This window comes from Lithobates pipiens, unplaced genomic scaffold, assembly GCF_037356315.1.
Source record: "Lithobates pipiens isolate NorthernLeopardFrog02 unplaced genomic scaffold, aLitPip1_a1.2 Scaffold_1, whole genome shotgun sequence".
In the NCBI taxonomy this organism is placed as follows: Eukaryota; Metazoa; Chordata; class Amphibia; order Anura; family Ranidae; genus Lithobates; species Lithobates pipiens.
In genome coordinates this window covers 69,064,901-69,196,236 of record NW_027507685.1, presented here as the reverse complement: position 1 = coordinate 69,196,236, position 131,336 = coordinate 69,064,901, and the positions used below count along the sequence as shown (strand labels likewise).

The 131,336-nt window shown below is 44.2% G+C and overlaps 2 protein-coding genes across 2 annotated transcripts; both read right to left on the bottom strand.

The window, feature by feature from the left end:
* Positions 1-9,961: 9,961 nt before the first annotated feature.
* PPP1R37 (protein phosphatase 1 regulatory subunit 37) lies at positions 9,962-96,395 on the bottom strand. The gene is made up of 13 exons (XM_077455163.1): positions 94,113-96,395; positions 48,413-48,510; positions 47,898-47,943; positions 47,679-47,779; positions 41,510-41,629; positions 37,666-37,816; positions 33,445-33,600; positions 31,647-31,759; positions 26,953-27,094; positions 25,778-25,944; positions 23,628-24,201; positions 20,100-20,195; positions 9,962-16,038 (listed from the first exon to the last, which is right to left on the bottom strand). The coding sequence occupies exons 1-12, from the start codon at positions 94,741-94,743 to the stop codon at positions 20,101-20,103; spliced, it is 2,394 nt and encodes a 797-aa protein (XP_077311289.1). The 5' UTR covers positions 94,744-96,395; the 3' UTR covers positions 9,962-16,038; position 20,100.
* A 27,338-nt stretch (positions 96,396-123,733) lies between these two features.
* Positions 123,734-127,317, bottom strand: NKPD1 (NTPase KAP family P-loop domain containing 1). Its single transcript, XM_077455047.1, has 2 exons — positions 127,197-127,317; positions 123,734-126,091 (listed from the first exon to the last, which is right to left on the bottom strand). The coding sequence occupies exons 1-2, from the start codon at positions 127,216-127,218 to the stop codon at positions 123,903-123,905; spliced, it is 2,211 nt and encodes a 736-aa protein (XP_077311173.1). The 5' UTR covers positions 127,219-127,317; the 3' UTR covers positions 123,734-123,902.
* Positions 127,318-131,336: the final 4,019 nt, after the last annotated feature.

Genomic DNA, 131,336 nt, shown 5'->3' with positions numbered 1-131,336 from the left:
TCGTTGGCCCTTTTGCCTTCACTCTGCTGTCCAGCACACCCCAAACCATCTCGATTGGGTTCAGGTCCGGTGACTGTGGAGGCCAGGTCCTCTGGCGCAGCACCCCATCACTCTCCTTCTTGGTCAAATAGCCCTTACACAGCCTGGAGGTGTGTTTGGGCTCATTGTCCTATTTGAAAAATAAATGATGGTCCAACTAAACGCAAACCGGATGGAATAGCATGCCGCTGCAAGATGCTGTGGTAGCCATGCTGGTTCAGTATGCCTTCAATTTTGAATAAATCCCCAACAGTGTCACCAGCAAAGCACCCTAACACCATCACACCTCCTCCATGCTTCACGGTGGGAACCAGGCATGTAGAGTCCATCCGTTCACCTCTTCTGCGTCGCACAAAGACATGGTGGTTGGAACCAAAGATCTCAAACTTGGACTCATCAGACCAAAGCACAGATTTCCACTGGTCTAATGTCCATTCTTTGTGTTCTTTAGCCCAAACAAGTCTCTTCTGCTTGTTGCCTGTCCTCAGCAGTGGTTTCCTAGCAGCTATTTTACTATGAAGGCCTGATTCACACAGTCTCCTCTTAACAGTTGTTCTAGAGATGTGTCTGCTGCTAGAACTCTGTGTGGCATTGACCTGTTCTCTAATCTGAGCTGCTGTTAACCTGCGATTTCTGAGGCTGGTGACTCGGATGAACTTATCGTCCGCAGCAGAGGTGACTCTTGGTCTTCCTTCCCTGGGGCGGTCCTCATGTGAGCCAGTTTCTTTGTAGTGCTTGATGGTTTTTGCGACTGCACTTGGGGACACTCAAAGTTTTCCCAATTGTTGGGGACTGACTGACCTTCATTTCTTAAAGTAATGATGGCCACTCGTTTTTCTTTACTTCGCTGCTTTTTTCTTGCCATAATACAAAGTCTAACAGTCTATTCAGTAGGACTATCAGCTGTGTACTGTATCCACCTCCTGCACAACACAACTGATGGTCCCAACCCCATTTATAAGGCCTGAAATCCCACTTATTAAACCTGACAGGGCACACCTGTGAAGTGAAAACCATTTCGGGTGACTACATCTTGAAGCTCATCAACAGAATGCCAAGAGTGTGTAAGACAAATTTTCAGTTGTTTCACACTTTTTTGTTCAGTATATAATTGGACATGTGTTAATTCATAGTTTTGATGCCTTCAGTGTGAATCTACAATTTTCATAGTCATGAAAATAAAGAAAACTCTTTGAATGAGAAGGTGTGTCCAAACTTTTGGTCTGTACTGTAATATATATATATATATATATATATATATATACACACCTTTGATATAGCTACCATTATGTCCCCATGTGACTATACATTTTACCTTGCAGTTGCTACGGGTGGCCTCACTACAAGTTTGGCTACCATACCTGGATTTCCCCATCTGGTCCCAGCTTATTCACTTGGCCGGCCATTGGCTCTGGAGTGCGGGGAGGTGATTGCCCCTGTAAGGACAGCAACATGGAGTCTCTTAGACTCTCTTAATATTTCTCATGCAGAGACAGTAGCCCCACCAATATACCCTTCATGTGCTGTTTTTTGTCTACAAAATTATTTTAATGTTAACCAATGAAAGATTGAAAACCAGTCTGCTTATGTAAGTGAATTATGTTTGGAAATTGTAACATTTATGTAGATTACATGGTTGAATGTTTTATCTATTCAAAGTGACTAGTTATATATTGTATATCTATGCTTTAGAGGAGTCTCTCCTTCCTTTGCACCCCTGAAGGACTGCACTTTATGCCAAAACGCGTTGGATATAAGGAGGTTTTACTATGAAAATTGTCTGTTGTCGTGGTACCAACTGACTGTGTTCAGTTAATAAATGTTTCAATTCTTTCCATGTTTTAATCATGTTTGATATTTAATAAAAATTTATTGTTATCACATTATCGTGCCATATTTTCATATAATATCTCTAGTTGCCTATGACGTCCACCTAGGAACCCTTCATGTTTCTTTTTTTTTTTTTTTGATCGTGTGTACAGAAAACCATCGGATGCATGCTCAGAACGTAAAAGATCAGACAAAAATACAGCAGTTGACCAAAGGTGGTGGTAAAAAGCAGAAAAAACACGTGATTTGATGAAAGTTGGCTGAAAAAGTCAGATCGTGTGTATGCTTAACAAGTTTGCGGCCTTTGTACAAAAATCCAGGGGAAAGTTTGTTTAAAGTCCGATCATGTGTATGAGGCTTTAGAATACAATAGCACAATAGGGATTCTCCTATCGAACACCGACTGTGTTGATGGCGGAATTCAGTGATTGTTCTTTCCTTCTTGTGGCTGCCAGCCTTAGGCCCCATACACACTATTAGATTTTCTGCAGATTTTTGTCTTCAGATTTACCAAAACCATGTAGTGCAAGGGCCTGCCTGATTGCATACAAATTGAAACTCTTAAGGTTTGACCTCATATTATATGGTTTTGGTAAATCTGAAGACAAAAATCTGCAGAAAATCTAATAGTGTGTATGGGGCTTTAGGCCTGGTACACACTATCATTTTTTTTCCGTTTAACACAGTGGGCAGAACAAAAAGAAACCAAATTGATCAGGAGGAGATCCTGTTCTAACAACCTGATGTTAGTACAGCAATCTTCCCTCTGAGCTAAGCGTTCTCCCAACCAGAACACACCCGCCAACGCTCTTGGCCATTGACTGAGAGCGCTGATCGGATGCCGATCGGCAGACCCTTTTCGGCCTTGACCCTTCAAACAGAAGCCGGACGCTTAGCTGGCTTTCTACTGAACCGGCCGATACCCCCAGATATTTGGCCCGTATGTACAGGGCCTTACACTGCTGATATTCTCCCCCTAAACCCCTGGTTTGCTAAAATAAAAAGGTACTTATACGGACGGTAATTAAAATATATTTAATGATGACATAACTGGATCTGCTCATTTAAAACCATTTTCTTCTGAACAGGCTTAAGCCCACAATCAAAGTTTGCACTTACCCCAGCACAACAGGCATGTAAACATTTCAATAGAATGATTTTCCTATACTGCTGGCATCTACAATTTAGGGAATATTAAGCTTTAATCAGCTGAAAAAATAACCATAGTTTAGACTCCAGGAAACAAATGCTGCTTTCACACAGCATGATCAAAATGAAATAGCTTCAGCACATCAGACATACTCTTCTCTTTAAGGCCAGGTTCACACTATAACCCGCTACGGATCGCTGTGCATCCCTGTTCCCCATTTCAGGGCCGATCCTATGCCTGAATTCGGCCCTGAAAGGGAGCCAAAGACGCACAACTTTTTTGTGCAGTGCGCTCCGCAGCCGCAACGGAGATATGTGAACCGACTCCATAGGGAGCCAGTCACATTCTCCTGCTATGCGAATTGGATGCAGGGAAACCTGCCTCTAATTCGCATAGGGGCCTTACAACAAATTCTTAGCACTGTTAAAGATGTCACACAGCTGTTTGATATGTGCCATTTTTCACATTTCTTTTAATGGAAATTCAAGAAGATAAACTACTAGACATCTGTAAGGTTCACCAGTAACAGGATTTTATTTGATTGAGAATAGCGCCTCTCCCCATACAAACTTAGGTAATGCTAAATCAACTTGAAACAGCTCAAAACACAAATCAGAAGCATCAACTCGAAGGCAAAATTCACCTGCAATGAATTCTTAATGAGCTTCAAGTATCACAAACCAATGTCAAAAGCAAGCTGCATTTGCCCATCGAATCTGCTCGACATCGGCACCAACTCAATGCACAGATGGCCAGCCTGTGTAATGGTGATGCTACTGATGTGAGAAGTCAGGAAACTTTGACCAGTAAGGGCCGGTTCACACTGCAGGCGATGCGAGGCGACACCGACTTGCCTCGCGGCGACCTGCCGCGACCTCAGCGGCAACTTGCAGATGACTTCTGTATAGAAGTCAATGCAAGTCGCCCCGAGGTCGCCCGAAAGTAGTACAGGAACCTTTTTTCTGAGTCGGAGCGACTCGAGTCGCTCCTCTCAGAACGGTTCCATTGTACAGAACGGGGGCGACTTGTAAGATAGCGGCGAGGCGAGTCGTGTCGCCTCGCATCGCCCGCAGTGTGAACCGGCCCTAAAGGTAAGCAATTCCATAAACATCTTACATAACGTATTACAAACAAAGAAATCCAGATATCTGAAATAGTTTATTGAATGGAAAACAGTTCATACAGAATTCGGCGTCACAGATAAAATAACTGACGTGTTTCACACCTCTTTACCGCTGCTTAGTCATAGCTAAAATAACAATCACAGCATATGGCTATATATACACAAAAATGAATAGTGTATGTCATTACTAATACTATCATGTGTAGCCAAACACTCACAATAATAATGGGAACAGCTGCAACCGTTAAAGGAACCAAAAAGATCCAACAAAAGTACCTGTAATCCTTAATGGAAAAGCACACTAGACCAATGAAAAAAAAAGAAGAAAACACATACCATAAAACTGAAATAAACAGTAATAACAAATTACATAACATATATAAAATTCTGTATGTGGAATCCATTAAAAAAATGTTTAATTATATGTGTGAGCCACCCCCATCAAATCATTCTCTGAAGCTATTACCTTTTGTACCACCACCTCCTCCCTTTAGAATGTAAGCTCTATGAGCCGGGCCCTCCTGTACCTTTTGTATTGTACTGTAATTGTGTTGTCCCCTTTTATACATTGTAAAGCGCTGCGTAAACTGTTGGTGCTATATAAATCTGGTATAATAATAATAATGTGTGTAATAATGTTCATATTGTCACAGGAATACCCGACAGAATATAATTTTATATTCTTTTGGGTATTCCTGTGACATTATGAACACTATTGCACACTTATGTGTGTGTGTATATATATATATATATGTAAATATATATAAATTAATGTTTTTTTGTTTTTTTTGTTATCGATTCCACATACAGAATTGTATATATATATATATATATTATTACTGTTTATTTCCATTTTATGGTATATATATGGGTTTTCTTTTTTTCATTGTTATAGTGTGCTTTTCCATTAAGGGTTGCAGGTGCTTTTGTTGGATCCTTTGATTCCTTCGAGGGTTTCAGCTGTTCCCATTATTATTGTGAGTATATATTGGCTACATGATAGTATTAGCAATCACATACACGATTCAGGTTTGTGAATATATATATATATATACATATATATATATATATATATATATATATATATATATATAATCAGTATGCTGTGATTGTTATTTTAGCTATGACTAAGCACTGGTAACTAGGTGTAAAACGCATCAGTTATTTTTATCTGTGAGCCTGTATGCTGAATGAACAGTTTTCCATTCAATAAAGAAACTATTTTGGAGTGCAGCTATCCGGATTTCTTTGTTTGCTTGTGTAGCGGCCATAACCCTCAATGGGCGGTCTTGATTTTTGGGCTTACCGGTTACCTCCGCTTGGCTTGTTCTTCCATGTCTAGGGGTTCCCAGGGTTAGTACCCTAGACTTTGGACGCTGACACCATAAAAGTCCTTTAGAAAGGTTTGTATTTGCAGGGGTAACCTCCAACAAACACAGTCTCGTATGGGAACGGAGGGCAAGGGTGAAGAAACTCCTTGAACTGCTAATCATTAGAAAGTCTCAAATGCAACCCAGAGAGTAGCCACTCGCAGCTGGGCGCTTCAAAGCTGAACAAATCTCTAGCCAGAGATTATGGCAGTCAGCACCTTAATCCGGAACTTGCAAAGTCTCTGACCTTGAATAAATTTGCAACCGAAAGTGAACAGGAACCTTTCCTCAGTACCTGGAACATTCGATGTCTCCTTGGCAGTACTAGAAAAGCATGGATTCATTAGTGTCCTTTACAACTCAGCAACCAGGCACTTCTTGGGATGCCAGCTTGTTGGCCCTCCTCCGAAGAGCCCTCCCCCGATCGCTTACATGAGCTGCGGTGCCCCTCCAAGTCGAGAGCACACCCGGACACCTTGAATCATCCCTCAGTTACTGCGCCTCGGACCAGCCGATTCCAAGACTCGGGAACAGATGGATCCTTACCCCAGACCATGCGGGTCTAGTGGGGCTAGTCAAACTGACCATGTTGCTCCCATGACCGGGACCCCTCGCGGAGCTATCCCGGTCCAGATTCAGGAACAAGCAGCTCTGGCCTAACGAACCAACAACCCCGAACACGTGACTTCAGCCTCTTAAGTACCTTTCCCCAGACTCCTCAGCGGGGCCAGACGCACCCACTGATTGGCTCTGGGGAACGCCGATACTCAAAGCGTCCAACCAGGCCTGGTTCTGGTCCTGTCATGTGCATCTAACTGTACACATGCCCAGCCAAACTGAGGCCAAAGTTAAACCTGCACAATCAACCCTCAGAACTCCTCTACTGTTCTGAGGAAAAACAAAATTTGTACATGGCGGACACCTTATCAAAAGTGTCGCTGCTACACTTGTATCATGCATACAGAGCAAGCACCCGCCTAGTGCAGGCTAGTTGATATTTATGGACTGCTACCTGGAGAGGTATATTACTTATAATATTCCTTTACATTTTTAGTCTGTTGAGATCTGGTTTCTGGTACCCACATTTGGGCCCTTTACTCAGCTTGGGATTGTATTGGGGTTTCGTTTTTATTGCCAGTGCCTATGAATTTATAAGAATAAGACCTTTTTTCCCCCCAGGCGTTGTTTGAGGATATATACGTATATGTTCTTGCTGCTTATTTATTTATCCTATTCTTGTTGTTTTATTATAATAATAATAATATGCATGTGTTAGTATATATGGGGTTACTTGTTATATACACAAATGGTTGTTTATGATTTCATTAAAAAAAAAAAATATAGATGTATATTCTATGAGGATGCTCACCAGCACCCTCGTAATTCACCGAGAACTACAAGCCATCAGCCACAATGGCTGTAACTTATTCATTTACAGGAAATTGTGAATGAATGACGCGCTGTGTGGACGGAGCCTTGCATGGGGGCGCCATTTTCAAGTTGTGACAGCCAGTGCAGGAGAGGATCCCACACTTACTGTCACAGGGGTTGGGGGGGGGGGGGCACAGTTGGGAGAGGCTGCAGCTGCTGGAACATGTCAAAAAATGGGTGGAACATGTAATAAGCTCACAAGTTTGGGACTGCATTTCTGCAAATGGAGTTGGAGATTTGGTCAGGATTAATGGTGTCCTCAATGCTCAGAAATACAGGCAGCTACTTATCCATCATACCATCAGGGAGATGTGTGATTGGCCCCAAATTTATTCTGCAGCAGGACAACCCCCCCCAACATACAGCCAATGACATTAAGAACCATCTTCAGTGTAAAGAAGAACATGGAGTCCTGGAAGTGGTGGTTAGGCCCCCACAGAGCCCTGATCTCAACACCATCGAGTCTGCCTGCCTGGGATTACATGAAGAAACAGAAAGATTTGAGGCAGCCTACATCCACAGAAGATCCTGGAACAACCTACCTGGTTCCTTCAAAAATGGTGTGATTTAGGTTTTTCTTCTGTTCACTCACTTTGCATATTGATAAAAATAATAATACATTATAAATACATATACACATTATATATATATATATATATATATATATATATATATATATATATATATATACACACACACACACACATACATACATACATACACACATATATATATATATATATACACACACACACACACAGTGTGAGAGTGTGTGTTTTTAGTTGGAAGATTTGTTCATTATTGGTGCTGGCTTCTCAGTTATTTTCGAATTTCCTATTTTGGGAACACCGGATCCTCCATACTCACAGATACATGGCATTTCTCTTCATGCCAGCAGGTAAATGAAGTGGTGGAAAAATGAGAGAAAGGTAATCAGATCACAAGCAGTGTTAACACAGCGTTACACTAGCAACCAGAAAGTAGACTTCAATAAAATGGCAGCCAGCTGCACACCAACTCCCTGGTGCAGGAGTGTGAATAGAATGGGTAAAAGATGGCTTCAGCTCCTGTTATTCAGCTGTAGAGAACTCCTCAGATACATTAAGCCCATTTTTAGGGCTGTATCAAAGCCATCTTTTACCCATTTTATTCCATTCAGACTCATGCATGCGATTTTAACCACTTGCCGACAGGCTCCTGTAGATATACGTCGGCAGAATGGCACGGTTAGGCAAAGTAACGTAACCATCCGTTACTTTAAATTCCCTGCCGTGCGCGGGCTGCCGCGAGCTCTATGACCATGGCCACAGGACCCGCGGACTTTATGTCCGCGATCGTGTCACGGCGCTGAAGAACGAGGAGATGCTGATGTAAACGCAGCATCTCCCCGTTCTGCCTAGTGACAGGACACTGGTCTTCTGCTCCCTGTCATCGGGAGCAGCGATCAGTGTCGTCTCAATGCTAGCCCATCCCCCCCACAGTTAGAATTAACCCCCTCACTGCCAGTGACATTTTTACAGTAATCAATGTAATTTTATAGCATTGCTCGCTGTATTAATGCCAATGGTCCCAAAAATGTGTCAAAATTGTCCGATACGCCTGCCATAATGTCGCAGTCACGATAAAATAAAATAAATATAAAATCATCTGATCGCCACCATTATTAGTAAAACTTTTTTTCTTTACTAAAATGCCATAAATCTATCCCCTATTTTGTAGACGCTATAACTTTTGCGTAAACCAAATGCTTATTGCGATTTTTTTTTTTACCAAAAATTTGTCAAAGAAAACATATCGGCCTAAACTAGGGAAGTCATTTTTTTTATATATTTTTTGGGGATATGTATTATAGCAAAAAGTAAAAAATATAGCTTTTTTTATTTTTCAAAATTGTCGCTCTTTTTTGTTTATAGCGCAAAAAATAAAAAAAATGCAGGGGTGATCAAATACCACCAAAAGACAGCGCTATTTGTGGGGGGAAAATGACATCAACTTTGTTTGGGAGCCACAACCGCACAATTGTCAGTTAAACCGACGCAGTACCGAATCGCAAAAAGTGCTCTTGGCCAGCAAAATGGTCCGGGGCTTAAGTAGTTAACAAACTTTGCAGCAAATTCATACCAGTTTGTGTGAACATGTCTCGTCAAGACTAATCATGAAAGAGTCTGGTTCATAACACCTGGTGCTTTCTTAGTGTTCTGATGAGAAAAGTTGCAGCATCTGCATCACTTTAGAATTAACCCTTACCAAAAATTACATTTTGGTTGCAGAGGGTACCTAAAGCAGGCCATACATGGGTCGAATTTTGAAAGAATTTTCTTGCACAAATCTTATATATTCATTTTTATTCTAATTTTGCACCATTAGTGGGCTTCAGCAAGAGCAGATTTTTGTGCGGCAATCAAATTTGAGTAATTGGGCATGTTGGATATTGTTTGAAAAACGATTTTCTAATCAATGATGGGAGAATCGTGTGAGAAATGTAATCGTAAAAGAAATGCATGTGCAAGAAAAGAAAACTCCCGAAAAGAAGATTCCCAGCCACAAAAAATATTTTCTGTAGCAACATGAGATGAACTTTAAGGCTTGGTTGGTCGAATTTCAAAATCAATGGTGGTATCATCGGATCACAAAATGCAAAAAAAAAAAAAAAATTCTGATTTTCAAAAGAAAATTCTTCTCCCCCCCTCAACTCTGCTGTCTGTACAGGTTGTGATGATGCCACTACTACTTTTAAAAAGCAATAAGTGTTTGTAAAGGCATTTAGTGCACACAAAATGGGTTTATAAACATCATGGCTATTGAGGAATATTATTTTCGTAAAAGGCATTGTGTCCAGAGTTCAGCTTTAAATTACAATATGGCTTGTGTTACAATTGCAAATGTTATATTCTTTTCTATGAAAGTAGAGTTACCCTTTAAGCCATATTGGCAGCTATGTACCTATTTGACTTGTTGCCCATATAAAATGCCCAGCCATATGCCCGATAGGCAATCATAACATACGAACAGACACAATGAGACATAAGAAATTGTTTTATTTGACAATAGGAAGAAAACCCTTTTAAAACACAGCACAGATTGGTAGGGTGTATATAAGGGGTAGCCATATAGGTGAAGGGAGGTGTGTGCAAAACATTGTGTAGTGTGGGAAACAGTCAGAGGGAAATGTATTGCACATGAAACTTGCATTTGCCACACCTTTGAGGCTTACCGTAAAGGGCCGTCACACAAGCACTTACTTACCCCTTTGTAAAGTTTATTTCATTATAAAAAACACCATGGAAATGGTTATTTCTGCTGTCACTAGCCAGAAGCACATGACGGTTTTAAAAAAAAAAAAACAGATATTGAGACAGATTTTTATGAAGGATGCTAGATCCCAATTTGATGCTGCAACATGTTGTGCATTAAAATAAACTGAATAGAGTGCACAAAAAAAACTCAACAGCCCCTATACACAAAAGGACATCTGAGGAATCTTGGGTAAAAAACAAGAAAAAAAACGTGGAAACGAAAGGGCGCCAGAAACAAAAAAAAAAAGTACCTAAAGCATATTAATTGGAAAAAACAAGTCATTGTGTTTCAGGAATCCCGGGGCGCTACTGTAGCCCTGATAGGGGAGGGCCCCTAGAACCCCCAAATCGCACTGACTGGTCTTTTACAATATACATGGGAGGAAATAAAATGCACTTCAGACTTTTTACTTTTAGCATGGCGCCCTCTCCATTCCAAATATTTGATTTTTATAATGAACAACTCTCTGGACAATTACATGTTCAGGGGTAACCTATACAGATCGATACCCGAAAGCTGCTTTAATGACAAACGCCCTTTAACTAGAGGGTGGCCATCTTAATATTCAGGACCAAGACAGTTAAAAACAGATGGACGTGTGTGCTTTCATTTCCACATATTCATACAAAGACATACATAAATACTGATCTGTAAACTACATCACAAATAAAATGACTTCTGTAAACATGACAGCTTCTTTTCTGCACCTTACACCCAGTCAACCTGTCAGTTTATTAGGAAGTGATGTCTCTTGCTTCAAGTGAACACTCATCCTCATGAATGTTGCCCCAGAGCGAAAAATGCCCGCCATTACTCCTCATGGATAATGAAGGTAGAAGGAAATGAGAGCTAACCGAAAATATAAAATCCGATTCTTGCTGGTGTAATGTCAGTACAAGGTGGAAGGGAAGAAACGGCTGTAACACTTCTGTTTCCTTCTTCTCCTTTCATGAGCAAGGTCTACTTCATATTGGCATTAACATATAACAGCAGTGTCTATAGGAAAACAGCCCTTGCAGCTCACAGTAACCACATTATCTCTTCTATTCTCCTATGTGGTAGTGGGAGAATGAAAGACAAACATCTGATTGCTTTACAGTGCATTGTGAGACAGTGAAATTATAGAGTATTGGGGCACCAAGAGCCATTCTTCCTTCAAATACTTTCATAAACTGACCCGTTCTAGGTCAAGATCAAGAGGGAGATAACAAACGCAAAATGTCTCATCTGGGGTACGCAACGGAAAGTTTTAACGCAAAGAGGTTTTCTTGGACAGAGGCACAATTAGCCCCTAGATAAAATGCAACCCCCCAGAAGTTCCCTTACCACTCTTACTGGGGGTTGGTCATCAAGGGTCTCACTGCCTGAGAACCAGCCCTGGGCTTGTCCTCTGTGACTAACATTATGGAAAATGGGCCAAACTGCCCATGTACCTGCTAATAAGTTAATTGGCTAAGATGTGGCATGTTTCTATACACCCAGTACCAGCACTGAGGGCAGCCATATCACTGATGACTAACCAATCAAATAGTGCAGCAGTTGGCTCCATTCTGATGAGGGCAAAGATGGACACAATCAACAAGAACCTCGATTGCCAGCCTGACCTGTTTTAGGAGAGGAGGGCAATTTATATAAAACGGGAATGGGTTCTTATTAACAAATTAAAATTTAAATAACGTTTCACAGAAAGTTTGGAGTTTAAATGATAGGCTTTTGTTCTTCAATTTAAAAGATAACTATATCTATTCTTAATACTGTTCCCTATGTAAAAAATAAATAAAATAAAAAAAAAGTGCGCGCTTACCTCTTTTTAATCTGCTCTGGCCCATTTACGTGATCCTACGGCAACCGCTCCCTAACGTCAGCGAGCGGCTGCCACAGAGGAAGGAGCACAGACAATGTCTGAGCCATGGGAGCCTATGGGCGAAGTTACAGCTGTCGAGTGCCCTCATGGGATCCGGAACTACAAGATCACATGACTGGACCGGATTAAAAAAAGGTAAGTACACAGATTTTTTTTTTTTTTTTTACACAAGGTAAGCAGAATGGGTAGGAGGAGAAGGAAGGGAATGCCTCTAAACGTCTACTTGAGCATGGACACATACGCCAACATGGAGAGGCGTTTAGATGCAGGGGGAAAAAATGAAAAATGACAAACACCCTTAATAGTGGTGTTTTTTACATCAAGGCCTAAAAAAAAAAAATATAAAACAAAAAAAAAAACAAAAAAAAAAAAAGTGGAAAGTTGAAAGAAAAAAAATAAAATAAAAAATCTCCCTGCAAGGTAAAGTCATAATGTGCTAGTATGCAACACATACTAGCACGTTATGAAAAACTTGACTTGAAACTAAGCCCTCCAGCAACGCACTGCCACTGTTGACTGGGCTTCTTCCTTCACCCTAGCAAATGAATATGACTACCAGGGGGAGAACCCTGGCAGTAAGGTACAGCTGGCCACAAGGCTGTATTGCCAACAACAGTGTGTAGACAGTTGATGGTCAGCATGTATAAGCAATATATGCAAATAGTGCGGTCTCTGGTTATATGCACATTATCCAATCGGTGTAATCTCAAAAATAAAATCTCTAAAATTAAAGTTGATGTTTCTGAAATGGAAGCAGACAGGGTAGAGGAGCTAGAAGAGGTCTCTGCAAACAGTAATGGAGAGAGAAAACACAGCACCTCTATGTGAAGTATGTTTGGTAACAGTTTAATGAGATGTCAGCTACAGACAAGAAAATTTAAAATCAGCATATCATATATGGCAGTCCAGCTCTGTGAGACCCAAGGACAGTCCCGTTGTGTCTGCGTCTCAGTATTTCCAGCCGGCGGCATTGGCAGCTCAGTCCAGGCAAAGGAGAATGCTGAAGGCTCAGTGCCTACCGGTGCTGGATACCACCCATACAAGCTGCAGGCTGGAAATACAGAGATGCAGACACAATGGGACAGTCCTGTGTTTCTCAGAGCTGGACTGCCATATCATATGAAGCGCAGATTTTAATGTTTTCTTGTGGGTAGCTGACTTCTCATTTTTAAACAGTTACCATACATACTGCACTTAGGGGCACTGTGTCTTCTCTCTCCCTTCCATCTTCACCCAGTCTTCCTTACGGGTTTGCGGGCTGTGGTCCTTTGAGAGGCCAAGCTGCGATGTGAATCCTTACTGCACAGGGCTCTGAAAGAACGGCATGGGTTTGCCTTTTCTTCAGAGCACATGCACCAGTCACGTCAGCGGCTGCAGGGACACTGAATGTCTCCTACACGGTGCATGTTTAGGAGATATTCCTTGCACCTACAGGTAAGCCAGGGGACTTTACTACCACTTTACGTTAGCCAATAAAAAAGTATCACTTACACTCCAACCTTTCTGTATTATTCAATGGCTAACACGGGACAGTATTCTACTACTAAATAAAGTTTCCAAAGACTTGTTTGCAAGATGCAAAAAAAAATAAAAAAAAATCAAATGCCAGGAAGAAACATTAGATTCTAGTCTTCTGTGGTTTAAGAAAAAGAATAAACAGTTCCCATGGAGAAAGACTGTGGCTAAGCCACTATATCATGCCAAAATGACATGCATATTAAACATACGCAGTAGTGTTTGTGAAATTACACACTAAACATGTAAGACAAACACACAAATTAGTGGGCTGGAACAAGCATGCATGTCCAACACCATGGCCAGACACAGCTAGTCTTCTGCTCTGTGCTGCAGTATGAGCTAATGTGGCTGACGTACTAAAACTGGTCAGCACAAAGAAAAGTGCTGTAATGCATACAAGTAAGCCAAGTGCTTTCATATTCTGAACATGTCAGAACAAATATGGCCTGTAGCTACATAATGTTAAAAATACCTCCCATTATGGCCACAGGTAGTGTGGCCTAATTGTGCTGACTGGCAATCAAAACTAAAAGTATTTTCATGCCGAAAACACATTTGGTGGCAGTTTTTTTTAGTTTAAATGCTGTCCTTTAGGTTTTGGAAAACATTAGGATTTAAAGTGTATGCAAAGATGAATCTTTTTCTCGTTTTTGGACAGACTGGTAATGGCTTAGACCCTGTTGGGTTTTTCCTGCTGTCTGTGTCCCTGCTGGGTAGTATCACCACCATTTACCCTGGTGACCCTTTAGAGAAGCTGTCACCAGAGGAAGAGGTGAAGGGAAATCTTCAAATGGTTAAAAAGGTTCCAGTAGCAGCTATCCCAGATAGAATTCACCACTGTTTTGTTAGAAGCCCTGTCATTTCTTGTTGCGTTTCCAGGACAAGACATGAATCAACGTTCCCTTGGTACACAGACAGCAAAAAAAATAAATAAAGGTTTTAGCCTTCACCTATTCCATCCAAACAAAGGTTTTGGCTATACATTCACTTTAATAACATTGTACAAATTAAAATTATGTTCTGTAACACATAGCAGCCACACAACAACATTCTTTGGTTCTATGTGGCTACTAATAATATGCTATTAAATAAAACCAACATAATACACATACTCTCTTGTGGATGCCATTTAGGTCCACAAATACATAAAATATGTTTATGTAGACACAACTGCACTGTTGTACAAATACATAGACCCATACAAGATGGCCACCCTCCTGCTTTTATCTTTTCATCAAAGCAGGACTTTGATTTAGTTTACTTTAAGTGTAACAGCTGCTGGTCAGCACCAAGTGAACTAAGCCCGTTACAAACTCAGAAGATATCAAGCCTGCCATTGAACGTACACTTGACTTTGCTTAGCTGCCTGTGGTCCTGAATCTGCTAGATACAAAAAGGTGGCCAAGATCACAGGATCAGAACTAAATCTCAAGTACAATTAGACTTCCTTGCCGCACACATAGCCCTATGTGATCTAACTATATCTAAATCTTTCAGGTGAACAGCATTGTGATTTACTACACATTCTGAATAATAAAAAGGGTAGGAAGTAAACAAAAATGAACACAAACGTCGTTCCAACTGGGGTTGAGGTCTTCAGGTCTTGGAAAGTATGGTCCACAGAAGAACATGCTCTGGTAGTCCGTATGCTAAACCTAGTAGCGCAAAACAGTTAGGCCTTTTAGAACCTCACTCCAAAAGGAAAAAATGGACATCTCAGCCTGAGTACAAGTCAGAGCTTACAGCAGACAGGCTGGATTTTTTTTTTATAGGTGCTGTGAATAGGACATTTCCCACCCCTATATGCCAAAACCCATATATCACCCTAGAATGTCCTGGCCATAAAGATGTAATTATCTGGAGGACAATACCAACGTGTTGGACCCCAGGGTCAGAAGCTATTGTCAGGAGACTAGTGTAGTGTAACACAGTAAGTGCGATGTATAGAAGGCAAGACTGAAAACCCTAGAATATCATACTGCAGATAACTGGAGATACCACCATGTGAGGACAATCAGAAGGTTCAGTTAATGTCAACGACAGTCGTCCTCCATGACAATTCCCAAAGCCAGTAGAAGTCCAGTGTATGGGGGGTTAGATATCAGCTTGTGTCCCTTTATCCAGAAACCCGTAAAATTGCCTCTTTTCTCCAAAAAGTCCCAGTTGGGGAAAGTCCCAGCATGAAGTTAATGAGCTGTATGTTTAAACTGTGCAAATTCCATTACCTGCAGGAATAGTGTCCGCCCTTATTGCCATCATATGGGGAAGCAATGTTTAGAATCAACTGAATGTCCTCAAATGGGAACCCGTGTCATATTATCCTTTGGGGCCCCAATTCTTAAGGCGAGATCACTGGGGTTCAAAAAGTATTTAGGGAAAACAGAAGAGGAAACCCCAAGAGTCGGAAGAATCAATCCTATAAGAAAAAAAAAAAAGAAAAGAAAAGAAAGACAAGATTAAACTTTGAAAATGAATATCTACATGCTGGAGAACTCAGGGTAAATGGATCCTTAAAAGAGATTGTCACCTTGCCCATGTTGGACAAAGCAACAGTGTTTCTGCAAAAGGACACCCTCATCACCCTATCACCTTGCCTGTGCTCCCTCGACACTCCTTTTTCTATCACAGCAGGTGCTGAAACCATCAGTGTTGGTGACTTGAGGAAGCAATGTCACTACCTTGGTTATGTGAGATTCAGCTGAGATTCGAACAGTGTATGGGCAGGCTGAATGTACCAAGTTGATTGATCAACTTTGTTACAATCAGCCTGCTGGATGTACTTGTGCCTATCGCTAGCAGCAGTTATAGTCACTAGCAATCATCAGTGTCTTCTCCTGGCAGGGGCAGCTTTCCTGCCAGGAGATCACAATGTCTTGGTAGGAGGGTTTCCCTTAATAGCACTGTCTGTGATCATGGGGAATCATGTGAATTTCTTTCCTGCAACCTATGGTTGCAGGAAAGATATTCACACTATGGCCTGCCTAAGGATGAAATGCAGTGTGCAAAAATCAGACATGCAATCAGATGAGATACTGTACTTTATACATTTCCTGTGACCTCAGTAAATAAACCCACGAATATGGAAAAACTTACAAAAGTGGAACTTCAACCTTGAAAAAAAAAAAAAGGCAAACAGGATTTTTTAATATCTGTCTCTCTTGCATTAAAGTTCTATGCCCGACTGTGCACCCTGTACTGAGCCACGGACGTGCAACTCTGTGTTCAAATTCCACCAATGCCATGCTAGGCCAATAAAAATGGCAGAAGATCGGTACCCAGAAGCCAATCTGGACGAGGAGGACAGCAGGGAGCTCCAGAACTCTGCTGCTATAAACAAAGTAAATTCCTCCCTCTTAGATTGTAAGCCCTAACTAGCAGGGCCCTCTGGTTCCTCCTGTATTGAATTGTATTGTAAGTGTACCGTCTGCCCTAACGTTGTAAAGCTATGCGCAAACTGTATATATGCTATATAAATTCTGTATAATAATTATATAGTTTCTCTTAAAAATAATTAAAGGTTCTAAATATATAGAGTAACTAATTGATGATTAAGATCAGCCTTACACAAATCAAATCTGTGCTGAACCAGCCAAGATTCAAATAGTTAATGGGCAAGCTGAATGTAACAAGTTAATCAACTTGGATACAACCAGCCTGCCAGATTCTCTTGCAATTATCGCTGCAACAGTCACTAGCAATGATCAATGTCTTCTCCCAGCAGGGCTGGTTTCCCCTGCCTGCCCTCGCCAGGAGAAGACAATTGCTGATTCCCCTGTCAGTACTGTCTGTATTGATAGGGGAATCGTGCAAATTTCTTTCCTGCAACCTGTGGTTGTAAGAAAGAAATTCACACCTCATATGGCTGGCATTAAACTCCTCAGCTTATAAAGCTCCACCAGATAGTTGAAGGCTGTATGACAAATTAACATTTTTGCACAAATTTTAAAATCTGCAATTTTTGCTAGAAAATTACTTAAAGTCCATAAACAATTATATATTTTCTGAAACCAGAGACCCTGTAGCATAAAATGGTGGCAGTTGGAATTTAAGCTGCATAATATTTGCATATCAAATACATATTAAGAAAAAATACATTTTAAAGTGGTTGTAAACGGTTACACCAATTTTACCTACAGGTAAGCCTATAACGAGGCTTACCTGTAGATACCCAGAATATCTCCTAAGCTTGCACAGTTTATGAGATATTCAGTATATGCGCTGCTGCCGACGTCATTGGCACATGCGCACTGAAGAAAAAGGCCGCTGGTGCAGGCTCTTCAGTAGCCGTGCTGTGCTCCTGCGTGCGAGTGACGTCATCGTTGCTCCGGAATTAACTTTGGTGGATTATGTTGGCCGTGCTGGAACTGATTCGGCAAATTGTTCTGAGGTAAGTATTTCATAATGAGCTAGTATACGATGCATACTAGCTCATTATGCCTTTGTCTTGCAGGGGTTTTTTTTTTTTTTCTCTGAGGTTTACAACCTCTTTAATTCAAGTGCTCACAAACACAATAGAAGACCCCAAAAATAAAAGATGGGGTTGTGTCAAGTAAACAGATATCAAACAAGTCCAGCCTTAAAATTGCATGTGCCCTTCGCAATCGCAAAAAAAAAAAACCCACACTCGCCACTTGCATATGTGTGCATTCAAGTATGTACAGGGGTGCTTTTAAATAAAATGTATTTTTTATAATGAATTTTTTTACATCCAACTTTTCTACGATCACATGGGTGCTAAACAAGCCCCCCCGTCATAGCATGGACACGCGAGAGGTTTGCTTTACGGAGTCATCAGGCATCTGGAGGGCATTTTGTGCTCGATTAGCTGCTTCTTCAGCTACAGTAGTCAGGGAGTGATGGCTCTGAACCTGGGAGTGATTTAATATACCGGTACATCACTTCTGGGTTTATTAGTCACAAGTCTCCTGCTCTTATTACTTTTTCATTCGTGTTCCCAAGTGGTGGACACACCTACAAAGACCTGACAAAGTGACCAGGTGGTTCTTGAGCCGCCCATATTACTTTTACTTGAAAGCCAATAGGCAGCTTAAAAAATAAAAATAAAAAATAAGCTAAAGTAGATATTACTATTCATTGGAGACCCTTTAATAATTTTTTTCACATTACAAGGCAATGTCATCAGGAACATCGATCTCTGTCATGTCAGTGGTAGCCCACCCCTACCACAGTTAGAACACGCTGAGGGAACACACTTAACCCCTTGATTGCCCCCTAGTGTTTACCTCTTCCCTGCCAGTGACATTTAAACAGTAGATCAGTGGCTATGTCAAGCTTTGATCGCTGTATAAATGTCAATGTTCCCAAAATAGTGTCAAAAGTGTCTGATTTGTCCATCGCAATGTTGCAGTCCCGATAAAAAAAATAAATAAAAAAATCGCAGATCACCGCCATTACTAATAAAAAATAAATAACTAATAAAAATGCCATAAATCTAGCCCCTATTTTGTAGACGCTATAACTTTTGCGCAAACCAATCAATATGCACTAATTTTTTACCAAAAATATGTAGAAGAATATATATCGGCCTAAACTGAGGAAGAAATTTGTTTTTTTATGTATTTTTGGGGGATATTCTAGCAGAAAGTAAAAAAACAAAAAAAAAAAAATATATATAATATATATATATATATATATATATATATATATTTTCAAAGCTGTCAGGTTATTTTTGTTTATAACATAAAAAATAAAAACGCCAGGAGGTGATCAAATACCACCAAAAGAAAGCTCTATTTGTGGGGAAAAGAAAAAGAGGACGCAAATTTATTTTGGATACAGTGTCCCGCGACCGCGCAATTGTCAGTTAAAGCGTCAAAGTGCCAAAATGTAAAAAGTGCTCTAGTCAGGAAGGGGGTAAAATCACCCAGGGCTGAAGTGGTTAAGAAGTGGAATATAATACAATTATATAAAAAATAATATATATATATTTAAAAAAAAAATAACATTTTTGCTCAAGTGAATCCTGCATTTATGGTTTCGGCACCAAAATTTACATTCGGTGCACCTCTACTGGTAACACGTTTTGCTTCTGTGTGCAGGCAAAAACATCAAGCAGCCAGCAAACGCATTGCGCATTATTGTCAGTGGCAAACCTTTTTGTTTTCTACAAAAGTTGAGCTGGACCAAGCGCCCAAGAGATCATAGAACGCGAATCCATCTTACAGAGAATTCACAAAAATGTCTGCTATCACACCACAACCCAACCACACCTCAAAATAGATAATTTCCTCTACATTTAGGCACTTCCCACTAGAAAAGCAATGCTTTCATGAGCATTCATCAAGCATTCTTGAAGCATTATCAGTGCTTCATAAACACAATGAAAACACATCATAAATGCTAAAGGTGTGTTAATGAGCAATGCTTTGCTCCTCAGAATCAACACGTGTGAATGAGCCCTCCGTTTTATGTGTATCGCTGGTTCCATAGAAAGTATAGAAGAAGCTCAATAAATACCTTATAGTGTTATAACGTTCAGACTTGGGTCTGGTTCTGAAGAGGCATCCCGTAATAAGTCCTCTAGCTCTCTGTCGCTGTAGGTTCCAAGAGAATCTGTGTAAAAATTAAATGAGGGGTGGGGGTTAAAAAAATAAATAAATGTGGTATTTTTTTTTTTTTTTTAGCATTTCAGCTCTTCAGATTTAGGCTTTAGCAGCAGACTTAATCCTCCAAAAGGAAAACAGAAAATGTCCTGGCCCCCAGGTTAAACTTGCGGCAATGGAACCCCCTACTGTTTTGATGCCAGACCAAGGAGGGCCTAGCTAAGTGAATGATTTAGGCAGCAGCTGAATCGGTTGTCTCTTTGTTATATTTGATTGAAGTTTCATGAAATGCAAAATTTGGTATGCTCAGTTGTCCCTGCCTACCAACATTGTCTAACAAACAGAAATTCATTTAGATTCAGTCTCTTGGTTCTGGGGAAGGTCAATGTGAAGCTGTAAACCATAAAAGGAAATCTATACGTCGCAGGATACACTTTTGTTTTATAACAGCAGCATTGCAAAAGCAACAAGCTATAGTAATTTTTGACAATCCAAAATAAGCTTACTTGAAAAACTCCCTTTCATGTTGTGAGTTCTGCCTGTCTGCTGGCTATCGCTTTCCACAACTTCCTGTATTCCCAGCATGCTATGCATTATGATGTAGTGCGTTTCCTGTGCTCGCTCTGCCTCATGAACCGCCTCCTCTCAGCACCTCTGCAGTTCAGAAAGCAGGCTCTGTGACAGGTGTGACACAGAAGTGCCCACTCACCAGGCATAGCGAATACGTGTCACAGAACTCAAAGTAGTAAGTGGGATTCATTAAAAGATCGTTTATAAGCTTCAAAATCATATTATTAAGCGTGGGTTTGTAATATTTCAAATTCAACACAGAAGTGAATATGGGCATTGACCACAGATAAACATCAACTCTGACATCACATGCTGTACAAACTCTCTTCTGGTTCCCGAGTATCCAACACATATTGGGTGCCAGAACATGCTACAGAATTCTATGGGGCCAACTGCCAGGAGTCAAACTGCATACAAGGTTATTACAATAATAGAACACACGTGCAATCCACAGCTTACCTCCCCCAGATCTAGAATATAATCTATTAGGGAGAGTGTTTAACATGTAGCACAGATCAGCTCTGACCAACAACAAAGAAACTTTGTTCACCTTCATTGGTGCATAATACATAAAACGGCAGTAAAGAATAGAGCAGGGGTAGTAGGCAACCTAATGAGGTGGAGTTTTACCTGAACATGGGAGCAGTAAAACATCACCGGGCACAGTGTCACCACCTCACATGAGATTTAAACCTCTATTTGCCATACTACCATGTCGCAATCGCATGCATTGCATGGCAATCATGGGTTTAAAGCAGGTGTTGAGGAGGCAACATATCACCTCCTCCCCACCTGTCATATACACTTTGTGAGGAGCAGCAGTGCCTGCTGCACTTGTGAACGAGCAGTTTTCAGAAATTGCACCAAACCCGCAGGATGTAATAGAAGTCTATGGCTAAGTGCAGAAAACCCACAAGAAAGCTGCAGATACACTGCACGCGCTGTGTGTGTAAACCGCAGCACATCAGTATGAAAGCAGCCCTATACTATTAGGCCCAGGGTATGGTTTCACACTGACAAGAAGATCTCCTCTTTCCTGCTGCTGACACCACTTTGGAAACTGCTAGCTGGAATAAGAGGTTGAGTGCAGTTGGTATCACTCCGCATGGGTCAGGAGACAGCACTACAGAGGTGGCATCAGCTTATGCGGCTCTTGCTTTAAAAGTAGCTTCTATGTATTACACTATGTCAAATGTCCTGGGATGGCGGGTCAGTAAGTCAAGACCGAGATCTATCAGGCACCTGTCCGTGATCTTCTGGCAGATTGCCGTCTACAGGTTGCGGACCCCCAGAATAGAGAAAATAGAGTCTGTCCTATAGGATCTACTGTGCATGTGAATGCCAAGTTTTTTTTTACGAAATCTAAGCTATGAGAGAATTATGTGGGCTGATCTTGCTGAACTTTCTTTTTAAATTGCTAGTTCTCTGGCTCTCTTTGTTGCTTTTACTTTAATGCGGTCTGAGTCATCAATCAAGAACAAGTACAGAGATACGTTTGGTCAGTCCTTTACAGCAGTAGGCAACCTGGGGCTCTCCAGCTGTTGTGAAACTACATTTCCCATGAGGCATTGCAAGGCTGGCAGTTACAATTACTTCCAGAGGCATGGTGAGACTTGTAGTTTTGCAACAGCTGGAGGGTCCCAGGTTGCCTACCCCTGCTTTACAGCATTCTTTTTCTGTCTCTGTGACATAAAAGGTAATAATGTTAGACACAGATAGCCTCTGAACATTTTTAGAAGGTGGCTAGTAATGGCAGACACCACTTTTCCCTCACAGTCACTTCAAGCAGAAATTCTCTGATGTACTTGCATCACTTCTATGAAACGCTACCTATAAACGGAAAACAGGCAGATGAATGAGAAGTCCACCTCCTCTATTCATAGAGCAGTTTTCATTTAAAGAAGCTAAAGTACAGCTTTTATGAATGAAGCAGAGGGAGCAGAAAGGATGGGCATAGTCAACACTCTTGATGAGTGCCTGTCATAGGGCCAGTGCATGTAGCACCAGAAGATTACAGCTGCAGGGGTATGGGGGAAGGGGGTGTCGAGGACTTCGGATTTTAACACACCAGCCAGCAGCACAAGGCACACTTTGGACTGAATGCAAGTACTGTTCATTGTGTGAAAAAAAAAAGATTAAACTTAATATTTATTAAGGTCAGACAGTTTAAAAATTGGATCTTTAATATTGTTTGTAATATATCTGGCCTCATTTAGCACCAATACTCATACTAAACTTTTATTTTGCAAGTATTATTTTCCATAATATGTTTAAACCTAGGGTATAGTACATCAGCATCTCCAAAGCTGGGTATACACTAGTAACCCCAGTGGGCTGAAAAAAACAAAAACAAAAAAAAAAAAACGTAAGTGATGTTTGTGTGGCGATCTCCCCTGCTGTGCTATTTTATGCTGACAGGGGAACTGACCCCCCCGCCCACCAGAACACACTTCATTTCCGATTGCCCGGGCTGTTTTGATTCCTTGAACCAAACTATACTAAGCCCAAATTGTGCTAGGTTTGAAGCTACTCCCTGCCCTTTCCCCAAACTAAACCCAGTCCTTGCAATTTAAACTGTCCGACTGGTCAATGAAGCTTAGAAACTGGACTGTGGAGTGGGGCTCTGTGTAACATTGTGCCCAATGTATAGTGTGCATAATGGATCCAAGAGCTAGTTGGGAGGCCCTAACATTGTTTACTTACAGGCACCACATATCTGTGCTTTGGTAGTATTGTCAGGTTAGACATGCTGATGGGCTTGACAGGCACCACAAATGGCCTTCATTTGGCAGTATTGTCAGTGTAGACATGCTGATGTACTTGACATGTAAACATTAAGACAAATAATAAATGAGAAACATTTTACACGCACCCTTATTGTCACAGCTGCTTGCTATCCTGCCCAACTCAGCCTCAAGTCCATTGGCAAGGGAAGGACCCGCTGGGGAAGTCACTCCTGTCAGCGAGGAGCCTTTAACACCCTGGGCCGTCAATCCTCCTGTTGTGTTTGTATTCTCTACACGGGTAACCAAGAAGATCTTGTGACCTCGACCTGGACTAGACACTGCCACCTGCCCTGGAGGATTCTGAACAGAGTTCACTACAGGCTTTGTCTCTGCTACTGGCTTTTCCTCCTCCAATTCATCTTCTGTATCAGAGTCTGAATCTGGTCCCTGAGGGTCTGGGTCAGGCGTGATCTCTTCCTCATCCTGTTTGGATGAATTAGTTGTGGTATCTTCAGGGGCAGTGTTGCAATCTTCTGAAGGAAGGCTGTTCTCCTCAGGGGCAGTATTTGAATCTTCTTCTTCAGCAGCGCTAGCAATCTCTGCCATGGATGCTGACTGCTGGAGGCGCTCCTCTTTCTCTTTGGCCAAGATAAAATTCCGCCGGCAGCCATTTTGAATCTCAGCCAATAGGGCTTTCTGTGTTTCAATAAAGCTCTTTACCTGGAAACAGAAGTGAAATCGGTAATATGTAAACTTAAAGTAAACAAGGACACCAAATGGTGAATAAAAATAAAAGTTGTAAATAAATATCTGCAAGCTAAAGTCAACTTGATCAATATTTTTTTTTAAACACATTTAGAATAACCAGTAGGAAATTTTAAAGTTTAAAGGCGGCCATAGACGGTTCGAATCATGGCTTGTTCAGCAGGTACCGACCAAGATTCGAACCATGTATAGGCAGGCTGATTGTACCCAAGTTGATCAACTTGGGCACAACCAGCCTGACAGATTTTTCATGCAATTATAGCCATTAGCAATAATCACTGTGTTCTCTCGGTCAGGATGGCTCCCCCCCACCGGGAGAACACAATAGCTCTGTGAAAGATTCCCCCCATGAGTACTGCCTGTGTTGATGGAGGAATCAAGCGATCTTTCCTGCAACCAAATAAAAAATAAATCACACCATCTATGGCTGACAAAGTCACCTCTATTAAATCATACATCTGTCCTTGTCCCAGCAGCCTCTGTAAGATTAATTACCTTTACCGAACACAAGTCCTGTTTCCAAAAACAGTGCCTGCATCCTCCTGGTTCTGAAAAAACTGCTCCAGGGAGACAGGTTGTTCATTCAGCTCAATGCAGAGCAAGCCACCTCCTGTCTCCCAACAGTTCCTGTGGTTTCCAGGAACAGCTAATTTACAGTCCAGATGAATTAATGCACACACAAAGCCAGGCCATACTGCTGGAAACAGGATTTATCTTGAGAGAAGGTAACCTATTATAACAGAGTTTCTTCATAGGCTGCAGTGAAATGCATAGTGTTTGGTTATACTTTAAAGCAGGGATATGCAACAATTAGCGGACCTCCAGCTGTTGCAAAACGACAAGTCCCATCATGCCTCTGCCTCTGGGTGTCATGCTTGTGGCTGTCAGAGTCTTGCTATGCCTCATGGGACTTGTAGTTCTGCAACAACTGGAGGTCTGCTAATTGCATATCCCTGCTTTATTGCCGGTTCACACCAGCGCAATGCCAGACATCGCATGTAATTCGCAGCATACTGCTGTTCACATTACATGCGATGTCTGTGCGGGTGCGATGTCAGCCATACAGATAGTATGATATGACCCTTTTTTCTGTTCGGACCAGAATCGGATCGCATGTGCGTTCACACATATGCGATCCGATCCATGTCCGAACTGTCAGTTCGCAGTGCGATACGCGTGCTGAAATGGGGGTGTCGTTAACATATGATGACATTCCCCAGCAGTTCGCATATGTCAGTGTGAACTGCCGTGGTTGTCGGGAGCGATGCGGGAACCCGCACATGATTCGCAGGGTTCTCGCATCGCGCTAGTGTGAACCTGCACTTAAAGTGTATGTAATCCCAATGATTGTGTTACCACTGTTTAAGTGCAATAAAAATAAAAAATAAATAAAAAAGAAAATACATGTCGTTTCTGACAGAAACCTCATCAGCTGGACTTTACCTGACTTGGGAACAAGTGCACATTAAATCAAACAAACATTCTGAGCAGAATAAAAAAAGGAGGGACAGTATATGCCATCAACACTCACGGTCTCTTTCTTCGGTTCTCTGTCCAGGTCCAGCCTAAGTAGTGACTGGTTAACACGAAGAGCCAATGAGAGAGCCATTAAGCCTCCAGTCTTGATCTCATTCTCCCTAAGATCCAGGCGCAGGAGCCGTGGGGATTCAGCCACAAATTCTGCTACGGCCACAGCACCTGAAGACCCAAATAACACAACTATAAAAACACAAACAAAATGCAACAAGAAATAAAGTTTAACAGCCACCGTACCCAACAATGCTCACACTGAGGTGACGGACTTAAGTCTCACCCAGGACACCATCTGTATGGAGCATGTGTACCTATTTCTATAGGGCATTTGACCAAGTGCTTGGTACTCCCCCAAAACAAACCGGTAGGTTTTAATTTTTTTTTTGCTTATTTATACAAGGGTCGATTTCCTAAAACTGGAGAGCGCAAAATCTGATTCAGCTCTGTATAGAAACCAATCAGTTTCCAGGTTTTTTTTTTTTCAAAAGCTTAACTTAACAGAAGTTGAGTTAGAAGTTGATTGGGTGCAGCTGTCCATGGTAGCCAATTTTACACGCTCCAGTTCTAGTAAATCAACTCCATAGTGTCAACACTATTTTCAGAGCACTTGACAGAAAACAGTGAATGGTACTCCCAGACCAAATATTCTGTGGTGCTGACCACAACCATACAAATCAGTCTTCTGCAGGCAGTAGAAAACACTTTCTTAGACTCCTGTGATCAGACTTCAACAGTGTAATTTTGCAGTGGTTAAGGTGGAAGGCTGCAGCAGGGGCTGTTCTGTGCAAGATATCTGAACACAGCCAAAACCTGCACAGATTCCACAATTGAAACGATTGTGTAATCTCTGAGTCAGCATCTCCCTCCAGGTAATAGATGCGGACTCTGGAGGAGGTTTCTGTCTTTCTGGAGAGAAAAGCAGATAAAGGCATGGTCTAGGGGAGTACTCTGATCTCTGTGTGATAATACCTGGAAGTGCTGCATTTACAAAATATTTAGCACAGATGTGTTTAACAATAAATAATATATCTGAAACTAGGGCCAATTTAACCCAGGTTCAAAACACTGCAAGCCAAGAGTGCCATTCACACTGGCACATTGCCAAGTCAGGTCAACTGGTCATTTTGCAAACACTGTACATTTGCCCAAAAATGACTGGAAAGTGGACATTACCTTCGCAAGTCAGTTTAGCAGATGCCAAGCCAAGCCTGAGGACACTGCGGTTTCCAATTAGACCGTTCTTAAGATGGCGGACACCTTCATTGCCGATAGCATTGTGACCAAGATTCAAAGTTTCCAAAGTCTGAGTATGAGGCTAGGATGGACAAGAACACAACTACTGCATTAGTGGGATATTTTTACAGGTAAAGGGTGGAGAACGTTCAATACAAAAGAAAGGCCTTACAGTCAAAACTTCTGACTCCCAATACGTTCTAAACCACACAGGTCTCTACTCCTCATTACATCATCCTCAACCCAGGTACCCCATTCTCTGTACACCTGCACACAACAAATCTCATTTATACACCTTTCTTAAATCACATACACACACCCCACCCCCATCTTTTCTCTGCTCCCCATACATTGCTCAGTTCCCCTTTCTCTGCTTCCCATACATTGCCCAGCTCCCCTTTCTCTACAGTGCCTTGCGAAAGTATTCGGCCCCCTTGAACTTTTCAACCTTTTGCCACATTTCAGGCTTCAAACATAAAGATATAAAATTTGTATTTTTTGTGAAGAATCACCAACAAGTGGAACACAATTGTGAAGTGGAACGAAATCTATTGGATATTTTAAACTTTTTTAGCAAATAAACAAAAAAAAGTGGTGCGTGCAAAATTATTCGGCCCCTTTACTTTCAGTGCAGCAAACTCACTCCAGAAGTTCAGCGAGGATCTCTGAATGATCCAATGTTGTCCTAAATGACTGATGGTGATAAATAGAATCCACCTGTGTGTAATAAAGTCTCTGTATAAATGCACCTGCTCTGTGATAGACTCAGGGTTCTGTTGAAAGCGCAGAGAGCATCATGAAGACCAAGGAACACACCAGGCAGGTCCGTAATATGGTTGTGGAGAAGTTTAAAGCCGGATTTGGATACAAAAAGATTTCCCAAGCTTTAAACATCCCAAGGAGCACTGTGCAAGCGATCATTTTAAAATGGAAGGAGTATCAGACCACTGCAAATCTACCAAGACCTGGCCGTCCCTCTAAACTTTCAGCTCAGACAAGGAGAAGACTGATCAGAGATGCAGCCAAGAGGCCCATGATCACTCTGGATGAACTGCAGAGAACTACAGCTGAGGTGGGAGAGTCTGTCCATAGGACAACAATCAGTCATACAATGCACAAATCTGGCCTTTATGGAAGAGTGGCAAGAAGAAAGCCATTTCTCAAAGATATCCATAAAAAGTCTCGTCTAAAGTTTGCCACAAGCCACCTGGGAGACAACAAACATGTGGAAGAAGGTGCTCTGGTCAGATGAAACCAAAATCCAACTTTTTGCCCACAATGCAAAAACGATATGTTTGGCGTAAAAGCAACACAGCTCATCACCCTCAACACACCATCCCCACTGTCAAACATGGTGGAGGCAGCATCATGGTTTGGGCCTGCTTTTCTTCAGCAGGGACAGGGAAGATGGTTAAAATTGAGGGGAAGATGGATGCAGCCAAATACAGGACCATTCTGGATGAAAACCTGTTGGAGTCTGCAAAAGACCTGAAACTGGGACGGAGATTTATCTTCCAACAAGACAATGATCCCAAACATACAGCAAAATCTACAAAGGAATGGTTCACAAATAAACGTATCCAGGTGTTAGAATGGCCAAGTCAAAGTCTAGACCTGAATCCAATCGAGAATCTGTGGAAAGAGCTGAAAACTGCTGTTCACAAACGCTCTCCATCCAACCTCACTGAGCTCGAGCTGTTTTGCAAGGAAGAATGGGCAAGAATTTCAGTCTCTCGATGTGCAAAGCTGATAGAGACATACCCCAAGCGACTTGCAGCTGTAATCTCAGCAAAAGGTGGCTCTACAAAGTATTAACGCAAGGGGGCCAAATAATTTTGCACGCCCCACTTTCTATTTTTTTATTAGTCAAAAAAGTTTCAAAAATCCAATAGATTTCGTTCCACTTCACAATTGTGTCCCACTTGTTGGTGATTCTTCACAAAAAATAAAAATTTTATATCTTTATGTTTAAAGCCTGAAATGTGGCAAAAGGTTGAAAAGTTCAAGGGGGCAGAATACTTTCGCAAGGCACTGTATATACCATAAATCTCTCTGGTCTCCTTTTGTACACCATAAATATCTCATCCTTCTTTCCTCTGCACCGCACAGCTTCAAGATCCCCTTTCTGTACACTACAAACCTTCCAGGTGTCCTATATACCATCCATTTTCAACTGCCTTGGCAAAAAGCCTAAAAATTGACCAAAAATGTATACAAGCCAGCAGGAGGATCAAGCCTGCCCTTTAGTTACAGATAGGCACAGGTTTTTATTGTGCACCATTTCAACCTTCCAGCCACTGACATCCTAAATAGTGATGTCATCAGTGTTGATCATCCTTGTTTGACCTCCCCTGCCCCTCCGTCATCACTGGGGTCACATTAGCTGAGTGATGGAGAAAAACTGAGGGAGAAGAGAAACACTCGGTACTAGTGTGCAAGTGTATTTGCTTTGTAAGAATACATCACCTCTAATGTTGGGTGTCCTATGCAGGGCTGCTGTTAGAAATCATGGGGCCCAAAACAGCCTACCTGAGAGGGCCCCCCAAACTGACAGGGCCTGGGGCGTGGGCCTGACCACCGCTCCCCCTAGCCCACAGGCAGCAAGCAGAGAAAAAAAAGGAGACAGCGTGCACTGTGTGCCTTGGAGAAATAAAGATTTGGCAAAACTGCACTAACAGTAGGAGGTCAGGTATCAGGTGTACGTATAAAATTCACAAACTGCAGGTGTCAAGAATATGTAGTGTACAGAGTGCAGGGGTCAGGACTATGTAAACTTATACAGTGTAGTTTCAGGAGTATGTACTGTATAGTTTGCAGGAGTGGGTAAATACATGGAATGCAGGAGTCTGGTTTATGTAATGTACAGAATTCAGTGGTTAGGGTGGGGGTAATGGCAAAAGCAGCAAATGAGTGTATACAAAAATATCCCCCCCCCCAATCCCATTACATTCAGTGGCCAAATGCATCCCACTCCACTGAATGGAGAAGCCTCACAACCATGTTCAACACAAATGCAGTGAGGTGGTGCCGGTTTTTAGGGATTAAATCAGGTGGCGAGAAACCAATTTAATGTTTCTTTGCCACCTGTCAAACACCTCCTGAAAAAAGGATCCACTGTGGTTCACTCTTCAGAGGACAAAATTAGTGTACCCTAATCAACAGCAATGCCCTTAGATGCGTCACTCCAAATGTGCTTGGTATTACCCAAGAGTTCAGCATTCCCCCCAACCCCCCCCCCCCCCCCAGTACCTGGTCTGGGCAGCTTCTGCCTGGGATCCAGGTGCAGTACTTCTCCTGCAGGTGGTTCCTCCTGAAGCCAGGGGCCCGGGACCAGCTGAGCACTGCTGGTACATGTGGTCCTCACTTTCTCCTCGGCACCACTGAGCTGGGCAACTAGGTCTGGAGGGAACTGGGGGAGTGTGTGGCCATGGAAGTAGAGCAGGCGGGGACTCCCAAATCCTGTCCACCAATAAGCTAAGCCCCCGCTGTGCAACTATTTAGTCTGGGTTCACACCATTGCCACATCCGTCGCACAGCAGGGGTCTGTGCATGCTGGTTCACTGTTTCAGGTCCGATTTCAGCTCAAATTTTGGGCTGAATTTGGACCCGAAACGCACAAAAAAAAAAAAAAGGCACTTTTTTTTGCAAATCACATCGGACCTGCGGAGATATGTGAACCAGCTCCATAAAGAGCCAGTCACATTCTCATGCTATGCGAAATGGATGCAGGAAAACCCTCATCCAATTCACATAGGTGTGAATCCAGCCTTAGAAAACAAACATCTCCAGGCCCTCTGTGTTCAGTGGCGGCTGAGGGACTATTTCTTAATTTTCTGGTTGAGGTGGATTAATCCGCCGCAGCGTTCCAGGCTCCAGTATATGCATATTGAAGAGGCGGAGCTTCAACTGTGTAGCGCGATGCGGTGGATTAATCCGCCTCAACCCGAAAATTAACTGTCCCCTGGCTCCCACTCAACACAGAGGGCCCGGAGAGGTTTTTTTTTTTAAATAGCTGCATGGGGGAGGGGGGGGGGGTGTAATGGGAGGGCTGGTGGTTCAACCTCATCAGCAGCCCTGGTCCTAGGTGTGTTGATGCTGCCATATTATGTAAACCTATTAGAATAGTTTACATTTTATAAAGGGGTGCCTTGAGATTGTCCATAATTTTAAAAGGGTGCCCTGACTGAACAAAGTTTGAGAAACACTGCTATACACACCATAAATCTTCCATGTGCCCTACTTCTGTCCACCACATATCTTCCATCTCCACTGCCTTTGTACGTGCTTTTTAACTCACACACCTCCCCTTTCCTAAGTACATACTCCTATATATCGTATATGTATATCGCACATCTCCCAGCTTTCTTCCCCTGTACAGCCCAAATCCCATAGCTCCCCCAGTATCTCCCTCAATCACATACATATCCTTGAACTCAGTATATGTCCAACTTACTCATGTGTTGGCCCTACTCTTTTGTTCACCACAAGCGTCTCCATCTCTGAACACCTTTCTTCCTTGTACACCCCCTTTGTCCCAAATAGACTGCCTTCCTTGTACATAACTCATTCACCCCAAGAGTCTCCTCTGTACATGCCTTTCTACCTTCCACACAGCATATCGCAACAAATCTCACCAAGCACATGCTCATGTAGACCATGCCAGCATGTGTTAGCTGATTGTTCCAGAGGACCAATGTGACCAATCCCTGGCGTTGCTCCTTTAGCCCCTCACAGATATAAGCCAACCCTAGATGTGGAGTAAAAATATGTAAAATACTTTAGCTAAGACATGCAACTAACCTAATGAACAAATCAAATATTGTAGTCTACATGGAATAAAAATATAGCTCACTGACCATTAATAATTGTCTATGCAACTTGTACATTCGAAGGTCAGCCATGCAGAAGCAAAGATTGTTGGGTAGCAACAGAATTGTTCCCACTTTACATCCCTACATTACTACAGGTTTTCCCCCTCCTAGGCTGCATGTATTGTAAAAGCAACCACAGACTGTTTACACCATGGACAGAATGTGATAATGAACACTTGATTACAAGTGATTATAGTTCAGGAAATAGCCCCTGCACAAGTATTGCAAAACGATGTTCAAATTGCCTGCACTACTAACACAGACTATGAATTTCCATCTTGAACAACAGAGAATACACAGTTGTAATCTGCCCAAAAAGTGTTTTCTTACTCTGAGAAGAATATACAGTACAGCGATTTAACGGTCTTTCAATGGGGACCGGTTCTGATGTCAACTAAGAGGGGAACTGCCTTTTAGAGACTTTCTATCACTTGTTGCATTACTGTAACAGGACCTGAAGGGAAACCTCTTTAATGGGACAAAGACAGCAAGAAATAAAACTAAAGAGGTTTAACCCTTCCCTACTTTATCCAGCAAAGTTTTTGGTATAAACACACACACTTAAAAGGAGAAGTATAGCCAAAGCTTTTTAGGCTGTACTTTTCTTACGGATCACAGGAGTGCAATTTGTGTTGAACTTCTGTTTCCCATCTTCAGCCGACAGCTAAAGCCTGCTGTTGGCTGAAGTCACAGAGCCAGTCAAGGCTTTGAAAAGATCCCAACCATATGGTTTGGATCCACCTAGATGCCTGGCAACTAGCTCAGCCTCTCAGCGATGCGCTGGAGGTGCAGAGCAAAGAGCCAGTGATTGACTGTCACCTGCTCTTTGCCGGCTGAGAGCTAGAGTAATCAGCAGTGTGATTGTTCGGTTCTCGGTCTGGAGCTGGTGGGGGGCAGATGCAGCATTGGATTGAAACTGCATTCACCTTTGTATGATTTTTTTTTTTCCCCATAAATACCAAACTTCTCTTTTAAAGTGGCTGACAGAAGAACAGAAAGCAAAACAGATGGAAACCTCTGAAGATGAGGCTCACAAGGGATGGGACGTGGTGAAATCCGTCTGCACCAATTTTTGGCTCTGCGCAGCGCACCTGTTTTCAATCATCCACCGTACTCCCCTTATTTGGTGCCTGCGGATTTCTGTTTCCCCACCTCGTTTTGCGGACGTGGTGGCAAGCCAAGAATGTGTGGCAGCAGTTCTGCGATCGATTCCTAAAGAGGCCTTTTGCTGACAGTTTCCAGCAGCTTTATGAACATTGATAAAAGTGTGTTGTGAAGGATGCCAATTATTTTGAAGGCCATTAAAAGGTCATTTGTTTGCATCTTCTGTTTTGTTTTCTGATACCATTCACCAAACTTTTTAGATGCACCTCGCAAATATAATGAAGATAAAAGCAGAGTTCTTTTAATCAGCAGCAATGGCTGCTGGGATTTTCTTAGCTCTAACTGTACCAGTAATTGTGCACTTCCTCATTACAAGCCCATGAAACACACAGATTCTTTAAAAGTATTGGAGTGAGAGTCCCACAGTTGTGGGGACACACATGCAGGCAACACTCACCTGAGTCCATGATGTGATTGTTTCGCAGGTCCAGAATCTGTATACATCCATTGAACTTTAATACATTTCCCAGCTGAGCAGAGTCCTGCAAGCTGTTCAGGCGGTTGTCAGCGAGGTACAACTCCCGTAACACTATGTTCATCTTCAGTGCAGTGGCTTAAACAGGAGAGTAATGGGAGAACCGAGTTGCTGATACATTGAATAAAAAGCACAGCACTGCTGAGAAAGTTACAATTCAAAGAGGCAGCCCCAAAAAACTCAAATGCATAGCTGATAGTGCCATGTCTTAGGGTTTGTTTACACCATGTCCATTGAGCTGGGCCTTTCTGCAGACCAACATATAGGTATAGAATTTCTATGTGCAGTGGTTTGAGGGGGAAAAAAAAAAAACACAACGCAACTCGACGTTCATGGCGTAAACCATCTCTTAGTAATTTAAACTAAATTCTCTCACTACACCGTATTATCATTGAAATTTTCTGAAGCCATCAAGTTTCCTAATTCTAAGTTCTAGCTACCCAAGAATGAGATTCTTAAATGTAATTATTTTGTGCTTTTCGTTTCTCCAAATATATATTTTAGCTCCTACTCGATTTCCAGCCTGCCACCGATATCAGTGTGTGGCCATTCACAAAACACATGGCCGCAGTAATATCCCAGGCTGAATTTTATGAACGGCCAAATGTAGAGGCGGATGGAGACAACACTGGCACTAGCCCCTATCTGACCTGCATCGCTGATATAGGTGGTGGTGGACCATAAAGAGGGGGAGTGAATTATCCTGGGAAATGAAAAACTCTTTAGCAGTTTGAAGAAAGCCAACATATAGTTCGTTACAAAACAGCAGCATGTACATACAGTTGTGCTCCAAATTTGCATACCCTGGCAGAAATTGTGACATTTTGGCATTGATATTGAAAATATGACTGATCTTTTTTAGGGATAGTAATTATATGAAGCCATTTATTATCACATAGTTGTTTGGCTTCTTTTTAAATAACAGAAATCATCCAAATGGCCCCGATCAAAAGTTTACATACCCTGGAATGTTGCCTTTGTACAGACACAGAAGGTGACACACACGGGTTAAAATGGCAATTAAAAGGTTAAATTCCCACATCTGTGGCTTTTTAAATTGCAATTACTGTCTGTGTATAGTCAATGAGTTTGAAAGCTCTCACATGGGTTCATTGAGCAGGCTAGATACCGAGAGCCATGGTAGAAGAAAAGTAATGTCAAAAGACTTGTGTAACAAGGTAATGGATAAAAGATATAAAAAGATATCCAAAGCCTTGAATATGCCAGTCAATACTGTTCAATCACAAATTAAGCAGTGGAAAAAAATCAGAAATTTCAAGCCAAAGTCAGGTAGACCAAGAAAGATTGCAGTCACAACTGACAGAAAAATTGTTCAAGATACAAAGAAAAACCCACAGGTAACCTCAGGAGAAATACAGGCTGCTCTGGAAAAAAAGACCATGTAGTTTCAAGGAGCACAATGCAATACTTGAACAAAAATAAGTTACATGGGGAGATGTCAGAAAGAAGCCTTTACTGTGTCAAAGCCACAAAAAAAGCCCAGTTATAATGCGTCCAACAATACCTTGAAACGCCTCACTGCTTCTGACACACTGTAATCTGGAGTGACGAGACCTAAATAGAGCTTTATGGTCACAACCATAAGTACTGTTTGGAGGGGGATCAACGAGGCCTATAGCGACAAGAATATTATCCCCAAAGCGAAGCATGTTGGTGGCCCAGGGTGTGAGACCTCTAAAGGCAGATGGAATCTTGTGAAAATTGATGGCAAGATGAATGCAGCATGTTATCAGAAAATACTGGCAGACAATTTGCATTCTTCTGCACGTCAGCTGCACATGGGACACTCTTGGACTTTCCAACATGACATTAATTCTGTGCACAAGGCCAAGTTGACCCTCTAATGGGTACAGCAGAAAAAATGGCGACTGTTCTGGAGTGGCCATCAGTCTTCTGACCTTAATATCATGGAGCCACTCCGGGGAGTTTTCGAACGTGTGGTTCATGCAAGACAACCAAAGACTTGGAGGCATTTTGCCAAGACGAATGGGCAGCTATACCAACCTGCAAGAATTTGGGGCTATGCTAAAGGGAGCAATACAGAGTATTAGGAACTAAGGGTATGCAGACTTGTGAACAGGGGTCATTTAATTTGTTTTACGATTGTGTCATTCTGTTATTACCTACAGTTAAATATGAATCAGGTTTGCCTGTCAGTTTTTCTGAAGGCCATGAAGCCCTTAGGACAGGAGGTTGTAAATTAACTTGTGTCCATTTATATCAGCCTACCTCCAGATCCATTCAGGTCTGATAAAAAATAAATAAAAAAAATAAAAAGGATTTTTGCAGACTGGTCCGGATGTAGCCTGATCTAAACGGATAGTCCATTTAATGAAACTAAAAAACGGACATGGATGTAACATTAGTCCCGTTTGGCTTTGACCATCAGAGAATCTGCTCACAGATCCCCTGCTAATCAGAGCAGACTCTGCAAGGACAAATATATAAGCTACAGCACTAGCAAATACAACAAAAGTGAAATTGAAAACAATTCATTAATAATAAAAGTGAAAGTCCATATAAAGTGACCGATGTGCTCCAATCCAAAAGTTCTCCAAAGTTTTCAAGGTGTACCACAACACCCCCTCCCGTGTTCCCACTCATCGGATCGAATGCACCCTCAGCTTTTCAGTCTAGGGGTCACTTCGGGCTTAATAGCAATGGAGAGGAATGGCCGCTTTGGCATCAGATAACTGATTATCCTTAACAAGGAAGTTTTAAGAATAACAGGTACCCAGAATGAAAGGAAGGAACTGATAGTGAAGTAACAAAAAGTATTTATTGAGCATATAAATTAATACTTACAAGAAGAAAGATAAAATCAGGCATAAAACATGGTGCTGCGAGTACAAAAAACGCTGTTCATGGCGTGTGTTCCACAATACCGGAAGTGAAGTCAATAGGAACCGGAAATTACGTCTACGCGTTTCACCCTCCCACAGGGCGTCATCAAGGACCTTCATTCTGGGTACCTGTTATTCTGGCCAAGTATCCTTAACAGTGGGGATACAGGAGGGGGTGTTGTGGTACACCTTGAAAACTTTGGAGCACTTTGCACTTTTGGATTGGAGCACATCAGTCACTTTATATGGACTTTTATTATTAATGAATTGTTTTCAATCTCACTTGTGTTTGCTAGCACTGTATCTTATATATTTGTATTTGTTCAAGTGAATAGCACCTTGTGTACAGAAGCTGCAGGTGTCATTCCATTGTTCACTTTATGTTATTTTGTACAACATCAGCGTGAGTATATATATTTAGAATATATTTTTTAAAGACTCTGCAAGGAGCCTTGCTGTAAGCACTCTTAGAGGTGTTCCAAATAAGAAAACTGTGAAAGCACAAGGCTCGATTCACAAAGCTGAAACACCAGGCTAAGGATCCTTATTTTCGAATAAGTTACCACTATTTTCAGATTTCAACGAAATTAAAATTTTCTAGTCACATGACTGAACATAAAGATCCTTTTTCTTGTGTATAACTTTCTGAATTTATCCTCTGGTGGTTTAAAGAGTAACTCCACTTTTGTTGAGAAAAAAAAAACAAAGCAAAAAACATTCCCCTCTGGGTGCTCTATCCACATTGCAGATTCCTACCTTTTGTCAATCTGAAGAACTAGCTGATTGTCTGTGTCCATGTGCTCAATGACATTATAAGTATTAATTAGCTGCTGCACCTGCATGGCTCTAATGATGAATGTGGCAGGGTCTGCATCCCTATGGGAGTATCTGTTTGTTGCAGGGGAAGCTCAAAATCTTACTTGTACTGTAGTGCAGATTTCTGGGAAAAATCAGTGGACTAATCACACAAGCAGAGAATTATATTTCTGGGGGGAATTGTGCACACCATCTCTGTACAGAACACCTCCAGGTAGCCATATTGCATTGCATTATATGTTACAGATAATACAGTGCTGCAAATTGGAAAGGGAAAGTCGTTTTAATAACATTCGAATTACAATATGCCTTTTGTAGCAACTGTATACACTTTTTTTTATTTGCCATTTTTTTCCCACAAAAGTGTTGTTACGCTATCAATTATTCTGGATATAAAACAAGTCAATACAGTTGAATGCAATCTGGGGATATGTTAGGCAGGCAGCCACAAGAGGGCACTCACCCAGTAACATGAGCGGTCTCCCAGACAGGCTGGTGTTTTCAAGGTGAAGGACGGTTAAGCTGCTACTAATGCGGAGTGCTCGAGCCACAAATGGAGCCGAGTGGTCCAGCAAAGGGGTATTGCGAGCATCCAGGTATTGCAGACAGTTTGTCTGTCACATAGCAAAATGTACATGTTACATAACATTTTAATTAAAAAAATAAAAATATATATACTTATTTTATGATCGCCTTAAAAAAAAAGCAACAAAGGTTAACATGTCATAAGTATGTGCATACCCCTGTGGCAACATATGTCAGTGTCTGACTTTGGTCCACAGTGTATATAGACTAATATAGAGGGTGCAAGGTTAAGCATTATCTTGCAAACCCCCTTTAACCACACACATAAAATGCACCATTTGAATTATAAAATGGGTTTGATTTACTAAAACTGGAGTGTGCAAAATCTGGTGCAGTTGTGTATGGTAGTCAAATTCTAACTTCTACTTGTTCATATAAGCTTTGAAAAAAAAAAAATAGATTTTTTTTTATATGCAGAGTTGCATCAGACTTTGCACTCTCCAGTTATAGAAAATCAATGGGTTTAGAATGCAATATAATGTGTACTTATAGCCACTTATATGGTACTGTTTTTCGATCTTCCCGATTGTGCTCACTTACACATTTTTCAGTATAACTCTTCTGTGTCCAAGGGCCCCTAAACCTGGTCATGCATTATTCCACCGACCTTACATAGATCAAAGTACACAACGAAAATTAAAAGGATTGTGCTCAATCTTGTAAGTATGGTGCATGAAGATATTACACTGGTGTGACCACATACAAGCTGTATTTATAGTTCAATTTTATACTACACTGACTTCTAGTATTTTATTATAGCCTAACTACAGGCAATTTTTATTTTTTTTACTTTTCTTCAACAAGTGAAGAAACGTTAAACCCATTTACGATCTGTGTCCCCCCTGGCCCTGGCCTGGTCTGTGTCCCAGTTGGTGATAGGTTTTCCCTCACCTGTTCATATGACAAGTTTTTAGTACAGGAAGGGAGAGCAAATCTTTCTAATAGGGACGTGCATATCAATAAAAACCTTAGATTAGATTCTAACCCCTTCCTATTCTATGTAAATACATTTTTGGAATACAATACTAGTTATCTGTAGCCATCCTGTGGTGCCTGCTGTCTGGAAAATTTATACCATTAGTATCACAAACAGTGCCTTGAAAAAGTATTCATAATCCTTGAAATGTTCCAAATTTTGTCATGTTACAACCAAAAACATAAATGTATTTTATGTGATAGACCAACACAAAGTGGCACATAATTGTGGAGCGGAAGGGAAATGATAAATGGCTTTCAAAATGTTTTCCAAATAAATATCTGAAAAGTGTGGTGTGCATTTGTATTCAGCCCCCCTTTACTCTGATACCCCTAACTAAAATCTATTGGAATCAATTGCCATAGTAAATAGAGTCCACATGTGTGTAATTTAATCTCAGTATAAATACTGCTGCTCTGCAAAGCCTTCAGAGGTTTGTTAGAGAACCTTAGTGAACATCTAGCATCATGAAGGCCAAGGAACACACACCAGACAGGTCATGGATAAAGTGGAGAAGTTTAAAGCAGAGTTAGGTTATAAAAAAAAAAAAAATCCCAAGCTTTGAACATCTCACGGAGCACTGTTCAATCCATCATCCGAAAATGGAAAGAGTATGGCACAACTGCAAACCTACCAAGACATGGCCCTCCAACTAAACTGACAGGCCGGGCAAGGGATGCATTAATCAGAGAAGTAGCCAAGAGGCCCATGGTAACTCTGTAAGAGCTGCAGAGATCAACAACTCAGGTGAGTGAATCTGTCCACAGGACAACTATTAGTTGTGCACTTCACAAATCTGGCCTTTATGGGTGAATGACAAGAATTAAGCCATGGTTGAAAGAAAGCTATAAGTCGTCCCATTTGCAGTTTGCGAGAAGCCACGTGGGGGACACAGCAAACATGTGGAAGAAGGTGCTCTGTTCAGATGAGACCAAAACTGAACTTTTTAGCCTAAAAGCAAAACGCTATGTGTGGTGGAAACCTAACAGTGCACATTAAGGATGAGCTCAGGCATGTTTGTATGCTCCATGTGCAGAGCCTGACAGGAAGTTGGCCCTGCGCTGATCACATGAAGCGAGACATTGCCCCGATGCGCGGCTGCAGAGATCAGGAAATGTCTCACTGCCTGTGATTAGCGCAGCGCTGCGTGGACTTCCTGGTGGGTTGTGCACATGGAGCATGCAAACACGCCTGAGCTCATCCCTACTGCACATCACCCTGAACACACCATCCCCCACCGTCCTTCAGCAGGGACAGGGAAGCTGGCCAGTGTTTATGTAATTTCAGCGAAAGGTGGTTCTACATAGTATTGACTCAGGGGGGCAGAATACAAAGGAAAGCAAAACTTTTCAGATATTTGTAAAACATTTTGAAAATCATTTATCATTTTCCTTCCACCTTACAGTTATGTGCCACTTTGTGTTGGTCCATCACACAAAATTCCAATAAAATACAATTTATGTTTTTTGGTTGTAACATGAAAAACGTGGAAAAAAGGGGGAAGAAATTTTTCTTTTTTTCAAGACACCTTATGTGGGAAGAGGTTTCTTTAACAGAATCACTGAGGCCGGGTTCACACCTATGCAAACTAGATGAGGTTTTCTCTGCATCCTATTCGTATTGCAGGAGAATGCGACTTGCTCCCTATGGAGCCGGTTCACATATCTCCTTTGCGGCTGCGGAGTGCACTGCACAGAAACGATGTGCATCTTTGGCTCAGTTTCAGGGCCAAATTCAGGCATAGATTCAGCCCTGATTCGTCCCTGAAACAGGGACGCACAGCGCTCCTGTGCGATCTGAAGCTGGTTCCAGTGTGAACTGAGCCTGACAGTTGTGAGAAAACTTATCTAAAAGGCAGTCTTTTCATTCCATCTACACAAAGTGCTTCAAAGAGAAGTAGGGCCAAAGCTATTTTGGTCCTACTTCTCCTGTGGGTCACAGGACTGCACTTAGTTCTACACTTCTGTGAGCCTGCTGTCGACTGACACTACAGAGCCAGTCCAGGCTACAAAGAGATTCCGGCTTTAAATGTTGGGATCCACCTGGATGCCTGGATAGGTGAGCAGCTGAGAGACTGAGCAAGCCACTCCCGCCCCCTCTACAGCCCAGTGTTCCAGTGAGCACTGGAGGGGCAGAGCACAAAGCCAGTGACCGACAGTCACCACTCTGTGCTCGCTAAAGATCAGTCCTTAATCACTCAGTGTAGAGACAACAGGTGAAAGATGCAGCTGGGATTGGTGCTGCAGCCATTTAGGCGAGTACGATTCTTATTTATTTTCAATTCCTGCACTTATTTAAAATGGTTCTAAAAGGCAGAAGTTTTTTTTATCTTATAGCATTCTATGCAGCCCCCCTGATACTTACATGATCCTCCGTCCCAATCCAGCGATGCTGCATGAGAGACTTGGCTGCCTAGGACTCTCCCTCCTAATTGGCTGAGACACACAGCGGACGCCATTTCCTGCCACTGCTGTCAGTCTGTGAGCAAATGAGAAGAGAAATGGGGTGGGGTCGAGCCACGGTCCTTGTCCGAATGGACATAGAGCAGCAGCTTGGCTTGAGTGAGTAGGGGGAAGGTGCCAGGAGCGCCGGCAAGGGATGCGAGAAGAGGAGGATCTGTGTTGCTCTGTGCAAAACCACTTCACAGAGCAGGTAAGCATGACAGGTTTGTTATTTAAACAGGACTTTAGTATCACTTTATCCAAAATTCATATATAGGTCTGTTTCATTTTCAACATACACTTACCTTGCGCATCATGTGCGCGGCAGCTTGCCATCCCCGAGTGCCAATGTGCTTATTAAAGGAAATGTTGAGATGCGTCGCCGATTCATAATACTCAATCATGTCAAATAAAGCGGAGGCACCCTGCAAACACCAGAAAAAGGAGGAGTGACATATCTCTACATACAAAAGGAAAACTTTAATCTTTGTGCTCTTTTAGATGGGTAGCGGGATTCAGTAAAAAAACAGGCAGATGAGCCTGAGTTTTACACCCCCTTGACGCCTATCCGAACTGTAATACAGCCGGACAGGGCTGTACACCTTGTTATACTTGGGATGCAGTTTTTGACAAGCACCCATTAAATTCAAAGGAACTGTGCAACAACCACCGGCAATGCACGTGATTATGGCAAAGTAGGGTGGCATTAGAGGGTTAAACCAGACAGTGATGAGAAGATCTAACCAATCCTCCCTGCCTGTTAAATGCCCTCTAAAAAGCAATCCGAGGATCACTTCTTAGAAGGCACTGCAGATGTGAAGAGCCCTTATTAAAAAGCTGGACATTATTTTACAATGAGGATATGCTGGGTCACTCGGTAAAACCAATTCATATTTTTATCTGCTTTCCTCATAAACAGAGAGCAGCTAACATGCAAACCTAGTGCCTATTAACATCCATCGCTAATACACTACAACCCAGGCTCAAAGTAATCAAAAATCTCAGAGGCAGCCGCAGAACACAGGCGCACAGCATTACGTCTTGAGTTTTCTCTGGCTTAGACTTAACAAGGACTACAAAATGCTGAGGAAAAATAAATTAAAAAAAAAAAGACAAAAATGTACATTTTTGCACATGCATTTGGCAACTGGAGGGATAACGCAATACTTGAGAAAAGGTTCGTAATGTTCAAGTTGAATGCACACAGGCGCTGGGTGCAAAAATCATGCAATATTAAAATGGCCATCTGTCAGCAATCTACTCACTCACACTGCCAGCTAAGCCTAAGGCAGCCCATACATTATGAATTTTTTTCCATTCAACCACTGGTTTGAATGAAGGAAAACGCATTCAATGTGGATGGGGGAACCTTCCTGCTGTGGTATTGTATTCTGTCAGTGAGGAGCCTTCCCCGCCGTCAGAATACAATGATCAGCGTTGCACGACAGGCAGGTTGCATACAAGCCAATCAATAGATTAACTTGTGTACAACCAGCCTGCCCTTACATGGATTTAATTAGCTGAATTTCACCATAAAAGGGGTTGTGGGTCCATGAAGAGCAATAGACAACCATGCCTCAATTGCATCAGATAACTATCTGCAGTATGCCTGACCACTCTAAAGTAGTATACAATTGGCAGGAGTCAGAACTGCCCACCAAATTCCGCCTATTTCAAACCATGTGAATTGGAATGCACAGTAAGTTATACAATATAAATATTCTTTCATTACATCAACATGATTTATTTTACATTTATATCTAGGACACCGAAAAAAGACCAAACATTCCTTTGAACAGAAAATTACAACATAACAAGCCTAGATGATAAAGTTCTAATTATAGGGTTGGTGTGATATATTTATTTTTTTCAAACAGCAACCTGCTACTAATTTTGTCTATTAAAAGCCACAAGAAACTGACCTTTTCCTATCACACATGACTCACAATTGGGAGCTAGGTCTTATCTACAAATCGATTGCAAATGTATTGTTAGGCTCCATGCACACTGGGCTTAAAATATTACAGACATAAAAAAAAAAAAAAAAAAAAAACAACAACAAACATGTCATACTTACCTGCTCTGTGCAGTGGTTTTGCACAGGGCAGGTCCAATCCTCTTCTTCTCATGGCTCCCCGATGGTGCTCCTGGCCCCTCCCACTACAGCAAGCAGCTTGCTTTGAGGGCACACAAGTAGGCTCACTCCCGAGCCGCTGCGCTCTATGTCCTCACACACAGACGGTGCTCAAGCCCCCGCCAACCTCCCTAGCCACATTGGCTCACTGGCTGTCAGTCACAGCAGCAGGAGCCATATACACGTTTAGGAGTGTTTTTCTACCAGAAAACTCCAATCAAAAAATTTAAACCAGAAGGGTTTTTTTTTTTCTGCCTCTAAATGTGCTAATGTACATGAACACATAGGATAACACTGAACTGCTTCTGCGGGCAAAGCACAAACTCCAGTAGAAGCAGCGTTTTTTTAAGCCCAATGTGACTGTGCATGGACCCTAAAGTGTATCTATAGCCCACATTTTTTTTAGTTTTGGATAGAATGGGGAAGGATTCGAATTCCAGTTTTACTTCATTCAGGGGGTCCCGTTGGAGAGATTTCTTCAATTCCTGTCTGGTAAAAAAAGTTGTCCCCTAGGATGGAAAGTGAAAATCTCTCTAACAGCAGTACAGTCAAAATGAAAAGGTCTTCTTTAGTAGCTCAAGTAAGGGAATGCTAGAACCCTTGTTGATTTTTGCTGTTGATAGTTTTCCCTATTGCAGATTTGCCATCACTTCCTGTCTGCAAATACATCACTAGAACAGAAAGTAAGGGAACATCTTCCTGATGGAGCCCAGGATAGTAGAAACACCTGACAGGGTTTCTAAACTTTGCATATTCTATCCAAAATAAAAAAAAGTTTTGGGTTTAATTATTTTAAATGGCAAAAGCAAGGGGTAGATTTATGAAAGCTACATTGGTTTCTTGCATAATATGAATCCTCAGATAATGAGAAAGGAGTGAAAGTTTACACAGCAAACCTTCAGTTTCACCCGTTTGTTTGACCCACTGCCTCTGGTGCTTGGTGAAAAACTTTCACCCCATTCCCCATGCCTCAAAATTTTCATAGGAGGTCATTACAGCAAGCACATTTCCTGTTTGTAGGCACCCAGCCTCCCACAAGATTCACTGACCATCGTAGGCATGCTGCCTGCGGTACCAGTCACAGCTGCTGTGTACTATGTGGTGCATAAAACTTTCATAGAGCTAGTTTCTTTTGGATGAGAAAGACTTAACTGCAGAGCTTGCACCTTTCCTCTGCACACCGAGTCCTGGGACTTTAACATCTCTTCAGCTGATAGTGTAGGACGGGGTGCCCAACCAGTGGCCGGGTGCCACATGTGGCCCGCGGAGCCCTCCGATATGGCCCACGACCTCCTGTTCTGGGATGGTGGGTTCACAAGCCCAGATCGCGCCAACCCACCATCCCGGATGGGAATTAAGCCGGGCAGTAGAGGAAGCACAGCTGTGGAGAGAGCGGAGTCACAAAAGCCTATGCTTCCTGTATAGCACCGGCTCCTGACGCAGGTGAAGTGATACCAAATGCACTCTGCCTGGGACAGCAATAGCCGGCAATACCTAAATGGAAGACTGTTATTGAAGGTACATTACTAAAATCACATTGTATATATGGGAATATCTGTTCTGCAATGGTTACTGGGCTGCTTTCAAACTGATCAGCAGGTGCAGTGCAGTGCGCCTGCGGGCTACCAGCACAGTCATAAACTTCTGTTATTACCTGCGAGTTTGGTGCACTTTCAGAAAGTGCATATCACCTGCAGGATATAATAGAAGTCTATGGCAAAGTGCAGCTTATCTGCAGGAAAGCCAGGTGCACTGCGCGCTGGTCCTGCAGTGTGGGTAAACCTTAGCGCATCAGTGTGAAAGCAGCCTCAGGCCCCTTTCACACAGTCTGATCCAATCAGACCCTCCATTCACCTCTATGGAGCGGCAGATGTAAATGGACTTGTGTCTGTTTACGCCCACCTACCTCCAATCCGATCCCCCAAAAAAAAAAAAAAAAAAAAAAAAAAAAAAAAAACACAGAAGGGCAACAGTGCCCTTCCATCTGGGCAGATCGGATAAGAGGGCCCATATAGTAGAGTGTGCTGTGTCCATGTCCACTCTGCATATGCGGAGAGGACACAAACCTGTCATCCGCCCGCTCCACTGTGTGGCCCGCGACCAGTTGCCAAGTCACTTAAGTGGCCCTCACTCTTCAAAAGGTTGGACACCCCTGGTGTAGGAGGTTGTTTTGTTCTCTATGCAAGAATGCAGAACGTTTCTCATAACCGACTTGCTGTGTTCCCAATTGTATTATCCATTCATATATCAGAAGTTAATATTGCAGGATGGCTCAGACTACTCATGTGACCCCCTTTCTTTCCTCCAATTTTTGGGGGAAAAAAACCTCACAAATTTGTTAAAATTAAGAACACTCCACAGCAGGCAAATGGGAAGTATTAAAATATAAAAGACTGCATACTGAACCCCTGCCTACAAATAAGTAATTTATGGGCACTGGCATCAGATAATGCTCCAATAGCAGGTGAGACATTTTCAGTCACCTTCCTATGATTTTCCTCTATGGAAAAAGGACGGACTTAGCTAATGTGGCTTTTGCAAGCTTAACTGATATTCTGTCACATTTTAAAAAATAGAGTCCGATGACCATCAAAAGGACCAAAAATCCTTGTAAACAACCTTTTTTTTTTTCTCAGCAACAATTAATGTCATCTAATCTGCCAACACTAGCCTGGAAACATGGCATAAGGGATATTTTCAGGAAAGTCCATTGACATGACATTGTATGTCCATTAATATTTTCGCAGAAGGTAGTTTAATAAGACATGTGCCTACTCGTTAAAATTAGAAGAGAGGTTTAGCCTTAAACCGCGTAGAGGGTTCTTTACTGTAAGAGTGGCAAGGATGTGAAATTCCCTTCCACAGGTGGGGGCGTCAGTGGGGGGGGGGGGGCATCAATAGTTTCAAGGAACACTTAGATAAGCACCTGAACCATCACAACATACAGGGATATAAAAAGGTAATACTGACATATAATCACACACATAGGTTGGACTTGTGTCTTTTTTTTTAGACCTCACCTATCACTATATAACCAACCGAGACATATTTTGCAAGTGAGTGTCCGACAGTGCTTAAGTTTACTCCGACAGCTTCTTGCTACATGAATGAATATTAACTTCAAAAGATTGAATGTCACAGATGATACAATAAGCAGAGAAAGTTTAGGTTGCACTGCAAAGGCCTCAGGAAGCAGACACAAGCAGTAAAGCAAGCAAGCCCTCAGTGATCTCTGTAGCTGCAAACATTTCAGAGAAATTTCTCATCAACATTCACAACAGAGGCACTGAAGTCATTCATGCTGTCCTCTTGAGATCTCAGCTCACCCTGTGAGTTTAAAAGTCAGCTTCGTCGCTGCTGGCATGGGGGAGCATGATGAGCTAAGTTGTTGAGAGAAGAACTTCTGTGCTTTCGCCAAAACTTCAAGCTTAAGATATTTCTTGTTAACACTACGTAAATACCTGACTGGTCATAGCCTTACTACAGAGTAACTTTACCACACAATATTATATACTGCTCATGTAGAACCATCGGACTTTACTGGGAGCTTCTCCTTGGGAACATGCATGTGACCGTTATCTGCAGAGTTTGTTGGGGATCTATGAACATTGCCGTTTAGCTTTCTAGCCATCCTTTTTCCTACAAGACTGGACCATAATGGTAGTGTTAGCAGATACTGCTTATCTGGTGGACTCTACACGATTGTTTTAGAAGATTTATGTAGTGAGAGGACTATAAAAAGATTTCTGCCTGTGGCAACTTTTAGCATGTTATACTCAGAAGGCCCTCCTCCTTGGGCCATCCATCAGTTAATCTGATGACAATTGTGTATCTTGCCTGCCTGGTTCCCGTAGGTTCCGGTGCCCTCCCTGGGGAATCCTCCATGCCATCTATGCACACATTTCTAAGTTACTGCTACTAACTTTTAGTGCCCTGATGAAGCGGAAACTGGAAACACGTTGACTCATGAGTACCATACCATATTGCTAGGAGACAAACTAAAGTATTAATATTCAACAATACTAGAGTTGTCAATGAGCGGCAGCTGGAATTCATAGTGTGTGACAATCTGGTCTTGTTGTTATGGGCCATTTGGCTTTGCACATTTTATTCTTTTGTAATAAAGTATATGATTTTATGTGAAAATTGGTATGATGTTCCCTTTTAATGCCAGTAAAGTCAGAGGATTCTAGTTATATTCTTGTTTAAAAGGAGTGGAGAAGGGGCACCCAGGATTAACTAGACTTGCAGGAACCCAGAGGAGCCTGCAGTGTACTGTAGTGCAGAGTTAGGCAACTGTTTTACACTTGCAGTTCAGTTCAAGGTTAATTAGGGCTTACATCTTCATCTAGGTTGGTCTGTTCCAGATCTACCATCTTAAATTGCACACGTTTGAAGATTTCCTCCAGAGCTTCACAGGCCTTGTGATCCAGCTTCTCTCCTGAAGAAAGGAAAGCAACTTAGCCCATAAGCACAAAACATACAAACAGCATTTCTCAGCAAGAATGGGCCCATCAAGTACTGAAGACATCATGGGTAAAACTACTGATGTTTTCTACCTTTGAGATCCAGGCTTTCAACTCTCCCTGAAAGATCAGTAAGTTCCTAAAAAAAAATAAAAAATGAACATGTATAAAAATCCAAGAGATTTATTAAGTATCTGCTATATAAACCAACAAGTAGATTAGATTTAGTGGCCTTCAGATTCCTAGACAGGCGTTTTCTTTTTTTACTGTTAAACCCATGTTTGTTCTACTGGGCACATATATACCTTCTTTAGCTCTCTAAATGCTAAATAAATGGCATCTTTAAAAATACAGGAAAGAAAAAAAAAAAAAAACAGCTGTGAAGCTTTGTCAGAAGCAATGACCTGGATCCAAGGTAACTAACGGGGGCTATAATTGCATGTTGCTATGGAAAGGGACATATAATCCTGTGTTAGTGCAGGATGCAGTATAACTGCAGAACTCTCTTCAAACATTTTAGAACACTGCTTACACAAAAATCCTTATTATAGCAGCATTCTACATCACCATCACACTGCTGTAGGATGCAAGTAAACAGAGGAACTTACTTGTAGCTGTCGAATAAGTTTTGGACTTTGCTTGCAGTTGAGTTTCTGGCAGGCTTGTGTATAGGATGTGATGACATCCTCCACAGTGACATTCTGAGCTGCAGGAACAAATAGAACTTATGTCACACTCTCTAACAATATCTAGTAAAAGCTGTTGCAGAAACATAAAAGCCCACAGCAGGTGGTTGTGAAAACCTCTAAATGTACCTATACCGGTTTGTACACATTAACACCAACGTGAACTCTCTAATTTCATCAATTTTTGGGTCCGTTGTATATACTTACCTAACTCATTGGGCCTATAATTCTTTTGTTAACATTTGGATTTTTGTAAAGTGCTCGCAAACCAATACGAAATATTGAACAAGGAATACCTCTAAAAGTACACTATAAAATCAAAGAGTATACCAATTTTTGGCAAATAACAGAAAATAATGGAGATCTGTCCTCGATTCTATTTGGTCTTGACTACATGAATAGTGCATCCAACTATTCACAATTAATTACCTTAACACAACTGCAAAGGTCCCCTACAGTATAAACAGAATGATGCAGCGTCTCCTAACATTTAGAAACCCACAGTCATGCTACGATCCCAGCTATTCATAAATACCTTTAAAGGGCATTTAAAAAAAAAAAAAAATTCAGTTCTGGTGCACACTGGTGGGTATATTCACCTGACCCTCTCTTATAGCTTTTTGTTCAAATATCTCCCATTCACAGGGACATATCGACTGTTTATCAACCTAACCTTGCTGCATAACCCAGTATCTTAAAGCAGAACTCCCGCCCAAAAAAAAATTCCCCATGTCCTTGTTGCTGATCTCCTACCTTCACCAAGTTTGCCATCCATAATAGGCTGCTGAACTTAACAGCTGTCCGGAGTTCTGCTTTAATAGGATTTTTAACCATGAGTTATAGGCGACTATCATCGGGTGATTGAACACTGGCAAAAAAAAAAAAAAAACCTGCAGAAATACCACCTCTATAACCACTTCCATCCCCAGCTAGCCTCAGGTTTTGTAACAAGCAATAGGGAGATTACAAAGAACAGAGAGGAAGGACCTGTACTAGACATGAAGAAATAGCATTTTTTACTTGCCAGTAAAATGTATTTTCCTAATCTTACAGTACACACAGGATCTCTAGGCATAACCATGGGATGCCCCCCAAAGCCGATTAACTTAGGGGTGGGCAACACAAAAAGCACTAACAAGCCCACATAAAAATGGGGGGGGGGGGGGGGTCACCAGAGCTCAGAGAACAGCTTGAGGCAACTTGCACCTGAAAATGGTATCAGAGGAGGCCTTGACATTTACCTCTTAAAACCTAAACATGTGAACAGAAGACCAGGTGGTAGCCTTGCAAATCTGAGAAACAGATGCCTAATGCGGAAAATGAAAACCTAATGAATCTAGCAGACTGTGCTTTAAAAGGGGAATGAAGGAAGGAACCTTATGTGCGACCACAGGCTTGAATGATGACCCGTCTAATGCCCTAGCAATTGTGGAGCAAGAGGCAGGAAGCCTGCTGCAGGAGCCCTGCGAGAGGAAAAATAGTGATTATGATTAAAAGTAGGCTTTAGCCAAGAGGTAGACCCTTCACAGAATGTCCTACATCCAGAAAGTGCAGAGAAATTTCCTGGTTTCAGGCCAGGATAAAAGGCAGGGAAGAAAAATATCCTGGTTAAGGTAGAAGAAATTGGCCTTCCAGGTGTGGTGGTAAACTTTATGAGAAGTCAACTTCCCCAGTTATCAAGAGCGTTGGGATGACCGAATTCAAATGACCCCTTTACCTCAGGGCCCGTGCATCAACAGCTATGCTGTTAAAGCCAGCAACCAAGAAGTAGGATGGTGAACAGGTCCTTGGGAAAAAAAAGGTCTGGAGGATCTGGGACGACTGAGGCAGTCCACTTGCCAAATTTATGCACCTGGGATGTGAAACGCTAGGGCAGGAGCCCAAGAGAAATTTGATCTGATTCCATTTAAGGGGCCTCCCTGGTGGTTGACGTAGGCCACTGCTGTGGTATTTGTTCATCTGGATTCTGGTCAGGTGGCCTTGCTGCTAAGAAGTCTATTGCTTGAGGGACAACCAAATCACCCGCAGTTCCAAAACATTAATGGGAAGTCAAGTTTTCCTTTATGAATCCCTTGCACTAAGCAGGTATCCAGGACCCCACCACAGTCAAACGGGCTGGCATCTGTTGCAAGAACTGTCCATAGCTTCAAAAGAAAAGGACTTTCCCGAATCCAGTGCCAGACTGGAAAACCACCAAGTCAAGGAGAGTTTGGCCTTGCAGGTCAGATGCATTGGCCAATTCTGAGACTGAATCTATTTGTCCCATGCAGCCATCTTCGTAAAGACCTGGGGTGCCTAGGACATGCCAAAGTTAAAAGGGCAACAAGCTGTGTCTGATGCAAACCACAGATAGCATTGATGGTGGTGAAAAAACAAATATATGCGAGTAGGCATCTATGAAGTCAACAGATGCCAGAAGATCCCCTATTACATGGGAAGCAATGGCCGACCTAACTTCTGGACTCTTAAAAACTTAAAAACTGAATTAAAACCATTGAAAACAATCCCTGTTTGAAACAGGCATAATAACGCCATATGCAACAAGCTGCTGAATAGCAGCGTGCAGACCCACCTGTCTTTGCTGAGAGGATGGCAAATTGAAAACCATGAAGTGGGGGAAAGCACAGTTTGAAACTCTAGTTTGTAGCTCCTGGATATTACGATCTAGACCCAAACATCTGAGATTTAACGCCACCAGATGGCCAAAAAGCTGACTTGGACAAGTGGGGGGTGTGCTATTATTCTGAGGAGGGCTTGCTCCCAGATTTGTCAGGCTTAGAGTTCCACTGCTTCTGACAAAAGCATGCTCCAAGTTTTGACTTAACACCTGAAGCCCGGTGAAGAGGGTGGGAAAGCAAAAGAAAGCCTTCCTAGATATGGGGGCAATCAGGGGAGGGCTGGCAGCCTTAGGCCTGGGGGGCAAGTCCAGTCAAGTGGCCCATTGAACCACTTAATCAGCTAGGTGAGTCCATTGGTTGGGGGGGGTGTTAGATAAGTCCGCTGGTGGGTGGGGGGAGCGTGTTAGATAAGTCCGCTGGTGGGGGGAGGGTGTTAGATAAGTCCGCTGGTGGGTGGGGGGACGGTGTTAGATAAGTCCACTGGTGGGTGGGGGGAGCATGTTAGATAAGTCCGCTGGTGGGGGGGAGGGTGTTAGATAAGTCTACTGGTGGGGGGGAGGGTGTTAGATAAGTCTGCTGGTGGGGGGGTGTTAGATAAGTCCGCTGGTGGGGGGGAGGGTGTTAGATAAGTCCGCTGGTGGGGGGGAGGGTGCTAGATAAGTCTGCTGGTGGGGGGGAGGGTGTTAGATAAGTCTGCTGGGGGGAGGGGGTGTTAGATAAGTCCGCTGGGTGGGGGGGAGGGTGTTAAGTCCGCTGGTGGGGGGAGGGTGTTAGATAAGTCCGCTGGTGGGGGGAGGGTGTTAGATAAGTCCGCTGGTGGGGGGGAGGGTGTTAAGTCCGCTGGTGGGGAGGAGGTGCTAGAAAAAAAAAAAAAAGAAAAAAAAAAAAAAAAAAAAAACACACGCTGCCACTGCCAAAATTTTAAATTGTCATGATGACTATGCATTATTAATTAAATTTACAACTGAAGCGGATTTTCCCATTCTATTCCATTTTGTGAAGGTTATCACAGATGCCTTACTTCAGGCTGGGGAGCATTGATTCAGTGAGGACTGGAGACACTGAGCCAGGTCCTTGCCACTCTTCGGGGTGATGATCCTGAAGCAGGTCTCATCTTCTCTGCAGACTGCAGCTAGCCACTGCTCCCCATAAGCCCAGCAGGTCACGTGCGACGTGACGTTCTTGACGCCGGGCGTCCCCTCCCCTAACGTGCCACACACCTGGCCTGCCTCTGAGACTCCTGGGAGGTAGGAGTTGTAGTCTGCTGTGCCCACACCAGGGGCGTACCTAGAGCATTCGGCACCCGGGGCGGATCCTAGATCTGGCACCCCCCACCATAAAATAAAATAAAATAAAATAAAAAACACCCACTGTGTCCCCTGCATACCTCTGCATCCTTCAATATCTTTTTGTCACTACTGTGTACCCCCCCCCTCTCCACAACTGCACCTCTGGACCCCTTTAAATTACACTGCACCCTGCATCTCTGGACCCCTTTATATTACACAGGACCTTGCACCTAAGGACCTCTTTATATTACACAGAACCTTGCACCTCTGGACCCCTTTACATTACACAGGACCTTGGACCTAAGGACCCCTCCTTTACATTACACAGGACCTTGCACCTAAGGACCTCTTTATATTACACAGAACCTTGCACCTCTGGACCCCTTTACATTACACAGGACCTTGCACCTAAGGACCCCTTTACATTACACAGGACCTTGCACCTAAGGACCCCTTTACATTACACAGGACCTTGCACCTAAGGACCCCTTTACATTACACAGGACCTTGCACCTAAGGACCCCTTTACATTACACAGGACCTTGCACCTAAGGACCCCTTTACATTACACAGGACCTTGCACCTAAGGACCCCTTTACATTACACAGCAGCCTGCACCTCTGGACCCCTTTACATTACACAGCAGCCTGCACCTCTGGACCCCTTTACATTACACAGCAGCCTGCACCTCTGGACCCCTTTACATTACACAGCAGCCTGCACCTCTGGACCCCTTTACATTACACAGCAGCCTGCACCTCTGGACCCCTTTACATTACACAGCAGCCTGCACCTCTGGACCCCTTTACATTACACAGCAGCCTGCACCTCTGGACCCCTTTACATTACACAGCTCTTGTACCTCTGGACCCCTTACCTCTTGACCCCTTTACATTACACAGCCCTTGTACCTCTGGACCCCTTTACATTACACAGCACCCTGAACCTCTGGACCCCTTTACATTACACAGCCCTTGTACCTCTGGACCCCTTTACATTACACAGCACCCTGCACCTCCACACCCCTTTACATTACACAGCCCCTCACAGCTCTGGACCCCCTGCATGTTACACAGACCCCCCTCCCTACCATACAGACCCCCATCTACAGTGCAGACCCTCCTACAGTACAGACCCCTCCACCCTACAGCGCAGACCCCCCTACAGTACAGACCCCTCCCCCTACAGTGCATGACCCCTTCTACAGTGCAGGACCCCCTCTACAGTGCAGGACCCCCCCCTACAGTGCAGGACCCCCCCCCTACAGTGCAGGACCCCCCCCTACAGTGCAGGACCCCCCCCTACAGTGCAGGACCCCCCCCCCTACAGTGCAGGACCCCCCCCCCCCTACAGTGCAGGACCCCCCCCCCTACAGTGCAGGACCCCCCCCCTACAGTGCAGGACCCCCCCCCTACAGTGCAGGACCCCCCCCCTACAGTGCAGGACCCCCCCTACAGTGCAGGACCAGCCCCCTACAGTGCAGGACCCCCCCCCTACAGTGCAGGACCCCCCCCTACAGTGCAGGACCCCCCCCTACAGTGCAGGACCTCCCACAGTAAAGAACCCCCCTAAGGACCCATAATGTACCTCGAGCCCAAGGCAGTGGCATTGCAGGGGAGGTGCGAGCAGCACCCGAGTGGAGTGACATCTGTCGGCTCAGTGATCCGGGACCCGAAGCAATAATCCCCTTCTCTGTGGTCGCGTGACTCACGTCGCGCCGTTCTGATCAGTCCCGGCAGCGGCTGTCACTCACAGCCGAGCAGAGTGAAGCCGCCTCCCCCTCCTCCTTCATGTCTACACGGTGCTGTGCATGCAGGAGGGGGAGGCGGCTTCACTCTGCTCGGCTGTGAGTGACAGCTGCTGCCGGGACTGATCAGAACGGTGCGACGTGACCACAGAGAGAAGGGGATTATTGAACCGAGGCCAGGCTGCCCGTCACAGCGTAAAAAAAAAAAAAAAAAAAGAAATGAACAAACAGCCAGCGGCCGTTTTAAACATAATGTAGGTGCCGGCCTGGGGGGAAATTTCCACCCTGCCCCCCGGCCCAGCCCGCCCCTGGGGGCAATTGACCAGGAACACAAGCTTTTTTTATTTGTCTTATTAAAAAAGAACTGTCAAAAATAAATCGAGAACTCCATTCACAAATTTTCTTTTGTTTTACTATCCTGCATTTGTCTCCATCAGCATTATTTTTTTTTTATTGCGGTCCTTCATGCTGTATTGTGCTATAGTTTGAAAAGCATGACCTTTTTTGAATCCTCCTTGTTTGGTGCATTGTCCCCTGGCTCAACTTATTTTGGCAGTGCAGCAGCCACAATGGGAAAGTTAGAGATGGATTCCATAAGGAGGCAGCCAAAAGGACCAGCTTGCGAACCTTGCTATCAATAGCCTCCAAGGAGTACAAAAAAAAATAAAAAATATGTACCCATTAACCACTTTCAGACCGGACCATTTTGCTGGTAAATGACCAGAGGTCTTTTTACACTTTGGCACTGCGCTGCTTTAACTGGTAATTGCGCGGTCATGCAATGTTGTACCCAAACAAAATTTGCGTCCTTTTCTTCCCACAAATAGAGCTTTCTTTTTGATGGTATTTGATTGCCTCTGCGATTTTTATTTTTTGCGATATAAACGTAAAAAGACCGCAAATTTTGAAAAAAAATGATATTTTCTACTTTTTGTTATTAGAAAAATCCAATAAACTCAATTTTAGTCATACATTTAGGCCAAAATGTATTCAGCCACATGTCTTTGGTAAAAAAAAAAGTCAATAATTGTATATTTATTGGTTTGCGCAAAAGTTGTTACATCTACAAACTAAGGTACGTTTTCTGGAATTTACGCAGCTTTTAGTTTACGACTGCCTATCTCATTTCTTGAGGTGCTAAAATGTCAGGGCAGTACAAAACCCCCCCAAATGACCCCATTTTGGAAAGTAGACCCCCTAAGGAAATTGATAAGAGGCATGTTGAGCCCATTGAATATTTTATTTTTTTGCCTCAAGCGATTGAATAATGACAAAAAAAAAATATTTTTTTTTTTTTACACAAAGTTGTCACTAAATGATATATTGCTCACACATGCTATGGGCGTATGTGAAATGACACCCCAAAATAAATTCTGCTGCTTCTCCTGAGTACGGGGATACCACATATGTGGGACTTTTTGGGAGCCTAGCCGCGTACGGGGCCCCGAAAACCAAGCACCGCCTTCAGGCTTTCTAAGGGCGTACATTTTTGAGTTCACTTCTCACTACCTATTACAGTTTTGAAGGCCATAAAATGCCAAGATGGCACAAAACCCCCACAAATGACCCCATTTTAGAAAGTAGACACCCCAAGCTATTTGCTGAGAGGCATGTTGAGTTCATGGAATATTTTATATTTTGCCACAAGTTGCGGGAAAATTACAAACTTTTTTTTTTTTTTTTTTTTCACAAAGTTGTCACTAAATGATATATTGCTCATGCATGCCATGGGCATATGTGAAATGACACCCGAAAATAAATTCTGCTGCTTCTCCTGAGTACGGGGATACCACATATGTGGGACTTTTTGGGAGCCTAGCCGCGTACGGGGCCCCGAAAACCAAGCACCGCCTTCAGGCTTTCTAAGGGCGTTACAGTTTTGAAGGCCATAAAATGCCAAGATGGCACAAACCCCCCCCCCCAAATGACCCCATTTTGGAAAGTAGACACCCCTAAATTTAGGGGTACACTAGTGAGACTAGGTAATAAATGGCGGGTGCCCTGAAACTATAAAAAAATAACTAACCAACCAGCGTCACCTGTAACAGTTATATGGTGATCACTGGTGAAAGGGTTAACTAGGGGGCAATCAGGGGGCTTTATGCGGTAGTATATGGGGGTCCCTGGCGCTATAAAAAGCTGCGGCGAACCTAAATACCTACCTGCCTAACTAGCGTCACCTGTGACACTAATACAGCGATCAGAAAAACGATCGCTTATTAGGCTGGGTTCACACTGGAGCGATGCGGGAACGCCACGAATGCGCGGCGGGTTCCCGCATCGCATGCCTCCCGGCGGCAGTTCACACTGCCCTATGCGAACTGCTGGGAGTGTCAGTGAAATGTTACTGACACCCCCAGATCAGTTCGCATATCGCAGTGCGATCTGCAAACTCGGATCGCATGGTGTGAACACCCATGCGATCCGATTCTGCTGCGGGCCAAAAAAAGGGTCCCGTGCGAATTTGCGGCGGGTGCGGCGAATGGCTGAACTCGAATCGCACAGAGATCGGATGTGATTTGCACTGCAGTGCGGTGCGAATCACATCCGTTCTCATAAACTGCTGCAATGTGAACCCAGCCTTAGTGACACTGGCGACGGGGGGTGATCACGGGGTTAAACCTTTATTGGGGGGGTTAGGGGGGTACCTTAGAACTAAAGGGGGCTAACCCTAACTGCCCTAACAGTTATTAGTCACAAATGACACCCGCCGGGTGATCAGGGGGTTAAACCTTTATTAGGTAATAAATGGCGGGTGCCCTGAAACTATAAAAAAATAACTAACCAACCAGCGTCACCTGTAACAGTTATATGGTGATCACAGGTGAAAGGGTTAACTAGGGGGCAATCAGGGGGCTTTATGCGGTAGTATATGGGGGTCCCTGGCGCTATAAAAAGCTGCGGCGAACCTAAATACCTACCTGCCTAACTAGCGTCACCTGTGACACTAATACGGCGATCAGAAAAATGATCGCTTATTAGGCTGGGTTCACACTGGAGCGATGCGGAAACGCCGCGAATCCGCGGCGGGTTCCCGCATCGCATGCCTCCCGGCGGCAGTTCACACTGCCCTATGCGAACTGCTGGGAGTGTCAGTGAAATGTTACTGACACCCCCAGATCAGTTCGCATATCGCAGTGCGATCTGCAAACTCGGATCGCATGGTGTGAACACCCATGCGATCCGATTCTGCTGCGGGCCAAAAAAAGGGTCCCCGGCGGGTGCGGCGAATGGCTGAACTCGAATCGCACAGAGATCGGATGTGATTTGCACTGCAGTGCGGTGCGAATCACATTCGTTCTCATAAACCGCTGCAATGTGAACCCAGCCTTAGTGACACTGGCGACGGGGGGTGATCACGGGGTTAAACCTTTATTGGGGGGGTTAGGGGGGTACATTAGAACTAAAGGGGGCTAACTCTAACTGCCCTAACAGTTATTACAGTCACAAATGACACCAATGCAAAAAAAAAAAAAAAAAAATGACATTGGTGTCACTGTGACTGGGGGGCAGGGGTAATTGGGGGGGTGATCGGGGGGTAAAGGGGGGGTGTGAGTGTGCCTGGCATGTTCTACTGTGTGTGTAGAGTGTTGGTGCAACTCACCGATCCGCTCTCCTCCGTGTCGGAACGAAAAATACCGACACGGAGGAGAGAATACATCACTTCCTCTCCTGTGTTTACATTACAGGAGAGGAAGTGATGTCACGGGGGATTTCTATTCGTCGGGAGCGATCGCGAGGGGGTGGCCATGAATGAATGGCCGCCCCCTCATCCCGGATCGCTCTCGAAGGAATGCCGACCGCCGCAGGCACCGGGGGGGGGCCCGATCGGGCCCCCCACCCGCGGGCAGGCAGGGACTTCTATATACGCCCATATGCCTGCCCGTGCCATTCTGCCGACGTATATCGTCGTGCGGCGGTCGGCAAGTGGTTAAGTCAGACTTAGTACCAGGGAATTCCTTCCTATTAAGAGTAAAATGATAGGTGTGTATCTGAGGGGAACTGAATTTGAACGAGGGTGACTGGGGCCCATATAGTGAGTGACACAATCCCCCAACTAAGTTTCCATCCAACTGTAAGTAAACAAGGCTCCCTGACCCCTATCACTGCCCTTGCGATCTGCTCTGGGTGCTAGCCGGTGTCCCCAAAAAAAATAGTACTCACAGAATCCACCAGTGCAGAGAGGAGGAGGCAGCTTTTTGTGCCAGGCACTGTAGGTCTAATAACCCAAGTGGCATCCTAGGATCAGTGCTGTCTGTGTGGGAGTTCTGAGATAGCAGTGTGGACCAGGTAAAATAAAAACAAAACAAAAAAACAAAAAAAAAAAAAAAAACACACCACACGACCTTAGACTTACCGGTAACTGTATTTCTAGGAAGCTTTTTGGACAGCATGTGGAGCTACAATTTTGGGAATTTTTTGGAAAAAAAAAATACATCCAGGAGGAAGTCCAAAATGACAAATGAACTAGTGGCCTCAGTGCAATATACATTTGGATACAGGCACAGAATTTTTTTTTCAGGCATTTACCAAAACATATTTATAATGGATATGGGCTGAAAATGCACACTTGGGTTTAATTTGAGGGCATGTACATCCAAATAAGAGAAAGTTAAGGAATGCCACCCCCCCCCCTTTTTTTTTTCAAGGGGCCAAAAATAAATTGGACAATTGAACCAAAAGCTGTTTCACAGCCAGCTGTGGGCTACTCATTCATCATATCTTCATCAATTAAGCAGGTAAAAGGTCTGGAGTTGATTCTAAGTGTGGCATTTGCATTTGGAATCTATTGCTGTGAAACTACATCATGCATTCAAATGAGCTGTCCATGCAAGTGAAACAGGCCATTGTAAGCCTTAAAAAAAAAAAAAAAAAAAAAAAAATCCATCAGAGATAGCAGCAACACTAGGAGTGGCAAAATCAACAGTTTGGTACATTTCAAGGAAAGAACAACACACTGGGGAGCTCAGCAACATAAAAAGGCCTGGGCGTCCATGGAAGACATACAGTGGTGGATGATCGCAGGATCTTCTGAGGTAAAGAAAAACCCATTCACAACATCCAGACAAGTGAAGAACACTCTCCAGGAGGTGAGCGTATCATTGTCAAAGACTACGAGAAGACTTCACGAGAGCAAATAAAGGGTTCACCATAAAGGTACAAACTATTCCTAAGCCTGAAGGCTAGAAACGCCAGATTAGACTATGCCAAAAACACATTAAAAAAAGCCAGATCAGTTCTGGAAAAGCATTGTTTAGACAGATGAAACCAAGATTAATCTGTACCAGAATCACAGGAAGAAAAAAATAAAAAAATGTGGCGATGGCTTGGAACAGCTCATGATCCAAAGCACACAACGTCATCTGTAAAACATGGTGGGGGCAGTGTGATGGCATGCATGGCTTCCAGTGGCACTGGGTCATTGGTGTTTATTGATGATGTGACAGAAGCAGCCGGATGAATTCTGCAGTGTTTAGAGCTATACTGTCACAAAGAGGGGAGTTTGGGACTTTAAATGAGGTGTGTGGGTTTACATAGCTCAATTCCTATCTAATGCAAGAAAAAGAGGGTTTGGGACTTTAAATAACGTATATATAGCATGGCTAAAAGATGAGTCAATGTAACAAGACCTTGTTTTATTCATTAACCACTTAAGCCCCGGACCAATTTGGAGCCAAAGGACCAAGCCCCTTTTTGCGATTCGGCACTGCGTCGCTTTAACTGACAATTGCGACGTGGCTCCCAGACAAAACATTTTTTCCCACAAATAGAGCTTTCTTTTGGTGGTATTTGATCACCTCTGCAGTTTTTATTTTTTGTGCTATAAACAAAAATAGAGCGACAATTTTGAAAAAAAATGCAATATATTTTACTTTTTGCCATAATATCCACAAAAAATATATATAAAAAAAAAAAACTTTCTTCCTCAGTTTAGGAACATACGTATTCTTCTACATATTTTTGGTATAAAAAAAAAAAAAAAAAATCACAATTAGCGATTATTGATTGGTTTGTGCAAAAGTTATAGCGTTTACAAAATAGGGGATAGTTTTATAGCATTTTTATACATTTTTTTTTACTAGTAATGGCGGCGATAAGCGATTTTTATTGTGACTGCGACATTATGGCGGACACATCGGACATTTTTGGGGCCATTGTCATTTATACAGCAAATCAGTGCTATTTAAATGCACTGATTCCTGTGTAAATGACACTGGCAGTGAAGGAGTTAAGCACTAGGGGGCAGTGTAGTGTTATGTATGTTATGGGTTTTTTTTATTGTAGGGGGCGTGACCTGGCATGTGACGTCACTGATCGTCTTTCCCTATAAAAGGGAAGAGACGATCGGTGACAGCCACAGTAGAAAGCACGGGGAGAGGTTTGTTTACACAGACCTCTCCTTGTTTTTCAGCTCTGTGACCCGATCGTGGGACACCATCGGCGATCGGGTCCGCTGGTCCCGCGGCCATGGTCAGGTAGCTCAGGACCAGGTTGGGAGCGCGCAGCCGGTGGCGCGCTCCCGACCCACAGCTGGGCACTTAAAAAGCAACGTACAGGTACGTGCTTGTGCCCAGCCGTGCCATTCTGCCGACGTATGCAGGAGGTCCTTAAGTGGTTAAAAAACATGACTTGGCAATATGAGTACATAGTAAATAAGCACAGATATTCATAAAAACAATCATAGCACCTTGGTGATGACATATTGAGGTATCGGACAATTGTCCATAGTAAAGAATCGCTTGAAAAGCAACATGGTGGGGTAGCTTGGGAGTGGATGAAATAAAACCATCTAAAAAGAAAATGGTGCCTCAAAATCGGCCCAACACACGTTTCGTGGTTTCCTACCACATCATCAGGTGTGAGTGCACCAATGTCTATAAAAAGCATAAACTATATGGTCCAAAGTTACACTGAAACACAACAGAGACTATATATGTAAAGGAGGGGAGAAATGAAATGATCCCACTAAGAACTTACATGTCAATTAAGTCTAGACCATGTGAACATGAAAACAGGTGGCTGCTAGAAATGTTCTTCTCGGGAGCTGAGGAAGGGGCCTGCAAGAAACCCGGACACAAACAATGATCCCCAGAGATATACTGTCAAGTCCAGATTCAGCCAAATGCAGCAAAGTTGATTGGATGGCGCTTCACCGTAAAGATGGACAATCCAAAATACACTGCAAAAGTAACCCAGGAGATTTTGAAGGAAAAGTGGGATATTCTGCAATGGCCGAGTCAATCACCTGATCTCAAACCAATTGAGCATGCATTTCACTTGCCAAAGACAAAACTAAAAGGGTAGAAAGACTTGCAAAGAACAACTGAAGATAGCTGCAGTTAGAGCCTGGCAAAGCATCAGAAAGGAGGAAACCCAACCTTTGGTAATGTCCATGGCTTTCAGACTTCAGGTAGTCATTGGCAGTAAAGGATTCTCAACAAAATATTAAAAAACTAGAGTAATGCCGCGTACACACAACCGGACTTTCCGGCAGACTAGGTCTGGCGGTCTTCCTGACAGACTTTCGGCTGAGTTCCAATGGACTTTATGAACCAACGGACTTGGCCACACACGAACAGACCAAGTCCGTTCGAAAGTCCATTCGTTTTGAACGTGATGACATAAACGGGACTAAACGAGGAAGTTCAATAGCCAGTAGCTAATAGCTTCCCTTGCGTCGTATTTGGTCCGTCGGACCAGCACACAGACGAACGGTTTTCCCGATTTTAGTCCGTCGGATAGATTTGAAACATGTTCCATTTCTAGGTCCGTTGGATTTTTTATTATTTTTTTTTTTGAAAAAAGATCAGACCAGCCCACACACACACACACACACACACACACACACGATCAGATTGTCCGACAGACTAATCCCTTCGGACCTAGTCTGCCGGAAAGTCCGGTCGTGTGTACGCGGCATTAGACTTACCGGTAACTGTTTCTAGGAGTCATCCAGGACAGCACTAGAGAGATTGGCTCCACCTGAGGAGGCAGGAAACACATCACCAGATCTTTAAAGGGTGGCTCCTATTCCTTCTCCCTCAGTCTTTAACCAAGAACTTCCCCGGAATAGCTTCTGAAACAAAAACACTCGTCCAAAGTTATAACAGCATATAGGAAGGGAATCCCTGCTGTCCTGGACGACTCCTAGAAACAGCTAAGTCTAACGCTAGTTTTCTCTAGTTGTCTGTCCAGGACAGCATTAGAGAGGACCCACGAGCACTTACCAGATTAGGGGGGTGCTACCGCTTGGAGGACTTTTCTCCCAAACGCTTGGTCTTGCTCTGAGATGAGGTCCAATCTATAGTGCTTCATGAAAGTCGGGTAGTTTGACTATGTTGCTGCTCGACAAATTTTTTCTGGTGTCGCTCCAGTTCGCTCTGCCCAGGAAGCCATTAGTGCCCGTGTGGAGTGAGCCATGGGGGGGGGGGAAAGGAAATTCCGTTAGCTTCCACAATAGCTTGTTTAATCCATCTTCCAATTGCGTTTTTTTGAAGCTTGGGACCCCAATTTTTCTTTCCCGCATGCAAAATAAATAGTGCATTGGATTTCCTAATGCTTTTCAACATCTCCAGATACTGTAAGACACAGGCTATCACATCCAGTTGGTGGAATTCTACTTCCTTTGGATTGGTGGGGACCCAGAGAATGATGGCAAAATAATTTCCTGAGTTCTATGGAATTTTGTCACTACTTTAGGCAAAAACCCTGGGTCTGTGCGTAGCACCAGCCTGTTTTCAAAAACTTGCAAAAAAGGCTCTTGAATGGAAAGCGCCTGAAGCTCGCTAATGCGCCTGGCTGTGGATATGGCCACTAAGAACATTGTTTTGAGCGTGACCCATTTTAAGGACAGCTCTTTTTCCTGTGACAATTTTATCCATCCCTGTAGTACTGTTGACAGGTCCCATTTTGGTAAAATTTTAAACGGAACAGGTCTATCTCTGGCTAACCCCTTAAAGAACCTGCTAACTAGCGGGTCTAATGCCAGGGGTTGCTCCAATCTAGCCGCCTCCTCCTCCGGTGGAGGAAACACAAAGACTGGGGGATCTGGTGATGCGTTTCCTTTCCTTTCTTCAGAGGTGGAGCCCATCTCTCTAGTCTCATTTTATTCTGGTGGCATACAGAGGAAAAAAGTATGAAAATTGTGCCTGTGTGCAAATATATACGGACCTATCTACAACACAGTGAGACCCAAAAATTTTTAGTTAAAAAAAAAAACTTAAAAACAGATCCGCTCTTCCACTCCATGGCTTTGATATACCATTTAAGGCTGGATTCACATTAGAGCTGCACAATTAATCATCAAGAACCGTTTTTGCGATTTTTTTCCTTGTTGTGATCTTGACAAAAGTGTTTGCCGATTCTTTCTATGCAAAGAATTCTTTCTGCTCTGCTGAAGCACACAGCCTTCAAAAGAAAGGAAGAAAAAAAACGGGCAGTCTGCCAAGAATCACAACATTCTTTAGCAGTTGAACTTAAAGGGATTGTAAAGTGAATTTTTGTAAAATAACAAACATGTTATACTTACCTCCACTGTGCAGCTGGTTTTGCACAGAGTGGCCCCTAACCTGCTCTTCTGGGGTCCCTCGGCGGCTGTCTCGGCTTCCTCCCGCAGGTGCTTCTCACGTTCATGCGAGCTCCCTCGCATGGTGAGAAGCATCTGCGGGTGCGCTCCCGTGATACAGCCGGCGGCTATAGCCACTTGCTGTATCACACGGCCCCGCCCCCCTGCGCTCCGCGTCAGTGGATGTGATTGACAGCAGCACGAGCCAATGGCTGCGCTGCTTTCCATCCATCCACTCCAGCCAATCAGCGGCGAGGCTGAACGGTGGAAAGGACGTCGGGGGACGACAGAGTGCATTGAGGTGAAAAAACATTTACCTTACAACCCCTTTAAGTATAAGCATTGTAACAATTTGTCAAAGGAATAGACTTGTGTGTAAATGAGGAAAGTTTAACCACTTAAACACTAAACCTGACATTTGTTGGTTTCAAGTTAAAATCATTTTTACCCTAGCTTCATGCAATGTTACCGAGCTCCCTCTCCAGCCACAGCTTGCTCCCCATTGGGGTGGCCGGAGATCTGGGACTGCTGATGGATCCTTTCTTGGACAATTCACAAGTTAGACGTTAGCATTTTTTCAGTTCATTACATTTCACGACCGAGGCTATTTTCCACTATATTGTTTGTGGTAACGTGTTCATTAGTATAAACCTACAGGTAACTTCACTTGATACATTACCTGTTGTTCTCCACGTAATGATATTGCTTTTGTCTATGTTTTTTGGGTACGATAGTACCATCTTTTGTTTAATCTGTACCATAAGAATTGTACCTACTGCTTATGCTGTATGTTTACAAAAACTTTTAATAAAATTCATGTTGAAAAAAAAAAATCTTTTTTAAAATGGTGGTTGTTGCAATATTTTATGGCACACTGCATTTGGCTCAGTGGTCTTTCAAACGCAATTTTTTTGGAAAAATTTACTTTAAATGAATAATAAAAAAAAAAAAAAAAAAAAACAAACACTAACCAGTAAAGTTAGCCCAATTATTTTTTTTTATAATGTGAAAAATTTTACGTTGCGAGAGAATCGTTTTTGTTTTTTTATGCTAAGCAAAAACTTTGTGATTCTCATTCTGTCCAAACGTGCAGCTCTAGTTCACATATATGCAAATTGGATGCAGTTTCAACCGTATAAAATTTGCATGACATGTGAATGTAACCGGCTTTCAATGGAGCTGGTTCACACATGTGTGGGGAAGCTGTGGTGCACACTTGAACCGGTGAACAGAAACGCAGACACCGAACTGCAAACCACAGCCACATGTATGTGAACCCAGCCTCCGGGCAGCACAGTGGTGTAGTGGTCATCACTTTCACCTAGCACCAATAGGGTAGCTGGTTCAAATCCCAACCACGACACCATCTGCCTGGAGTTTGCATGTTCTCCCTGTGCCTGCGTGGGTTTCCTCCGGTTTCCTCCCACACTCCAAAGACATGCTGGTAGGTTAATTAGACCTTGTCTAAAAAATTGGCCAAAATGTGTGTGTATGTGTATGTCAATGTTGTATGTGTTTGTGTGTCAGGACCTTACGGGGTAAAGGACCACACAAAGCCGCAGATGGACTCTGGTGGCAAGAAAGCGCCCTGAAGCGATTCAGTTCGCATAGGTAGCACTATACAAGTCACTCATTCATTCATTCAGCCTAAAAGTGTTGCAGGCCATGTTCTACGAAACCCATGGAGATGAAAGCCAGCAAACTGGGAACCAATTCCCCAATTACTATGGTAGAGCAAGATAAAAGAGAATCCTCGCCCTTTTGGATGGGCATATGCCCAAAGGGGCCTTAGCTGCTGATGGACCACAGCTCTGCACCTGTATAGCACTCTGAGGCAGACAACAAGAGGCACAATGTGTCAAGGTAAGCTCCCACCTACTACACAGTGCCTGAAGCAACAAAATGGCTTCTTCCAAGCAGAGTAGGGTAGGGTACAGTCCACAAAGGCTCAGCTGTACAACTGACATAAAATACGGAGAAAGGGAAAATAAACAACAGCTAGGTTGAACTCCCAAACTCCATTGCTCTCATAATATAAAACTAAAGATCATAGTTTAAATATCTAAAAGGCTCATGTTTTAAGCACTGAGTAAAAGGAAATGTCAACAGAACAAAGAAGTTAGGCCAGGGGACAAGGCAATAAAAAATGGGGACCATTAGTTTCAAACTACAGCATGAAGGACTCTAAAAATGACTGGTGACACAGAAACATATACACTATGGTAAAACTTAAGAAAATAACTGAATGTAGTTCTTGATTAATTTGACACAAAAAGGTAATTAAGTAAAGAGAACCAATGGATAAACATTTGGGAGCTGCTGACAACAAAAAACTGCAAAACAAGCTGCAGGAGAGCGACACCTTTGTTTTGGCCATGGTGGAGGGGAAAGAAATAACTGCATGGAAGTTTCTGGCAGATACTTACAAAAACAAATCTTTTTGGTTGGAGATGGCCTTCATTTTTCATTGCTGTATGTACCGGTACGTATTACGATAATGGCTTGTGCTAAACATCAACTGAACATCAACTAGTAGATACTGTATATGGCTCCAGTGAGAACTAGACCTGTGAAGGTCTGTGGCCTGTTCTAACAGAGATATACCAGTCTGGAAAATCTCCCCATGTGTCATAACAAACCCAGTGAGCTGCTTGAGCATGCACATCAGGATTTAGGCCTTGATGCACAAGGCTCCAGTGTTTAGGTACAGGTGGACTGGTCGTCCAGCCCTGCTGATAGTTAAACTCTATGAAAAGGCTGAAAGCTGTTGCAGCTGGATGGTGCAGAGTGCTACTAACGTTTGGGGTAGTACACATCCAGGGGCAAATGCCTGAAATGCAGACTTTTTGCATCCAGGACATTCCTCCTTGTGTGCATAGTGCCCTAAATGTTAGTAGCTGGGGGCGTGGCCTAGCACATGGCGCTGTAGGACATGATGGCAGCTCCTTGTCCTGACTGCTTCCACAGGGTCATATCGCCTCCATTTTCGTTCCCATCCTCTCCAGATCGCACCGATGGGCAAGGGGAAGCCCAAGGATCAGTACAAACCGCTGGTAACTGGACAAAGGCCAATTTGGGGCAACTTCTAACCAGAGCATCTGCAGCCTACATGAACCAGGGGAAAGCTCTGAGCCAGCAGGCACATTCCAGGGGCCAGTCTGCCTCCCTTGCAGACTTTGAACCCCCCGTACATAGCCTCCACAGCCTCTCACAAGCCTCACTGTGCTCCGGTGATGGATGGGACATGGAGTCGCCGATGCGATCCCCACACACATAGATGTGATCCCTGCCTACAAAAACTGACTTTGAACATTGTGCCTCTCGCATAGAGAAAACATAGGCAGGAAATAAAAACTTAAAGACCTGGGGGTTTGTATGGAAGACAGAACATCACTGATGGCATTCGCAACACATTACAGTCCCACGAGGAGACCCTGAATTCCCACACTGTTTTACTGCAGCAGCTCATGTGTCAACAAGATGATATTGAGAACCGTAACAGACGCAAAAAGATCAGAATTCATAGCATCCCTACAAAAGTGGCACACAAGGACCTGGCAGGGGCAGTCACCACCATCTTTAATCAGCTACTCCAGCAGCTTAAAGGTGTTCCCATTGAATTGGACAGAATTCACAGGACCTCGGGCCCGAAAAACCCCGATTCCTCCTTTGTCTGCGATACACTATGCAGGGTCCACTTCTACAAGGAGAAGGAGGAAATCATGCGGGCCACCAGCACACAAGATTCCATCCAGCTGAATTACACCCCCTGTCATGCTACTTCCAGACCTCTCATGCCAAACCCTGGCCATGAGACATTTCCCTCAAGCCACTCATCTCTTCTCCAGGAGAAACCCATCAAATAATCAAAAGGAAGTTTCCATTCCAACTGCGGGTCCATCATGAAGGCAAGACAGCCCTCTTCCACACCTTGGGAGATTTTCCGCAGTTCTTGAGCACCCTGGAGATGTCCCAGGTCTCCTTGTTGGACTGGCCACTCTTCCCTACTACCTTGGGTCTCCCATTTATTCCGCAGTGGCAGAAGCACAGCAAGAAGAAGCTCCCCAGATATACCTCCCAGATGCCCCCGGATGACTGACCCCACACTGGCTCCTGTTTTTTTTTTTGCACCTTTGTTTCAAAGACGGGATTGCTCCCTTTGCTACGGACCCAGGGCATACACCCTCGGTCTATGACCCACTAGGGCCCACACCCTGGATTTTTTCATGTATATCCAGGCGTACAGGTGTCTTTCACAACGAGGTGGGCCTAGTTGATTGTGACTGTATAGGTTATCCCTCCTCTTGCCTCTAGATCATATCTCCTCCCCCACAAAATCCCCCAGTTATCCCCATGCCTATCCGACAATATGGAGGAATGTTTTCTCTAGTGATTTTGTGCCTCGCATCATTGACCACCCCATACTGCCTAGCGACTGGTCTTGAACTTCTCTCCAGGCAGATTGTAATGAGCGGAGCCCGCTGGCTTCCTCTTATAGATCACCGCTCTGCACTATCTTCGTGCAGCACAGCGATAATGTCGCTGTTACTTTTACAAGGTACAAACTGGGTTTTTAAAGGCATTTGGTGCACACAAAGCATATTTATATATTCCATCTATTAAGGAATAGTGAAAAAAAAAAAAAATGTTGTGCCTTAGGGTTAGCATTCGAGCAAACCTGCTGATGTGCCCTAAAATGGACAAAGCACAGGCATGCTTTTCGACAGTCTCTGCAATTTAAGTCTACTTTTTTGACAATAGCGGCAGAAAGATTACTTAAGAAGAGCTCCTGCTATTTCACAAAGCTCCACCTTCTGGCTGTGAATAGCGCAAATATTAACACAGAGAAAGAAAAACTATTTAAACTCATTTGTTAAACTGAATATTACAAGGCCTCATGCACATTGTATGGTCTTGATGTTTTTTTTCCCCCTATAGGAGTTTAGCAACCGAAAAAATGCAGTAAAGAGCAGCGTTTTGCATGGCCGTTAGTGAGCGTTGCCACATCTGGCTTTAATACATTCTATTGGCCATTAGAGTGCATTAATGTGGAAACTCACTTAGCGTTAGCATGCATTAAGGAGCCTTTGAGTCTGTTTTTAAAAAAAGCCCATAGTGTGCATGGACATGGAGGGGAGTTAAAGTGTTACTAAACCCAGGACCCTGCATTCACTATATCTGGTCTCCCACAGTACATAGAACATGGAAATGCAATTATTTTAGTAAATATAAACTGCTAAATACCGTTCATCAGCAGTCTTGTGATTTCCATCAGTGTCTGGTTAATGCTTATAGGAGTTTTCATTCTCCTCTGACTATCCTAGGAGGTTGCGGGACCCCTGACTCTGTCTGGACAGTTCCGATTGGTCCTGTGCTGATCACATGCACCCTCCCAAGAAAAAAAAAAAACTCACTAGCAATACACCCCTAACTGAGCATGTGCAGAGTGACTCCAAGGCTCTGTCTGATCAGGAGATGATTTGGGGACAGTGGAAGTGTCGGAGGATTAACCCCTTAGGTTCCACAGCGAGTATAACAAGCATGCTTTACTGCATATACAGACCGATTTTACTGTTGTGGGTAACACTAACAGGCAGAGAAGAGGGAAAAAAAAAAAAAGGCTGAAATGCTCAATGGTTCAGCTTCTTTGAGCTGCAGTGTGCATGAGGCCTTAGAAATATATATATATAAAAAAACTAAGCAGCACCTGCATCCTTTTATTATTTAACTTTGACTAGAGAACATAGCTATAGTGTAAACATTTGCTGTGTTAATTGTGTGTTATGGCAGCAATATGGGAGATGAGCTCATACAGCAGAAAAAGGGTTATTACTACGTTATCATACAGCTATTTGTACAAGGAGGAACAAATTTCTTATAAAGCAAACAATGATTCCAGGGAAGGCAACAAGCTGGAATGACATAATGAACACACCTGACCTACAAGGATAGGAAGACAGACTAAACTAATGACCATACACTGGTAAAAAAGCTAACCGATTCCTCCATCTACACTGTACAGGGCAAATGGAAAAATACTACTGTTGGGCTAATTGTATTCTAACAGCCTGTGCTTGCTGTCAGAACACCCAAACAGCAGCTCCATCTAACCTGATCCAGCTGCTGTTTAGGCCAGTTTGGTTTGAGACTTACCGATCCCGCAGTGCCTTCACTATTTGATGCTACACAGAATGTCATGGTGTGAGTGGCCAAATGCTACAAGTTACCAATGGCTGGTATTAGAATTTGTAACTTTCAATTTCCCACAAAATTGGAATGTTCTTTCCTCAGGCTAGACTACAGCTGGCTTTGGCAAAATGTAACCAATCTCTGAAGAATAATTATAGAGCAGTCAGTGACTTTTGGGATACCAAAACAGCTATAAGGTCACTTTTAGACATTCAGCTAAAATTGCCATGGCTCTGAAAAGCAATTTGCATTTGGAACTCTTCAGGAGGCCTTTGACAGGCAGGGAGGAGGCAATAGGTCACCTCCCCCACTGCCTGTTTTAACCTCATAAATGTCATGCCAACACATTGGTTGGATGCATTGCACTTTAACCAGCACTACCACCAAACTCAACTGGGTATATTTTTTGCTATGGGAATGAAGCAAAGCATTGCCTTTGCAGCTTAAGAGGGAGCGATTGGGGCACAAAAAACAGAGTTACTTACCGGTAACATCCTTTCCCAGGAATCTTTCAGGACAGCCACCGTAGAGAGACCCTGGCTCCTCCCCTCTTAGGAAAAACCGCCTTCAATTTCACAATTTAACCACTTAAGCCCCGGACCAATTGTCAGCCTAAGGACCAGAAGTCTTTTTACAATTTGGCACTGCTTTAACTGGTAATTGCGCGGTCATGCAATGTTGTACCCAAACAAAATTTGCGTCTTTTTCTTCCCACAAATAGAGATTTCTTTTGATGGTATTTGATTGCCTCTGCGATTTTTATTTTTTACGATATAAATGGAAAAAGACTGAAAATTTTGAAAAAATTTTTTTTATATTTTCTACTTTTTGTTATAAGAAAAATCGAATAAACTCAATTTTAGTCATACATTTAGACCAAAATGTAATCAGCCACATGTCTTTAGTAAAAAAAAAAATGTCAATAAGCGTATATTTATTGGTTTGCGCAATAGTTATGTGAAATTATACCCCAAAATACATTCTGCTGATTCTCCCGAGTACGGGGATATCACATGTGGGGGACTTTTTGGGAGCCTAGATGCATACGGGATCCCGAAAACCAAGCACCGCCTTCAGGATTTAAGTATAAAACGCTACCAAAAAAAAAAAAAAAAAAAAAAAAAAAAAACTTAGCGATCGCAGGGATCAGGCCTGACTCTGCGAACACTGCAGCTATGCGTTTTGTAAGTGACAGTGATTGATCGCTACTGAACTTGGGTGGGCTGGGCAGAGGGGCAAAACGCAGGTGCTAGCAGGTATCTGGGCTAACAATGCGTTTTTTTGGAACCCTAAACTGCTGGGGACGCTAGTATAGATCTGATCAGATCAGATATTGATCTGTTCAGATACTATACCACTAAGGGAGGTGTATGCTTTGCGTGTGGGTGTTAGCGGTACTGGCACTAACCTAGCCCTGCCTGGGGCAACGCAGAACCTATCTGACCCATAACCGAATTGATATCACCCGCCGGGTGATCAGGGGGTTAAACCTTTATTGGGTAATAAATGGTGGGTGCCCTGATGCTATAAAAAGCAAACTAACTAACCAGCGTCACCCGTAACACTTATACGGTGATCACTGGTGAAAGGGTTAACTCTCGGGGCAATCAGGGGGTTAAAACCTTTATTAGGTAGTATATGGGGGTACCTAACACTATAAAAACCTGGCGGTGAACCTAAAAAATAACTAGCTACCTAGCGGCACCAGTGACACTAATGCAGCGATCAGAAAAACGACTGCTTAGTGACACTGGCAAAAGGGGGTGAAAGGGTTACCGGGGGGGGCAATCAAGGGGTTAAACCTTTATTGAGGGGGGGGTAGGGGGCTACCCTGGACCTAACACTAACTACCCTGACACTTTTTACAGTTACAACTGGCACTAAATGCAGTGATCAGTAAATAAATGATCACTGCAATCAGTGACACTGCGACTGGGGGGGGGGGGGGTTGCCTGATGGGGTTTACTGGAGGTTAAAGTGTGCCTATGTGTACCTACATGTCAGTGTAGTGTTGGTGCACTTACTAGGATGTCTTCTCTCCTCACCGTCTAGTCAAAAAGACTGCCTCGAGGAGAGTGACATCACTTCCTCCTGCCTGTGTTTACACTACACAGGCAGGGGAAGCTTCTCATTCGCCAGGAGCGATCGAGAGGGGATGGCCAGAAACCAACAGCCATCCCCTCATCCCGGATCGCTCCTGAAGTGAAACGGACCGCCGCAGCCAGCGGGAGGTGGTCCGATCGGACCCCCCCACCCGCTGGAAGACAGGCACGTATGGGTACGCGCTTGTGCCTGTCCGTGCTATTGTGCGGACGTATTTTTTACATGCGGCAGTCCTAAAGTGGTTAAGCCACATCCTCCCCTCGTCTCCTCAGTTCTTCCAGAGTACCTCTGGCCAACTGGGGAGCCACAAGAACACGTCAAACAAACTTTTTATCTTACCTGACGGTCTCATGCGATGAGTTCCCAAAGATATCCAAAACCCTGGGTGGGTACCGGTGCTGTCCTGAAAGACTCCTGGAAAAGGATGTTACGTTACCGGTAAGTAACTCAGTTTTTCCCTAGTCCGTCTTTCAGGACAGCCAGCGTAGAGAGGATAAGCGAGCACCTTACCTTAGGGTGGGACTACTGCCTGCAGCACCTTACGACCAAAGGCTTGGTCCTTGGCTGACAGAAGATCCAATCTGTAGTGCTTCACGTACGTAGAAAAACTGGACCACGTCGCAGCTTTACAAATCTGTTCTGGAGAAGCACCAGCCCACTCTGCCTGAGAAGTCGCCACTGCCCTGGTTGAGTGTGCCCTGATCCCAACTGGGGGTTCTAACTCCCCTATCACGTAAGCCTGTCCAATGGCCAACCTTAACCATCTGGCTATTGTGCAGCTAGAGGCTCTGGAACCCTTCCTGGCCCCTGAAAATAACACAAAAAGTGAATCAGACTTTCTGAACTGACTTGTGCAGTCTAAATAATGAAGGACGCATCTTCTAACGTCCAATCTATGAAAAATGTGTTCCTGTTCTCTCACTGGATTTGAACAGAAAGTAGGCAGCACAATCTCCTGGTCTCTATGAAAACTAGAGGCTACCTTTGGTGAAAAGGCCAGATCAGTTTTAAAAATCAAACGGTCCGGAAAAACCTAAAAAAAGGGTGCCCTTACAGAAAGGGCTTGGAGTTCACTCACTCTCCTTGTCGCAGTGATTGCCACCAAAAACACAGTTTTGAGAGTGATCAATCTTAACATGCAAGATTCCAATGGCTCAAAAGGTTCCCCTGTGAGAACCTGTAAAACGAATGAAAGATCCCACACTGGGAAGGGGGAGTTTCTGACAGGTCTCTGCCTACTTAAAGCTCTAAAAAAAAAACTCACTATCCATGGGTCTGTTGCTAGATGTTTTTCCAGAAACACACTCGAAGCGGATACCTGACCTTTCAAGGTTCCAAGGGCTAGGCCTTTATCCGCCCCTGCCTGCAGGAATTCCAAAATGGCTACAGAGCTGCACACATCAAAGGAGCTCTCTGAGCACCAGCTATTAAACCGCTTCCATACCTTCAAGTAGATAGCCTGCGTTTCCTTTTTCCTGCAACTTAGGAGAGTGGCTACTAAGAGATCCGAGAAACCTTTGCCCCTAAGCAATTCCTCCTCAGTAGCCAAGCTGCCAGGTTCCACTACTCCACCTGAGGAAAACAGATTGGACCTTGAGAAAGAAGATCCTCCTGGACTGGGAGCATCCAAGGGGGGTCCACAGACAGACCCTGTAGAATGGAGAACCACGGCCTCCTGGGCCACGCTGGCGCGATTAGAATGAGAGTAGTGTTCTCCACCTGAAACTTCCTTAACACTGCAGGAATCGGAAGGGGACGGGGGAAAGCATAGCACTTGGAGAATCTCCAGCTCTGTGCTAGTGCATCCACTCCTAACGCCCCGTCCCCCCTATTGATGGAAAAGAAGAGGCCCACTTTCACGTTTTCCCTTGAGGCAAAAAGGTCCACCGAAGGAATCCCCCACATTTGGGTGATCATCTCGAAAACCTCTTGCTTCAAAACCCATTTGCCCTCTCTCAGTGTTCTCCTGGTGAGGAAATCTGCTTCCTGGTTTTGCTCCCCCTTCAAATGTATCGCTGAAAGGGAAAGGACATCTGCCTCGTCCCACCTGAGGATAGCTTCTGCTAGGGCCCATAAGGTTACGCTCATGGTGCCCCCCTGCCTGTTGAAGTAAGCCACCATCGAGGAATTGTCCGACCGGACTCGCACATGCTGTCACTAAAGCTCCCTCTGAAAGCCCTGAGTGCCAGATCTACTGCTCTCAGCTCCCTCCAATTCGAGGATCTCCGACTCCCTCCTCTTCCAGGTACTGTGTACCAACCGGGAGTCTATGTGCGCTCGCCAGTCTGAGCCGCTCACATCAGTTGTAACAACTCTGGACACCGGTAGAACTCGCTCCAGACCTTGTGACAGATTTGCCCCCTTTCTCCACCACCAAAAGGGACCTCTTGACCTGAGTTGGAACCGAAACCAGGGAGTCCAAAGACCCCTGGCTGTGGTCCCACACCCTCAAGATGAATAGTTGCAGAGGACGGAAATGTAACCCTGCCCGCTGAACTGCTGGGAGCGTGGATGTCAGTAAGCCCAGGGCAGACATGACCTTCCTCACTGAGACCTGACGGCTGCCCTGGAGAAACAACAATGCTTTGTCTACCTTTTGGATTTTCTCCAAGGGAAGGAAGACCTTTTGCTCTGTTGAGTCCAACACATAACCCAGGAAGGTGACCCTTTGGGATGGAACTAAGTTGGACTTCTCCAGGTTCAAGAGCCACCCCAGGCTCTCTAAAATGTCTTTTGCTACCTGTAGATCCAGAATCAACTGCACCGAAGAAGGGGCAAACAGGAGAAGATCGTCGAGATTCCTGAGTCGCAGGAATGCCAGTACTTCTAGTATAACTTTGGTGAAGATACGGGGGGGGGGGGGGGGGGGGGAAGAGCATAGCCCAAATGGAAGCGCTTTGAACTGGAGGTGTAGCACCCCTACCAAGGTTTTTACTCCCAATCTGAGAAAACGCTGGTGGTTTTCTGTGATGGGAATATGCAGATATGCATCTTTTAAATCTATTGATGCCAGGAAACAGTTCGGTGGAAGTAGTGCCTTCACCGAGTAAACTGAATCCATCCCAAACCTCCTGTAGGCGACAGACATTCAGAGGCTTCAGGTTCAGGATGAGCCTGAACTTTCCCGAAGGCTTGCAAACCACAAAGATGTGGGAATAGAAGCCTCTGCCTGTCTCTCCCGCTGGTACCACCACCTCCTGTTCCCAACTCCTGTAGAGAGGGAAAAAAAGAGCAGAGGATTTTTCTGCACACCTTGGCAGCTTGGTAACAAGGAGTCTTAGAGGGGGGGGGGGGCTCTTAAAACTCCAATCGGTAACCTCTTCTGATGATCCCCAACACAAACTGATTGGAAGTGATCATCTCCCACTGTGGGAGGAAGGCCCCCAACCTTCCTCCCACCGTGACCTTGTCATTGGGACTTTTTGGGCTGTTCGCGCCCTTTGCCCTTCAGCCCCCAACTCTTGTTCTGCCGATCAGTTTTAGGGGCTTCAAATTTTTTCTGAGGACGAGCCTTTCTTTTAGGCTGCTCCCCATACTTCCTTTTAATGGGAAAGGCCTTTTTCTTATCTGCCGTGCGATCTAACACGGCCTCAAGACCTGGCCCAAATAGTAAGTCCCCTGTGAGAGGAATCCCGTAGAGTTTTATTTTGGATGCACTGTCCCCCTGCCATGTCTTTAGCCATAAGGCCCTCCTAGCTGAGTTGGTCAGGGCCGTAGACCTTGCGGACATTCGCACAGATTCAGCCGAAGCATTAACAATGTACGCCACCCCCTTAAGCAGCACGGGAAAGGAGGATAAAAATAGTCTCCTTTGCATCCCTGCTTCTATGTGTGCTTTAATCTGGGTAAGCCAATACTCCATATTATGAGCCACCACTGTGGCTGCCATGGCAGGCTTAAGATTTCCCTGCAATGAGTCCCAGGCTTTCTTCAAAAGCGAATCCATCCTTCGATCCATAGGGTCTGAAAGCACCCCCATGTCCTCAATGGCCAGATCGGTATGTCTGGACACCTGAGAAAAGGCAGCATCCAGCCTGGGAGATTTGTTCCAGACAAGAGCCTCCTGTTCCGCAAAAGGAATCCTTCGTTTTGACACACCTGAAAAGAAAGGCTTCCTTTCGGGATCCTGCCATTCCTTCTTGATGGCATCGATCAAGACATCATGAACCGGGAACACCCGCTTTTTCTGTTCCCCCAGGCCCTTGTACATCTGATCGTGGAGTGACAATGCCTTCCTTTCCTCTTCTATGCCTAAAGTAGTATGAATAGCTGCTAAGAGCTCCTCCACTTCTTCAAGGGAAAGTTTGTACCGTGAGGTTCTTTTGGATTCCCCATCCAACCCCTCTCCATCGGATTCCCCCTGGGAATCTGAAGCAGCACTGTCAACCTCTTCCTCAATTTCCTCTCTGGAACCCCCTGGATTCTCCCCACTAGCAGGGGGAACATCCGTTGGGCTAGGTGGTACACTCTGATGCGCTGGTGGAGAAGTGCCCTGGGGCTGAGGCCACTGGAAACTAGGGAAAAGCGTCTTGAAGGACTGGAAAGTACTAGAGAGTTCCTTCACAGATGCCACCAGGTCTGCACCCTGCTCTGCTCTCTTACCAACCCCTCAACACACTCCCTACAGAGTGTTTTGGCCCAGGAATCCCCCATAGAGGCTCTAAACGAAGGACATTTCTTCTTAGAACCATGGGGGGACTTGCTCGTGGCTTTCTGAAACACACAGAAATAAAAGAGGGCAGCATAAGTTATAGAACACCAGCGCTACTTAAAGGACCACCGGGAGTGCCCCCCCAGGACCAACCACCACCAGGGTCCCAGACACAATCACCTTCCCCCCGGACCACTAAGGGGAAAAAACACTAGTAGAGCTACTGTTCAACAAGGGAACACCTCCCCAGGGTTCCCCTTACCTTTGAGTGGCTGGTGCTGTTGTCCCCAGGAGCCGCTCTTGAAGCCTCTGCTTTGGACATTCTCCTGCTGAGGAAGCGTGGTACGAACGTGCCTCCGACAGCTGTCTGTACAGCTTAGAGAAAGAGGCCACACCTGCCGAACGCTTGGTCCACCTTCACGTGCAGTGTTCAAAACCGGTGTAGACACGGATCCAGCGAAGATGTCCGCCCCCACCGGAAAGGACATTGCCAGTCATCCGGTCCGGCCTCCAGCTGCATGCCGACTGCAAACACAGGGGGACCTAGGACATCCTGCTGCAGCGCTCCCACTGGGCGAACAAACTGGCAGACCTCCCCAGGCTCCTTGCTTCCCCAAGCAACCGGGCTGCCGAGTGGAGCCAGATAGACCACTGTCTCCTCCACTCTAGGTAACCTCAGCCTCCCCGACTGTTTAGCCAAGGTTCCTTAGCGGTGTCTCCCCACCGGAGGAAACACCATAACTGAGGGGACAGCGGGAGGATGTGACTTCAATTTCACAATTTAAAGGCAGTGTTTCCTAAGAGGGGAGGAGCCAGGGTCTCTCTACGGTGGCTGTACTGAAAGACGGACAGGGAAAACTGCATGTTTTTAATGCCTCTAACTGCAAGTCTAGACGAACCCCAAGAACCCAGCAACCAAATTTTGTCATTTAACAAGACTAGGGAAAATAGTTCTGGTGACCTGGGGATCCCCAAGGAATTCTCTTAATTTGTAGGGATTTCCTCTCACTTCCTGTTTGGCTATGGGACAGGAAGTGAAGGTAAATCTCTGAAATGGGACACAAATGGCAAAAAAAAAAAAAAAATCTGACGGGTTATAATGCATACTGTTAAACCTGTGTTTTAGTACTAAACTAATGTTTTTAACCCATACTTTAGACAGGGTAATTTAGTTTGTAAGCAGACTGGTTGGCGAGTTGAGCCGGGAATTCTCTGGTTTTGTCTTGCATGCACTGCCCTTCCATGTGCCCTTTGCTGTGAAGGCCAGTTACATAGTTAGTAAGGTTGAATAAAGACACCAGTCCATCCAGTTCAACCTGAGTGAGAGTGTCTACAGTTGTCCCTATCCCTGTACATTGCACACTCACATCAGTCCCTACCCTCAAGGATCCAACAATACAAGGTCCCCATTCATATACTGGGGCCAATTTGGGACAGAAGCCAATTAACCTACCTGCATGCTTTTGGAGTGTGGGAGGAAACCGGAGTACCAGGAGGAAACCCACGCAGGCATAGTGAGAACATGCAAACTCCAGGCAGGTATTGTCATGGTTGGGATTCAAACCAGCGACCCTTTTTACTACTAGGGGAGAGTGCTAACCACTACACCACTGTGCCGCAAGTTAAAGATGAAAATTAAAATAAAATTTAAAAAATGCCTATAATTTTACTTTAAGTGTTAGTATTTTGAGCAAGTGTAAAACAAGGCCATAAAAATGGTGGTGAGGCAGGGCAAAGTAATTATCATGGGGGGGAATGTATTTATTTGAATATTGACTGGGCAGATGGAACTGAATAACTATCTAAAGTTCATCATTTCTTGGAAGTCTTGCATGACAATCTCATGTGTCAATTGGCGGATGCCCCAACTAGAAGTATTGGTCTGCTAAACCTACTAAATACAAACGGAGGGCTGATTGCAAACATGGAATGAATAACAAAGTGATTGTAAAAAGTTTTTTTTTGTTTTGTTTGTTTTGTTTTGTTTTTTTATGTCAAACATATACTTACCTGCTTTGTACAAGAATTTTGCAGAGCAGCCTGGATCCTCCTTTTCTGGGGTTCCCCTGCGGCTCCTCCTCTTCAACGGGTGCCCCTTTGGAAAGTCACTTTCCATGGGGGCACCCACGCAGGCTCGCTCCTGAGTCCTGCTGCTGCATCCATTGACACAGACAGCAGCAGTTGGGCCCCGGCTCACTGGATTTGATTGACAGAAGTGGAAGCCAATGGCTCCTGCTGCTATCAATCTATCCAATGCGGACCCGAGACAGCGGCTGGAGCTGCTGGGCCAATCAGGTGCAGGTAAGAAGGAGGGCTCTGGGGGGGCAGCTGCACCACAGAAGGTTTTTCATCTTAATGCATAGAATGCATTAAGGTGAGAAACCATGAGACTTTACAACTACTTTAAAAAACAGTGATCACAGGATGATTAATTCGCCGCAAATAATAAAAAAAAGGAGACATGAGGATAGGACGGACGAATATTACATTTCAAGACAGCCAAATGGTGCTCCATACTTCATGACATTAAATGGGAGGGTTTTTTTTTTTTTTTTTCAAAAAAAAAAAAAAAAAAAAAAACATGCAGGGAAAAGTGGGAGTGCTTTAAGAACATTAAAGCGGGAGTCCGCCGGGACACCGCGTTTTTTTTTTTTTTTTTTTAAAGCCAGCAGCTACAAATACTGCAGCTGCTGACTTTTAAAATAGTGACACTTACCTGTCCAGCGCGCCCGCGATGTCGGCACCCGAAGCCGATCTCTCGATCGTCTCTCGGGTGCTGCCGCCGCCATCTTGGGTATGGGAATCAGGAAGTGGAGCCTTTCGGCTTCATTTCCTGGTTCCCTACTGAGCATGCGCGAGTCGCGCTGCGCAATAAGGATGGACCCGCTGCCTCTGGGATCTGTGTGTTTCCCAGCAGGCAGCGGGGGACTTTCGGAAAGGGGCGTAATCTACGCCCCTTTCCGCAGAGAGCTATCCCGGAAGTGGGTGCAGATACCTGTACTGTACAGGTACCTGCACCCCCCTCCCCCCTGAAAGGTGCCAATTGTGGCACCGGACGGGGGGAGGGTTCCGATGAGCGGAAGGTCCACTTTAGTGTGGACCTCTGCTTTAAAGAGGAGTTCCACCCAAAAGAAGAACTTCCGCTCATTTGTCTCCTCTCCCGTGCCACAATTGGCACCTTTCCGGGGGAGGGAGAGGTAACCTGTCTTTGATAGGTATCCTGTTCCCACTTTCGGGAGTCCGGGCCACAGCCTGTGACATCACCGCGGGCTCCCTATTCCTCACCCTGTCGCCGGGCCAGTAGGAGAGAGGAGCGGGGCCTCGCACATGAGCAGTAGGGTTCCCAGCAAGAAGTCGTAAGGCTACACTGCTGGGTACCCTTACCCGCAATGGTGGTGGCAGCACCAGACAGTTGATGGAAACATCAGCTGAAGTGCTTACATTGCTGCACTCCAGGACAGGTAAGTGTCCTATTGTCAAAAGCCAGGAGCTGCAGTAATTTTTGTTTTTTGGGGCAGAACACTGCTTTAATTAAGGGCAGCAGTGTATTTCAATGGGCAACAAACATAAAAACTGAAATCAAACCTGGGTGGCTCAATTCAAGAATTAATATATTTAAGTGTTACTAAACCCAGGACCCTGCATTCACAATATCTGGTCTCCCACAGTACACAGAATATGGAAATGCAGTTCTTTTAGTAAATATAAACTGCCAAATACCCTCTCATCAGTATATAGTAGTCTTGTGACTTCTATCAGTTTCTAGCCAAGCACTGGTTAAAGCTTGTAGGAGGAGTTTTCATTCTCCTCTGACTGTCCTATGAGACTGCGTGACCCCTGACTTTGTCTGGACAGTGCTGTGCTGATCACATGCACCCGCCCAAATAAAAACGCTCTAACAATACACACCAAATTGAGCATGTGCAGAAGTTGAGGCACTGGAGTCGAATTGGGAGGAAACTACCCCTATATTGAAAGCCCTTACTGAAAAATGCAAGATGCAGGATTGTAGAACTGAATCCTTGCTGGACCAAATGGATGATTAAAAAAAAAAAAAAAAATCGGAGTCGCAGAGTTAATAGCCACATTAGAGGCCTACCCAAGTCTACTGCACGCCGGGACATAGTTCCTACATTGCAGGGTGTCTAAGCAAATCCTGGGCCGGGAGGCTCCTGAACATATTGAAATTGACCGTGCTCATAGAGCTCTCTGCCCACCTTCTGAGGATCCTGACAAGCCGAAGGATATTATATGCAAGCTTCATAAATATTCCCTGAAAGAACGCATGTTCCATTTCAGAGGAACCCATTATGTGGACTTTGATGGTGCTAAATTATCCTTTTTTCTAGATCTCTCCCGACGCACCCTGATGCAAAGATGAGCCATGAAGCCATTGCTAGGTGCTCCAAGATGCAAAGTCGATCTACAGATGGGGTTTCCCCTTTAGCCTAACAGTCACTAAGGACAGGTAGCAATTCAGCTAAAAAATAAATAAATAAAATTTGCAGATCACCGCCATTAGTGGTAAAAAAAATAAAAAATTAAAAAAGGTCATAAATATATCCCCTATTTTGTAGACTCTATAACTTTTGCGCAAATCAATCAATTACCAAAAATATGTAGACCAATACATATGGGCCTAAACTGATGAAGACTTTTTTTTTTTCTTTCGGCTATTAAAGCAAAAAAAGTTAAATAGTTATTTTTTTCTTTCAAAATTGTCGCTCTTTGTTTATAGCGCAAAAAAATTAAAACTGCAGAGGTAATAAAATACCACCAAAAAAAAAGCTCTATTTGTTGGAAAAAAGCACGTCAATTTTGTTTGGGTACATCGTCACACGACTGCACAATTATCAGTTAAAACGATGCAGCGATGTATCGCAAAAAATGGCCTGGCCAGGAAGGGGGCAGAAGTGATTCATAGGTTAATCACACATAGTTGGAGAACTACTCAAATACTTTTAATTAAAACAAACATAACATTGCCAGTGCATGTTAGATTTTTACTCCAAAAGCATTTTATTTAATTACATTTGATTAAAAAAAACAAAAAAAAAAAAACCCGATTAAAAAAATACATTTTTATCCACCCTGCGCTACATGGGTTAACTGCTTGTTTTCGTCTAGGGGGATTGTGGAGCGGAGATATACTTACCCAATATCTAATCCACTGACCATAAGACCGGTCCCCACCACTCTTGCCCCCTCCGCATGCTAGCGATCTTGTGAATGTATGGTTCAGCAGGAACAGTCCACCATTGGACATGGGGAGCATGGTTTTCCAGAGGGTCGAAGGACCAGGTAAGAACAGCTTTCCCTAGGTATTAACCACACGTGATGCCGAGTCATCATGATTGAAATAAATGAAATTCAATAAAGGAAAGGGGCTGGGTCATGGACAGTAAGGCTAGGGAGGAAAGAACTAGAATTGATGGACATCCTCTAGCTAGTAAATGGCTCCGACTCTCTTTCTCTCCCCCCCCCCCCCCCCCCACCCCCAGCTCCCAACGTACATTGTTAAAAGCTTAAAGTAAGCCAGTTCTGAACAGGTGAGGAACCTGTACAACTGTGTGCAAGGCTGGAGTTTTAGCAAAAGCTTTACCAGCTGTAGACAAATATTCTACCTTTAATATACTATGGCATTCAACATCTGAGCCACTGCTGGCCTTCCCATAAATCATTGGATTTCAACATTCTGTAACTCAGAAATAGCTTGGGACGTTTGAAAGCTGGAGTGTCTGTATAATTTAAATGTATTTAAAGTCAGTTTTTCACATACATAAATACATTACCTTAATCTTCATCTTCTTAAACTCAGAAGATGGCTGGACTTATCCTTGCCAGGCCATGGACTATAGCACATTGATGAGATTCCAAATTGTTCCTGCAACTAGAATAATCTATTCCTCCAGGTTGCCTCAGGGCACCCCAGTCTATCCCCAGAACACCACCATAAGGAGCCACCTCAGAACAATCTGTACAAGATTTCCAAACCCCCATAGACTGGACCTCTTTCTTTGGGGGGGGGGGGAGAAGAGAGGAAGACTTTGAGGGTTCTGAATAATAGCACAAATATTAGAACCTCCTGGGACATGTCACTTATTCCATGAGGCTGTAGTATCATTCACAAGGCGCTGGACGAACATGCACATGTGCAGTGGGAAGACTCAGCCAGCTCCTATATCCAACATGGCGGCACCCGTGACCCACAGCGGTAAGAAGAACCCACTGTGGAAGACAGCACTGGTAAGTACCTGATTTTTAAAAGTTATGCTGCAGTATTTGAAGCTGCTGACTTAAACATCAAGCTGAGGTTCCCCTTTAATACCTACAAGTTGACCCTACACAGCTAACCATTAGGTCTAATATTCCAAAAAGCACTGTACAATAGCCTAAGGATGATATACAGCAAATTTACCCTAAAAGACCATGCAGAAATCTAACCAGATCTGTAGAGCAACTGTAGTAAATCGGGTATCTATGATAAAGCCTTTCAGGTGCAGCTGGACCGGATTAAAGGTTCTGCCTTTATTGGTCCTTCGGGATGGGTCTGTCCATCGGTCCTGTATGGACCACTTAACTCTTCTGTTCTGGGTAGGTGGAAGATTTTGCAATTGTCTCATTTCCTCCAGTCCCTCCCAGACCATATCTGTTATGACAACCTACTTCATTTGAATACCTTTGTCTGGGAGATGAGCCCTTATGGAAGTCTCTCTCCTCTTATGGTACCTTACTTGCAGGTACATCCTAACACGATCCTCCATATTTAAGCAAATAGGAAGGAAAAAAAAAAAAAAAAGACATTAAGGCTTCATGTACACTACAGCTTCTAAACTTGAGCTTAGGAGCTTTTGGCATTTTTCTTTTTGCCAAAGCTCCTAAACACAACTCCATAAAAGCCTGTGTGTCCATGTACACATAGGCTTTTAGTATCATTTAAGAGCTGCTGCAGTTAGGGAAGGTTCAACCTCCCTCAACTGAACGCAGAAGAATTGCGTTCAGGATAAGAATGTTTTGACCACTGGTCGCAAAATCGTGGTGCCATTTTGCGTTCTCGCACCCGGCGGTCATAATAGGCTATGCTTACATGAAGCCTATCACAATGTTCTTGGAGAACCAAAAGAACTGGATACTCCTCTTTGTATTTACTGAAAAGATCACATTTAAAATCTTGACGCACTGGTATTGGACTCTAGTACTAGCTTCACTCTTCCCTGGACACAACCCGTCGTGCTGACAATGTGGCTCCCAGGCTGGCACATTACTCCATATATCTTCTAGGACTGTGTAAAGCTCCGCCTTTTTTGGCAACAGGTCCTGCAGATCATTCACAAACTTACGGATATTTATGTTATTGACAAACCGGCTGCAGTGCTCCTTAACAACTATGTCCAGTAAGATATACTGCAAGTCCATGTTGAAATTTCTTCTGAATGCGGCCAGGGCATGCATCTCCAGCTTGTGGAAACAACAATCCCCACTACTGTGTTGCAATGGTTTGCCTGAGTGAGCGACCTTTAACAGATGGAACACCTGACCGCTGCCCTCAACACCACAGAGGAACAACACGTTAGCTATACTGTAATGTCGTACTACATTGTCTTGCGGCATAACTTAAATAAAAAATTAAAAGCTATGAATTTGGCACTCAACTTTGCCTCTTCCCAATCCTGAAGATCCTGACCTCTAGTTCATTAACTTGATGGGCATCTTCACTGACCAGGTATGAGATGCCATGAGATGGGGTCGGGGTCAAGTGGTTATTTCTGAGTTGGGGTCAGTATCTGCATTGTAGAGCAGGGATTTCCAGGGTAATGTAAAAACTACCTTGTGCAAGCCCCTTGTAGCAGCCTACTATATCATAACCACAGTCAATTTACTACTGTAGGACTGGCTACAGGTACACTTTAAAACAAGAAGATGATGCTGCCATTCATTTGGTATATGAACAAAAAGCACAAGCATGCATTGTCCCCTTAGAAATGTTGCTGACAACTTGCTAACAACTCACCAATGAATCAGACATTTAATGTGATGGAAATAACCTTCAATATCTTGTCTGATTCATAACTTCAGTAAAACATGTTAGATGTTCCAGCAGCAGTGTCATTCGTTAAAGAAAATTCATCGCTATAAATACATTGATATCATAATAGGCCGCTCTCCGTGCAGGAACAACAAGTGTGGTTAATGAATAACTCATAAGTGCTCAGTTTGATTTATAATTAATCAACCCAGAAAAGGGTCAGATCTGGTTTCAGATCAAGGTAACACTATAAGGACCAGAGTTATCCAGCTTTACGACTATGTTCACATGCCGCAATTGATCATGCAACGTTGCTCTATCACCATCACTCGCAGTACACAAAATGTTTCATGATGCGGAACACATTTTAAAGCAATTGTGTACATATTGCATGTTGGCGAAATATTGGAGCTGCATTATTACTCAATCATATACCTATAAAATGTATACTTAAAAGCTGAACTCCAGGCAGAGATAAAAAGATAGATATGAAAAAAACGGAACCCAAAGAACAAAAATACAATGTTTCAGCCTATAGTCCATAGATGTGGCTGTGTTAGTCTTCCTTTTTACCACCACAAGCTAAGAAAATTTTCAGAAAATACTGAAAATACCTGTTGATCTTGCCAGAAATGCAGTGTCCTCGTCACTTCCTGAAGAATATCTTCCTTCCTAGCTATCGTCTGTAAACTATCTGCCTTGCCCGCCTTGGAAGACTAATCGATAACGGACATGCCTGTTGTCCATATCAGGAGAGAAACCTAGGATAACGACCATGCCTCCCTCCATAAATACAGTGGAGGAGCGATGTATGTAGACAAATACAGTCGCCAAGCACTAGTAATCTGTAATGTATTATGCCGCTTTCACACGAAGGGTCTGCCTGTCAGTTTTCAGCAGACCTGATTGGACAGCTGATTCACCCCCATTGGACTGACAAGTGTAAACAAACTTGTACCTGTTTAAATCTGCCTACCTCTGATCTGATTAAAATAAAACGCAAGGGTATCCATCTGGCAAGGGTTCAGCCGACAGATCCCCTGCTGATCAAAACAATCCACCCTGTGGGAAAGGAACCTTACATTTTTGCTTTTGGATTTAGATACACTTTAATGCACTAAGCAGCCTATTTCATAAAGTAATGAGTCCGACTCATTAACCGGTTCCCGACCGGCGCACTCCAATGTATGTCGACAGAATGTCACGGACAGGCAAATGGGCGTAAAGGTACGTCCCTTTAAATTTGCCGCCATGTCATCTCGTGCGCGTCGCTGGCGGTGCGTGCCAGCCGGGACCTACGTGAGTCGGGTCGCGGGTCCTGCAGACTCGATCGTCGCGGGCATACCCGCGATCGTTTCATGGGGGAGGAAGAACGGGGAGATGCTAATGTAAACAAGCATCTCCCCATTCTGCCTAGTGACAGTGTCACTGATCTCTGCTCCCTGTGATTGGGAACAGATCAGTGACGTCACATGTAGCCACACCCCCCCAGTTAGAAACACACCCCAGGACACACTTAACCCTTACTCTGTCCCCTAGTGGTTAATCCCTTCACTGCCAGTGTCATTTACACAGCCATAAAACTATCCATTTTGTAAAACGCTATAACTTTTGCACAAACCAAATGCTTACTGTGAAAAAAACATGTAGAAGAATACATATCGGGCTAAACTTAGGAAAAAATAAATTTTTCTTATATATTTTTGGGAGATATTATAGCAAAATGTAAAAAATAATGCGTTTTTTTCAAAACTGTAGCTCTTTTTTGTTTATAGCGCAAAAAATTAAAACCACATGGGTGATCAAATACCACCAAAAGAAAGCTCTATTTGTGGGGGGGGGGAAAGGGACGTCAATTTTGTTTGGGAGCCACATTGCACGACTGCACAATTGTCAGTTAAAGCAACGCAGTGCCGAATCGCAAAAAGGGCTCCGGTCAGGAAGGGGGTAAAATCTTCCGGGGCTCAAGCGGTTAAAACAATGCACCTGGAAAATTCACTTTCAGTGAATGTCATTAACTGCTTTAGAAATATGCACTTTAAAGCCAGCCATAGATTTGAGCCATGTATGGGCAGGCTAAAACGTATCAAAGTTGATCAAACGGGGGACAGCTAACATGCCGGATTTTAGAGCCGCTAGCAATAATCACATTCTTCTCCCGATGGGGATGGCAACACCCCCCCCCCCCCCCCCCGCGCGCGCTGGGAGAAGGAGAAGCAGCACAAGGAGCCAATAAGGTGTGCTCATGTGCTAGCAAGGTATATGCTGAAAAGAAGAGAGGGCATCGGTCTGTATCACATATTACTGTCAACTCACAGGCTGTAGGAGGGACAAGTCCTACCCTGCCTGACAGGGCTATGTTGTGGGCAGAGCAGTATAAATATCAAGCCTGGACTGGGATAAATGCAAATCCTTTCGCAGGTAAAAAGGCTTCCATATATGCGTTTCATCTTTGTATTTGTCTGTTTGCCTGGAGTTCAGTTTTAAACAAAGGCTTCAGTCAGAAAGGGTTCTATTTAATAACAACCTGACAGGACAGTAATAAGGGAGTTAAGACCCCTAATCAGAATACTTATTCCATGTCTGTGACTCACTAAAGTGTATTTTCCATGAGCTTTAAAAAAGGGAAGTATTCATCAGAGGTTTCTAAATCCAGCTAAGCATCCCCTAGCTACCAGGTCCAAAAGTGGCTGGCAAAGGGCTCAGCACATTACTACACAATGCCATGAGGCATTGGCACATGCAAAAATGGGCCATGAGAAATGGAAAGGGGGGGGGGGGGACCACTCCACAGGAGTGAGGCAAGCTGGAAAACTGGATGCTTTACTTCTACGTGTGGAGTCTAGGCAGAAAGGACAAGGAGGTCTTCTGCTCCCATTAAAGTTGAACTACAGTCAAAACAAAAAGTGTGCTATTTAACAAGCCTCTTGCACACAGATATTACTTACTGAGGTTTATACTCAAGATGTTGTTAATATAAAAATGCTCCTTAACCACTTTCAGACCGGACCATTTTGCTGGTCAATGACCAGAGGTCTTTTTACAATTTGGCACTGCGCTGCTTTAACTGGTAATTGCGCGGTCATGCAATGTTGTACCCAAACAAAATTTGCGTCCTTTTTTTCCCACAAATAGAGCTTTCTTTTAAAGGTATTTGACTGACTCTGCGATTTTTATTTTTTGCGATATAAACGTAAAAAGACCGCAAATTTTGAAAAAAAATGATATTTTCTACTTTTTGTTATTAGAAAAATCCAATAAACTCAATTTTAGTCATACATTTAGGCCAAAATGTATTCAGCCACATGTCTTTGGTAAAAAAAAAGTCAATAACTGTATATTTATTGGTTTGCGCAAACGTTGTCACATCTACAAACTAAGGTACGTTTTCTGGAATTTACGCAGCTTTTAGTTTATGACTGCCTATCTCATTTCTTGAGGTGCTAAAATGGCAGGGCAGTACAAAACCCCCCCAAATGACCCCATTTTGGAAAGTAGACACCCTAAGGAAATTGATAAGAGGCATGTTGAGCCCATTGAATATTTTATTTTTTTGCCTCAAGCGATTGAATAATGACAAAAAAATTTTTTTTTTTTTTTTTTTTTTTACACAAAGTTGTCACTAAATGATATATTGCTCACACATGCCATGGTTATATGTGGAATTGTACCCCAAAATACATTCTGCTGCTTCTCCTGAGTACGGGGATACCACATGTGGTTGACTTTTTGGAAGCCTAGCCGCGTACGGGGCCCCGAAAACCAAGCACCGCCTTCAGGATTTCTAAGGGCATACATTTGTAATTTCACTCCTCACTACCTATCACAGTTTTGAAGGCCATAAAAATGCCAAGATGGCACAAAACACCCACAAATGACCCCATTTTAGAAAGTAGACACCCCAAGCTATTTGCTGAGAGGCATGTTGAGTCCATGGAATATTTTATATTTTGCCACAAGTTGCGGGAAAATTACAAACTTTTATTTATTTTTTATTTTTTTTCACAAAGTTGTCACTAAATGATATATTGCTCACACATGCTATAAGCATATGTGAAATGACACCCCAAAATAAATTCTGCTGCTTCTCCTGAGTACGGGGATACCACATATGTGGGACTTTTTGGGAGCCTAGCCGCATACGGGGCCCCGAAAACCAAGCACTGCCTTCAGGCTTTCTAAGGGCGTAAATTTTTGACTTCACTCCTCACTACCTATTACAGTTTTGAAGGCCATAAAATGCCAAGATGGCACAAAACCCCCACAAATGACCCAATTTTAGAAAGTAGACACCCCAAGCTATTTGCTGAGAGGCATGTTGAGTCCATGGAATATTTTATATTTTGCCACAAGTTGCGGGAATATTACAAACTTTTTTTTTTTTTTTTTTTCACAAAGTTGTCACTAAATGATATATTGCTCACACATGCTATGGGCATATGTGAAATGACACCCCAAAATAAATTCTGCTGCTTCTCCTGAGTACGGGGATACCACATGTGTGGGATTTTTTGGGAGCCTAGCCGCGTACGGGGCCCCGAAAACCAAGCACTGCCTTCAGGATTTCTAAGGGTGTAAATTTTTGATTTTACTCCTCACTACCTATCGCAGTTTTGAAGGCCATAAAATGCCAAGATGGCACAACCCCCCCAAATGACCCCATTTTGGAAAGTAGACACCCCTAAATTTAGGGATACACTAGTGAGACTCACAGGTAAAAAAGCACCTAGGCTGTCAGCGACTGTATCAAAACGCTACAAAAAAAACTGTTAGCGATCGCAGGGATCAGGCCTGACTCTGCGAACGCTGCAGTTATGTGTGTTGTGTTTTGTAAGTGACAGTGATCGATCGATACTGCACTTGGGTGGGCTGGGCTGGGCTTGGCGGAGGTGCTAAACGCAGGTGCTAGCAGGTATCTGGGCTGATCCCGCTAACAATGCGTTTTGGGAAACCTAAACTGCTGGCGACGCTAATATAGATCTGATCAGATACTATATTACTAAGGGAGGTGTATGCTTTGCGCGTGGGTGTTAGCGGTACTGGCACTAACCTGATGCTGCCTGGGGCGACGCAGACCTTATCTGACCCTCAAACTTATATCACCCGCCAGGTGATCAGGGGGTTAAACCTTTATTATTAGGTAATAAATGGCGGGTGCCCTGAAACTATAAAAAAATAACTAACCAACCAGCGTCACCTGTAACAGTTATTTGGTGATCACTGGTGAAAGGGTTAACTAGGGGGCAATCAGGGGGCTTTATGCGGTAGTATATGGGGGTCCCTGGCGCTATAAAAAGCTGCGGCGAACCTAAATACCTACCTGCCTAACTAGCGTCACCTGTGACACTAATACAGCGATCAGAAAAACGATCGCTTATTAGGCTGGGTTCACACTGGAGCGATGCGGGAACGCCACGAATCCGCAGCAGGTTCCCGCATCACACTGCCCTATGCGAACTGCTGGGAGTGTCAGTGAAATGTTAATGACACCCCCAGATCAGTTGCCATATCGCAGTGCGATCTGCAAACTCGGACAGGAATCGGATCGCATGGTGTGAACACGCATGCGATCCGATTCTGCTGCGGACCAAAAAAAGGGTCCCGTGCGAGTTTGCGGCGGGTGCGATGCGAATTCAGCCATACTATCTGTATGGCTGAACTCGAATCGCACAGAGATCGGATGTGATTTGCACTGCAGTGCGGTGCGAATCACATCCGTTCTCATAAACCGCTGCAATGTGAACCCAGCCTTAGTGACACTGGCGACGGGAGGTGATCACGGGGTTAAACCTTTATTGGGGGGGGGTTAGGGGGGTACCCTAGAACTAAAGGAGGCTAACCCTAACTGCCCTAACAGTTATTACAGTCACAAATGACACCAATGCAAAAAAAAATAAAAAATGCAATTGGTGTCACTGTGACTGGGGATGCAGGGCTGATTGGGGGGGTGATCGGGGGGTGAAGGGGGGGGGTGAGAGTGTGCCTGTCATGTTCTACTGTATTGTGTAGTGTTGGTGCAACTCACCGATCCTCTCTCCTCGGTGCCGGAACGAAAAATACCGACACGGAGGAGAGATTACATCACTTCCTCTGCCTGTGTTTACATTACAGGAGAGGAAGTGATGTCACGCTGCACTTCCATTCATCAGGAGCGATCGCGAGGGGGTGGCCATGAACGAATGGCCGCCCCCTCATCCCGGATCGCTCCTGAACGGATTCCGACCGCCGCTGGCACCGGGGGGGGCCCGATCGGGCCCCCCACCCGCGGGAAGGCAGGGACGTACGGGTACGCCCATATGCCTGCCCGTGCCATTCTGTCGACGTACATCGTCGTGCGGCGGTCGGCAACTGGTTAAAGACCGTGTGTACGAGCATAAACATGGGTATGCATATACATGCATAAAATTTTTCTTCACCCCCTTCTAGTTGCCAGTGTTACAATATATGTGTATATACATGCATTTATGTACATACTGTATGTGCATGAATCACACTCAAAACGTAAAACGTTTAATTTACGGCTCTGTAGTCATCCCTGTATTTCTGAACTTTACACAGCTATGTGTATTATTCCATGCACTTGTCAGCCAGGAGTCATGACGTCACCCACTAGCCCCTATGCCCTAGACGTTGTCGGAGCTCCCTCCTCTCCGCCATAGCTGTTCACTGACACAGGGGAGTCAGAGCTGCGGGATCACGTGACCAGAGCAGCATGGACCAAGTATAAACATCTTTTTTACATAGGTTAGGCAGGATAGGTTGCAGGAGGGATGTGGGAACATTTTTAAGCATAATTACGGTTAGGTTGGAATTCCACTGTGAGACACCTGTTGAAGGCGAAAATCATTGTAGTAGTCACTAGTAGTAGTATGGTGACCTCTGCTATCTTCTGGGTCCCATGCTGAGCACCGGTGTCTTGCCAAGAAAGTTTCCCCGGTGGATAAGAACCCCCCTGTACTGCGCAGCGCAACGGAGTCTCCAAAAATAGCTGAAGCTGAACACAGTCAGTTAGCTGTACACGGCACCTGCGCACTACATTCTAACCTATGTCCAGGTTCGAGCCCCACCATCCAAGTGGACATAGAGTTAGAATAAAAATATGCCGAGCGCAGCGAGGGGCCCCGTTACAGGCGCCGTGTACAGCTGACTCACTGTGTTCACCTTCAGCTATTTTCGGAGACTTAGTTGTGCTTAGCACTGCGCCTGCACAGTACGGGGGGGGGGGGGGGGGGGGGGGGGAGGTCCTTATCCGCCGGGGGGGGCAACTTTCCTGGCAGAACACTGGCCCTAATGCAGAGCGAACACAAAGTGTTGCATGTCTGGAAAAGGGCCCATTCACAGAATGCCTTGCATTTTTTTTCAATGAATGCAGAGCATTCTGATTGGACCAGGGTGGATTTGATTTAAATCAAGTCGATTTAAAACACAATCTGAATCACTAGCAAAAAAAAAAAAAAAGCTTGGAGTTAAATCCAACTCAAATTAAATCATAATTTTCAAAGAGAAACTGTCATCTCTGTCCTGCAGCGACTCCTCTGACCCACTGTTGACCGTCCTATTCACTTTAATGGGGCGGTTGGTGATGCGGCAGTGACACAACAGGGTGAGGGATGTGGCGGCAGCAGGTGAGTTGATGCCCGCTAACAGGCATTCCCAGGATGGATCTGAGATGACAGGTGCTCTTTAAAGTACAGACTTATTCTTGCTGGTAGTTAGAATCTTTAATATTTGCAAACAAAATGAAGGTTTCCTATTTAGAATAAGCTGCGGGTTAGTAAAACAGCGATATCAGAACCGATTCAATCATAATGTTTGTAGTGTACATGGATTTGCAAAACAATGGGATAAAGAAATATTCCTGAACTTTGTTTTATCTCATGGTTATTGTGAAATTATGTGAATGCATCAATACAGTGCATGTTATCTCAGCATGAATTCATTGAATGGAGTTTACCAAAAATGTAAATATTGCAGAATATACAGCCTCATGTTACATAACCAAGCTCCATATCATGCTGAACAAGCTAAATTATTAATGCATCTTAAATAGAAAAAAATATCTTTAGATTTTCTCAAAAAGCATTTTATTAAAATAAAAAAAAATTCTAAATAAAAAAAAAAAAGGGAAGAAGGATTTTTTTTTATATAACAAAGAAAAAAAAAGTGGATTTGTATCCACCCTAGATTGGACAAAGTGGAGATGGTGGCCTCAATGCCTCGCTTCTCCACCTCATTGAATCAGATAACACCTTTTATGTATGAATGATCCCCTGTGGTTACGATACAGCACAGGACGTGGAAAATAGAGGCGATCACTGTAGAAGCAATGACTACTAGAGGAATTGTCACCTTTCACAGGGATTCCTAAAGGTATAGTACATGTGTTACAATGCAATTATACAAACTGGAATAAAAGGGGTTGTAAACCCTCAAGGTTTTTTACTTACCTGAACCGGATCTTTCCAGGGACGAGAACAAGCCCAGCAGCTCCAGCCGCTGTCTCTAGTCCTCATTGGATAGATTGATAGCAACAATGGCTCCCGCTGCTGACAATCAAATCCAATGACATGGGAGCCGAGGCCGAGTCCTGCTGTCTGTGTGAATGGATGCAGCAGCAGGACTCGGAAGCGTGTCCACTTGAGTGCCCCGTTGGAATGCAGGTCTCCGAGGGGGCACTAAATGCGGGGGAGGAGCCTGGGGGACCCAGAAGAGGAGGATCAGCACCACTCTGTGCAAAACCCTTGCACAGATGAGGTAAGTATACCAGGTTTGTTATTAAACACAACACACACACACACACTTTAGATTTCTGATAATGTAAAAATTATTGATGAGGAATTATTTATGACAGAGGTTTATTTAGTAAACCTGGAGAGTGCAAAATCTGGTGCAGCTCTGCATAGAAGCCAATCAGCTACCAGTTTTTTTTTTTTAAACCAAAGCTTAATTGAATAAGCTGAATTTAGAAACCGATTGGTTACCATGCACAGCTGCACCAGATATTGCACTCTTCAGTTTTAGTAAATCAATCCCACTCTGTTGATGAGCACCGACATCTAGACAGTTTTAGAAAAAGAACCAGAGCTTTTTACCCAAAACGTGAACCTCATCTTCATAATTTGTTTGTACTTTTCATACTTCTCATGTTACAAATTAGACTGAACCCACTGCTGTTTATATTGCCTAGACACTAGCTCTTTAGTTTTGACATAATAGAACTTATAGAAGAAAAAAATTACAAGAAGAATAAAGGATCCACAACATCAACTTTCACCGGCACAAGCGGTGCAGGACAAAACTAAAATTATAGCCTAGGTGAGTGAATACTGCATTTGAGCTTTCATTATAGATCTTCATCTCATTTAGGTATTATACGATAGGCTACTGTAATGATAAAGAAAGAGACCATCCAACCAAAAGAAAACACTCCTCACCATGCCTCCATGGATCTTTGGGTTCTAGGGCACCTGATACAATGTCATCATCACATGGAAATGTGACCCTTTTGGGCCCATGTTTACTGCGCCCATTGTCGTCCCCTTGGGTCCCTTCCTCTTGGACCTTAATACCAGAATTCCCTTGATCTGTTCTCTCAGTGGATTTTGTCAACTCCACTGTATCAACCTTAGTTTCCTCTGGATTGGAAGATGCCTCTTGGGTTCTGTGAGGCAAAGTTACCACATTCTGGCTTATTGGTAAAGCATTGGAAGACCCCTCTTCAGTCTTTTCCTGGTCCCCAACCACAGTGCATTGGCCCCCTGAAATCTTATCAATATTTGGTTCCTCTTTTGTGCTTTCTGGGTGGGCAGAATCGTTTGTTTCTTGCTTGTCATTGTGTGTAGGTGCCTCAAAAACGTCTTCTGCGCCTTCCTCCTGATTAGCGCTTTCATTGGAACAAGTCCCAATACCTGAACCTTCCTCTGGGTAGCAGGAGTCACTACTCTTCTCTGCATGCTCCTGTTCTTTGGGTGACTCCTCAGAGGGCAAATTTGCACTTTCCAAGACTGCAGGCATCTCCATACTAGCAAGTGCTTTACCCAGCAACAGCAGCCATCTTTTATACATGCACCATAAAAAAGCTCCAAAATATCAATAGTTCATTTTTCAATTGCATAAAAAAAATATGAAAACAAGAAAAGGATCCCCAAAAAGTCCCCTTTAAGTTAGTGCAACAATATTGAAAAGTTCCAAAATGTCTTCACCACAGCTGGCTGAGTACTGCAATTCCAGAAACATGCAAACTTAACAAAATTTCCCAACAACTTGCAGTCTCACTTCTCCATAAATTGGAGGTTCAGTCTCTGGACAGGCAGCTTGAAGCAGTTTGTGTGTATGTTTGTGTTATAACACTTGAAGAGATCAGACAGGGTGAAGGTATAAGAGTGGTGTGGAAGAGGGGAATGAATCACTCCTCACAGGCTGGTGTGGAATAGTAAAGAGTCACTGCAGCTTCTCACACTTAGTCTCTACATGTCTCAACCCAGGTCTCATGGTCCATCTCACTAAGCCTGGCTGTCCTAGGCTCTGGTAAGTCAAGAGATGGCGCTCTCTCTGATTTCTTCTCAATGTCCTAGATGACTTCAGATGGGCTGTCTGCTGCTGTTTAGATCCCACTCTGTGATGGGATGTCAGTCTCTGGTTCTAGACATTCTTGGATGTCTCCAGATGGGTTGTCTCTACCCCAATCTGTGATGAGATGTCAGTCTCTGGACGGGTGGTCTGCTGATGTCTATACCCTTCACTGTGATGGAGACAGTCTCTGGCTCTTCTCTTTCTTGGATGCTTCAAGCTTGGCCGTCTACTGCTCTCTGTACACTTCTCTGTGATGGGATGGGATGGCAGTCTCTGGTTCTTTTCTCTGTTCAGAATGGATGAGCTGTCTGCAGCTCTGTCTATCCCACTCTGTGATGAGATGTCAGTCTCTGAATGGGCTGCCTGCACCCTTCTCTGTGATGGGATATCAGTTTTTGGTTCTCTCTCTGTACGGGATGTCTCTGGATGGGCTGTCTACTGCTCTGCCTATCCCACACTGTAATGGGATGTCAGTCTCTGGTTTGTGTCTCTTTTTCTTGAATGTCCCTGGATGGACTGTCTACTGCTGTCTGTAGCCTTCTCAAAGATGGGGTGGCAGTCTCTGGGTGCACTGTCTCTATCCTTCCCTGTGATTGGATGGCAGTCTTTGGTTGTTATCTCTGGATGGACTGTCTCTATCCTTCTCTGTGATTTGATGGAAGTCTCTTGTTGATGTCTCTGGATGGGCTGTCTACTGCTGTCTCTATCCTTCTCTGTGATAGGATGGCAGTCTTTGGTTGATGTCTCTGGATGGACTGTCTCTATCCTTCTCTGTGATTGGATGGCAGTCTCTAGGTGGGCTGCCTGTATTCTTCTCTATGATGGGATGGCAGTCTGTGGCTTGTGTTTCTCCCAGCTGGCTGTGTTCAGTGCTGCAGGTGCCCCATGCGGTCTCTTCCTCCTCTCTCTCCTGGATGTCTTGAGGGCTGCAGGTACCCCGGGGCGGGCACTCTCCTGCTGTCACTCAGTGACTTCCCAAGAAGTCTCCTCTGCCCACTCCCAGCCGCCCCTGTCAAGCAGCCTGCACCTTCCAGGAATCCCTAAGATCGCTTCCCATGCACCAGGAATTCCCTACTTGTCTCTTACGCTCCAAGAATGTCTCTCGCTGTCTAGCTCAGTTCCGGGTCACATGTCTCCGTCTCAGCTCCCTGCCAACCTCTGACGTCGACTAATTCCTCCGAGCCAACCGGGACGCTCCGCGTCAGCAGGCACCATAGAGTTTGTGGGAGGACCGAAGAATAAAGAACGCCTCTACCGTAGAGTGGCGATGGTACTGTTCAAAGCGAGAGCGCAGCGCTAAGTTCCCTAGCACCATAGAGAGGGAAAGAGGGATAGATGGGCGCTAGATAGCCTAGAGTGGATGAATGATAATTGGTTGGCACATACATGTTTGTTGCTCCCAGCTTTACATTTTTATGTTTTGTCCTTAGAAATGGGACAGTTTTGTTTTTTTTGTGTGTGAATAAAATGTGAATGCGTATTTTGCATAGTTACACATTGAGTACCAGGGTTGCTAACCTACTGCAGCATTTTTTACTGACAAAACATGGAAATTTTACTGGCAGAGCACATTTTTTACTGGCAACCTGGAAAATTACAGAACTCCTATTGAAAACTAACACAGTGAATATTTTAAAAGTATAAACATGATATGGAAACACTGACAATACCTAAAACAAAGTAATTTGCTTGATTTACACTTAAAAAGTCAATTTTTACAAACTGTCAGTAAATTTACTGGGGTTTGGCAACCCTGTTGAGTACAAAACAAAGCCTACTGGGTTTTCATAGCAGTGTTGGCTTCTGGGGCGGCACAGATAGCGAAATGTCCCACTACCTGTGATTAGCACTTCGGAGTGTCAGCTTCCTGGTGGGCACGTGGGGTTGTGGACATACCTGAGCTCATCCTTTAAAGGTAAAAATAGTTGTGCTAATAAACAGTGCAAATAAATTATGAATCAAAAAGCAAAAATAAAAACTATACATGGAATAATATATAACTCCTGTGTGATAAAAAGAATGCAATACTGACACATACAACTCAAGAGTCTCTTATATAGAGTAAAAAGTGAATAAAGGTGACTTTATAGAATATAGTTTCTCTAAAGATGGTAGGTATATCAAATTCTGCAACTGTGAAGAGAGATGAAGAATTCTCAACGTTTCCAGCTGCCACCAAGAGAAAAGGTAGAATCCCTCCGTGGTGCAAGGGGCGTCAAAAATGAACACTCTTACCAGGAGATGTGGAGCTCCTATTATAGCAAGGTCATATACGCCAGCAGATATAACCCTCTGCAGGGTCTGAGGTGGGTCCTGGACAAAGATGTATGGATCAGCCACGGACGTCCTCCTCACTCACTGGCCATCAGCCGCTCGCTTCCTTCCAAAAATGTCAATCATTAGCAGAGGAGCCCCCTAGGCTGGCTGGGAAGGGCAATGTTGGTCATCTTACTTTAAAAATAATTAGTTAAGTTACAAATTACTTCTCCCAAAAAGTAATTGCGTTAGTAACTCAATTACTACATTGGTAAAGTAATTAGTTACTCAGCAAGGTAACTGTGACTTTTTTTTAAATATTCTATAATGCAATTATGTTCTATAACATCTTTAATATCAAAGATGTTTATATTAACTGATTAACCACTTGCCGACCGCCGCACGACGATATACGTCGGCAGAATGGCACGGGCAGGCATATGGGCGTATATATAAGTCCCTGCCTGCCCGCGGGTGGGGGGCCCGATCGGGCCCCCCCCCCCCGGTGCCTGCGGCGGTCGGCATTCCTTCGAGAGCGATCCGGGATGAGGGGGCGGCCATTCATTCATGGCCACCCCCTCGCGATCGCTCTCGACGAATGGAAATCCTCCGTGACATCACTTCCTCTCCTGTAATGTAAACACAGGAGAGGAAGTGATGTATTCTCTCCTCCGTGTCGGTATTTTTCGTTCCGGCACCGAGGAGAGAGGTTCGGTGAGTTGCACCAACACACCACACATACAGTAGAACATGCCAGGCACACTCACACCCCCCCTTTACCCCCCGATCACCCCCCAATTACCCCTGCCCCCCCAGTCACAGTGACACCAATTGCTTTTTTTTTTTTTTTTTTGCATTGGTGTCATTTGTGACTGTAATAACTGTTAGGGCAGTTAGGGTTAGCCCCCTTTAGTTCTAAGGTACCCCCCTAACCCCCCCCCAATAAAGGTTTAACCCCGTGATCACCCCCCGTCGCCAGTGTCACTAAGGCTGGGTTCACATTGCAGCGGTTTGAGAACGGATGTGATTCGCACCGCACTGCAGTGCAAATCACATCCGATCTCTGTGCGATTCGAGTTCAGCCATACAGATAGTATGGCTGAATTCGTGTCGCACCCGCCGCACCCGCCGCAAACTCGCACGGGACCCTTTTTTTGGTCCGCAGCAGAATCGGATCGCATGGGTGTTCACACCATGCGATCCGAGTTTGCAGATCGCACTGCGATATGCGAACTGATCTGGGGGTGTCATTAACATTTCACTGACACTCCCAGCAGTTCGCATAGGGCAGTGTGAACTGCCGCCGGGAGGCATGCGATGCGGGAACCCGCCGCGGATTCGTGGCGTTCACGCATCGCTCCAGTGTGAACCCAGCCTAATAAGCGATCATTTTTCTGATCGCTGTATTAGTGTCACAGGTGACGCTAGTTAGGCAGGTAGGTATTTAGGTTCGCCGCAACTTTTTATAGCGCCAGGGACCCCCATATACTACCGCATAAAGCCCCCTGATTGCCCCCTAGTTAACCCTTTCACCAGTGATCACCATATAACTGTTACAGGTGACGCTGGTTGGTTAGTTATTTTTTTATAGTTTCAGGGCACCCGCCATTTATTACCTAATAAAGGTTTAACCCCCTGATCACCCGGCGGGTGTCATTTGTGACTGTAATAACTGTTAGGGCAGTTAGGGTTAGCCCCCTTTAGTTCTAAGGTACCCCCCTAACCCCCCCAATAAAGGTTTAACCCCGTGATCACCCCCCGTCGCCAGTGTCACTAAGGCTGGGTTCACATTGCAGCGGTTTATGAGAACGGATGTGATTCGCACCGCACTGCAGTGCAAATCACATCCGATCTCTGTGTGATTCGAGTTCAGCCATACAGATAGTATGGCTGAATTCGTGTCGCACCCGCCGCACCCGCCGCAAACTCGCACGGGACCCTTTTTTTGGTCCGCAGCAGAATCGGATCGCATGGGTGTTCACACCATGCGATCCGAGTTTGCAGATCGCACTGCGATATGCGAACTGATCTGGGGGTGTCATTAACATTTCACTGACACTCCCAGCAGTTCGCATAGGGCAGTGTGAACTGCCGCCGGGAGGCATGCGATGCGGGAACCCGCCGCGGATTCGTGGCGTTCACGCATCGCTCCAGTGTGAACCCAGCCTAATAAGCGATCATTTTTCTGATCGCTGTATTAGTGTCACAGGTGACGCTAGTTAGGCAGGTAGGTATTTAGGTTCGCCGCAACTTTTTATAGCGCCAGGGACCCCCATATACTACCGCATAAAGCCCCCTGATTGCCCCCTAGTTAACCCTTTCACCAGTGATCACCATATAACTGTTACAGGTGACGCTGGTTGGTTAGTTATTTTTTTATAGTTTCAGGGCACCCGCCATTTATTACCTAATAAAGGTTTAACCCCCTGATCACCCGGCGGGTGTCATTTGTGACTGTAATAACTGTTAGGGCAGTTAGGGTTAGCCCCCTTTAGTTCTAAGGTACCCCCCTAACCCCCCCAATAAAGGTTTAACCCCGTGATCACCCCCCGTCGCCAGTGTCACTAAGGCTGGGTTCACATTGCAGCGGTTTATGAGAACAGATGTGATTCGCACCGCACTGCAGTGCAAATCACATCCGATCTCTGTGCGATTCGAGTTCAGCCATACAGATAGTATGGCTGAATTCGTGTCGCACCCGCCGCAAACTCGCACGGGACCCTTTTTTTGGTCCGCAGCAGAATCGGATCGCATGGGTGTTCACACCATGCGATCCGAGTTTGCAGATCGCACTGCGATATGCGAACTGATCTGGGGGTGTCATTAACATTTCACTGACACTCCCAGCAGTTCGCATAGGGCAGTGTGAACTGCCGCCGGGAGGCATGTGATGCGGGAACCCGCTGCGCATTCGTGGCGTTCCCACATCGCTCCAGTGTGAACCCAGCCTAATAAGCGATCGTTTTTCTGATCACTGTATTAGTGTCACAGGTGACGCTAGTTAGGCAGGTAGGTATTTAGGTTCGCCGCAGCTTTTTATAGCGCCAGGGACCCCCATATACTACCGCATAAAGCCCCCTGATTGCCCCCTAGTTAACCCTTTCACCAGTGATCACCATATAACTGTTACAGGTGACGCTGGTTGGTTAGTTATTTTTTTATAGTTTCAGGGCACCCGCCATTTATTACCTAATCTCACTAGTGTACCCCTAAATTTAGGGGTGTCTACTTTCCAAAATGGGGTCATTTGGGGGGGTTTGTGCCATCTTGGCATTTTATGGCCTTCAAAACTGTAACGCCCTTAGAAAGCCTGAAGGCGGTGCTTGGTTTTCGGGGCCCCGTGCGCGGCTAGGCTCCCAAAAAGTCCCACATATGTGGTATCCCCGTACTCAGGAGAAGTAGCAGAATTTATTTTGGGGTGTCATTTCACATATGCCCATGGCATGCGTGAGCAATATATCATTTAGTGACAACTTTGTGAAAAAAAAAAAAAAAAAAAAGTTTGTAATTTTCCCGCAACTTGTGGCAAAATATAAAATATTCCATGGACTCAACATGCCTCTCAGCAAATAGCTTGGGGTGTCTACTTTCTAAAATGGGGTCATTTGTGGGGGTTTTGTGCCATCTTGGCATTTTATGGCCTTCAAAACTGTAATAGGTAGTGAGGAGTGAAGTCAAATATTTACGCCCTTAGAAAACCTGAAGGCGGTTCTTGGTTTTCGGGGCCCCGTACGCGGCTAGGCTCCCAAAAAATCCCACACGTGTGGTATCCCCGTACTCAGGAGAAGCAGCAGAATTTATTTTGGGGTGTCATTTCACATATGCCCATAGCATGTGTGAGCAATATATCATTTAGTGACAACTTTGTGTAAAAAAAAAAAAAAAAATTATTTTTTTGTCATTATTCAATCGCTTGAGGCAAAAAAATAAAATATTCGATGGGCTCAACATGCCACTTATCAATTTCCTTAGGGGGTCTACTTTCCAAAATGGGGTCATTTGGGGGGGTTTTGTACTGCCCTGCCATTTTAGCACCTCAAGAACTGAGATAGGCAGTCGTAAACTAAAAGCTGCGTAAATTCCAGAAAACGTACCTTAGTTTGTAGATGTGACAACTTTTGCGCAAACCAATAAATATACAGTTATTGACTTTTTTTTTACCAAAGACATGTGGCTGAATACATTTTGGCCTAAATGTATGACTAAAATTGAATTTATTGGATTTTTCTAATAACAAAAAGTAGAAAATATCTTTTTTTTTCAAAATTTGCGGTCTTTTTCCATTTATATCGCAAAAAATAAAAATCGCAGAGGCAATCAAATACCATCAAAAGAAAGCTCTATTTGTGGGAAGAAAAGGACGCAAATTTTGTTTGGGTACAACATTGCATGACCGCGCAATTACCAGTTAAAGCAGCGCAGTGCCAAATTGTAAAAAGACCTCTGGTCATTTACCAGCAAAATGGTCCGGTCTGAAAGTGGTTAAAGAATGAAAACACTATATACAGTATTTTAGAACATTTGGTATTTATTTCAACCCAAATGTTGAGGGGGGTGGCAGCAGTGGTACTTGAGGGGTGGCAGCAGGGGTACTTGAGGGGGTGGCAGCGGTGGTACTTGGGGAGGTGGCAGTGGTGGTGGTGTACTTGGGGGGGTGGCAGCAGTGGTGTACTGGGGGGTGGCAGGCAGCGTGGTACTTGGGGGGGGTGGCAGCGGTGGTGGTGCCATCTTCTCCCACCACCACCACCTCTGTCTCTTACTGATCCCACCCCCCACCACCACTGATCTCATCCCTACCCTATCCCCCCATCACCTCTGTTGTAGAAGTGATGGTGGGTGGGTAGGGATGGGATCAGTAAGCAGCAGAGGTGGTGGAGAACTTGGTATGGATCGATTGCACTGCAATTTGATTCATCAGTCACTTACTTGAATGCCTCCAGGGATGCCTTTCCTCATGGGGAGAGAGAGAGACCCTCCCCTTCACTCGATTGGTGTCAACTGGTCAGCTGACTTCATTTTTCAGTGTCCGCCCCGCCTCCCTACATTCTCTCTCTGGATAGGTGGGGCCGGGATGGGTCTCAGCCTCTTCTCAGCTCAGCGGGTGAAAGCCCCCCTCCCCGCGGCGGGCCAGGCAGCACGGCCAGGTGGGGCCTCCTGGGCGGTAGATGTAATTGCGGTAACGCCGCCCAAGTAATGGGAACTGAGTTGACATGAGGGGAAGAGTAATCAGTTAGATTACTCATTACCCCCTTACGTAACTCAGTTTATTTTAACTCAGTTACTGATATCACTGAGGAAGGGATTGTATGAGAAGTCTCCGGACTCCGGGGCTGATCCGTAGTAGCCATCTCCACAGCCACATACAGCCATTTACTTGTATTGGTGTTAGGTACCTGAGTGGTGAGCCTGACTTGACGGAAGAAGACCTCTCTTACGGCTCTGATTCAAGTCCCACTGGAGTGAGAACAGTGGTACGTGAGCGCAGCGGGGTAGGAGCGTCTGGCTGGATGCAGCAGCTGATGCAGGCGGAGCAGATGAACCTCCAGATGCTGGAACCGCAGGAGCTGGTGGAAGCAGGAGATGGCCGGCAGAGCTGGCAGCAGAGGCAGGGCAGGCAGACCGGTGGACCCGAAAGGCAGCAGTGGATCCTGGAAGGTCTCAGAACGTAGGTACAGACTAGGCAGGTCAGGCAGGCTGGGACAAGCAGACAGGTGGTAGACAGTGCAACGTCACAAACAGGCAGAGGTTCAGCAACAGTAAGCAGTCCGTAGCAAGGTCAGGCAAGCCGGGATCGGGGCAGCAGAAAGCAGCAGAGTCAAACGGAAGCCGGGTCAAATAACAGGAATCAGCAGACAGATAACAGGGTTCTTCAGGTACTAGCTGCAGATAAACATCACATAACATTTACATCACATAGCCTGGGGTGCACAGTGGCGCGCACACACGCGGCGATGCCCAGGCTGCCTAACGGCGTGCGTGCGCATGCGTGGACGGTGATCCGCTCACATAGTGCGACCGGAACCCTGACATTGCCCCCCCACGAGGGGCAACCTCCGGGTGCTCCTAACGTCTCTTTTTTCAGGATGTGCAGAGAAAAAGGCCCGAATTAATCTTTCAGCATGCAGATTATCATCAGGTTCCCAAGAGTTACTCTCCGGGCCGTAACCCTTCCATTTAATCAAGAACTGACTTTGTCCCTGCCGTCTTCTAAAGACCAGAATAGCCTCTACCTCGTACTCCTCATTCCCATCGACTAAAACAGGCTCAGGTGGTCTTGTTCCTCTATTAGAAAAGGGATCGGGTACCGAAGGTTTAAGCAGGGATACATGAAAAACCTGATGTAATTTCATAGATTCAGGTAAAGACAGTTCGTAAGATACCTCATTAATCCTCCTTTTCACTGGAAAGGGGCCCAAAAACTTGGGTGCCAGCTTCTTGGAAGGACAGGCTAGCTTAAGATTAGAAGTTGAAAGCCTTACCTGATCCCCGATTTGAAGAACCAATTCTCCCCTTCTCTTCTGATCGAAGGTCTTCTTACTATCCACCTGAGCCTTGGATATAGCTTTCTGTAGAATCTGGTTGTTGCGGTGGAGAAAGGTCACGGTGTCTTGGACTGCTGGAACTGAAGATTCTGAAAGGAGATCAGGAAGAAATGATAAATGAAACCCATAATTGGCAAAAAACGGAGACTGTCCTGTGGTTGAATGACTGGCATTATTGTAGGCGAACTCTGCTAGGGGCAAAAGGGATACCCAATCGTTCTGTACAAAAGACGTGAAACACCTGATATATTGCTCAAGAGTCTGATTTGTTAGTCTGTCCGTTAGTCTGGGGGTGGTAAGCAGAAGACAAGGCCAGTTCTATCTTCAGACTCTCACACAGAGCTCTCCAAAACCGGGAAGTAAACTGGACCCCCCTGTGAGACACAATATTAGCGGGTACTCCGTGTAATCTAATGATTTCCTTAATGAAAATACGGGCCGTCTCAGATGCTGAAGGAGTCCCTTTCAACGGTAGAAAATGAGCAATTTTGGACAGACGGTCTACGACGACAAAGATGGCTGTATAGCCCTCGGAGGGTGGGAGTTCGACTATAAAGTCCATGGTGATCATTCGCCAGGGTCGTTCAGGTGCAGGGAGCGGTTTCACCAGCCCCCAGGCCCGGTTCCTAGTTGCCTTACTCCGGATGCACACGGGGCAGGAATTAACGTATTTCTTGCATAATTCTTTAATGCCGGGCCACCAGAAGGTACGCAGCACAAGTTCCAGAGTCTTACGAGCCCCAAAGTGCCCTGCTAAAGGATGATCGTGAAGAAGGGCAAGGACCCTTACTCAGACGCTCTCAGGGACAAAGATTTGGCTGTCCTTCCACAGCAGGCCTTCCCTGGTTATCACTGTAGTTCCCGGTGGACAAGGAGAATTAAGAGATGCTTCTCTCATCTGGGACAGCAGATCCGGTTGAACGAGCGAAAAGGTGCTTGCAGGAAGAATGGTATCTGGAGGCGCAGCATCCTTAGAACAGTCATACATGCGCGAGAGCGCGTCCGGTTTCACATTCTTTGAACCAGGGCGGTATGTAATATGGAAGCAGAATCGAGAAAAGAACAGGGCCCAGCGGGCCTGCCGGGGGTTCAGACGCTTGGCGGTTCGGAGGTATTCGAGGTTCTTGTGGTCGGTGTAAATCAATAAAGGATGGACAGCACCTTCCAGCAAGTACCTCCATTCCTCTAATGCTGACTTGATGGCCAGCAGCTCCCGGTCTCCAACGTCATAGTTTCTTTCAGCAGGAGAAAGTTTCCGGGAGAAGAACTCTACGGGGTGCATCAGGTCATTACTGCCTTGACGTTGCTATACCACCACCCCCACCGCCCCCACAGCCACTTCGGAAGCATCGAGTTCAAGGATGCAGGGCTGAGATGGGTCAGGATGGCTGAGAATGGGGGCAGAAGTGAACATGCCTTTGAGCCTCTCGAAGCCTCTCGAAGGCCTCCTGAGCCTCAGGGCCCCAATGGAAGCGTACATTCTGCTTAGTGAGTTGAGTGATGGGGGTGATGATGGCAGAAAACCCCTTAGTGAACTTCCTATAGAAGTTCACAAAATCCACAAAACGCTGTATCCCCCTCTTGTCCGTGGGTGCCGGCCAGTCCAGTAAAGAAGATACTTTCTGTGGATCCATTCTGATGCCTGCCGGGGAAATCTCGAGACCGAGAAATTGAATGTTCCGCTGCTCAAACTTGCATTTCTCGGCCTTGGCATACAATCCGTGCTGGCGGAGCCGGAGCAGCACCCTGCCAACGTGCCCTCGATGTTGCTCCAGGGACCCGGAGAAAATCAAGATATCGTCCAAATAAACTATAACAGATATCCAAAAAGTCCCGGAACATATTGTTTATAAGATGTTGGAAGGTGGCAGGGGCGTTGCAAAGCCCAAAGGGCATCACAAGATATTCATAGTGCCAAAAACGAGTTCGGAAAGCTGTCTTCCATTCATCACCGGCCCGTATGCGGACCAGATTGTACGTCCCTCTTAAGTCCAATTTAGTAAAAATTGTGGCTGAACTCAACTTCTGTAAAAGCTCCGGTATCAGGGGCAGAGGGTAACGGTTCTTGACCGTAATCTTATTCAACTCGCGGTAATCCACGCAGGGCCGAAGCGACTGGTTCTTCTTGGTGACAAAGAATATTCCGGCGCCTGCGGGAGAGGTGGAATGGCGAATGAACCCCTTGTTTAGATTCTGCGTAATGTAAACTTTCAGGGCCTCCTGCTTCTTCTCTGACAAGGGAAAGATGTGTCCGAACGGGATCTCAGCCCCCGGAAGGAGCTCGATGGAACAGTCATACGGACGATGCGGAGGAAGGGAGTCTGCCCCCCGTTTACTGAAGACGTCCAGGAACTCATGATACGGTTTGGGCACAGATTGGCATAAGTCCTGATCAGAGTCCAGGCAGAGAAGTGTACCAGGCAGGTAAGATGTCTCAGGAAAACAGTGGTCTAAGCAATAGGGGGACAGGAACTTCACCTCTCCAGTGGACCAGTTAATGGTGGGGTTATGGGCCTGTAACCAAGGTATTCCCAGGATCACAGGAAACACATCACAGATCACATTGAAGGTTAACAGTTCCTTGTGCTGACAAGGGGAGATAGCCGGTAAGGGAAGTGTCTCCTGGGTTACCAGGCCCGACTTGATGCGAGAGCCGTCTGCCAGAAAAATGGATAGTCCGTGGGTCTTCCTCCGAAGGGGTATGGTATGCAGGCTGGTGAAGGCGGAATCGATAAAGCAACTGCAGGCCCCAGAATCAATGATGGCGTTGATGAAGACTGTCTTTTCCTGAAGCTGTAACGAGAAAGGAAGAGCAATGTGGGTGGTGTTGGCTGGCAAGGATACAGGGCTGGCAGACACAGAAGAGAAGCACTTACGTGTCTTAGCAGGGCAGCTAATTACATAATGTCCAGATCCCCCACAATAAAGGCATAAGTTCAACTGCTGGCGCCAGGCTCGCTCCTCTGGTGACAAGGTGGGTCGCAACAGTCCGAGCTGCATGGGTTCATCAGCGACCGAGGCGGAGCTGGCAGTACCCCCTTGTGGGACAGGTGAGAAAAAGGGAGCAGGGGTCGGAACTCTCGCAGTCATCCAAGCAGGGCGGTGGGGTTGCGAGGAACGTTCAGCTCTACGTTCCCGAAGCCGTTGGTCGATTTGAATGGCAAGTGCGATTAGACCCTCCAGAGAGTCCGGAGTACTGACATGAGCAAGTTCATCCTTGAGTCCTTCAGAAAGGCCCATGCGGAACTGATGCCTTAGGGCTGACTCGTTCCACTGGGTGTCTGCGCTCCAGCGTCTGAAGTCCGTAACATAGTCCTCGGCCGTTCTGCGGCCTTGCTGGAGCGCAGATAGAGCAGATTCAGCTGTGGCAGTTCCTTGAGGGTCATCGTATAGCTGAGCCATACCCTCAAAGAAGGAATTGAGAGTCTGAGTCAGTGTATTGTCATTTTCCAGGAGATGATGGGCCCAGGTCTGAGGCTCCCCTTGCAATAAGGAGATGACAAATCCCACCTTGGTTGCTTCCAGGGATAAAGTTCTGGGCTGAAGGGCAAAGTACAGCTGGCAAGCATTGCGGAAGGGCCGAAACTTGGAACGATCCCCTGAGAATCTCTCAGGAATAGGCACCCTTGGTTCTGGTGGAGGCATCATAACAGCAGGCTGGGAGACGGGTTGAGCAGGAAGAGACGGAGGTACTGCGACCGTGGGACTGGAACTGGACAGATGTTGAACCCGCTCCTCCAATCTGATATACCCCTGAAGAGACTTTACGGCCTGGGTGAGAGCCGCAAGGTGTGAACAGATCTCCTTCATAGCAGAGGCTCCTTCCGCAGGCTCAGTCATGGCTGTTTGTACTGTTAGGTACCTGAGTGGTGAGCCTGACTTGATGGAAGAAGACCTCTCTTACGGCTCTGGTTCAAGTCCCACTGGAGTGAGAACAGTGGTACGTGAGCGCAGCGGGGTAGGAGCGTCTGGCTGGATGCAGCAGCTGATGCAGGCGGAGCAGATGAACCTCCAGATGTTGGAACCACAGGAGCTGGTGGAAGCAGGAGACGGCTGGCAGAGCTGGCAGCAGAGGCAGGGCAGGCAGACCGGTGGACCCAAAAGGCAGCAGCGGATCCTGGAAGGTCTCAGAACGTAGATACAGACTAGGCAGGTCAGGCAGGCTGGGACAAGCAGACAGGTGGTAGACAGTGCAACGTCACAAACAGGCAGAGGTTCAGCAACAGTAAGCAGTCTGTAGCAAGGTCAGGCAAGCCGGGATCGGGGCAGCAGAAAGCAGCAGAGTCAAACGGAAGCCGGGTCAAATAACAGGAATCAGCAGACAGATAACAAGGTTCTTCAGGTACTAGCTGCAGACAAACAGCACAGAACATCTGCAGCTGTACCTTTAAATAGACAACAAGTAGAGGCGCAAAAAATCAGATAATAATATACTCTAAAAGGGCTGTCTGTATAAAGTTATATAGGACGATAATACATATAAGAACTTTTAGTTCTCAAGTCCCAGGAAAGTGTCTTTCATTCTTTGAGTGGGACTTTCAACATGCAGGGCTGCCACCACAGGGAGCTGAAACCAGGCTCCTAGACTGTTACAGAGAAAGAGAAGAAGAAGAGAAGAAGAAGGGGGCGCCTCTGGGTGTAGATTTCTTTAAAAAACTATTAATTCACAGGTCTAAAACAGAGAGATTTTGCACTCACATTTTCCAAGAAATAAAATGGCATGTAGAATAAAAGGGGGGTCATCTGATTCGTCCGTCACTTATAATCCGGTCCGCAAGTGTCCTGTCTCCTCTCCTTACCACTGATTAGTTGTTTCGAAAAAGACGGCTCGGTGGACGCAGAGGATGTATTTCCAAAGCGAGGCTTGGTTGACTGTGACACACGGGTCGCGGGGTTGTGACGTCACGGCGGGCGACGCGTTTCCTGAGCGTTCGGGTCGAGGTGGAGAGACGACCGCGCTCTTTCATCAGGCCAATCAGATGAGAAGGGGGAAACAGGGATTTAAATAGAGGAGGAGAGGTTGAGACGGGAGGCGTGGTTGAGCGGAAAGTGGGGCGTGGCTAAGGGATTGGGATACAGATGGAGTGTGAATAGGCTGAGAGGGGCGTGCATAGAGAAAATGGGGGAGGAGACTGCGGAGAAGAGGTGTAGTGGATGCAGATGAAACGAGCAGGCAGACGGGGACAAACGAACAGAAGAAGGGGAACTGTAGTTTGAGACATCTGGACAAGCATAATCAGAGGAATGTATAAATATGTGGACATGTTATTAATAAAGCATATGAAGAAATTATCAAGATATATGTAGTAAGGTGTGTGATATGGAGAGAATGAAAGAAGAATAAGGGAGCATATCGGAAGAGAAAGTAGAATTGTAAATGAGAAAGTTATAAATAACCCGGAGAAAAAGGGGGGGGGGGCCGGGGGGTACAAGATAACATACGAGCCATGGGAAAGGGAGCGAGACTGCATACTAACTGCGGGAGCAGGTAGTAAATAACGGGGGGAGAAATAATGGGGGTAGAAAGAGGACAGATGATAGTAGGGAAGTGGTTGAAAATAGCTAATGAGGAAACCGCATGAATACATTACGGTATTTAAACAGAAAAGGGGGGAATTACTAGAAATGGACAAATTATATAAAGGAAATGAAAGTGGAGATATTAGGGGGAGAAAGAAAACTGCAAAAAAGTGGAATAATAATAAAGATAAAGATATTAATAATAATAATAAAAAAAAAAAAAAGTGAAATGTGATGCCAAAGAAACTTTACCAAGCTCATCTCTGCAACAAAGCAAACTGTGCATTGTGCGAGCCTTTTGGGTTCTGCTTTTAGCACTGATGTATTCATTCTTTAGATAAAGCTCTCTCTGCTGCATTAGGCAGAAAGGACTGCATTGGAACAGCCTGACTTTACACTACAGCCTACATTTCATGAATGAGCTGTAAAACATTGATTGCAATGTGTATAGCCAAGCAGAGCATGGATAAGCTCTCCATTATAATTATGCACCTTACAGTGACACTAAACTAGAAAAAATGTAATGAAAAGGATTACTGTACAGGGCTATCAAGTAGTAGATGTGTGTGGATTATTTTGTAGAATAAGTATTTCGTTTAGTGCAGTGATGGCGATCCTTGGCACGCCAGATATTTTGGAACTACATTCCCATGATGCCCACCTACACTACAGAATGCATGAGCATCATGGGAAATGTGGTTCCAAAACATCTGGGGTGCCAAGGTTCACCATCATTGGTTTAGTGTCTAAACAAAGTGCTGGTTTACTGTCCTTCAGACTTTAGGAGGGCTGAGTAGGGCCTGTTGGAGTAGAAAATGTTCTGTTGTCCAGTTGGAGTAAACAATGTCCTATATTTGGTGTCAGTGGGAGGACTAGTGCCCCATCGTTGGTGTCAGAGGGAAGAATTGTGCCCCATCATTGGTGTCAGTGGGAGGACTAGTGCCCCATCGTTGGTGCCAATGAAAGGAATTGTGCCCCTTCATTGGTGTCTGTGAGAGGAATTGTGCCCTTTCATTTGTGTCAGTGGGTATCAGTGGAAGGAATTGAGCCCTTTCCTTGGTGTCAGGGCAAGGAATTATGCCCTATTGTTGGTGTAAGTGGATAAGATAATGCCACATCCAACCCCGGGGCCACAGTTTGGAGACCACTGATATACATAATTGCATTAATTGGTGTTTTGTTCTTACTTCTTGCAAGTCAGCTCTAGTTGTTTTTCACTTGAAGCTAATTCAGTTGTGTCACATGAGGAATACAAACTCGTAGCTGCTTATGAGGTGATGAAAGTCCAAGGACAGTCACAGGTTTTGACTTTTGTCAAATTGACCTGTAAAGAAACGTCTTCATTTTTATAGTCCTGCTGTTTCTAGAGGAGGCCATAGCTCTTGAGGACAAGGAAGCTGTAGAATCTGTTCCCAGAAAGGCAAGCTGGGTCAGAAGACTATTTTCACCCAGTGATCCTGCCAGTAACCCACTTCCTTTTCTAGGGTAACAAAAACTTCTTCAGCCATACTGTATGGAGGAGCATAGATAACACCCTAGGCTCCTCTCAAGATTTGGACTACACACTTTCCCTTCTACACACACATCCCCTTCTCTTCATCTTAATTATATAATAAGTTGTTGTCTTGTAGTTCACAGACGAGAGCTAGGAAAGCCAATTGTTTGAAATGTCAGTTCAGTGCACAGGAACTGGATTTTCAGCACAATCAAAAGGTATTTTTCCTGTATTAACTTGTATGTACTTGGCCTGAAAAAATAAACCAGTTGCAGCCCCCATATCTATGGACTGGTAGAGCTGGCCATACACTAGTGGAATTTTATACAAACATTCTTGTCAGAACATTCTATAGCACTGACCCCCCTTCTTGACCTCGTGGACTGTGACATCATAATGGGCGACGACATCATCCGGCGATGTCCCTATATAAGTCGCCGGACGCCGCGTCCCTGTCATTGTGAGCAGAGACAGCGACGAGGCAACATCTCCTGAAGAGAAGAACAGAAGACGGTGACAGCGGCAGCGGCGAAAGAAGACCGGGCCACCGCTTGTAAAAAAGCGAGAAGAAGGCGCGGTGGCCAGGCAAGAAGAACCGAAGAGGGGGGACAAGACCCCCGAAGTCGGAAGAAGAGGGCGGCGGCGAAGAAGAAAGCTGGGCTACTCCACTAGAGAAAGAGCTAGCAGAAGAGCAGAAGATAGCGGAGGAGTCCAGCGAGAAGACCCCCGAAGATGGAAGAAGACCACCGGAGCTGTGCAATAAACTATTTTAACCCTTGTGTGTTGTGTTTTTTTTTGTACATTTTTTTCACAGGTGAATGGGTAGGGGTACATTGTACCCCATACTCATTCACATAGGGTGGGGGGCTGGGATCTGGGGGCCCCTTATTAAAGGGGGCTCCCGGATTCCGATAAGCCCCCCGCCCGCAGACCCCGACAACCAACGGCCAGGGTTGTCGGGAAGAGGCCCTTGTCCTCATCAACATGGGGACAAGGTGCTTTGGGGTGGGGGGGCGCTCGCTCGTCCCCACCCCCTTTCCTGGCCGGCCAGGTAGCATGCTCGGATAAGGGTCTGGTATGGATCTGGGGGGGACCCCCACGCCGTTTTTTTGGCACAAGGGGTTCCCCTTAGAATCCATACCAGACCTAAGGGCCTGGTTTGCTCTCGGAGGGGGAATCCACGCCAAATTTTTTTAATAAATTTGGCGTGGAGTTCTCCCTTGAGAGCTCATTCTCTGATTGGCCACGGCAAAAGTCGCCTGGCCTGGGGCGACTTAAAGTCGTGTTGTAAGTCGCCCCAAGTCGGGTGCAAGTCGTGTCCAAGTTGCCTCCAAAAGTCGTGTTGCCCCTGTGTGAACCGGCTCTAAGGGATTTTTATTTGCAAAAAAGAATAAACAAACACAGTCTCTCAAAGTAGGGTTAGGCTCGGTTCACACAGGGGGCGACGCGCCGCGACACGACTTGCCGCGCTGCGACCTGACAAGTCGCCCCCGTTCTGTACTACGGAACCGTTCTAAGAGGAGCGACTCGAGTCGCTCCGACCTAGAAAAAAGGTTCCTGTACTACTTTTGGGCGACCTCGGGCGACTTGCATTGACTTCTATACAGAAGTCGTTTGCAAGTCGCCGCTGAGGTCGCGGCAGGTCGTGGCGCGGCAAGTCGGGTTGCCCCCTGTGTGAACCGAGCCTTAGAGGGTGTAGGTAGGAAAGTCCAGGTACTCTTGAGCTAAATCAAAACAGACAAAGGAGTCTCTCACATTAGGAAATACAGAGAATAGCCATTCACAGCTGGATCTTCACCCTTATCTGATAGTCCTTCTCTCACCAGGCCTAGCAGCCAACAGGGTGTTTAAATCAAAGTCTCTGACACAGACCTGTTGTAGAACACTTGAATAAAGTCTCTGCCACAGACTTGTTGTAGAACACTTGAATAAAGCTGAAAGATGTAAACAACTCAGAGAACCCTCGTACAGTACTAGTATCTTGCAACCGGTCCAGCGATACCATACGAGACCAGATTTGCTTGGGGTCTTTCAACTTAGCCTACAGGCTCCTGCTGAGAAGCCAACCTTTGCGTGGCCTTCTCCCGAAGAGTCCTCCCCTGGATGCTTCTACAGTTGCTGGGCTTCTCCACAAACCGAGACAGCACCGGACCACCTTTGAATCCTGCTTTCAGTTACTTGGAGTCGGGTGGATCCGCACCCCAGGCCATGAGAGCCCTGGGGGCTGGTCAGGAGGACCAGGACCAAAGCACTTCTGGACCGGAACACCCAAAGCACGTGACATCAGCACCTTAAGTAACCTCTCCCAGAATGCACAGCAAGAGTGACATTCCCACTGGGCTGGTTCCGAGAGAGAACTGACACTTAATGAACCCAACTGAACTGCGTTTTAGCACCTGCCAGGGATGGCAGCGCCACCTATGGTCAAGCAGAACACAATGCAATCCAGCCAGACTGGTACTGAGGCCAAAATTTAGAGTAACTAAACCCAAAACCAAACTGCGGTTCCAGAAAATGCCAAAAAACACATAGTGCATGCTCTTCAGGAACCGAAGGTACAATTCTTTCTTACCATAATCCACTCATTTGGTCCAAAAGTCCTAAAAATTTAATCCAGACTTGCTATTTGTAGTCCTATATTAAGCAGGTTTCAATACAATATGTATGCTTTTCCCCAATAGAAAACCACATTCACAGTTAGAATTTTGTTCATTTGAGAAATATTTTCTATCCTGCTCTTATTAATTTTTTGGTCACCAGGGTCGGAAATGAATATTGATTTAACCCCACTAACGATTAGAAAATTGAATGAATGTTCTGAAAATCAAAATTTTCATACACAATTCTAGTATTTGGCCAGCCTAAAGCAATATTAACCACCCACCATAGATATACTGTGACAGGGCGGGTGCTCTTTGCCAGATCATGTACCTAGTATCAGGGGCATACCTAGAGCATTTGGCACCGGCGGCGGATCCTGTATCAGGTTTCTATTGCAATGCATGTTTAAGCTGACCAACTGTGTCAAAGTAATCCCTCTTCTGGCCAGTCCTACTCTGCTCTTCCGACTCAAATGTTACGGTAGACACAATGCCATGCTACAAATTCTGGATGAACATCCCGCATGCTGCCATAAATCTGTTCTGTCAAACTTTGCAAAGAAACACAGGGATTGGGATATTGGGATTTGATTGAGCACAGGTATATCTTGTATTACAGGCAGGGGCGGATTGACAAGTCATGGGGCCCCCGGGCAATAGGAGATTATGGGGCCCCCGGGCAATAGGAGATTATGGGGCCCCCAGGCAATCAGAGATTATGGGGCCACACAGTATACACAAACGCAAACACAGACAGTATACAATCACACAGTATACACAGACATGTTTCTATTAGCTGAGAAGGTACTGGAGAGGTGGGGCAGCTGTAATCTCGGGATTTTTACACCAAACGGATGTCGGTAAGGGACATTTCAGAGACAGATGAAAACATTTCAGAGACAGATGATTTAAAATGGCGGCGATCAGCAATTTTTATCGTGACTGCGACATTATGGTGGACACAACGGACATTTTTGACACATTTTTGGGACCATTGTCATTTATACAGCAGTCAGTGGTATACAAATGCCCTGATTCCTGTGTAAATGACACTGGCAGCGAAGGGGTTAATCACTAGGTGGCAGTGTAGGGGTTAACTGTGTCCTAGGGGCGTGTTGCTAACTTTGGGGGACATGGCTGTGTTTTACATATCACTGATCTCTGCTCCAATCACAGGGAGCAGAGATCAGTGTCACTGTTGCTAGGCAGAACAGGGAGATGCTTGTTTACTTTCACATCTCTCTGTTCTTCCTCTCCGTGAGGCGATCGCGGCTATCCCCGCGGCGATCGAGTCCGAGGGACCTGGGACCAGACTCATGGAGCTACCCACGGGCCCCCTGCCGCCTCTTAAAGGGCAACGTACAGGTACCTGATTTTGCCTGTACGTGCCCTTCTGCCAACGTATATAAGCGTGAGGTGGTCGGGAAGCGGTTAAGCAAAGAACTACTTTGTAGCACTTCAAAGCAGGAAGTAGAGCTTAAATAAGTTGTAATTAATCCTAAAAAATAAGGTTTTTATAACATTGATAAGATTTGATCTTGATATCTTAATTTAATAAGATTTATTTTTTAAATTAACAACTTTGCCATTAGAAAATGTAGGATTTTGGTTATTTTACTTCAATTCATAGTTACAGTACAGTTGTGTTTTGACATATTATAGACATAAGATTATAATATACCACTGATTTTTTTATATCATTTTTATTTATAAAAGTATATAAAATTCTACACATACATTGCACTGGTCATTGCATTCAGTAAATACGGATTAATACAACAGAGATGTGACAGATCAAGATACTGTTTGCATTTTCTGGTGCAAAGTGGGGTACAAACTATAAGAAAATGTGGCGAACGAACATACAATTTACCTCATTAATTCACAGAACCGGTGAAAGAAAATTTGTATGAAAATTCTCGTATGACAAAGGTTTTTCTTAGTTGTTTATTGTTTCCAATCATGCATAGTCTTACTTTTCAGATTTTTCTTGTACAAAAATCGTACGAAAATGGTACACATTAAGCAAAAATCGTTCGTTCTGTTCCCCCATAAGAAAATTTTTGGAGTTTTGGAGTTTGTCAGGAATCAGCTGTCAAAAGTTGTGTACACGCTATACAAAAATCAGATAAAAATTATTTGGATAAAAATGTTCACCCGATTTTCTTATAGTGTGTACGAGCATTTAGACTATACATTTTGTTTTCAATGCAATAGAAGCATAGAAATCTAAGGCCGCGTACACACGGGCGGACTGTTCGCCCAACAGTCCGCTCGTGTGTGGGCTTCAGCGGACAGTTTCAGCGGACAGTCTGACGAACAAAGTTTTTCGGAATTTCCGTAAGACTGTCCGCTGAAACTTGGTTTGAGCGGACAGTCCGCTCGTGTGTAGGCTTGTTCGATAAACTAAGTTCCGCGCATGCTCAGAAAGGATTTACACGCCGAAGGTTGCATTGCAGTGTATAGGACTTCGAATCTCTCGTCCCGTCGTACGTGCCGTTCACGTCATCGCGCAAGTTTTCAGCGGACTGTTCGTTCGTCGTGTGTGGTCAAGTCCGTTCATGCTAATTTTGAACGGACTGTTTGTCAAACTGTTTGACGAACCTAGTTGGGCGGACAGTCCGCCCGTGTGTACGCGGCCTTAGATGAGACCTCACGCACACAAGCGCCTGGGATGATACAATGTGAAATTTGGGAGTATCCTCTTGCCTGGGAGCCACGGATGCTTCATACAACCGGTAATAGAAATCAATGGCTGTATTAGAGCTGCATGATTAAACGTTAAGAATTATTATAGCAATTTTTTCCCCTGTTGTGATCTTGACAAAGTATTTCCCGATTCTCTATCTATGCAGAGAATTCTCTCTGCTCTGCTAAAGCTGACAAGCTGGCAGCTGTCAAAAGAAAGGAAAAAAATAGAACCCCCAAACATTATATATATATATATATATATATATATATATATATATATATATATATATATATATATATATATATATATATATATGATTTTTTTTTTTTTTTTTTTTTTTTTTTGTAGAGACCCTAGAGATTAAAATGGTGCTTGTTGCAATATTTTGTCACACTGTTTTTGCTCAGCAGTCATTCAAATGCAATTTTTTGGGGAAAAAATACACTTTATTGAATTAAAACAAAAAACTAACCAGTAAAGTTAGCCCAATTTCTTTTGTATAATGTGAAATATTTTATGCCATGAGAATCGTGATGTTTTTATTCTAAGCAAAAATATTGTGATTCTCATTTTGGCCAGAATCTTGCAGCTCTAGGCTTTATGCCATTATACACTGATATACAGACTGTCTGCATCCTGGGGCGTATGTTCATGCGCATGCACATGTCTATGCAAGTGCCCGTGTATACCTGCGTACAACCATTACATTTCTATGGGCAGCTGTATGCAGCACATATGTCTCCCAGGTGGAGAAATATACTTGGATTTTACACTGTAGGGCTGCAGGTGCTCATGTACATAAAGCTCACCACGGATGGGTTTTTAGTTTTATTTTTTCGATCAGCCAGAAGATCGAAAAAAAAAAAAAAGAACAGATTCCCCATCCTCACATCCAAGGTGCATTAAGGAATCCTCCTCGCTGCACTATTGTATTCTGACAGCGGGACTCCTAAGAACAGTGATTAGCGCTGCATGTACTGATCAAACACAAACTTTCCAGAAGTCCTTTTTGAGAGGAGTCGATTTTAAAAGGATCCAAATTTAGTTGGTCCCTGCTGAACTGGCAAAATTTCGATCAATTTATCTATGGCCAGCTTAAAGGGCTGTTCACACTGCCATTTGGTCCATGTGTACGACAGCCATTCGGCTGGCTTCTGTCAAAGGGGCATGACCAAGAAAGGTCTGATGATTGGCATCCGATCAGTGCCGGGGTAGATCACTGTACTAACATCGCATAGTTAGTACAGTGGCTCCTCCTGAGCTCTTCAGGTTTTTTTTTCGTTCAGGCCACTGAGTTGAAGGAACAAAAAAAAAAATGAATAGTGTGTACTAGGCTTTAGAGGGGATATCCTTTACGTTAGAGGGATTTCTTCCCATTCCTTGCTGTGTCTCCAAGGTAGGAATGCAGGACAATCTTCCCAATAGTATAAAAACTAATAGTGTGTACTAGGCTTAAGAGAGCAGCTGACTTATAATGTGAAGGGGGACCTCTAATGTGATGTGGGCCTCTAATGTGAATGGGACCTCTAATGTGAAGGGGGACCTCTGATATAAAAGAAGTCTCTGATGTGATGGAGGGCCTCTAATGTGATGGGAGACCACTACTGTGAAGGGGGACCTCTGATGTGATGGGAGACCTCTAATGTGATGGGGGACCTCTAATGTGATAGGAGGCCTCTGATGTGATGGGGGGGGCCTCTGGTGTGAAAGGGGACCTCTGATGTGATGGGGACCAGAAATGTGAAGGGGGACCTCTGATGTGAAGGGGGATCTCTAATGTGATGTGGACCCTAATGTGATGGGGGCCTCTAATGTGAAGGGGGACCTCTGATGTAAAAGAAATCTCTGATGTGATGGAGGGCCTCTAATGTGATGGGAGACCACTACTGTGAAGGGGGACCTCTGATGTGATAGGAGGCCTCTGATGTGATGGGGGGCCTTTGTTGTGAAAGGGGACCTCTGATGTGATGGGGACCTCAAATGTGAAGGGGGACCTCTGATGTAAAAGAAATCTCTAATGTGATGGAGGGCCTCTAATATGATGGGAGACCATTACTGTGAAGGGAGACCTCTGTGATAGGAGGCCTCTTATGTGATGGGGGGGCCTTTGTTGTGAAAGGGGACCTCTGATGTGATGGGGACCTCAAATGTGACCTCAAATGTGAAGGAGGACCTATAATGTGAAGGGGGATCTCTAATGTGATATGGACCCTAATGTGATGGGGACCTCTAATGTGAAAGGGGACCTCTGATGTAATGGGGGCCTCTAAGGTGATGGGGACCTCTGATTTGTAGGAGGACCTCTAATGTGAAGGGGAGCCTCTAATGTGAAGGGGACCTCTAATGTAATGGGGACCTCTAATGTGAAGGGGGGCCTCTGATGTGTAAGAGGACCTCTAATATGAAGGGGGACCTCTAATGTGAAGGGGGACCTCTGATATGATGCAGGGAGTTCTGGTTTGATGAGGGAACATATGATGTGAAGGGGGGTGGCTAGACCCTGTCTCTGCAATTGCTTTACTTCCTTTGCATGTATTTCCTTAGAAAGAATAACTATGTTGACTGGGAATAGCAGCATCCGGACGTTTTAACAGTTTACAGTATATAATCAAAGTCACTGCTGATGACTGCCTTGCTAGGAATCCTTCCAACTGATCTGTGTGTTGCTAACCTATTGGTGCTTAAACCATAACCCATAGTGGGTTATGGATCATAAGCTCAGCAAGAGCCTGTCACTCCCGAAATGAGGTAGTATTTACTGGGAAAACATTATCAGGTAGCATATTACTTGATTGTGGAAAACTGCAAAACGCAATGGCTTAGTGGTTAGTTTTTCACCCTTAGTGTCCTCAAGACAAATCCCAGCCAGGACACAATCTAAATGGAGTTTGCATGTTCTCCCTATGGCTGGCCATACATTATACAATTTTCTTGTACAAGTTTCCTTTAGATTTACAAAAGCCATATAATATGAGGTCAAACTTAAACACTCTGAATTTGTATGAAATCAGGCAGGCCCTTGCATGACATAGTTTAATGTAAATCTAAAGGAAATTGTATGAGAAAATTGTACAATGTATGGCCAGTTTAAGACATGCTAGTAAGGCCGCGTACACACGGGCGGACTGTTCGCCCAACTTTGTCCGCTGAACAGTGTTTGGGCGGACAGTCCGCTCGTGTGTGGGCTTTCAGCGGACAGTTTCAGCGGACAGTTGGACGGACAAGGTTTTTCGGAATTTCCGAAAAACTGTCCGCTGAAACCTTGTTTCAGCGAACAGCCCGCTCGTGTGTAGGCTTGTTCGTCAAACAAAGTTGCGCGCATGCTCAGAAAGGATTTTCACGCCGAAAGCTATAATGCAGTGTATAGGACGTCGTATTTTGCGTCCCGTCGTACGTGCCGTTCACGTCATCGCGCACGGTTTCAGCAAACTGTTTGTTCGTCGTGTGTGGCCATGTCCGTCCATGCTAATTTTGAGCGGACTGTTTGCCGAAACTGTTGGACGGACAAAGTTGGGCGAACAGTCCGCGCGTGTGTACGCGGCCTAAGTTAAATTGACTCCTGTCTAATTGTCCTTTGTATGTGTGTTTGTATGCGGTATGCATGTGAGATAAGGACCTTGGAGACTATAGGCTCCCTGAGGGCAGGGACTAAAGTAAATGTACAATATGAAAAGTGGTGTGAAAATTATTTGGTGCAAGATAAATACATCTAATAAATAAAAATCAAGTCAAATCATATTTCTTAATATCAGAAGCATCTGTATCCTAAGTAAGGGGTAAATTAATAAACATATTCTATAGTGAAATATAGGAGAAAAATAATACTTTATTGTAGATTAATTAGGTTCTGTTAGTAAATATTCAATCCTGTGAGGAGGAATTATAAAGCCCAACCTGGGAAAAATAAAAATCCTCCCTTGTAGTGGGGCTGTACCTGCACTGCAAGAGTTAATTGCTCATTTAAGCCTAGAGGACAGGAAAGGCAGTTCTTCTTATCTGACCCTCTGCTCCTCGGCAGATGGTGCTCCCCTTCTCTCCAGCAGTGGACCGTTCCTCGTTGTCCTCACGTTCAGTGCAGGGTTCTGGGCTCTGCATTGGTCTTGATGACGTCAGAAGGCAACCAGCTGCTAGAGTGCATCATGGAGATGAGGCTGCGGGGACCGGCCTTGCACCAAAGAAGAGCCTGTGTTCCTGTCAGATTAGGTAACCCATCAGATTTCGTAACAGTAGTGACGTTCCGTCGCGGCCATCTTGGTACACCTGCACTTGGCCACACTAAGCCTACAGTCTGAAGTCGTCAAGCGAACATCTTTTTACAACCACCGAAGTCTTACATTTTACATTTATTTTTACCACTAAACCAAGCTTATATCATGAAATACAATATTTAGAAGCCCGTGACACTGTTTTATTGTTGATTTTTAAAAGCAGCAGCTGCTTTTAAAATTCAACATCAAAACACTGTCATGCATAGCTCCCAACTGTCCCTGATTTGGAGGGACTGTCCCTGATTTGGAGCAATGTCCCTCTGTCCCTCTTTCCTCCTCATTTGTCCCTCATTTTGGTCTGATCTATATAGTTGTATATAAAATGCACTTTTTATCTTTCAAAAAGTGTTTCCCAGTTCTAAACCTTTCATCTAAATACTAAATTGCTGCATTTTTCAATTTTAAAAGCCAATATAAAGGAATAATAGTGGTATACAAAGCAGTTGTGGATTTAAAGAGGAGGGCCATCCTAAAATAGAATATTCCCTTAATATTCTTAAAAAAATAAAAAAAATAAAAACATTTGAAAAAAACATCTTTTTTACTTACCAGAAACCCCTGTTGCTAAGCAGTCTTCCTAATCTGCCTCTTCCATTTCCATGGCGGTGTTTCTTGAGTTCCTCCTCTTAGTAGATCGGCCCTGTTGCCTTCTGAGACATGTGTGTGACCCAGAAACCAACAGGACCATTCACAAAGTGCTGCGTGACTCGTGCATGCACAGTAGGAAACAGGCAGTGCAGCAGCAAGGCTCCACTGCCTGTTTCCCTTAGTTAGGATGGCGGCGCCAGCACCTGATCCGATGGACAGATCAGTCTGGGGGGGAGGGGGTGGGCCACATCGCGGGCTTGCTGGGCAGGTAAGGGTCCTTATTAAAAGTCAGCAGCTACAGTGTTTGTAGTTGCTTACTTAAAAAAAAAAACGGCCGGACTTCCTCTTTAATTAACCTTTTTTAAAGTTATTTCCCCTTTAAGGGGGCGTGGCAAGAGGCGTTTCCTATGCCTACATACGTTTGCTAGTAGGTGTCCCTCATTCCAATCTCAAAATAATGGGAGGTATGTGTCACGGACTTCTAAATACTGTATTTCACGATATAAGGTCAGTTTGGTGGTAAAAATAAGTGTGAAATGCAAGACTTCGGTGGGTGTAAAAAGATGTCTGCTTGGCAACTTCAGACTGTAGGCCTACTGCAGCTGAGTGCGGGGTGTACCAAGATGGCATCGACAGAACGTCATTTTGGTTACAGGTTTTGACGGGTCGCTTAATCTGACAGAACACCTGCAGAAGCAGACCTTCAGGTAAATAAAACTGCTTTTTCCTTCTCCTAGACATAAATGAGGATTTAACTCTTGCAGTGCCGTGGTAGCCTGACTGCAAGGGAGAGTATTTACTTCTTCTGGAGTTCAGCTTTAAAAAAATTAATAAAATAAATCAGACCCAATGAACCTGTGTAGGAACTGAACCTCAAACCGCTAAAAACACAGATGAAATAGAAATATAAGAGCTGTTTTAGCTGCTAAGGGATCCGTATCTCGGTACATTCAGTCCCGAGATAAACACAGTTCTGCCACACAGCACAGTTCTGCCACATATACAGTTCTGTCTGGCAGGGGATCGCACTTGGTCTTTCTTAGCTGCAGGTTTATTTTCACTTACAGTCTGCTCCCTACCCCCTCCCTGTGACTGGACAGCAAAAAGAAAAGCAGCCCACTGATAAGCTCATCTTACCCTCACTCTGCTCTCTCCTCCTTTCAGCATGTTCTTTGCACTGCAACACACCTGATTGGTTCCGTGTGCTGCATTTCACTTCTCCTCCCTGAAAACTTTTATACAAGGACAGAGAGAAGTTGCTACCAAGACAAATTAGGGTACTAACACTGCTTGCATTTAAAATATATATATATAATAACCACATTGATTTGCATCTTCAATATTTGCCTGGGATTCATTTTTAAAAAAGTGACTCAACTTCTTTCCAATAAGCATTTGGGAGCAGGGCTAATTTTAGCATTATGTGTAATCCTGGATCTTCCTACAGTGCATCTGGAAAGTATTCACAGGGCTTCACTTTCACACTTTCCACATTTTGTTATGTTACAGCCTTATTCCAAAATTTATTAAATTCATTATTTTCCTCAAAATTTTACAAACAAATACCCCATAATGACAATAAGAAAGAAGTTTGTTTAAAATCTGCAATTTTATAAAAAATAAATAAATAATTCACAGCCTTTGCTCAATACTTTGTTGAAGCGGCTTTGGCACCATTTAGAGCCTCAAGTCTTTTTGAGTATGATGCTACAAGCTTGACACACCTATTTTTAGGCAGTTTCTCCCATTCTTCTTTGCAGGACCTCTCAAGCTCCATCAGGTTGGATGGGGAGCGTTGGTTCAATTGGGTTCAAGTTTGGGCTTTGGATGGGCTCTGGATGGGCTCTGGATGGGCTCTGGATGGGCTCTGGATGGGCTCTGGATGGGCTCTGGATGGGCTCTGGATGGGCTCTGGAGGTCTACAGACAATTCCTTGGACTTCGTGGCTTGGTTTGTGCTCTGACACTCACTGTTAAATGTGGGACCTTATATAGAGAGGTGTGTGCCTTTCAAATCATGTCCAATCAACTGAATTTATCACAGTTGGACTCCAATCACTTTGTAGAAACATTGCAAGGATGATCAGTGGAAACAGGATGCACCTGAGCTCAATTCTGAGTGTCATGGCAAAGGCTGTGAATACTTATGTACGTGTGATTTCTTTTATTTTTAATACATTTGCAAAGATTTTAAACAGCCTTCTTTCACATTGTCATTATGGGGTACTGTTTGTAGAATTCGGAGGAAAATAATGAATTTAATCCATTTGTAATAAGGCTGTAACATAACAAAATGTGGAAGAAGTGAAGTGCTGTAAATACTTTCCGGATGCACTGTATGCTATGGAGGTGTTAAAGGCCTAACCTTTTCAACAAACACTTTTTTAGTAAAAGTTGATATCAATGTACCTTGCCTTTACTTATGCTGTCTATTAGTAATATATATATATATATATATATATATATATATATATATATATATATATATATTACAGTAGGAAACAAAACGAAAGAAAAGGCCTCTTTGTTCCTACACAGGAATAATTAAAGACAAAGAGATTCATTGAATGAGTCACAATCACAGATGATATTCCTCTGTTATTTAATAAAACCTTGGACTCAACTCACAAAGCTTTTTGCTCATGCATAAGGATCTGTATTTTAGCCATGTGTCTGTCATTTTTTGTAATATTTATTTTTCCATGCTTAGTTCTAGGGGGTCTTTAATCTGACTTTGCATTTGGTAGGTGGACTCTTCCTCCTTCTTTTGCACCACTATTATTTTCCCAGAAAGCTCATTTAATTGATAGTCATCCATGGCTTTCTGCTGAGTCTGTAATATGCATTCATTGTCATCTTCCTGCATTTGTGCTATTAGTTCACCATTATTTCTATCCTGAGACAGCTTTATTCCACTTCTGGTGGTATCATATTCAGGTTTACATTCCCCACAGTCACACTCTGTGCTGCACAGCTTTAAAGTTGGTGTTGTGTGAATGTTAATTTCAGCTTCTTCTATCACAACGTCAAATACTTTTTCCTGCATTGCTTTTATGGATCCTTCTCCAATATCCTCACAATCACATACTTCTGTTTTAAACCAGCTTGCCTCTTTCCACTGTGTCTTGTCAATTGCCATTTTCTCTGCCTCTTTAGACAAGTCAGGACCCCCTTCCCCAACTTTACTTGCATCATTGTTACAGATATCAACTTCTTTCCCTGTCTTATTTTTAGCAGCTTCTGCATCCTTCCAGTCATTTTGAAGGCTGTTGATTCCACGATGCAGCCCCATTTTGTTCTTTACAGAAAAATCCAGATTAATGGTGCACTTCAAAAGTCTTCTGGATTCCTCCACTGTGTAAGGGAAGTCTTTAGAAAGGAACCTTTGGAAAATCTCTGGATCTCCATCCAAATCCAATAGGTTTTTAAGACCAGCTTTCATGGCAAACAGTTCCTTACTGTTCTTCTTAAACACATCCCAAAGTAGACTATTACTAAACCCTTCCTCTGAGCCTTGTTGTTCTTCATCTTCCAGACACTGAAGAATCCAGCTTAGCCTACAGGGCCACTGATTACAGAGGACTACCCAAGCAGCTACAGATTTAGCAGACAAGTTGCACCATGGTATTTTACTCAGCATCATCAGATGGACCATAACTGGAATTGCATTAACAATTCGTTTCATTTGACAGATGCTGTCAGGAATGTATTCATGGAGAACTCCACGTTCACTGTACAAGGCATAAAATGCCTCTTGAATACAGTATGCAGGTTGATATATTGGTATGCCAACCTCTGAATCATCGTCTTCTGAGAGCTCTTCTCTTAACAATTTCATGGACTCAGCTATACCCGTTTTAGTACCTCGATTAGCATCATTTCTGCAAGGCCAGTCAATAAGATCCTCAGTTCTCTGTACAGCCTTTCTTAGAAGTTGCAGCTTTGTTTTCTTGCCAAGAGCTGGCACAGAGAATGGCAGAGTAACAGTGCGGTTCAAAAACATGTACCCATTGTCTGCCATGCCTTTCAAGGAGCCTGCATTCTCCAAACAGCTGACAATAATACTAGGGTCAACTACTAATATAGATATAAATGGAGATCTTTGTTCAGAAAGAAGAGTGTTCATGGCATCCAGTACCCCGACCACCTTTTCTGGTGCACAAAGTTCCAAGCTAGTAATCTGTAGAACCACTCTGATTTTTTGCTTCTGAAAAATCTCCATGTATTGGACCATCTGAGTTATAAGTTCTACCTCCTTTTTAACTTCATTCATAAAGCCCATTTGAGAACTGAATTTCTGGCTATTGACTAAGCGTTCAATCTTCTGTTTCTGACTAACTAGGACACTTTTACATAATTTATACAATGTCATGGCGATGCCTGAACCTGCAACAACTGTAGCCAAACTTCCAAAAACAGTACTGGCTTTCTCTTCACCTCCGTGGCTGCTGGAGTTTATAGGTACAACTAAAAGGAGCAAACCAACGAGAAGCAAAACAATAGTAACTACCAAAATGATACAGAAGGTCTTCTTAAACTTCCACTCTTTGACATCTTCTTCAAGATTAATCTTGGGGGCTGAGCCCAGGACATTAAAAACACTAAGTGGAAGAATTCCAAAATGTCGTCGTATTTGGTCACAGAGTGTGGTGACAAGACCAGCCCATAGACGGTCGCTACCTGCATACTGCCAAGCGCTAAAGTGCACAAATATGAACTGGATGCTTTTTCGTTCTAGGTGATGTGAGGTGATCAGAGGACAGTAGAATATTAGACGCCAGAGTAAATGTAGGAAGCCCCATCCATGAGGGCTAACTGGAGTTTGCTTTAAAGTTGTCTCCACCTTCTCTGTTATACGGGATGCTTCTTCTTTCATGCACTCTAAAACATATGAATTACAACAGATTACTAAACCAATATTTATTTATTTTTTAAATGTATGCATTTATTTAAAAAATCTGAATACGTTGGTGAAATTGTATTGTGGTTACTTTTTTTCTTTAAGTATTCTGTGAGTTCTACAGTATCTCTTATTCAGGGTTTTGGTGGGTTTATTCCCATGGCCGGAAGCTCTACTGTTGGCTCAGTGACAAGATCACAGGCACATCATAGACATACAGTTTTTGATCTATGAAACATTAAATGCTGCAGCTAAAAGATTGTTTTTTCTGAAACAGGAAGAGTTAGTACAAGATGCATGAAAGAAAATGCCTTATCACAGCAAGACTCAAACGTGACGTGAAACCAAAACAAAACATAAAACAGATCACCATGCTGTGTCTGGAAAGCCATTGTCATTTTGGACATTGGGCTTTGCACAGGTTATTGTTGAAAGACATCTAACAACATTTACTTTCTTAGAAAGCTCAACCTTTAGGCCCCTTTCACACTGACGTCCCGTTCAGGCCCGCCTGTCAGTTTTTCAGTCGGACCTGAACGGGTGCTCCATAGAGCTCTATGGAGCATCGGATGTCAGCGGTGACATGTCTGCTGACATCCGACCCGCTCCGATCCGAAAAAGTGTAACGGAGGAAAAAGCTATTTTTCCATCCGTCTGCGGATCGGATCGGGTGACGACGGGCACTGCGGTCCATCGTCATCCGATCTCCCATAGGGGAGAGCGGCGCTGTGACAGGTCCGTCCCTGCGCAGTATGCAGAGACGGACCTGTCATCTCCCTGCTCAGCGGGGATCGGCGGAGTGATCCCCGCTGAGCAAACGGATATCCACGGTGCGGATCAGAACTGATCTGCCCCGTGTGAAAGGACCCTTACTTTCTTCTTTAATAGTTTTCCCAAAGAATAAGGCATGTGGGAGCACACTGTTCTCTGAAGAGAGCTTTCACTGGGGTCAGCAGTCCAATCTGGGGTGCTATCTATGGTGACCCACATTTTCTTAAATGTTGTACAGTGATATTGTTTGGATTTAGGTTTTACATTTAACAGCTAATTAACTAATAAAGTTTAGATTATATTAGTTTTACTTACTTGTTATGCGATCCAGAAGCATGTAAACTCTGCCCCCAAAGGGGGCATATAAACCAACTGTGACTGGTGTAGACACTTGACATAATGCTTTTGACAGACATGCACAATAGATATCATCTTCAGTCTCCTTACCTGTAAGAGAAACTTTGAACTTTAGCTTGGACTTGCATTGTGAACGGTAGAGAACATCCACTGGGGTTGATATACTAAAGGAGTAGAGCAGGGGTCTTCAAACTACGGCCCTCCAGTTGTTCAGGAACTACAATTCCCATCATGCCTTGTCATGTCTGTGAATGTCAGAGTTTTACAATGCCTCATGGGATGTGTAAAACTGGACAACAGCTGGAGGGCCGTAGTTTGAAGATCCCTGGAGTAGAGTATGTTCACTTTTAAAGTGAATTTTCAGTTTGTAAAGGATATTTTCACTTAGTAATGAGGCTATGTTATGCTTGCTTCAATCATCCAATCATGTACAATCAAAAATCCTGTTTATTAAAATATAGTAGATTATATAAATTATATTAAACCTCCAGTTTTCTTAAGCATTGAGGGTTTCTGGACATTGATTTATGTATACAACTTAACTACTTCAGACCAGGCCATTTTTTGTGATACAGCACTCCGCTGCTTTAACTGACAATTGCGCGGTCGCGCGGTGTTATATCAAAACATAATTTATATTCTTTTTTTCCCACAAACAGAGTTTTCTTTTGGTGGTATTTGTTCACCTCTGCGGTTTTAATTTTTTGCGCTATAAACAAAAAAGACTGACAATTTTGAAAAAAAACAAAAACATTTTATTTTTACTTTCTGCTATCATACTTATCCAAAAAAAAAAAAAAAACGAAAACAAACTTATTCATCAATTTAGACCAATATGCATTCTGATACATATTTTTGGTAAAAAATTGCAATAAGCATATATTGATTGGTTTGTGCAAAAGTTATAGCGTCTATACCAGTGATGGGCAACCTTTATGGCGTGGTGTGTCAAAAATCGGCAAAAAATCGAGCATAACTCGCGTGGTGTGTCACTTCGACAAAAAAACATAATTTTGCGCAATTTATAGTTTAAACTACAAAAATGTATAATTGCAATATATAATTGTATTTAATAAACCAAAAATAAATTATTTAACATACCTGCTTAGTAACTTCTTTGTTCATCATTCGATTTCGTATGTTGCCCTTGATATTATTGAACTTGTTTGGGGTGCCGTGAACCAGGGCTGTGGAGTCGGCTGGTTCCAGCTCCACGTCCTCATCAACATGCCGCTCCAGCCCGCCCCTGCTATGAATATTCCTAGTGACGCGAGGGCATGCTGGGCATTGTAGTTACTAACTGTACCTCCCAGCATGCCCTCATACAGCCTATGGCTCTGCAGCAGTTCAGCTGAGCCAAAACTACAATGCCCAGCATGATCTTATACAGCCTATGGCTCTGCAGCAGTTCAGCTGAGCCAAAACTACAACGCCCAGCATGCCCTGATAGGTTTGGGATCTGCTGCAGACCCCAAACTTAAGTAGCATTATTGCTAATAATGATAATCTTTCCCCACTTTCCTTCCCCTGCTTACTGTGAAGGTTAGTCTGGCAGCGACTGCATTGCGGCCTGACTGGAGAGAGGCGCGCACTGTTCCCGCGCTCCTCTCCTGCGGGTCCTCCCTAACGTCCTCACCGCGCTGATGACGTATGTGCGCACGGCACGCACGCCTTACCAGCAGCCCCTGCGCTCTGAAAGGGGCTGTGCTTCACTGTCAGGTGGGGGAGATCACACGTCCCGCCCCCCCGTTCCTCCAGCACAGATTCTTTCATCCTCGGCGGCCGTGCAGGAGCCGAGGATGAATCGCATGAAATCCTGCGCGTGTCACCCCAAATGGCTACGCGTGTCAAAGGTTCGCCATCACTGGTCTATACAATAGAGGAAAGATTAAGGGACTTTTTTTTTTTTGTATTGTTTTTACTAGTAATGGCAGGGATCAATGATTTTAAGCAGGACTGCAAAATTGCGGTTGACAAATCTGACCCTAAGTGAAGCTTTTTGGTGACCAGTGACACCAATACAGTGATTAGTGCTATAAAAACGCACTGATCACTGTATAAATTGCACTGGCAGGGAAGAGGTTAACACTAGGGGATGATCAAGGGGTTAAGCGTTCCCTAGGGAGGTGTTTCTAACTGTATGGGGGACGGACAGAAAGGGAGTGGAGAGAGTACTGTTCCTGTTCACTAGGAACAGCTGATCTCTGTCTCCTCCCCTGTTAGAACTGGGATCCGCCTTGTTTACATTGTCAGATCCCCGTTCAGCCTACCATCATCACGATCGTGGGTGGCCGGTGGACATTGAGTCTGCCGGACCCACATGTAGGGGCTCCCATGGCGTGCGCGTGTCCGCAGTACCACATGTGCATGGTTTGTACTGCTGAACCGCTTTGCAGCAGAATATATGCAGAAAGGGATTGGCAAGTGGTTAAAGATTGTGTCAACCCAAGATCTAATATTCCTTATATGTGCTTGCTGTTCCATGTACTCGAAAACGTATTTTGTTCTCTTTGTATTGCTTCCTTTGTGTAAAATACTTGGGGATCCTGCCAGCACCCCTGCTTTCTTTTTAGAAATTGACAACAGTAGGCACGAGAGAACAGCATGGTCAGTTCTCTGGCTTTGCTGAGAACTCAGCTTGCCCTCCTCCAATGATCAGACTTCTGCTGCCCATCCCCACTCAGCCATTCAGTGGGAAGACTAGTGTGCTGCTGCTTTTCCTTCCCCAGCTCTCTAAGATCCTTATGCAGCTGAGAACAGGGGGTAAGTGATCATCTATAAAAAAAAAGTTGAAAAAAGGATATTTATAGTGTGTGTGTGTGTGTGTGTGTGTGTGTGTGTGTGTGTGTGTGTGTGTGTGTGTGTGTGTGTGTGTGTGTGTGTGTGTGTGTGTGTGTGTGTGTGTGTGTGTGTGTGTGTGTGTGTGTGTGTGTGTATATATATATATACACAAACGTTTTGCCTTTCATTCTATTCTATTTTAAACTGAATGGGCTGAGGTTTCACATATACTTTAAATAAAGAGCAGTTCTACCAGTTTACCTTTTGATGTCATTTTGTTTTCCAGCAGCATTATCTTCACTGTACAGATGAACTCATCACTGTGAAACAAGAAACTGAATAAGAATACTGAGAAATCAACCATTCATACAGTTATACTACTGCTAATGAAACATATTAAAGCATGTCTCTACCATAAACTTTTCAGTAAGAGGAAGGCAGAGTTTTACATTGTCTGTTTTTTTTTGTCCTTTTTCTTGCAATCTGTGTCCCATTGGAAAGATTCACTTCACTTTCTGTGTGTGAGACACAACAGGAAATGAGAAGAAATGTCTCCAAACTGAGAGAAAATCTTCTATTAAAGTGGTAGTAAACCGCAATTAAAGAAAAAAAAAGTCCCCTATAAGGCAATGTCATAATGTGCTAGTATGGATTGCATACTCAAACATTATGAGAGACTTACCTTAACCACTTCAACCCCGGAAGAATTTACCCCCTTCCTGACCAGAGCACTTTTTGGCACTGCGTCGCTTTAACTGACAAATGCGCGGTCGTGCGACGTGGCTCCCAAACAAAATTGATGTCCTTTTTTTCCCACAAATAGAGCTTTCTTTTGGTGGTATTTGATAACCTCTGCGGTTTTTATTTTTTGGGCTATAAACAAAAAAATAAAGAGCGACAATTTTGAAATAAACACATTATTTTTTACTTTTTGCTCACGCACCCCCCACCGCTTCTTAAAGGGCAGCGTACAGGTACGTGATTCTGCCTGTACGTGCCCTCCTGACTATGTTTATCGGCGTGAGGCGGTCGGGAAGCCGTTAAAACAAAGCCCTCCAGCATCATGCTGTCACTGCCGAGAGGGCTTCCATCTTCACTCGGTCTTCCTTCTGGGTTTGCGGCCTCCAACTACACGAGTGGCCGGGGGGGCACGATGATGTCTCGGCAGGGAATCTGATGTCACGGTATGCAGGGGCATTCAGAGTGCATACGCACGTGACATCACAGTGCAAGTTTAGGAGATATCCACAGTACCTACATGTAAGCCTTATTACAAGCTTAAAGAGGAAGTAAACCCTGATGAGTTTACTTCCTCTT

Bases quoted from the DNA above. Each gene is read 5' to 3' on its own strand.
- NKPD1 (XM_077455047.1), bottom strand. From the start codon at position 127,218: ATGCTTCTGGATCGCATAACAA. The intron at 126,092-127,196 runs GTAAGTAAAACT...CATATGTTTTAG, and splicing joins GCTTCTGGATCGCATAACAA to AGTGCATGAAAGAAGAAGCA.
- PPP1R37 (XM_077455163.1), bottom strand. From the start codon at position 94,743: ATGTATAAAAGATGGCTGCTGTTGCTGGGTAAAGCACTTGCTAGTATG. The intron at 47,944-48,412 runs GTAAGTTCCTCT...ATTTTTTTTTAG, and splicing joins AACTTATTCGACAGCTACAA to GAACTTACTGATCTTTCAGG. The intron at 27,095-31,646 runs GTGAGATTTGTT...TGTCCATCCTAG, and splicing joins TCTACATGAGCATGTGCTTG to CCTCATACTCAGACTTTGGA.